Source organism: Saccopteryx leptura, chromosome 3, assembly GCF_036850995.1.
Source record: "Saccopteryx leptura isolate mSacLep1 chromosome 3, mSacLep1_pri_phased_curated, whole genome shotgun sequence".
Taxonomy (NCBI): domain Eukaryota; kingdom Metazoa; phylum Chordata; class Mammalia; order Chiroptera; family Emballonuridae; genus Saccopteryx; species Saccopteryx leptura.
Window position 1 is genome coordinate 297,416,327 of NC_089505.1, and position 123,822 is coordinate 297,540,148.

The window sequence follows — 123,822 nt, forward strand, 5'->3', positions numbered from 1 at the left end:
AGTAATGCACTATGGGGCAGTCCTCATGATGTGGCCCAATGCAAGGGCACTTGCCTCTGTTCCAGCTTCACGGAGAAGGGAAGCTGTTTCCAGGACACGCGTGGAACAAGTTAGAATGAATTTGCTGGGTATTTCATGGAGCAACAACCTCGTGAACACCTGAAAACTCTTAAAGGCCAAACACCCTGAAGTTTTTTATAGGTTGGCACACACTAAATAACACACTTAGGTAAAGTTAGGATGCGGCCCATTGCCAGAGGTAGCAACCTCAGGAGCTCAGGCTGGTTCACACTCCACTCCATCACTCCAGGGGCTGTGTTCCACATCAAGTTAACACATCTGGGGCTTAATGAGCCCAGTGAATTATTTGTGGGAGACAACTATAAAAAAACCAGGGACGTTCACTGTGGCTGACATTTTAAAAATCAGTTTAAATCTGTTTCCAGAAATTTTATTTACCCTGGACGCTATCGTATTTCTTTAAATGGTGGCCAAGAAATTTTCACAGCCCAAACTCAGCCGTGTCCCTGTATCTTAAGAACTTTCTAGTGTACAACCCCAGCTAATGATTAGAAAGCGGGGGCAGAGGGGGCCCTCTCCTTAACACTCACCAACTAGACCATTTCTAATAGCCAGATACAGAATGTATCATGTGGAAGGAACCACCCACCATCGGAACAATGAATCCATTAAATATCTCAGAGATAACCTTGACTCTAGCCAGCTTCTCTTTGGTTCCCTGAGATGAGAAAAGAGAGCTGTAAACATCTGTCATTTAAGAAGCTCCTTGTAATTCTGGGAGGAGGGAATCACTATGGTGTAAGGGGGTAGAAGCAGTGGGTTTGGAAAGGGTGCCAATAACTCTGCTGCTAGCTTCTCCTGTGACGCCTCCTCTCAGAGTCTCAGAGAAGTTCGCCCCTTCCTGCTTCCTGACCAGGATCAAAGTCCATCTCCTGAGCAGTCCCTCCCCCATGCCATCGCCACCTTCTGTCTCCTGGCTTAATACTGGCAGTTTGCCTAAGTTCCACCTGCAACCACAGGTTTTATGGCAAGCCATTTTCTATAAATAGCCATTCCTGGGACATGTCAATATGTAACACCTTTTAAGCAAATCACATATGCTGTCCTCACTGTGTTTTTTATGGCTCTGGAAAGGACCCTTGGGTTTGCAAAGTTTCCTCAGAGGAAATTCTTCTGAGAGAGACCAGTTAAATGCAGGGGGTATTTGTTCCCCCAGGAGGCCCAGGGGGCAGGGGCCTGAGCAGCTGGGAGGAGGCTTCTTGTTTACAGTGTAAACCTTCCCTGTTCTCCAAGCCCAGGATCTGGGCAAACAGTACAAAGATGAGTCATCGGAAAGGGAGGGAAAAAAAGAGGAAATGAAGAAATAGAGAGGAAGGGAAAGAAATTAATAAGTAGGTAAACCCACAACCATTGAAAATGGGACCTCCGAGAAAGTAAAAGGGCAATTGCTTAGATGGTCACAGTGAATATTTCCAAGTAAAAACTTAAGACTAAAATATGGGAAAAAAAAAAGAATAAAATATGAGTATGGCCTGTGGTGGCACAGTGGATAAGGCATCGACCTCAAATGCTGAGGTTGCCGGTTTGAAACCCTGGGTTTGCCTGGTCAGGACACATATGGGAGTTGATGCTTCCTGCTCTTCCCCCTTCTTTCACTCTCTCTCTCTCTCTCTCCTCTCTAAAAATGAATAAATATATAAATAAATAAAAAAGAATAAAATATGAAATATGTTGGAAGGTGATTTTTTCAATATCTAATAATATTTAACAATTCCTATCTTTTGATGTATCCTCCTTGAGAACCTACCCTCAGGGAGAGTTACATAAGTGTATAAACATAAATATACAAGGATATCCCAAGCGGAATTAATATTGAAAAATGAAATATTAGGCACAACCTGAACTCCTTCCACCAATGAAGTCCCCTGGCTGAGTCTGATGCCTTCATCTCTACCCAAGAGCCTGTCCCTTGTCACGTTTTCAAGGACTGTGCTCCTGCAGTCATCTCTTTAAAAATTACCATTTCCAAAGGCTCTATCCTCTGCTTGGCTTTGAGAAAACTCCATCATGAGAGTTTTCTCTCCCAGATCTTTCTATTGCCACCACTGCCATTATCTCTTTAATACCTGGTGCAATTTTCTGTCCCCACCACTCTCTGGGATGACCTTGTCAAGGTCCCCATTGACCTTCATCTTGCTAGCTCCTATAGCAGTTCTTAGTCCTCACCTCACTTTCTCTGTCAAAGTGCTGGACTGAGTAGATATTTATGAGACACGTTCCTGTTATTTCTAAGGTGGGGGGGGGGCTCCTTCTTCACACTCTCCTGCCCTTTCCTGCTGCCGAGTGTCAAAAGCCCTGGGGGATTAGGGCCCTCTCCTGGTCCTTACCTGTATTGCTTTCACAATCTGTATCTCCAAACCTTTCATTGCCCTGGGAGAACTCAGCCACCCCAACATGTCTCCTTTGATGTCCAACAGGCCGTTCAACCTTAACGTATCTAAACCAGAGCTCACCTTTTCCCCAGGTCTCTTCTCAACACCTAGTCTCCTTCATCTCGCCCATCCTTACTTTAACCCTTTCAGGACTGTTTGTTGCCCCCAGAATAAATTGCAAACCTCTCACCATGGTGCCGAGAGACTTCTCTTACCACCCCCACCCTCACTTCCTCCCACCTCCATTCCAAGCCCATCGGTCTTCTCTGGGCTCCTTAACAGGCCAAGTTCGCTCCCCTCTTCAGTGTTAGCTCCAGCTCTTCCCTCCCCTTGGAATGCCCTTCCCAGGTCATCCTGTGGTCCGAGCTTCTTTTTCTTCTTCTTCTTTTTCTCCTTCTTCTTCTTCCTCTTCTTCTTCTTCTTCTTCTTCTTCTTCTTCTTCTTCTTCTTCTTCTTCTTCTTCTTCTTCCTCCTCTTCTTCTTCTTCTTCTTCTTTTAGAGAGAGAGAGAGAGAGACAATCAGATAGACAGACAGACAGGGATAGACAGGCAGGAAGGGAGAGAAATGAGAAGTATCAACTCATAGTTATGGCACCGTAATTGTTCATTGATTACTTTCTCGTATGTGCCTTGACCAGGGGGTTCCAGCAGAGTGAGTGACCACTTGCTTAGGTTGGTGACTTGGGCTTAAAGCCAGTGATCATGGGGTCATGTCTATGATCTTCTACTCAAGCCGCTGACATTGGGGTTTTGAACCTGGGTCCTCTGCACCCCAGGCTGACGCTCTATCTATTGTGCCACTACCTCATCAGGCTTATTATTATTTTTATATGTTTATTTTATTAATTTTAGAGCAAAGAAGGGAGAGAGCAAGAGAGAGACAGTAATATCAATCTGTTCCTGTATGTGTGCTGACTGAGAACGGAACCAGCAGCCTCTGTTCTGTGGGAACCCCCAAGCCATGAACCGGTACCGCTTTGTGGGCCATTTGGTACTGGTCCGCAGAGAAAGAATAAAAAACTTACATTATTTCCGTTTTATTTATATTTAAGTCTGAACAATGTTTTATTTTTAAAAAATGACCAGATTCTCTCTGTTACATCCGTCTAAGACTCACTCTTGACGCTTGTCTCGGTCACATGATACATTTATCCTTCCCACCCTAAAGGTCGGTCCGTGAAAATATTTTCTGACATTAAACCAGTCTGTGGCCCAGAAAAGGTTGGGGACCACTGCTCTAACCAACCAAGCTAGCTGGCCAGGGCTGAGCTGCTTATTATTTACTTACTTGCTCTTATTCATCTTCTTGAGGAGTTTCACTCACGACCAGCCAAGAATAAAACCTCTCCTATCTCTGCCCCCTTACTGGGTTTATTTTCGTTGTAGTACTTACCACTTATTTATTTACTTGTTTGCTCTTCGTAGCCCCCTTCTGCTGGCAGACATTGATGCAGCAGGCATCACCTTGTTCACCCAGAATGGTGCCTGCTACCTATTTTTCACTGTTCGTATGTTTTTTGAATGAATGAATGAATGAACGGATGCTGGAAACATTTTCAAGATGTATATTTAACTGAAAGAAAAAGCAAGCTTTGAAATGATATATGCAGTCAAGTCCTATTAATATTCATACTAATAAATACCTTAGGATATGTTTATATTTGTATTATATGTAGTATTCAAATGAATGCATAGAAAAATACTTAAGATACATTTTTTGATTGAAATATCATTAACATATAATCTTGTATAAGTTTGTTGATTTGATACATTTATATATTGTAACACGATTACCTACATGGTGTTAGCAACATCTCTATTACATCACATAAGTATTTCCTTTTTTCTTTCTCTTTCATTTTCCTTTTTTTTTTTTTTTTTCAGTTTTTCTGGGATGACAGTTCTGGCTCCCTTTTCAAGAGGCTCTGTTTATTTTATTTCGTTTTATAGTGTGAAGTAGTGTGGAGTCACACTGGGTCATTGTGCTATTGTCTGGGGCCTTGTGGGGTTGTATGTGGAGGGGTGGGACACAGGGGTGGTTGTGGGGGTGTATGGGGTCACATGAGGTCGCATGGGGTCACGATAGGGCAGTTAGTGCCGTATGGGGAGGTGTGAGGTTTCATGTGGTCACTGTGGAGTGGCTGTGGGGTTGTGCAGGCCTTGCGGGTCACAGGAGTGTTAAAAAGAAACAACAGACCCAAGATGAAGTCCACATAATTATTTCTTTATTATGGTGAGAGCATTTAAGGTCTAGTCTCTTACCAACTTGAGATATGTTGCTGTAATCACTATGACACGCATGAAGTCTCCAGGCCTTTTTCATCTTTGAATCACAAGTTTGTAGCCTTTGACCAATACTTCCCTAATTCCTCTACCACCTAGCCCCTGGGGAGCACCATTCTACTGACTGTTTTTATGAATTTGGCTTTTTTAGATTCCACATATAAGTGCTATCATACAGTATTTGTCTTTCTCTGTTTGACTTATCTCACTTAGCATAATGTCCTCAAGTTTCATTTATGTTGTCGCAAATGGCAGGATTTCCTTCTTTCCATGGCTGAATAATAGTCACAATTTCTTTATCCACTTATCCATCACAGATATTAAGATTGTTTCTGTAAGTCCCAAAATTATCAGCTGGGCTGGAGTGGTAATTTTCTGATACCATGTTCTTTGCTTTTGTTACCACACAGAATTTCATTGAACAAAATATTGTGAAGGCACCTGACCAGTGGCGAAGCAGTGGATAGAACATTGACCTGATATGTTGAGGACCCAGGTTCAAAACCCCGAGGTCACCAGCTTGAGTGCTAGCTCACAAACTTAAGCATGGGGTCCCCAACTTAAATGTGGGATCATAGACATGACCCCATAGTTGCTAGCTTGAGCCCAAAAGTTGCTGGCTTGAAGTCCAAGATCAGTGGCTTGAGGAAGGGGTCTGGCTAGCTGGAGGCCCCAGTCAAGCCACATATGAGAAGCAATCAATGAACAACTAAAGGTAAAGCTACTATGAGTTGATGCTTCTCATATCTCTCTCTATACCCCCTTGCTGTCTGTCTGTCTGTTTGTCTGTCTGTCTCTCTCATAAAAGAAAAATTTCCACCAAGGACAACAGGCACAATCTAAGACTGTACTGGGGAAACAAGCTTTGGACAAATTCACTTACATAATATTTAAGGTATTTAAAATATGCTTATATGAACAAAATAGTTTTGATGTGAAAGAAAACACACACATCTTTTGTTAAATAGTTTTCTATAGTCATCATTATTATGAGCTGAATGTGTCCTGTCAAAAGCCATATATTGAAGCCCTAATTCCCAATGCGATGATAGCGATTAGATCATGAGGATGAAGCTCTCATGATAGAATTAGTGTTGTTACAAGAAGAGACACAGTTCCCTCTCTCTCTTTCTCTCTCTCTCTCTCTCTCTCTCTCTTCCATGAGGTCACAGTGAGAAGATGGCCATCTATGAACCAGAAATCAAGCCTTCACAAGGACAAAAATCGGCCAGCACCTTGATCCTAGACTTCCCAGCTTCTATAACTGTGAGAAATAAATGTGTCATTTAAGCCGTTCAGTCTACGATACTCTGTTATGACAGCTTGAGCAGACTGAGGCAATCATGTTGAATAAGATTTGTACAGGCTTTTTCTATTCTGTGGCAGAATTAAATAAAACACAATTTAAGAGTGCATATTTGGCAATAAATCTATGCTTATGATCTGGCAGCAATGTAGGCATTCTAACTCTAGCATAGCAGCTACCGTCATTGGAGGGGACATCCCTGAGTGTGTGACTAATGCCTGCCTGTCTAGCTGCACATGCTCCTCAGCTTCTCAGAGCCCCATTGCTTCCTTCTCCCTGGAGAATGGGGGTAGTAACAGGATCTGTAGGGTTGCTGTGTGAGGACTAACGGGTGTTACAGGGAAAGCACACAGCATGTCACCTGTCCCTTTCTCCTCCTGCTTAGGAGGCCAGGCTGGGACTTGCTAGAGCAGCTGGGATGGAAGAGGAGGTCTCCACCAGACACTGGGGACAATGCGATGACACATCATTTCTTGTCCTGAGTCAGAGGGAGTTCAAAGTGTCATAGCTTGAGCACTTAAAGGGGTGACCTTATGTAAAATCAAAGACAGGTGAGATGTGACTATATCAATTAAAAGTAAAACTGGGATATTATTCACCTTAGGGATTTGCAATGAGGTATCAATCAGATAAGACATGAACAATTTGGTCAGACATGGTGTAGACCTCAAAACGGTGGTTCCCTTATGAGCTTGCTCCTCCTACAAAACCTCCTGCGGAGACACAATGAATGGAGGAGTCATCCTGAAGGTTCTTTCTCTGTCACAGAGGAGGCACCTCCCAGCACCTCACCTCAGCCCAGGGAGGAGGCCTCCTGAATGGTCCCCACATTCTTCCATCAGCTCAGAGCCCTGGAGCTGTATGTAGACCCCAAAGATTTTGCTCCTGACCAAATGTCCTCAGAGGAGCAAAACTGTTCACAGGGGAAATTTCTCCTGCAAGATGAGTGTTAGTTGCGAAATCCCATAGCTTATGGTGTTTGTCCGTCATAAAGATCTTCACAAAATACCTAATACATATTTCATTCGGGTGGGGACGCCTGTGGGAGAAGTAGCAGATGGTCCTCCACCCATTGTGTCCGCAGTATATAGGAGGAGAAAGCAGTCCGTGGGGAAATGAGGTGAAGCCAGGGTGGCCCCCTGATAAATCTGGAGCAGGGCTCCGTAGTCAGGCAGAGGAACTGCTGAGGGAGGGACGTGGAAGACCTGGTAAGACAAACCTAGGAGGCAAGCACTCCAAGGAAAGCTCGTGTTACATCACCTCTCTGGTTTCCAGCAGGGAATCTAATCCTGTCGAACTATGTGAAGAGCAAAGCAAGAACATTATGGGACCTAAGTACCTCGATCACGTTTGAATGTAGAACTGCGATGTGGGACGAGTAGACACAGGGGCGTCGGGTTGGCGTTGGAATTGGGGCCGTTATTCTCAAAGCCATAAATGTGGATGGATCGGAGAAGGTGAGCCACAGAGGAGAGTGAAGCTTGAATGCAGCCAGGTAAGTAGAGAAGGCCTCGTTTGCGCTGCATGCAGGGGAAGTAGTTTCCCTTGTTCCGACCCCTCTTACCTCTAGGATAGGATATTTTTCCAAATTCCCAGCAAAAATGGGACAGCCCATTTACAGGGACAGGAGCCCTGGGGCTTCTGGGGGCTCAGTTTCTCTCCCTGGTCTGAGGTTCACTCTCCTGTTTCCCTGAGTGACAGACAAGGTTTCAGGCTCCAGGTCAAAGGCAGATTTTCATCTGTATTTACATCTATTCCATGCACTTTAGAACCTCTATGTGCAATCTGAACATTCCAGAAATGGTCAGGGCAGCAGTGATTCATTCAGGTTGTTCTCCAAAGGCCAAAGGTCAAAGGCCATCCAGTGAGCTTGGCACCTGACCAGCAGCCCCAGCAAGGCAGTTCTTTGTTTCCTCTCTCTCCCTCTCCCTCTCTCCCTTCTCTCTCTCTCTCTCTCTCTCTCTCTCTCTCTCTCTCCTTTCCATTCCTCTCTCCTTCAAAAATATTCTCATCCCAACTTTAAGAGCTAGAGCCCAGCCTGAGAGAAGTCAGTCACCTTGCTTTAGCAGTGACATAAGGCCTCCAGCATCTAGGACCTCATCACCTAAGTGTCTTATTTGTAGCGCCTCCTAAATTAAAAAAAAAAAATCAAAAGTGCTCAAAAAAAAAAAAAAAAAAAAAAAAAAGATGGAGACTGTGATCCCTTTGTTCTCACTAACAGACTGGAAGTTTTGCTTCTCCTATTCCCTTCCAGGCGTAGGTCCTTCCTCCCCACTGCCTTCTTCCTGCTCTCTCCTTCCCTTCCTTTCTTCCAGCTTCCTTTTCCTGAGGTCCACAGATGCTGAACCTCAAATGCCGGGGTTTCCTCCAGGTTTCTCCACCCCCCCTCCCCCCCCCCCCGATGGACACAAACAGCATCATCATTCTTACCAGAGAAAAGGCTGCTTTAAGGGCTGGCAAAAGCAAGCAATAAAAACAGGACGCGTTTAGATGACACGGCAAGCTCATTCCTGGGAGGCTTGCTGCTATGTCCCTCTGAACTCTAGGCCAAGAGAGATGTTCTCTCCACTTTTCTAGGAGGAAATGTTGGGGCTATTGGCTTGGGAAGAAGTCACAGCCACAGTAGTTGTTACTGCCTGAATTCCTACAGGAAGGCTTAACCTCAAAACTATACAAATCCAAAGCAAGCTTCAGCATCAGTCTATACTTTCATGAAGTCATAATAAATAGGATAAAGTAAATTTACCTCAATGGTCAATAATGGATTAGGTCAACTCTATTACCCACAAAACAATTCCAAATAAGTGAAGGTGCTAATTGACCACACCTGTGGGTACAGCAGTCCCCACTGGTCTTTGTTCTGACACATATACTTTTGTACTTTAAAAATATTTTATTGAATTTTAGAAAGGGAAGAAGAGAGAGAGAGAAACATTGATTTGTTGTTCCACTTATTCATGCTGTCATTGGTTGATTCTTGTATGTGCCCTGACTGGGTATTGAACCTGCATCCTCAGCATGTTGGAACAATGCTCTAACCACCTAACCCATCCAGCCAGGGCCTTTGTTTAACTCTCTGTAATGACTGATAGATGCCAACTAGGTACCAAATTTTTCTCAAAGGTGATCAGTTAGATGGTAGAATAAATATCAGTTAAATGGTAGAATAAATACAGCTGCTGGCTTCACGACAGTGCACAAAATAAATTTATGCCTGCTTTTTGTATATCAGACGTCTCACCACAATTGGTAATAACCACGCCTCAAATGAAACACACCCGTTCCTCTCAAGTGGCAGTATTGCTTCTGGGTACACAGCCGAAAGGAGGAGGTGGCTGTTCAGCCTTAGAACTGGGGTTCTGATTCACAAAGTGCCAGACCTGCGAAGACTCAGCACCCTTGTTTGTTAAACAGGCACATATGGTGGACAGAATGGCGACTCCTCACAGATGTCTACATTCTTATCCCGGAACCTGGGGATATATAACATAAGGATTTAAAAGCACAGGGTGAAAGACAGAATGTATTGAGCTGGGCAGTTCATATAATGGAATGCCCACAACAAGCATGGGAGGTGGGTATCCTAAACTCAGAGAAGTAATCTGACCACCATCACATAGCTCGATAGATATTAAATCCAGATTTCAATCCCTGTCTGTCCTAATTAAAAGCCCATGACATGTCTAGCAACCCCTTTAGACTTTGTAATAGAAAAGAGAGTGAAATTTCTATCTTTTTTTTTTTTTTTTGTATTTTTCCGAAGCTGGAAACTGGGAAAGACAGTCAGACAGACTCCCGCATGCGCCCGACCAGGATCCACCCGGCACGCCCACCAGGGGCTACGCTCTACCCACCAGGGGGCGATACTCTGCCCCTCCGGGGCGTCGCTCTGCGGCGACCAGAGCCACTCTAGCGCCTGGGGCAGAAGCCAAGGAGCCATCCCCAGCGCCCGGGCCATCTTTGCTCCAATGGAGCCTTGGCTGCGGGAGGGGAAGAGAGAGACAGAGAGGAAGAGAGAGACAGAGAGGAAGGAGAGGGGGGGTGGAGAAGCAAATGGGCGCTTCTCCTATGTGCCCTGGCCGGGAATCGCACCCGGGTCCCCCGCATGCCAGGCCGACGCAATACCGCTGAGCCAACCAGCCAGGGCCGAAATTTCTATCTTGAAACACTTGTTTGACTTAAGAAAACATTTTATATATACCTTTATTATCAGATAATCATTCTATGTGAACTTTTGTCCCAAGTTCATGGTACGGTGATATGGTAACTGCCACTTTGCCAGTTCTGCAGGGCAAGTAACAGCGCTAGTGGTAATAGCAATAATAATAGTTTATTTATTATATTCGAATGCACTGTTACAGCTTACAAAGCTCTTTTAAAATACAGCTCTTGATCCTTTCGGGAGTTTCCTGAAAGGCAAGACTTACTATTTCCTTCTGCCGGTAAGAACTCTGAGGACTACAGGCTGCCTCACCCAAGGCACGTGTCTAAGTGACAGAGCAGATGGCCATCTCCACGTTCAGAGTTTCAGCCCATGTCCATTAACATCGGTCTTTGAGAGTGTCCTTCCCATCATAGCCTGAAAAGTGATTTGCAAACTTCTTCCTGTACAGGAACTCGGCTGTGGTCAGCTGGCAAGTAATGTTTAAGCAGATGAGTCCGGAAACTGTGTGCTGAGCTCAGGAGTTATTTTGAGGTCAAAAGCCAGGTCTTAAGTTGCATAGGAGACTTCTGCAGACGGTTTAGGGGTTGCTTCCGTGAGGTTTAGTGCACAGCTTTGCTGAGGGTCATTGTGTTTTAGGTCTGCTCACAGCTCTGTATTTTGTGTACTGGTTGTGTACTGGCAAATATGTAGACTTATGATAGGCTCTCACATTTATATTTTTAGTTACAGTGGTGTAAAAAACAAAACAAACCACATTTCTCTTTGAAGTTCTTTTGAACACAGTAGTTTCTCTTCTCTCTCCAAGTTTGGTGGCCTGCGATCACTTGTTTCCAGGAATTTTTCTTTACACAATATAAATCCATTCCTGCAGCCCAGAGATAATTCCACTTCCTCTGGAATTATTTATCAGTCTCCTGTCCCCCACTCTCCTCCCCTGAGGACATGCATAATTAGGCAAATGAATCCACTTAGTATCCCTGACTTCATGGGAGTTCAGGTGTTTTCTAAAATGTGCATACATTGTACAGAGAACCCTTAATTTTGCATTTACTTTAAGAGTTATTGTATGGTCCCAAGATGTTTCTTGTGTATTATAAATCTCTATGTCTTTTGTGTTTTATAAAATAATTTATTTTTATTTTGATTGATTTTAGGGGGAAAGGAAGGGGGAGAGAAAGAAAGAGAGAGACAGAGAAAGAAGGGAACATTGATTTGTTTTCCACTCATTTATGCATTCAGTGGTTGACTCTTGTGTGTGCTCTGACCAGGAATCAAACCTGCAACTTTGGTGTATTAGGACAACACTCCAACCAACTTAGCTCACCAGGTAGGGCTCAAGTTTTTTGTTTTTAACCCCACTATTTTTAAATTCAAAACTCACTGAATTTTGTGCTTGGTTTTCTTTTGAAAAAACGCTCATATTTTTAGTCTCCTCCTGCCCTTCTACTTACATGCTGAGCATTCATGAATACGAAGGATCTAATTTCTGAGCATTTTTATTGCCAGAAATTTTGGATGAATTGATGCTTACAATAGTAGAGTGAGACAAATGATTTCCTACTACACATACACACACGTTTCAGCCTGTCAGAATGATAATACACAATTAGTGGGGTGTTTTATAAGCAAGCTGCTGTACTTCGTTCATTCTAAGACAGGCATTTTTTTCACATTTTACCATTTCTGAAGTTGAGATACATCTCACAATCAGTGTGGTCAGAAAGCATTCATTAACAGTGCTTTTCCTTTCTTGGCAGTCTGATATAAAAGAATGCTGCATCATCAGTAGGGTAGTCTCTTAGCTTTGCATAAGTACAATACGAACAAAGACAGTTCTATGTGTTGGGCAGATTATCTTATGTAATCCTCCAAGCAGCCCCCTGACATAGGCACAATTATTCTCCACATTTCACACAAGAAGGAAATAGATGAAGGAACCTGCTTCCACTGCTATCAGCTACACTGTCCGTGGTCTGTGGCATGCTGATAACAACTAGCTGGGGAGTCAGGGGAGGGGTAACGGGGGCGAGGGAGGCTTTGGTTTGTAACAGTTGCTAATTTCTATGGTGTAAATGATCTCAGTGTGGCCAGCTGCAAGGTACTGACATGAAGTCACTGAACACAGGATCGGGAAGATAGGCACCAGCACGTGAAACATCAATACTAGTTAGACATCATCTGTGGAAAACACAGCACAGCCTAGGACCCCACTCAGAAGACCCCGTTGGCTTCTTTTCCCTACCTTGAACCATGCCCAAAGCCCATCAACCTAATCCTGACCCAGTTATGAGTGATACTTCACACTTGTTCTTTCCAGTCATGTGAACCTAGAATCCCCTTTTTTTCTTATGCTAGCTTGAATTGGGAGTCTATCACTTACAATCAAGAGTACTGATGACTACAGCAGAAACTTACAAGATGTGCTAAGCAGTATTGTTCAAACCTTGAAAGTCACGTGTAGTCACAAGTGAAGGGTTTTAATCACATGAGGTTTTGTGGTCAGTGTATTAGACTTTCTCTGGTTGGTCCTGAGTTAGAAGTGGGGATGGAAGATGGAGAAGCTGCCGTCATGGACCACGTCCTGATTGTGTGCGCAGTTTGCTGTGGAGGTTTCGTCTGGCTTCTTTAACTGGTTGTGGTTCAGGGTATATTGTCATATGTCGTCTGACTATTATCCATTTCTATAGTCAGTCTCTCAGGCCCGTCTTTTTGTCATTCTCTCACTTATGAGAAGTCAACCAACTCAGGGAATGCTTGAGACCTAGATTTTTTACCTCTTGGGGACTGTCTAGCTGTCTCCATAGACAAGTATACTGAGAGATCTTCTCGACTTTTTGCTGTGTAATCATGATGACCATCCAGCAAGAGTGTGACTCAGACAACGCACCTAAAATTCTGGAGAGAATACAGTGCACCAACATCATGACCACTATGACAAAAACGAGAATAATTGATATTACCTATAAGGTGCTTCAAAACCAGGAACCTCAATTGCCTGACCCAGGATAAGAAAATAAATCCCATAGGCCTTGAGGATTGATCTTAGAAAGTCAAGTAGCTTTATTCCTTTAGGTGAGGCACAGTCTGTTTATCTAGCCTACTTTCTTGACCCAACTATAGAAGAAGTATTATCAACGATATAAACGCCCCCATGATTAGACAACGAGAAAGCTAGAGCCATGCTATCGTTTGTGTATTCCTGCTCGTGCCAAAGAGTTGTATCTGATCTGTATCCCATCACGGGCAGAGTGGTAGTGTTAATGACTTCTACTTATGGTTCTTTTCATTTGTATCATTTCTACCATTGAAAACATTGCTCTGGGTGTTCACCTAAGCAATGAGTTGGTAGTTCCCTGAGAGAGAGTGCCTGAATAACTGAGTGTGACTATGTTTCAGAGCTAGTGTCTGAGTTCAAATTTCCAACCAAAGTGATTTATAGGGTAGGAGGGTCTCTGGTTCAGACAAATTTTGGAACACTGTTCCTAAAGTGGGTGACTTGCTACTGTACTTCCCTGAGGCAAACAGTATCAGGCATCTTCCCCACAGTGTTTTGATTCTAAATCTGGCCATTGCAAGGGCACTGGGCTGGTGGGTTAAACAAAACATGCTTACTGGTGGATTTTTTTCTTTCCAGAATGTAGCTGGGTCAGTGTCTTAATTCTTCCTGGGAGTGGTTTGCTGTAATGGTGTGGTAGGAAGATCTCTAAGCTGGAAGGGAGCTATCTGGTGAGTTACACTCTGACATTTAAGAGGTCTGTGATTTTAAGTAAGTTCCTTAATATTTTTTTTGTCTCAATGTCCTCATTTGCAAGATGCCATTTTGTTGCCCCAAGGTAGTGTGTGTGTGTGTGTGGGGGGGGGGGGTGCGGTCAGAATGTTTACCCTCACATCGATTTTGTCTTCATTAGAATTTCAGTGTTGAATATCATGGAGTGTGAATTGGAGAAAACAGCTCAATTTGTTTCTCAGTGCAAAATTTGAAACTTGAGAGAAAATGTTGAGAACCGTAGGAAATATCTAGCAGACAATTCACCCATGGGCCAGCAAGTAGGACTTGTGTGTCCCTTGACTAAGGGGGAGTACTCAGACGGTTTATTAGTGGAGACTGCAGAGAGAATATTTTTCTCTCCAGTGTCAGAAGGAGTAGTGCTCTGGTAGGTGATTTCACATCCGCAGCTAATGGTTTACTTGAGAAAGCTCTGCTTCTTGAATTTTCCCTGGGGAGGAAGCCAGAGAGGAGATAAGTGAGGGAAGGAGAGATGCTCTTCAATGATCCATCATTTTAACATTGTATATCTGCAGAGAAAGAGCACTTACCTATTGTGCATCTTGGGCTTTGGGACAGATCCATGAAATTCATTTCCTTCCTTCCTTCCTTCCTTCCTTCCTTCCTTCCTTCCTTCCTTCCTTCCTTCCTTCCTTCCTTCCTTCCTTCTTCCCCTCCTTCTTTCCTTCTTTTCCTTCTTTCATTTTCCCTACTCTTCCTCCTCCTCATTCTTCTTCTTTTCTCTCCTCTCTCCCTCTCTCTCCCCCCCCCCTTTCTCTTTTACACAACTAAGCTTAAAATCCACTATGAGTGCATTTTTCTTTGGAGTGTCTTTGGAAAAATTTTAGTGATGTCATAGACTATCATTGAAATGTCATTAGGAGTATACCTTTGGCCCCTTGAAGAAGGCTCTGGGCCAAACAGCCTTATCATTTGGGCAGTGAAACATTTTTCTTTCTTTTTCTCTCTCTCTCTTTCCTTTTTTATTTTTATTTTTAAATTAAGTGAGAGGCAGGGAGGCAGAGAGACAAATTCCTGCATGTGCCCCAACTGGGATCCACCTGGCAAGCCCCATAGGGGCTGCTTCTCTGTTGCTTGGCAACTGAACTATTTCAGCACCTGAGGTGAGGCCATGGAACCATCCTCAATGCCCGGGGCCAACTTGCTTGAACCATTGGAGCCATGGCTGTGGGAGGAGAAGAAAGAGAAAGAGAGAAGGGGGAGTGGGAGGGGTGGAGAAGCAGATGATCACTTCTCCTGTGTGCCCTGACCAGAAATTGAACCCTGGACTTCCACATGCCAGGCTGACGCTTTACTGCTGCACCAACCAGTCAGGGCAAACATTTTTCTTAAACTCCAATTTCATTGTAAAGTAGGTTTAGGTTTTATTTCCTTGCTCAGTGCAGTTTATAGACATGATTAAGAGGATGCTAAGTGGTACCACCCACTCAGGCCTGAGGGTCTGGGAGTGTTAGCAGCTGATGTCTGCCACTGTGCTCCTCTTGGAGAACTGCCCTCAGCGGGAGAAAGTCACCTTGCCCAAGATTATCTCCCGAGGGCAGCCTACTTCGTAGGATGGGTCACTGTAGGGCAGGGGTCCCCAAACTACAGCCCGCGGGCCACATGCGGCCCCCTGAGGCCATTTATCCGGCCCCCACTGCACTTCCGGAAGGGGTACCTCTTTCATTGGTGGTCAGTGAGAGACGCAAAGCATGGCATCGCTCACATACAGTACTACTTCCAGTGACGTGGGATGCACGCCTCACGGCTCCAGAAGCACGTCACATCACTTGTTACATCTAGCAGTGACAAATATGGAACCGGACATTGACCATCTCATTAGCCAAAAGCAGGCCCGTAGTTCCCATTGAAATACTGGTCAGTTTATTGATTTAAATTTACTTGTTCTTTACTTTAAATATTGTATTTGTTCCTGTTTTGTTTTTTTACTTTAAAATAAGATATGTGCAGTGTGCATAGGGATTTGTTCATAGTTTTTTTTATAGTCTGGCCCTCCAATGGTCTGAGGGACAGTGAACTGGCCCCCTGTGTAAAAAGTTTGGGGACCCCTGCTGTAGGGTATAAAGTCAGGGCCTCTTGCTTCAATGTGAGAGAGCTTGGAAGAGACATCTGAGCTTCAGAGCTCCTGGAGGGAGGGGATGAGTCTATTGCTATGACTGTACTGCAAGTCACCCTTCCCACTTTAACCTTGCTCGCTTCCCTGCCCCACAGGCTTGACCCCCAACATGCTTTCTGCATATACCTCTCCAGGTCATAATTCACTTCCCAGGGACACAATGATGGGGCTATATTGCATAGGGGAACCATATTATTCTACTTTTCTCATTCCCTTCTTCAGAATTAAACATTTCTTAAATTCACATGCTCAGTGGAACACACTTACTTCATTCAAGAAACATTGAGATTAGGGCTGCCTTCAGAAAACATGACCACTGGAGGCATTTTACAGTATTCAGTGTCTTCCTCAAATGTATCTGATATAATCTGATCAACGCAGAATTCAATGTGGCTTAAAAATGTACCAGGAAGATTAAGTGGTCTATGGCTTTCTTAACAAAATCAATAATATGAGATTGCTTCCTGTGAACGTTTAGAGATCCGCATGTCTAACTTCCATTAGTATGAAGTGCTCTTTCCTGCCAATACCCATTTTTACACATTTCCAAGTTGTTTATTTCACATTCACCATGTTTTCTGTAGCCGAGAGAATGCAAAGCTGAAATATTTTCTTTAGCAAGTAAATGTCAATTACCTGATATCGAATCAGTATCTCTCTAAAACTTGCTTTTGATTTCTTGAAATTTCTAACCCTGGATTATGATAACTTTTTCAAAATTGTGATATCACCTGCCCTCAGATGTTTGCCTAATCAGAGAGCCAGAGGTGCCCGTAGATACAGACAGGGTTGACAGCAAATAAAAATACGGGACCCATTAAGAATTTTAGGTAAACAATGGGCCCTTTTTAAAGTATATGTATGCTGTAAATATTGCAGGGGCTATACTTACACTAAAACATTATTTATTGTTCATCAAAAATTCACATTAAACTGGGTATACTGAATCTAATCTGGGCATGCCAGACCCAGACTCCAGAATGCCCCTGGCCTGGGCCCAGGGTTCAGAGACTGCCCACTGGGGCCTCCCCTCTGGGTGATCAGTCCTTGGTGTCAAATGGATGTGCCCACCCATTCCTACGCCCTCTTCATCACCTGTGTGCTGAGTGCCTACAACTTACTCCCAAATTTCCCTCCTAAGCTGCCCTGGGTGTGTGTCCAGGACCTTTGTTTTGGCCTTTTGCCCAGGACAACGTTTTTGAGTGCAACCTTAAGCTGAGGTATGGCCATGGGGTGGCTGATGGGAAAGGTGGCTAGAGATGGCATATTTGGCTGGGGTGCCCACATGCAGGAGCATACCAGGCCCTATGAATGTAGGACAGAGCCAGACGGGAAAGCAGGGCCTATCCTTGAGCCCTTGCCTCAGGCCCCACAACGTGAGGGTTAGGCCTGCTGAGAGTCTCTGATATCTACACATTCCATGTGCTTTCTGCTGGCTGTTGGGAGGGGCGGGTACAATGAGGGCAGGTGCGGAAGTTTCCATATACAGTGTATAGCCTCCATGTCTACCTATCCCCTTATGTTCATTTGTTTCAATTCACCTGCTTTGGGGGAATAGTTTCTTGTCAATGCTTCACCACTGAATGGGTCTTGGAAAAAAGAAACTTAGGAAAGAATCCATGTCACTATGAACAGCGAGAGCACAGTCTATCTAGTGTCTTCCTCATGTTGTGAGCTTTAGAAGGGATGGCTCAGCCACATGTATGCAGATGCTCTGTGTACACGCTGGCCATTCTCCAGAGTGTCCGCTGCGTGTGAAAACACCAGGTCCATTCACCTGGGAGGGGACACAGCCTGAGTTGTCAGTGTGGTTTGTTTTTCAGGAAGATAAATGAAGCAGAGGGAAGGCACCAGAGAGAAGCAGGCTTTCATATTCATAGAGAAGGAATGCGTGGAAAGAGCACGCATTGGGCTCTTTATGGTGTGGATAGTGCTTATTTAATCTCATAGGGAAAAGAAGTTAATATTCACCCAAGGCTCAGGACTGCAGGAACACACCTGTGTTGATACATAACAAGAAGGAAAATTTTTAAACAACATGTTGCATGTTAGGACCGCTTTTGGCTCCGCGTAACAGGCAGCCGACTCGAGTGGCTTCAAATTATTAGGTGTGTACTTCCTCCTGACGCCCTTGCAGACCTGGCTTATTTCTGCCTGTCTCCGCTGCCGTCCTTGACGTGGCTTTCTTCCTGTGCTAGCAAAGTGACTGCTGCCCTTCCAGGCAGGAAGGGACTGGAGAAAGGCAAAATTATGTTGCCAAGTCTGTTTTCATCTTACATGATTTCTTGGAGGATCCAACTAGCAATATTTGCTTGTGTCACACCGGCCACTGTGTCAGGGAACCAACTCCAGCTGCAAGGGAGGCTGAAGTGGCTAGTGTTTCAGCCGGATGCCCTGCCACGCCAAACAATGTCTGGGCTCTCTTTGAAAGGATAATGGGAGAGCAAGATATTAGATAGGCTGTGAGCCTTCTCTTCCACAGATGGGAACAAGCATCGATGCTTTTTAAAAAACAAGGAATTTTTTCTTCCCACATACATATAGTTAAATCCATCACTACATAGCAAATTAAATAAATATGAATAGAGTAAATAATTTTTCTAACCAATGGGTGTCCATAAAGTCATGGTGCACTTTTGACCGGTCATAGGAAAGCAACAAAAGACGATAGAAATGTGAAATCTGCACCAAATAAAAGAAAAACCCTCCCAGTTTCTGTAGGATGATGTGGCAGCATGTGCGCATGCGCAGATGATGATGTAACACCGTATATACAGCGGAGCAGCCCATGGCCATGCCAGTCGAGATGTGGATGGTACAGAGAAAAGTTCAGTGTGTTCTGTGGCTCGCTAAATTCGAATCCGTGACCAAAGTGCAATGTGAATATTGGCGCGTTTATAACGAAGCGCCACCACATAGGAATAACATTACTCAGTGGGATAAGCAGTTGAAGGAAACTGGCAGTTTGGTGGAGAAACCCCATTCTGGTAGGCCATCAGTCAGTGATGAGTCTGTAGCTATACGGGATAGCTAACTAAGGAGCCCTAAAAAATTTGTGCATGAGCCCACATCGAACTGCACTGAATAGGTATGAAACTGGGAGAGTTTTCCTTTTATTTGGTGCAGATTTCACATTTCTATCATCTTTTGTGGCTTTCCTGTGACTGGTCAAAAGTGCACTATGACTTTACGGACACAATGTATTTATTTGTACATAAGTGAGTTCAGATGTTATCTTTATATGGTAGATCTGAGCAGCAGCTAGTCAAAAATTCTTTACCTAATAGAATTTCCTGCCAATGCCAACATTTATCTTATCATTACATTAAAAAAAAATAGTTTTGCCTGACCAGGCAGTGGCGCAATGGATAGAGCACTGGACTGGGACACAGAGAGCCCAGGTTCGAGACCCTGAGGTCGCCAGCTTGAGCACAGGCTCATCTGGTTTGAGCAAGGCTCACCAGTTTGAGCCCAAGATCTCTGGCTTAAGCAAGGGGTCACTCAATCTGCTGTAGTGCCCTGGTCAAGGCACATATGAGAAAGCAATCAATGAACAACTAAGGAGCTGCAATGAAGAATTGCTGCTTCTCATCTCTCTCTCTTCCTGTCTGTCTGTCCCTATCTGTCCCTCTCTCTGACTCTCTCTGTCTCTGTCCCCCCCAAAAAAAATTAGTTTTGAAAAGCATATGATTGTACATCTTTGTTACAAACACTAGATTGCTAGCAGATATAATATACTTCATTTTAAAATGCAAACCCAAAAGGTAAACTTACAATATTTTTCAATGCATGGTATAATAAAAGGGATTAAAACATGTCCAAAATGATCCTTGACCTGCTGGAGCATATAAGCTTCTAGGTTATGATTTGGTAGGATGTCTGGTTGTCACCAGCTGGCCTGAGAGAGGAGTGCAGGCAGGAGTGGTACCAGCAGGAATCCAGAGGGGAGGTCCCCCAGTGGTGGGAGGTGCACTTTGCATAGAGTGCACTAGCAAGAAGTCTTCTGCGGACCATGACAACTAAAAATCACCTAAGAGCCTAGTGTGCCTGGAGTACTATGACACTCCACCAGTTGAAGGCCAAGGCCAAGGCAAAGTCTCTGGGTAACAAGAAAGAAACTGCCTTACTTGCAGACTCAGATGGCTTATAAAATCGAGGTGCCACCTTAGAGTGACAGAATCAAAGTGACTTCATGAAAGATGAGTAATTGTACAACACACTTTAAACCAGTGCTAATGCTAATAATTAAAAGTCCTGTTCCAAGCACTTCAACCTGTCCCTTGGCCAATGGATGTGAAGCCTCAAAACATTTCTTCTTCTTTTTTTTAGTTTAAGTGAGAGTAGGGAAGATAGACAGACTCACGCATATGCCTGGATGAGGATCCTCCCTGACCCCGATCTGGGGTGGATGTTGGCAACAGAACTATTTTTAGCCACTGAGGCAGGAGGCTCCACTGACCCATCTTCAGCACCTGAGTAGATGCACTGGAATCAGTGGAACTACTGACTGTGGGATGGCAAGAGGGAGAGAAGGGGGAGAGAGCAGAGGAAGAGGAGCAGATGGTGGCTTTTCCTGTGTGCCCTGACCAGGATTTGAACCGGGAAGTCCATATACCCGTTGACAATATTCACTGAGCCACTGGCCAGGGACTCAAAGTACATTTTCAACAGATCTCCACTGATAATGTTGCCCTTTGATTAATTTAAAATTTAATGTGATTTTATTTTAAATAATTTCAAACATTTCATTTAATTCATTTAGAGTGTTGTCTTTATCCTGCACTCAGAACAGAAATCTTCCTAATTTGTCACTGAAAAATGCAAACTTTCTGTGAAAAGACAGAGGTATATACAATTTTCTAGCTTCTGTGTCATTTTCTCCTGTTGGGACCCAGCTGCTGCAGGCGGGATCGGGTGTGATTTCGGTTAGAGAAGAATATGAAGACTATAAGGGGGGAAAGGTATTTCTAAATATCCTTCCTGCGCGTCCCACTCAGGAGTACCTGGCGGCAGGTGCTCAGGGGGCAGGGAAAGGGCGTTGTGGAAGCTTCGGAGGAAACGGTGTAGAAATAACTTGAGGGTCCCACCCGAAATCCACCTCACCCCCACGCAGCCTTCCGGGAGGTCTTAGGTCCGCTCTGGCCCCGCCCTGCCGCCCAGCAACGTGGCGGGCGCACCGGTAGCCCGTCAGGTGGTTAGGTGGCGCTGGAGAAAGCGCCACCGCCCGACGCCTCCGGGGCGGGGACTCCGCGGGAGTGGCGAGGAGGCGAGGAGGAGCCGGCGGCGCAATCGGGCAGGGACGGCTGGCGGGCGGAGCGGAGGACTGAGGCGGCGGGTGGACTGGTGACATGGAGCGTGGCGAGCCAGGTACGGCGTGGGGCGGGTGGGCGCGCGGCCCAGCAGGTGCACAGCTGCGCGCTGGCACCGCAGGTGCTGTCTCCGGGGTCCGCTCGCGCTTCCTGGTGTGGCGGGGCCAGAGCGAGGGCACCAGCGGCGGACGGAGGGAACGATGATGGAGAAGGTTCTAGGAGGCAGAGACGGCTAGGGCTGCGATCGTCTTGCGGTTTGGGTGGCAGGCAGCGCAGAGCGGGCGCTGCACTGCTGGCTCTTGTAACTGATGGAAACTGAGACACTGGGGGACCAAGTCATTTCACCCCTCTGGATGGGAATATGATCCCCCTTCCCTATATCGACTCTCTGTCTTCTCCTGAGTAACAGTAGGATTTTGGTGGCGTTTTGATCTCATGGTGATGGTTTAGACTCAGGTATTTAATATGCCAGGTGTCCCCAACTGTGTAGTGGTGTCTTATGGTGGGGGTGAGGGGTGGGGGGAAGGCAGCTTTTCAGAGTAAGGATCTTCCTTGGTGCATCAAGGTGAAACGCCACCACACAAGACGTTTAGTCTAATGATTACAGCTTTGGACCGGCACATGGTTCTGAAATCAGTATATCAAGTGCAAGTGTTTGGAATGGAGTCATTGTTCAAGAGAGGTGGCCTTAGAGTACCCGTAGGGCTTTCAGGTTTCAGTGTTGCTACGTCCTAGAGGTCTTTGTCCGTAATAACTCAGTAACTGTAATGGATGTACAACATGCTTTTAAAAAGTTGCATAAATGCTAAGGAACAACACAGTCATTTTTAGAAGAAAGTTGGGGTGAGAGTGAGCCCCAACAGGACAATTTTCATTTTTTGCTTATCACCCTCTCCAGTATTTACCTTCATGTGTGGTTTTATGTAAAGAAAACCATGTTCCATATACACTATGGAATTTCACTTTTGAGAAGTTATAAGATAGATGTTTTGGAGCTTCTCAACCTTTACTTTTCTCCCCACCCCTCAAATTAATCTCACCCTTAATATCTGACCATTTATCACATGGACTATCTATTTTACATATGCATGTATGTAATACACGATTATGTATATCTACACATGCACACATATGGTCTGTATTATGAATTTCTTGAGGTGAGAAGCATGTACTTTACGTTTTTCCTCAGTTGAGCTACCTGGTGATTTGCACACATTAGACATTGAAATGTTTGAGTCAGAGTCACAATCCTATATGTGTTGTTAGGAGAAGGCCGGAAGCTACCCTGTCAGCCAGCATTGTTCGGTCTCATTTTTAGTGGGGACAGCAAGGGTGTCATACATGTGAACATGCCCATTTGTGCATGTCTTTCATTGTTAATCTTGAACACAAAGATGTTTTTATAAGGATTGTGTTTGGTATCTGTCAATAGCTGTGTGTGACTTACTCTACTAGATTTTTGTACTCTAGGTTGGCTGGTAAGAACCAGTCATTAGTACTGCTATAGTATTCCAACTGGCTGGTATACTTTGTGTGGTTTTTATAGGACTAGTTTGTGTGTGTGTGTGTGTGCCTGTGCTCACACCTAAGATATTTTATAAGTTCTTTAGCTTATTAGTGCATTGCTTATCTGTCTCTAATTTTCAGATTATTTTCCTTCTGGTCAAGATATTAGTCAGTCATGTTAGTCCTTGTTTTTAATTGTTATTCTCGAGGGCAAGGGAGATTCACCCTCTTCACGTGGAGAGTCTGGAGTCCAGTTTCAGAATGACAGATGTGTCACCTGCCTGGGCAAGGTCGGCGGGCTCCCTGCGCAGCTGTGCTGGGTAACAACTTCCAGTTCTGGTTCTACCTGCCTGTCTCTTTTGCCTTTTCATCTTTGTATTCCCGTGACACACAGTAGGGGCTCAGAAATGTCTGGACCGCCTATGATGGAAGGGGACATGCCTGGGATCACCTTCCAGCTGTCAGAACTGCTGATGACCCTTCAAGTGGGACGCTGGTTTCCTGCTTCCTCCTACTCTTGTTCCCTGTGCAGTTTTAAAGAAGCAGAACTTTGTGGTTAGGCTGAGAAAGTTGCTGATGAGGCTGTACTGGGCTTGGAGGGTTACACGTGAGGTTTTTGAGCTAGTGGCATGGATGGCTTAGTCGGCAGTGACTCTGAGACACCTGGCTTCATGTGGAGGAGGAACGTGGGACTGTAATCCATGTTTGCTAACAAATGAAGTTGACAGAAAGAAGGCTTATAAAACTATTTATCTCCTGAATTGTGATTGTTTTGCACATCATGCCATTTTAGAATTTTTTAAACTTACATTTTATTTAACATGTGTGGACTTTCTTGCATTTATCTATCCCTTTAAAAAGTAAGAAAACACTGGATGCAAAGTTAAATGCCCTACCTCTTGACTTAAATGCACATCTCTATTGAAAATGTCTCCTTATATCTTTCTTTTTATATGAAACTGTCAAAATGCTACTGGTTTCATGTACCAGAGCTGTAGAGTTTGGAAATGAACAGGGTGTGTGTGTGTGTGTGTGTGTGTGTGTGTGTGTGTGTGTTTTCAGTGGCATATTCTAATACTCTTCAGCGTCAGGCTCAGGTTCTAATAGTGCATCACCCTCTTCCATACCAAGACTTTGTATAAAGTACACTGCTTATACAGAGAACTACATCAGCATCAAGTGATTTAAAATGCGCCTTAACCTGCTGGTGCCTGTCAAGAATTTCATCGTGTTAAGCCCGGCACAGCACATCTAATGTGTGTGGTATTTCCTGCTCCATGCTAACTAGAGCACACATTGTGCTGAAAAAAATAAAAAAAACAACAAAACCTCCTGACTACCTTTAATGGGGCTGAATAAATATTTACAATCGGTGTTCTCATGTTATTAATAACCTGTAGTTTAGCACTGTTATATGGAAGTGATAGTCAACCAGCCACTAAGCATTTTATTTGTGTTTGAATGTAACACACACAGACACACACACACACTTACACTCACACTCAAACTTTACTGAAGGGGGTGGGGGGGAGAAGGAAGGGCAAAAATGTGGGGATAGGAGAAGGCGGCAAGAAAACGGTGACACAGGGATCTGTCCCTGTGATTTCAGCATTGTAATTATGCCTTAGTGATAACAGAAATGTGAGCTGTCACTTGTGTGAAAGTAAAACAAATGTGGAGATGGCTGGCTGACAGTTTTGAAGGTCTGCTCACAAATCTTTGGGTGTGACCCACCCAGGCTTTCTGTTTCTTGGATCAAGCTTCACTTTCCATATGGCGCTGATGTCTTTGTTAGCTCTCATTGACTTCCTGCATTTATTTTTATGCTGAAGCCTGTGGGGTCCCCAGGGGAAAGCTGAGCGGTAAGTGGGGTTGTGAGTGATCAGCAAGATCTCAAACAGAATAATCCACACACTCAGTCTAAACAGATACCCTCATAGTTCAGAGCAAAAAAGAACACCCAATTCCCTGAACTTCTGTGCTACTGATCTTTTTTAAAAAAAAAAAAAAATCATTGCTTGATTTTAGAGGGAGAGAGAGAGAGAGAGAGAGAGAAACGTTGATCTGTCCCTGTGTGTGTACTCTGACTGGGGATCCAACTGGCAACCTCCGTGCCTTCAGGTGATGTTCTAACCAACCGAGCTGTCCCGCCAGGCCACTATTGATCCTTTTGTTGTAGGCTAAGATTGTTTTATTTTCCTTTTGGGGTTCACTGTTTATGTTTTCATTGTTTACTGTGGTAAAATCTCTCTCTTGAGACTCTCCCAAATTTTATTTCCACTGGGTAAGGTACCAGCTGTATGAACCCATAATCTTAGCGATGTATTTTTATTAGAAAATGTCCAAGGGATGTAGGATTTAATATTTAGTGGAAGTTAAAAAATGTTTGAGTTAAAAATACTTTATGGGCAGCTGAGAATAGTTGTTCATTTTAGAGAGATAAGAAAATATAGATGGAGAAAAAGAACAGGAAAACACCTGTAATTGTACTCTGAAAAATCACCATCAGTATATTGATTTATAAGCTATCCATATATCTAAAATTTACAACAAATTACAAAGTAATCTTTTTTGAATATTTCATTTTATTATTCTAAAAAATCTCAGTATATTTTTGAAACACTTCTCCAACATCATTTTTGACTTAATGTGACCAGGTAATTAGTGCACATGACACAAAATTCAAAATAACTGAAAGATTGCAAAATGTAAATCTCCCTGTCATTTCTGTCTCCTGGGCTATGTTCCTTGGGTGGCAATGCCACTATGGTTACCATTTTCTTCTCCATTTATACAGAGAGAGAGTCTATGTATGTATTCACTAATATATATATTTGTGTGGATAGATTATATAAGCTGGCACAAATTGTTTTAGCACCAGACTCTCTTCCTTAAATACAGTATATATTTAAATATATATTACAGTGTATATTATTCAACATGTATAATGGCTCCATTTTTAAAAAAAGATTTTATTTATTTATTTGAGAGAGAGAGAGAGAGAGAGAGAGAGAGAGAGAGAGAGAAAGGTGGGGAGGAACAGGAAGCATCAACTTCTCAAAGTTGCTTCTCGTATGTGCCTTGATCCGGCAAGCCCAAGATTTTGAACTGGCGACCTCAGCATTCCAGGTTGATGTTTATCCACTGTGTCACCACAGGTCAGGACATTGTTCCCCCTTTGATTTTAGAGAGAGAGGAAAGAATAGAGAGAGAAAGAAAGAGAGAGAGAAAGAAACATCAATTTGTTGTTCCAATTATTTATGCATTCATTGGTTGATTCTTGTATGTGCCCTGACTGCAGATTGAACCTGCAACCTGGGAGTGTAGGGATGATGCTCTAACCAACTGAGCTACCCAGCCAGGGCTGAGTGGCTTCATTTTTAATGACTGTTTGTAAATGTGTATTTGTAGGCATACCATATTATTGAGGGGAACCAAAGCTTTGCCACCCCTAAATATGCCTTTTGGTCTATTGATTTTTAAGCTGGTTATTAAGAAACAGAAGACTCAGAAAGAACCTTTGGCCTTCTTCCCTATACCTGCCTAGAAGAATTCAGGTAGAAAAACTTGCTTACAGGAAGGGAGTGTCACCTTAGCATCATAACATGAACTATCTTCTGCGGCTCATTGTTTCTGGGTGGTAAGAATTTGCTTAAAACATGTTTGGTCTTTCTTGTCTACCTGTAGATTACCTGCTTTCCTTTTGAAATCTCAGATCCCTGCCCTCCTCTCCTTTGTCTAAAATGGCATAGAAGCCTCAGCTGCCCAACGCAGTGTCTTCCATCTCATATTTTTACGGCGCCCCCACACGAACATCCACAATAAGCTTTAGATATTTTCTCCTGTTGGTCTCACTCATGTGAATTTTATTATTAGCCCAGCCAGGAGAACTTAGAAGGTGAAAGGAAAATTATTTTGGGAGACCCTCCATTATGTCCCATGATTTGACTTGTCCCTTATTGACGGACATTGTAGTTTCCCTTAATAATTTGGCTTTAAAACAAAGCTGCAGAAAATACATTTGTATCTAAGCCATTCTGTAAATGTGCCAGTATGTCTGTGGGAAGAATTCTGAGCAGAATGAGACTGTTCAGTTTGACAGTGTTAACTCCTGCTCCATAGAAGTGGTGCCAATTATACACCACCAGCCCTGTGTGAGCGGCTGTGTCCTCTGTCATCGGCCGACTAGGGTGTTGCCACACTTTGTCATCTTTGCTTATCTTGTAGGGGAATTGGGGCTTCTCAGTGTGTGTCTGTCTCATTATGTATTTTTCTTAACATGAAGGTGGGTGTACATCTTTTGATGTGCTTAAGATCTGTATTTCATTTTCTGTGAAATGTCTGTTCACAGACTTTGCCCATTTTACTATTATTATGTTACTCGTCTTTTTCATCTCGATTTGCAGAGGAGGCCCTCTGTCCATGGCATGAATTGCTAATATATATTTTTCCTAGTTTGTTGTTCCTTCTTTGACTTGATTGTGTTTTCTTTTCCAAGCAGAGACACTCACGGATGGGTTTCATTTTTCAGCTTCTAGCTTTTGACTCATTCCTAGAAATGTCACTTTCTCTTTGTGTGTATGTTTTTATGGTTTTGTTTTTTAAATTTAAATCTTTCATCCACATGGAGTTTATTTTGATAACAAGTGTGAGCTGCCTGAAGGAGTTATATCCAGTCCCCCTTTTTCTTTTGAAAGCATTATTCAGAAGAGCAGTAGGTGATGCGAGCAGCCACGGCACGGAAGCAATAGAAAGTCTGTCTGTACCAGAATGTGGCTGTGTGTCTGTCCTTGTGCGCCAGGACTAGATCAGAGCAAAGAATGATGGGTTTGAAGTTACACCTGGGTTGAAAATTGAGCTTCAGTATTTTCTGGTTATGAGATGTTGGAAGGCTCACTGAACTTCTTGGCGGCCGATGATACCTCACATATTTGTGGAGATTAAGCAAAAACCTGTGACGTGTGCTGGTGCTCACTACATGCTGATCGTGACACTAGATTTTATGCACTGATGTACAGTGCTAACTCAGTGGCTCCCAATGCAAATGAAACATTTTATTGCTTTACACTTGATCTTGGCCAAAAGGCTGAGAAGCAAGAGACAAATACAAGCATAAGCGAGGCTGCTCCAGGGAAGTGGTTATTGTATGTCTGCACGATCGTGACCATGACTGAGAGGGAAGTGAGCAGCTCAGGCTGGGTCCCCAGAAAAGGATTCTGAATGTGGACTTGAAGGTTGAGTAGGAATATTTATACAAGAAAAAAGGGTGTGGGAGGGAATTAGGGGGGTCAGCTCTAAGGTTGGGATCTGAGAACAAAGGCCAGTGGGGGGAGGGCTTTCAGGTCAGAAGTGGGGTAAATCTAGGCGAATAGCTGATGTGGGGAGGGTGGTACTGAGCTTAGTTTGGGGTATGTCACATTTGAGCCTTGTTCTGGTTAATCAGAGCTGCATAACAAGCCCTCCCAAAATCCAGGGGTTTAAAAAAACAGCATGGAGTATGGTCACAGATCTGTAACATAGCAGAGCTGGCACGAGGGGGGGGGGGCTTGTCTCTGCTCCACTCAGCTTCCACTGGGACCACTTGAAGCCTGAGCATCCAAAGGACCAGGTGAGAGCTGGTTTTACTGAGAAGAGGCAGAGAGCCAGGGCTCAGGCCGCTCTCTCTCTTGCGGGGTCTCTGGCCCAGACCGCCTAGCTCTGTTGCATGATGGCTGTTTTCCTGCCTGTGTTAAGTGTTGTTTTTCACTGGAGACCATGCCGTTGACTGGAAAGCATGCCACTCAGGATGTAGCTCACGGCTCCCAAAGTATGAGTCCCAAGAGAGAGTCAGGGGGAAGCTATGTGACTTCTTATGACCTAGTCTCAAAGTCACATGGCGTCACTGTGTTCTCTTTCTGTTAGAAATGTGTCACACAGGCCAGCCGTATTCAAGGAGAAGAGACTTAAACTCCACTTTGGGGGAGAGTGTCAACAAGTGTATGCACATGTTTTAAAGCCAACCATCAGATCCTTGTGGGATGCCCATGTGCATAGGTGTGGAATCTGGGTCTTAGAGAGGGGCAGGGCAGGATATCACGGTTTGGGAGACCCTGGCACGGGTGGTATTGGAAGCTGTGAACTTGCTGAGATGGCCCAGAAGAAAGTGGAGCAAAGAGAGGCCAGAGCATGGACAGTGGACAGTTCAGGGCAGGGAGGGGAAGGCATGAGTTCAGAAGTAGGTAGTTTGACTCTGGAAGGCTGGGGAAAGGCCAAGCAGATGGCGGGGGAATGTGGCGATTGGCTGTGGTAATGAGGACAATGCTGAGAGAGTCAAGCTCCATCGATGGAGGGTATGCACAGGTTCCTGTGGGAATTGTAAAGGGGGTACCACAAAAGGCTGGATGCTCTTTCCAGAAGTCATGTGGTGTTTGGAAGGGATACTTGAGTTCAGTGTTGGTGACTTACTTGCCTGTGCTTCACATTTGGGTCTGTTTATAAAGTAAGTGAAGAAAGCGGAAGCAAAGGGACTGGTAGGGTTTGCTGTCCCTATAGTTCACGTCACTGGTGTTAGTGAAGATTCTTTTAATGGAAAATGTGTTTGGATAGTCACACCTTCAAGGAGCTCAAGCCTATAAGCAATAATTCACTTTAACGGTAAGAGCTTTGCAGAAATTAAGTACTTATGAAATATTAGCAGAAGAAAGGCATCATACTTTCCCTGGGAGAGGTGACATTTAAGCCAAATCATAGGAATGCTGTGATTTTTCCCCACATCGGTGGTTTCTCGGGGCAGATGTGAGGTCGTGGAGTGTCTCAGCCGTGGGATTGACGTGAGCAGTGTCTGGATTGTCCCAGTCCTGCCCTTGGGAGATAAATTCCATTCCGGAGTGTCATTCCTCCCCCTGGACCATCCCTCCGCCGCTTCCTTAGGCCGTTGTTGAAGGAGGAGCAGACTCTCTGTGGCCTGTTCTGCTGATTTTGAAATGAGCTGCTCCTGTTTATTGCCTCTGGAGTCAAGGAGAAGAACGTGGCAGGTTCTTCCTGGTTTAAAGGCCTTCTTTTCCCCAGTGTGACAACCCCTTCCCCAACTTCCCCTTTAACCTCTGGAAGGGACTCCCCGCCTGGAGGTCCGGCTGCCCTGTGGTCCCCGCTGGCTAGACTCGGGTCACTGCTCAGAGGGCCTGATGACATTTCCTGTCCTGACTGTCCTCTTCATTGTGGCGACTGTGGATGTTAGTTTGTAAAGCAGGGGACGGGGACGCCCGTGAAACAGCCGACCTCTGCACGTGCACTAGACACCTCGGCAATGCCTTGTAGTTTGGAGTGACGCGCAGACCTCTGGGCACGCTGGGTCCGCCTGGTGCCATTCGTAGGCACCGTCTCCCTGTCTCCATCCACCACCTTTGCTTTTCCTCTCTCCTGCCCGTAGCCTGCTCTCTTTTCCTGTATTTTTTGCTCCACCTCCTTCTGGTTTCTTCCTTCTTTTTTTATCTCTCCCCGCTTGGACCATACAGTGGGCCGTAGGAGCTTTGTTGTTCCCGTCCTTTGTGCTTTGCTTTCACTTCAGGGATTTCAGGGACGTGTTCAGTGTAGTTTGTTTCTTCTTAGTCTTACATTTTTTTCCAGTAAGAATTAAAACAAAACAAAACAAAACAAAACCGAGTCCCGGTGGAGTCGCCAAAAAAACAAAAACAAAAACAAAAATCCCTGAAAATGGATTTCCTAGTTTCTTCATTTATTATTAATTGCACTGCTCTTGCAAAGCTAATTTAGGCCTCTCTCTCTCTCTCTCTCTCTCTCTCTCTTTCATGTGTGTGTAATGATTCAAAGCTTAGAAATATATTTCAGGTTATTAATTAGAAAATTTCAAAAACCATACGTTATTTGTTTGACTCTCTGGGTTTCTGTCTGAATCATTTTTAAAACTTGTTGGAAGATGAAGAGGAAACTGTATTTTTCTCCCGCATCTGGTGCCATGCCAGGGTGTGAACCTCTGTCGTGCTGTCACTGTGACTGGGACACAGCAGCCCAGCAGGTGCGGGAGCTCCCCAAGCAGGGGGCGAGGCTGTGGGTGGGCAGCCCTCCCCTCAGGCCCCCATCTGAGGGAACTCTCAGGACACTTGCCCACAGGGAAGAGCAGGGACCACAGACCCAGACCACCATGTGCTTTGGGGGGAATTTTTCATGCGGGCTCCTTTCCCATTAACGCCACCACCGCACATTTGTAGTCTCTGTGCTGAACGAGTGGAAAACGCCGTGTGTCCTTCGCAGTGTGACAGTTCTGCCTGTGCCTCTTCAGCGCTTGCAGAAGGTAGAGGGCAGGGAGCAGAGGGTGTGCTGGGGGCTGGTGCGGGCCCCCAGCTGTGGAGGAGCCAGAAGCTCCAGTTCTCTCCCACCAGCACTGTGTGGAAAGGAAGGAGTCTGTTGATGGTGCTGCACCCGTCACGCCTCCTGGTCCTGGCTCCGGCCACGTAGTCATGGCCTTTTTTGAGCCTCTCACCAGGGCGGCGCCCTGAGCAGCCCCCACACTCTTGTGGTTTTTTTTTTTCTTTTTTGGAAGCAACTAAAGCTGTTGTCGAGGCCCTCCAGTTCTGGGCCTGCTCTACAGCAGCGGTGCTCACTGGATGCGGTACTTCTCTGTGGTTTGCAGTCATTCTTCATCATTCTTTCCGCATAAGTTAAACATAACCTTATGGAGAGACATAAGGAAGCATTTCAATAAGAAGCCTGGTGACCTCAGTCACCTGAAGCCCTCTTCTCTCACATGGACTTATTGGCATCTAAGCAACTGTCTTTCTCTGACTGTACATGTTGATTAAGGGACCAGGACGGCAATAGGCACATCACCTTCTTCCCGTGAAAGTGAAAACCAAGGTGCAGGCTCGTTTTCTTTGTTCTCTACCGTGGTCCCTCCTGCTCCTGCTCCTGTTCCCCGCACACCCCCATCCTGTCAGCCGCAGGTTCTCAATCACAGCGCGGACTTGGACTTGAGACGCCTGCCGCTGGCTTTGGCAGGCCTTGCCGAGGTCAGGTTACCTTGTTAAAAGGGAACCCGAGACCTGCTTGTGCTGCCTTGCAGTGCGGGCACTCTGTGGGGCTGGCTGCTGGAGCAGCTGTGGCTGTTAATGCCAGCGGCCTTCTGGTGGGGGTGTTGGGGAGGAGGAGTGTCGGTCCAGCTGCATCTCAGACCATGTCCTGGTGGAGAAGCTGCCATAAGGTCGCTGGACCCCAGCCCATGTGATGATGTCAATGACCTTAGGAGGCTGGTGGGGCTCTTGTAGCCTCTGGGAGAAAGTGCTGGCCCCTCCTCTTCAGATCATCCTCGCAAACTCTGGGTGGAGGGGACTGGAGTGGGGGAGGAGCAAGAGGTTTAGGATTGACTTGTTGCTGAGAAGGGGGACTGGGGGAGGGGTAGTGCAGGTTCATTCTGCTTCCTTCCCTGGGTTTTTACAGACCGCAGCTCTAAAAGGGGCCTCCAGGGCTCAGGTGTGGGCTCTTGTTTACATTGAGAGCTGCTTATCAGCAAATGCTCAGACCTCCGCTGAGGAACACTCACAGAAAGGCAGTTCTGGCCAGTGTCTTGCTTTTTTTAACTTACTTCACTCCCTAGTTCATTTAGGAATAGATGCAGGGCACTAGACGTAATACAGAATGAGCTTGTATCTTACACCTTATACTCAGGCTCTTTTGCTCAAGGTTTAAGTCTGTTCTCCTTAGAGGTAAAGGAGAGATATACATATATGTATTTTTACCACTTGATGTAGCAAATCATTTTTCCTTTTAATTGGCTATATCTGTTCTGTGAGGTGATCTTTACACTTTTAGCTTCATTGTCCTCTGGGTACGGAACCGAGGCTTCTTAAATGAATATTGTCAGAAAAGTTGGCTGTGGGGTGGGAGACGGGAAGAACTGGGCCACTTTGAGGTTTGAAAAAGCGTTGGTTTTTCTCTGCACTGGGAGGAGAAGCGTGTCCTGGAAAACTGGGTGGCACCCGCTGCTGCTTTGTCATGCTGCAGTCACTTCCAGCATGGGGTTTCGGTATCAAAGACCAGGTAGGCTGTGGTGACCTCAAAACAGCCCGGAGAACAGAGCCCGACACTGGAGTAGCTCATGCCCCCCTACTGCCCCAGGCCCAAGAGTGCCCTTTCATTGAGCCTTTTCTCTTCAGTGAAATTTGAAGAGTTCCTTTTATAGAGAGCGAAACTTTCACTTGATTGTTAATCACAGAGAAGCAGGAAGAATATCTAGGCTATCTTAGGTGCTGGCTTTTTCTTCTTGTATGCATTTTCCAATAGCTTTAGGCGACCCCTGTGTTTTGGTCATTAGACCCCCGCCGGGGTCGCGACCCACAGGTTGTGAACCGCTGGACTAGAGGTCCTCTGTAAGATTTATTGCTTAGACTTTGAAGCTCCCTTTTTTTTGTCACCTGTGAAACTATCCCAGCAAACCTAAGGGTGAATGACAGTGGGGGCGAGGAGCAGCACTGGACTCTGCTGTGTTTAGTGCCACAGAACCCACAAAATAGAACAACAAAAGACTTTACAAAGGTTTAGCTTTTCCAGAAAAATGTCTGCATTGTCCTGTCTTTTAGAACATTTGGTAGCTAGCTGTCCTTCCTGTGAGCTGTCGTGTACTCCCTCCATGGGAGAGACATCAGTAAGCCCAGCTGAACTCTGTGGAGAATTCTTTTTATTTTTGTCAAATTGCAGGTTACATTCAGTATTATTGTGTATTAGATTGAGGTATACAGTGTTCCCTCTTATATTCCTGTACCCACCTGGCCCTGTACATAGTTATGAAAATATTATTGACCCATGCTGTGCTTTACATCCCATGACTGTTCGGAACTACCAATCTGTACTTCTCAATCTCTTCATCTCTGTCCCCCTGTCCCCCAACCCTCTCCCTTCTGCCAGCCGTCGGTCTGTTGTTTTCATTTTGTTTGTTCATTTATTTTGTTCTTTAGATTCCACATTTGAGTGAAATCATATGGTATTTGTCTTTCTCTGACTGACTTATTTCATTGAGCACAATACCTTCTAGAGCCATTTGTGCTGTTGCAAATGGTATGATTTCATTCTTTTTTATGGCTAACATACCATATAGACAGATAGATAGACACACAGCTAATTTATCTACTCATCTATTGATGGGCACTGGGCTGCTTCCGTATCTTAGCTATTGTAAATAATGCTACAATAAACAAAGGAGTGCATATATTCTTTCAAGGTAGTATTTTGGCTTTTTTTGGATATATAACCAGAAGTGGAATCTTTGGGTCATAAGGCAGTCCCATTTTTAATTTTTTGAGAAACCTCCATACTGTTTGTTTGTTTTTTTTAATAAATAAATTTTTATTAATTTTAATGGGGTGACATCAATAAATCAGGGTACATATATTCAAAGAAAACATGTCCAGGTTATCTTGTCATTCAATTATGTTGCATACCCATCATCCAAAGTCAGATTGTCCTCTGCCACCTTCTATCTAGTTTTCTTTGTGCCCCTCCCCCTCTCCCTCCTTCCCTCCCCCCACCCCCCCCCGTAACCACCACACTCTTGTCCATGTCTCTTAGTCTTGTTTTTATGTCCCACCAATGTATGGAATCCTGCAGTTCTTGTTTTTTTTTTTTTTCTTTACTTATTTCACTCCGTATAATGTTATCAAGATCCCACCATTTTGTTGTAAATGATCCGATGTCATCATTTCTTATGGCTGAATAGTATACCATGGTGTATATGTGCCACATCTTCTTTATCCAGTCTTCTTTTTTTTTTTTTTTTTTTTTTTTTACAGTGATTAATGCCTTTAAGCAAACTCTTGGCCAATACATCAAGAATCCATAAAAGAGTAATGTCCTTAACATGTTCACCAAGTCCAAGTTGGCACCATCACCATGCCAAATCCCTGAAAATGCAACCCAACCCCAGTTCAGTCTGTTAGGAGCTGTCACAAGGAGCAGGAGTCCAGGAAAAGTCCACATCCAGGAAAAGTCCGCATGGCACTGGAATTGTTGTCACAATTCTATACTTTGCAGCTCACGTCCAAGTCCCAATGACCGCTGCTTCTAGCTGGTAATGATTCAGGTAGACTGGCAAAGCCATCTGCAGCATGTGTGGAGATGGAGCTTCTGTTCTCTGCCAGAGAGATGAGACCAGGGTGCTTTTCCCTGGAGCTCTGCAACTGTGGCTTGGTAAAGAGAACCTTGGGATACACTAAGCTGGGTGGCAAAGGTAGATTCATAATAGAAGTTGGCAGAAGGGGGAAAGAGAGCTCCATACTGTTTTATACAGTGGCTGCACTGGTCTGTATTCCTACCAGCAGTGCACGAAGATTCCCTTTTCTCTAAATCCTAGCCAACTCTTGTTGTTTGTGGATTTTATTGATAGCCATTTTGACAGGTGTAAGGTGATATCTCATTGTGGTTTTAATTTTTATTTTCTGATTATTAGTGACATTGAGCATCTTTTCATATATCTGTTGACCATCTGTATATCCTCTTTGGAGGAGTATCTATCCTCTGCCCATTTTTAATTGGATTATTTGTTTGTTTTGGTATTGAGTATTATGATTTCTTTAAATTTTGAAGATTAATCTATTATTACATATATGATTGGTGAATAGTTTCTCCCATTCAGTAAGTTGTCTTTTCCTTTTGTTGTGGAATTTTTTTTTTTTTTTGCTGTGCAAAAACTTTTTAGTCTGATATAGTTTCATTTGTTTTTCTTGTTTCCCTTGCCTGAAGAGATATAGTATCATAAAAGATATTGTTAAGAAAAATGGATTTTACTGCCAATGTTTCCTTCTAGGAGTTTTATGGTTCTAGTCTTACATTTAAGTCTTTAATGCATTTTGAATTTTTTTTGTATATGGTTTAAGAAGGTGGTCTAGTTTCATTTCGCTTGCATTTGTCTGTCCAATTTTCCCAACATCATTTATTTAATAGACTTTTTTTTTGACAGAGACAGAGAGAGAGACAGAGAGATGGACAGATATGGACAGACAGACAGAAATGAGAAGCATCAATTCTCTGTGTGGCACCTTAGATTGCTTTCTCATATGTACCTTGACCAGGGGGCTATAGCAGAGCGAGTGACCCCTTGCTCAAGCCAGCAACCTTGGGCTCAAGCCAGCAACCTTGGGCTCAAGCCAGCAACTTTAGGCTTCAAGCCAGCAACCTTTGGGCTCAAGCCAGTGACTATGGGGTCATGTCTATGATCTCATACTCAAGCCAGAGATCCTGCAATCAAACTGGTGATTCTGTTTTTTTTTTTGTTTTGTTTTGTTTTTTTGTTTTGTTTTGTTTTTACAGAGACAGAGAGAGAGAGTCAGAGAGAGGGATAGACAGGGACAGACAGACAGGAACAGAGAGATAAGAAGCATCAATCATTAGTTTTTCATTGCACATTGCAACACTTTAATTGTTCATTGATTGCTTTCTCATACGTGCCTTAACCACAGGCCTTCAGCAGAACGAGTAACCCCTTCCTCGAGCCATCGACCTTGGGTCCAAGCTGGTGAGCTTTTGCTCAAACCAGATAAGCCCTCGCTCAAGCTGGAGACCTTGCGGTCTCGAACCTGGGTCTTCCACATCCCAGTCTAATGCTCTATCCACTGCGCCACCGCCTGGTCAGGCAAGCTGGTGATTCTGTGCTCAAGCTGGTGACCTCAGGGTTTTGAACCTGGATCCTCTGCATCCCAGTCTGATGCTCTATCCACTGTGACACCGTCTAGTTAGGCTTAATAGACTTTACTCTATTGTATGTTCTTGCCTCCTTGTCAATATATTAATTGACCATAAATGCGTGGGTTATGCTCTCTGTTTGATTCTTTTGATCTATATGTCTGTTTTGTTTTTGCAAACACAACTGTCTTTAATAGTTTCACAAGGAATTACTTGGGAACCATTAATTTTCAGACCTAATTACAGAGTCAGTTTTTTTGGGGGTTTTTTTTTTGTGTGGCAGAGATGGAGAGAGTCAGAAAGAGGGACAGATAGGGACAGACAGACAGGAAGGGAGAGAGATGAGAAACATGAATTCTTTGCTGTGGCTCCTTAGTTGTTCATTGATTGATTTCTCATATGTGCCTTGACCGTGGGGCTACAGTAGACCGAGTGACCCCTTGCTCGAGCCAGAGACCTTGGGCTCAAGCTGGTGAGCCTTGCTCAAACCAAATGAGCCTGTGCTCAAGCTGGTGACCTTGGGGTCTCAAACCTGAGTCCTCCACATTCCAGTCCGACGTTCTATCCACTGCACCACCGCCTGGTCAGGCCTAGAGTCAGTTTTGAATAACAAAACCAGATGGAGTGAAAATCAGTGTTCAACAAGTAGAACAAACAAACACAGAAAGGTGAAATGCAGTGGGCTTTCACCCAAGGGTATATTTCAATTTTTATGCCTGTACCATGCTGTTTTGATTACTATGGCCTTATAGTCTGAGATAAGGTAATGTGATTTCTCCAACTTTGTTCTTGTTTCTCAAGATTGCTGAGGCTACTTGGGGTCTTTTGTGGTTCTATGTAAATTTTTGGATTTCCTTTGAAAATTCTGGATTAAAAAGCCTCCTGGGCTTGTTTGTCATGATTTTTGTAACCTGCAACATTTCCACAGCTCTTGGGTAGCCTTCCGTTCCCTAGTCTATCAGCCTTTCCTTCGCCTACCATAGTGGCAGAGGTAGCTAACCATTGCCCTTCCAACACTCATAGTATCTGAAAAAAGTATCTGAAACAAGTTACTTTTTTGTGTGTGAGAGAGACAGACAGAGATAGACAGAGGGACAGAAAGGGACTGACAGACAGGAAGGGAGAGAGATGAGAAGCATCAATTCTTCTTTGCGGCACCTTAGTTCATTGATTACTTTCTCATATGTGCCTTGACTGGGGAGCTACAGCAGACTGAGTGACCCCTTGCTTAAGCCAGCGACCTTGGGCTCAAGCCTTGCTCAGATCAGATGAGCCTGCACTTAAGCCGGCAACCTCAGGGTTTCAAACCTGGGTCCTCTGTGTCCTAGTCTGATGCTCTATCCACTGCACCACCACCTGGTCAGACTGACAAAAGTTACTTTTAACTGATAGGAGCAATGCATGAATACACTCTCCTTGTTAAAAAGAGTGTGCCACAGAATTCTAGTGATTAGTTTATGTGTGCCACGAGATGCAAGAGATTGAAAAGCGCTGGTCTAGGTGATAATGGAGAAGTGAAATTGCTGAGCATGTGTGTTTTCTGTCTCATTTTGGTTCTACTGGGTAATGTCACTAAGACACTCTACAATGTTTGCCACTATAGTGGTCAGCCCTGGGTCCCTTGTAGTTTCCCTGTAACCTGAGGCTAACCCAGAGCCAGGAATATTGTACAGTGTACTTACTGAGTTCTGCCAAATTCCACTGGAAATGAGCTTTAGGCTGCCCGCCAATCTTTTTTCATTTTTTTGTAGACTTTCTTAAACAGCGATATTCAACAATTTTTTCCCTCTTGGGGCACTTGGATGATAAAAATTGCCCTCCTTAACAATGGCTCACTCACTAAAGTTTCCAGAGGATAGGGGTCCAAAGGTATCTTTTTATGTGAAGTCACTATTAGATTTCTCCAGTCTGGACATTCTTTTATTTAAATGCAGCCTTCCCTATGCCTTCCCCCTTCTAAACCGGTTTCTCTTCTTTTTCTGTTCCGTCCTGGAAGTGATTCATGTTAGGTGAGTCTGACGGGTCTTAGGTAAGTCTGAGGTTACAGGTGAGTTGTACGTGCAGGTAAGAGGGTGTGATATCCTGGTGCCACCATTCCTGATATTTAGGATTCACAAATGGGCAAAGTTAAAATGACCAGGTTGTCATTTCCTTGTGGGGTTTTTTTTCAGAGAGAGAGAGAGAGAGGGAAAGAGAGAGGGGAAGGGAGAGAGATGAGAAGCATCAGCTTGTAGTTGTGGCACCTTAGTTGTTCATTGGTTGCTTCTCATATGTGCCTTGACCAGGGAGCTCCTGCTGAGCTTGATCCTGCTTGACCCCTTGCTCAAGCCAGCAGCCTTGGGCTCACGCTAGCAACCATGGGGTCATGTTGATGATCCCATGCTCAAGCCGGATGAGCCTGCGCTCAAACTGGCAATCTTGGGGTTTTAAACCTGGGTCTTCAGTGTCCCAGGCTGACGCTCTATCCACTGCACCACCACTGGTTAGGCTTCTTGTTTTAGTAACTCATTAAAAACAACTAACGGCCCTGGCCGGTTGGCTCAGCGGTAGAGCGTCGGCCTGGCGTGCAGGGGACCCGGGTTCGATTCCCGGCCAGGGCACATAGGAGAAGCGCCTATTTGCTTCTCCACCCGCTCCCCTCCTTCCTCTCTGTCTCTCTCTTCCCCTCCCGCAGCCAAGGCTCCATTGGAGCAAAGATGGCCCGGGCGCTGGGGATGGCTCCTTGGCCTCTGCCCCAGGCGCTAGAGTGGCTCTGGTCGCGGCAGAGCGACGCCCCGGAGGGGCAGAGCATCGCCCCCTGGTGGGCAGAGCGTTGCCCCTGGTGGGCGTGCCGGGTGGATCCCGGTCGGGCGCATGCGGGAGTCTGTCTGACTGTCTCTCCCCGTTTCCAGCTTCAGAAAAAAAAAAAAAAAACAAAAAAAAACAACTAACAAAAATACCAACATTAAAAAAATCAATATAAGATTTTTAACACCTCTTTACCACCTCCAAAATCAGGAAGAATATCATCAGAATAACGGGCATCACTTCTAAGCTTAATTTCAGGGGGAAAAATTTTTTTCCTTCTTTTGTGTTAAACAAGTGACATGTTGATATAGTCTGGAGCTGTCCTAGTATGTAGAGAAATCTGTCATTTCTTGAATAGAAGATTTGATGTCTGGATTAGTCAGTGGTTCCTGGGTTGCCATGCCCTCCACGGTGCTCCTGTGTGAGAGTGACGGCTGGGGTAGGATGCTCCTGTAATGTGCCCCGCTCATGGAGGAGAAGGCTCTTAAGACGCTTCCAGCCACTCCTTCCCACCATTTGGGCATCTGCTGTGTGCCAGGCACTAAACCCGGTCTAGGACAAAAAGAAGCAAAAGAGGTTCTTGTATCTCAGCTCTCCCTGGTAATCTGAAAGTGTGTCCAGACTTGTGGTGACACTGCTCAAATATCACTTGACCTTGAAAATCTTTTTTTTTGTTTGTTTGTTGTTTTCAGAGACAGAGAGAGAGAGTCAGATAGAGGGATAGACAGGGACAGACAGACAGGAACGGAGAGAGATGAGAAGCAACAACCATCAGTTTTTCGTTGCCAGGGCCTTCAGCAGACCGAGTAACCCCTTGCTTGAGCCAGCGACCTTGAGTCCAAGCTGGTGAGCTTTTTTTGCTCAAACCAGATGAGCCCACGCTCAAGCTGGCGAGCTCGGGGTCTTGAACCTGGGTCCTCTACATCCCAGTCCCGACGCTCTATCCACTGTGCCACCGCCTGGTCAGGCAACCTTGAAAATCTTTACACATGCTTTACCACTTCTGGCCACAAGCCCAGCCTAAACAAGGTCTCTGTTGTACCTTTGAGATTCTAGGGAGCATCAGCTTTTAAAACAAAGAAGCCCTTCCCATCATCAGGAAATCCAAATACCCATTACCTACTTTTTTGCGTTTCTGCTTTGGGAAGTGAAAGTTATCTTAAAAATGATAGCAGTTTGCACTCATCTGGACTACAGAGCCTCCCAGTTATAATGAACCCCCTCCAGGAGTACTTCAGCCTAAGATAGTTATGCATTTTGAGCCTCATGTGGTGTGTAGAAACAAATTAAAAAATAACCCACAGAGTAACTCATTTACAATGTGAATTCTTTCCAGACAACCAAGATCTAAGGGGCTTAATTAGGCTTTAAATAGATACAGTGCTTTATTAGATTTTTATTTTTCTGTTACAAGTTCTTAGACATAATGCTGAGGCGATTGGGATGACCTAAAAAATTGGAAAAGCCTTGGGTTTGGTTAAAATGGGCTCTTATGCCATATAAAGAAATGGGCACTGAGTGTCAATGTGAAAGGGTCAGTCCATCACCTGCCACCCTGGGGAACCAGTTGTGGGCAGTCCCTTTCTGGGTTAACTCCAGAGAATCTGATTGAAAGGGTGTTTTTGCAGTAGGAGCAGTGGGCTCTGAGTTGTGTGTGCATACACATAATAAACTTCCCCCTAGACGACCACTGTTCTGAACCTAATAAATATTTAAATAAGGGGAGGTATCTAATGCCTTCCTAGTGCTGAAAGGCTGGCTGCAGTTGCTATGGAGAGATGGGTACGGGTCTCAGGTGTGTGACATGACGATATAGGATATATAGGAATCTTTAGGAAGGGGAAAGGTCACTTGACTTCAGTCAACATTCACAGCCCTACTGGTTCTGATGGGTATTGATTCTTTCTGTATGGTTCCCATGTGGTAATATATCCACCATTCGGTGTGCAAACCCCCAAATCACGGCAGTAGTTTTGTAAGTCCTGTATTTAAGTAGTCAGAAGTGGCTTCCTATTGCAAAATTCTAGCCTTGTATGTTGGTAAGATTAAGATACTGTTTATTTACTGATTAATCATAATAGTATCATGAGATTCTTCATAGCACATAAAAGAACAAAATGTTACGCGTGACAAAGATTACTTCCATTTGAAGAAGTAGGAATGCCTTGGTAGATTCTGATTATACCTTCAACTTATTGAAAAAGTTCATTACAGAATTTGTTATGTATTATTTAAGGTTTGGAATCTTTTACATGGATTTCATCTTACAGATTAACCAAAAAACGAATTTGGTGTTTGTGACTGTTTAAAAATTTAATCTTTGTATTTCATGAATGTTATGAGAGTGTAAGTAACATTTTTTTTTAGTGTTTTGCTTTTTTTGGCCTGCTTTGGTGCCTAATACAGAGGAATGTACTAGAATCCTTTTAAAAATATATATTTTTTTAGTTAAAAAAGTTTTTTCCATTACATTTTACATTCAATATTATTTTATTACTTTACAAAGTATTCCCCTGATATTGTCAGTATCCAATAGACACCATACATAGTTATTACACCATTATTGACTGTATTTCCTATGCTGTACTTTATATCCTCAGTACTGTTTTGTGAATATTAATTTGTACTTCTCAATTTCTTCACCTTTTTGACCCAGTTCCCCATCCCTCTCCCCTCTGCCAGTCATCAGTATGTTGCCTGTATCTATGAGTTTGTTTCTGTTTTGTTTATATTGTTCTTTAGATTTCACATGTGAGTGAAATCATATGGCATTTGTCTTTCTCTGTCTGATTTACTTCACTTTGTGTAATAACCTCTAGATCCATCCATGTTGCTACAAATGGTAAGATGATCTCATTTCTTTTTATGGCCATTTATTATTCTATGTTTTATCTTTTTTTTTTTTTTTTTTTTTTTTAAGCAAGAGAGACAGAGACAGAGAGACAGAAGGAGGGACAGACAGGCAGGAAGGGAGATGAGAAGCATCAATTATTTACTGTAGCACCTTAATTGTTCATTGATTGCTTTTCTCATATGTGCCTTAACCGGGGGGCTACAGCAGAGTGAGCAACCCCTTGCTCAAGCCAGTAACCTTGGACTCAAGTCAGCGACCTTGGGCTTTAAGCCTGTGACCTTTGGGTTCAAGCTAGCAACCATGGGGCCATGTCCATGATCCCATGCTCAAGCCAGCAAACCTGCACTCAAGCTGGTGAGCCCACACTCAAGTCGGATGAGCCTGTGCTCAAGCCAGTGACCTCAGGGTTTCGAATCTGGGTCCTCTTTATCCCAGTTTGACACCCTATCCACTGCGCCACCACCTGGTCAGGTTCTCTCTCTTTTTTTTTTTTTTTTATTCCTTCTTCTCAAAGAAGCCCCTTTAATATTTCTTGTAATACTGGTTTGGTGGTGATGAACTCCTTTAGCTTTTTGTTGTCTGGCAAGCTCTTTATGTCCTTCAGTTCTAAATGATAGCTTTGCTGGGTAAAGTAATCTTGGTTGTAGGTTCTTGCTTTTCATCACTTTGAATATTTCTTGCCAGTCCCTTCTGGCCTGCAGTTTCTGTTGAGAAATCAGCTGATAGTCTTAGGGGAGTTCCCTTGTAGGTAACTAACTGCTTTTCTCCTGCTGCTTTTAAGATTCTCTTTTTGTCTTTAACCTTTGCCATTTTAATTATGATATTTCTTAGTGTAGGTTTCTTTGGGTTCATTTTGTTTGGGATTCTCTGCACTTAGTGGACTTGTGTGTTTATTTTCTTCACCAGGTGTGGGAAGTTTTCTGCCATTATTTTTTCAAATAGATTTTCAACTTCTTGATCTCTTTCTTCTCCTTCTGGCATTATCATGATGCAAATATTAATATGCTTAAAGTTGTTCCAGAGGCTGCTTACACTGTCCTCATTTTTTGGATTCTTGTATCTTTTTTTTTTTTTTTTTTTTTACAGAGAGAGAGTCAGAGAGAGGGATCAATAGGGACAGACAGACAGGAATGGAGAGAGATGAGAAGCATCAATCATTTGGGGTTTTTTTTGTGACACTTTAGTTGTTCATTGATTGCTTTCTCATATGTGCTTTGACTGTGGGCCTTCAGCAGACCAAGTAACCAGCGACCTTGGGTCCAAGCTGGTGAGCTTTTGCTCATACCAGATGAGCCCATGCTCAAGCTGGCGATCTTAGGGTCTCGAACCTGGGTCCTTCCGCATCCCAGTCAGACACTCTATCTACTGCACCACCACTTGGTCAGGCAGATTCTTGTATCTTTTGTTGTTTTGATTGTTTTCTGATTCCTTATATTCCAAGTCTTTGATTGGATTCTCTGCTTTGTCTACTCTACTGTTGATTCCCTGTAATTTATTCTTCATTTCAATTAGTGTATCTTTCATTTCTGACTGGTTCTTTTTTATGGTTTCTATGTCTTTTTTCATGCTGTTGAAGTCCTCACTAAGTTCCTTGAAGTTCTTGCTAAGTTCCTTGAGCATCCTTGTAACCATTGTTTTTAACTCTATATCTGATAGTTTTCTTACTTCCATTTCATTTAGTTCTCTGGAGATTTCTCCTCTTCTTTTGTTTGGGGTCTGTTTCTTTGTCTCTGCCTTTTGGCTGCTTCCCTATGTTTGTTTTTATGAATTAGGTAGAGCCGCTACGTCTCCCAGACTCGGTAGAGTGGCCTTGTGTGTTTGTCTGGTCCAGTGGCACGGCCTCCCCAGTCACCCGAGCTGGGTGCTCTAGATGCACCCCTGTGTGGGCTGTGTGCACTGGCCTGTTGTAGTTGAGCCTTGATTGCTGTCGGTGTCACAGGGAGGGCCTGACCCTCTGGTTGATTGGCTGTGAGGACTGGCTGTGCCTGAAGTGAGGAGCTGCTGTGCAGGAGCTGACCCTGTGGAGAAAGACTTGTTTCAGTGGGGCTTTGCTGCTCACTGAGTCTGCCCCTTGAGTGTGTCACTTGTGGAAGTGGTAGGGCTGTAATCTGGTATGGTCTGAAGCTGCTCACCAGGTCCACTGGCTCTGAGGCCTCCCAGGAATGCAAGGTCAGCCACTGCCTGTGCCCTGCCGGGACAACCCAGCACGAGCAACACAGCAGTCTGAAGGTGGCTTCAACTTGTGCTGCACTTGGAGGTACTCAGGAGAGGTCAGGCTGTGGACCAAAGCCAGCTTCTGCTAGTTCTAGGCCTGGGGCCACTTAGCAAGGGGTACAGGGTACAAAGAGGCCAGATGCTGCTTGTTTGAGAGATATTAGGGAAGCCCAAAGCATGAGGTAAGAGAGACCATTTTTATGGAAAAGCCACTCACTGGAAACAGCATTAGCCAGGTTGATGGAGACTCAGATATGGTGCCTGCCTGTAGGCTCTGTGGGGAGGAGGGCTCAGCAAAGGAACAATGCCTCTGTTTGGGGAAAGCTGCCCTTCTAGGTTTTACCTGGATGCCAGACAACTCATTTCCTCTCCATATGTTTCTGGTGACTTTCAAGCTGCTGCCCCAGTGCTGTAGCTCATAGGGAGTGAGGCCAAGTAAGCCCATATGTGGGCCCTTTAAGAGGAATCCCTGGACTCTAGCAGCCCTCTGTCTCCCTCAGTCATAATCCCTTCTGGGTTTTACAACCAGAAGTTATGGAGACTTCTCCTTCTGACATTAGAACCCTAGCCTGGGGGGCCTGAAGTGGGGCTGGGGCCCCCTGCTCCTTAAGAGGGACTTCTGTAGTCGAGATACTTCTGATTTTTATCTGCCACACATGGGTGTGGAACCAGCCTACTTAACATCTCTATCCATCCTACCAGTCTTGATATGGTTTCTTCTTTAATTCCTTAGTTGTAGGACTTCTGTTCAGCTAGATTTTGGGCAATTCTAAATGATGGTTGCTCTGTAGTTTAGTTGTAATTTTGATGTGGTTGTGGGAGGTTCTGAGTACCGCATTTACCTATGCTGTCATCTTGACTGAAACTCAGAATCTTAAACATTTAGCAAATGTGGTCCATGTTGAAATGGAGAAGTCTAATTCCTAGACGGTTCTTTAATGTTCATACTTTCTTAGTCCCTAGAGTAGAGTTATGTGATGCCTCTAAGTTCTAGAAGTGGTCATTTCCAGTTATTTGGTCAGTTGATTGCCCTTAAAGTGGTGGACATTGTGCTAACTATGAAGATCAAGAGAATAAAATAAGAAATGAATCCATGGCTCTGGCACTGAGGACGGTGTAGCCAGATGGGGGCTCCTGGCATATGAGTTGGCTACAGTGAGTTATACGGGGTGATGCTACATGTAATTAGCCCAGAACATGCTTATGGGTGGCCTGTGGCTAAGTTGTATGAGTTTTGGTCAAAGAATAAGTATGTTCCAAAAGAGCTAAACTCTTCAGTTGGTGCTGGATGTAAGTCTAGAAGTGAATTCGAGGGTTTCCTTCCCAACCCTGGAGCCTCTTTGGGGATTTGTAGCAATGAAGACAAATAGAGATGACTTCATTGAGTTCTTCTGGTGGGGCTCAGACCTTCCCATTTGAGGCACCGCGTCTCCGGAAGGCCGTCTCTGGTGAGGGGAAGGGCGTGGATGAGAGGACAAGCACCCTTCTGGGTGTTTCGCAGAAACTTCTGGATTGATCTCATGTGTCCGACAGCTGCCTCAGTAATCTGTAGTAATTTACAAGTGGGAGATCCGAAGGTTCAGGAAGTGGAAGCTTTCTCTCAGTGTGGAATTACAATGCAAACCCATCAACACTATAAATATATAACTTAAAAATAAAGACGCAAACCCAGACCAGTCTGATTTCCTGGTCACAAGTTCATGCTCAGTGACCACTGCCACCAGCTGCTGGAAGCCATCGCAGCTGCCTTGTGGGTATACTTCTGCTGACCCCTGAACCTGCCTGCTTTACCTCACTTCCTCCACTCTCTTCTGATGGGTCACCAGCGGAGGTGTCGGCGAGGGAAGCGTCCAGTTACGTCCCATGGGTGGTGTGGGATGCAGGCCTGTGAGCCTTCACAATATGAGACCGAAGAACCTCTGTGGAAGAGTGACCCATGCTACTTGACTTGGGAGAAAGGAGTAATTCTGCTGAGGGAGTGTCTAGCAGGCATCCCCAAACTACGGCCTGCAGGCCGCATGAGGCCCCCTGAGGCCATTTATCAGGCCCCCCGCGGTACTTCCTGAAGGGGCACCTCTTTCATTGGTGGTCAGTGAGAGGAGCACTGTATGTGGCAGCCCTCCAACGGTCTGAGGGACAGTGAACTGGCCCTCTGTGTAAAAAGTTTGGGGACCCCTGGTAGAGCATTTTCATAAAAGATAAGTTGTATGTAACCAAGTCATATAAGAATAGAGTACATGCTAGAGTGTGTGTGTGTGTGTGTGGGGGGGTGGTTTCACGTGGGAATCATTAAGGGTGTCCCCCTCCCCCCTAGGGAAGCCTTAGCCATTTACTCACAATGGATTACTTTTCAGATATTTGTTGATCTCTCTCAGGCCATTAAAGACTTAGTGGTTAATGAGCAGACCTACTAAATACTGCCTGATGTCTGGGAAAGAGTTAATGTCCCTGGAAACCTGAGCTGTTTTCCCTTGTGAAGGAGGTGGAGCAGGTGTTCCCACTGGGTCCAGTTATATAAAATACTCGATGATTAAGAAATGATGCTATTCTGGAGACAATAGTAAACTAATTAGAATTAGACTGCGTTTTAATGAAAAGGTTCTAACTCTCACCTGTCTTCCCAGCCGGTGGGCACGGCACAAGCACGTCTGGTCAGTTAGGTCCCTCTGCCCTTTCTGGTGACCTCAGGAGAACCCTGGATGGGCCATGGAGGGGGCTCCTGTTCTCTTCACGAAACAAAGGAAGCATCTGCACCCGCCATTGAACCAGTGTCTGTGTCACCGCGGGACCAGTGCTGGAAGTCTCCGGGGCCACAGCATAAAACAAAGGCACCTCTTGTTGTGCTGAGGGCACAGATAGGCTCTTTTGCTTTTTTCCAGTTATTCATTAAATGGGAATTGCTTCATGGTAAGACAAAGTCTGCTTGTGGAGCGGGTTGAAAATGTGGGTTCAGGAAAAAGACCGAGAGCCAGGAGAGCGGGGCTGAGGTCCCCGCCTGGGTGACTGTGGGTCAGGCTCCCCTGAGTGTCAGGCCCCCTGCTTCTAAGTGCCCAGCTGGCCACTTGGGAGGACAGGAGAAAGCCATTGTGTTTGAGTGCACGCTGTCAGGACCGAGGCGCTGTCCAAACCCACCCTGCTTTTGACCTTTGTTTTGTTATTTTAACAGCTGCAGCTTTGCACTCCCTGTAAGGGAAGGCTTTAGCTGTGCTCTGTCAGTTCTGAGTCACAGACTGTATGAGTAGTTTATAATTTTAAGTGTTCTCAAAGTTTGCAAGACTGAAACTCTGAAAAAATAGGAGGTTTTATTTGCTTTGTTTTTTTCATAAAAGCACTATCCTAGATGCTGGTGGGTGTGGGGTTTCATTTTGGGGTGATGAAATGTTCTAAAATTAGATCATGGTGATGGTTTCCTAACTCTGTGAATGTACTGGTAACTACTGACTTGTACCCCGTAAACGGGTACATTTCATGGCCTATGAGTTGTGGCTCAGTACAGCTGCTGCTGTTCCCTAGAAGAACCCCAGCATTTTCTCCAAGGCTCCGGTTTCCTGGACACGGCAGGGGTTCAGCACAGAGCTGACTGAATGTTGAATAATGGCGTTGCAATCACACAAATGGCACAGGTAGGTGAGGGGGGCAGTCGGCTCAGAGGTGAGGGTAGAATCCGGGGGGCAGCGCAGCAGCAGTGGGCTGGGGTGGTATGTGCAGGCTTGGTTTGGGGGTGTTGTGGCAGAGGTGACCGTGATGGTGGATGTAGTCAGGGTGGCTCAGAGGAGGAAGACATGCTGCACGCAGGTGAAGTTCTGGGTGCAGGGAGCGGCACAGGATCCTGGAGGCAGGTCAGATGTGGGTCTCGTGCTTGAACATTGGGGATGCTGGTGTCTTGTGGTCTGAGTTCTGGTTCCCGTGGCCTTCTGCGTCAGGAAGCACCGTGCTGACTGAGTGGGCTACAGGGCTGGCGGTGGCTGCTGGCAGTGTTTGGGGGAATTCAGGTGGAGAGGCATGTGGTGAGCCACAGTGTCTTCATTCAGAGTGTCCATGCCCTTGAGCAGCCAGGTAAAGGGCCCATAAGGACCTGAGAGTGACAAAGGCCTGGAAGTGCCCTGTGGCAAGGAGGCCAGGCCCAGGCAGAGCAACTACTGAAGACCTGGTTACAAGCTTTGGGGCATGGTGTTGAGTGGCTTTTTTTGGAGGGGTTGATTTTCAGTTTTTTAATTTGGATATATATATATTTTTTGACAGACAGAGAGAGTCAGAGAGAGGGACAGGTAGGGACAGACAGACAGAAAGGGAGAGAAATGAGAAGCATCAATTCATCAATTCTTCCTTGCAGCTCCTTAGTTGTTCAGTGATTGCTTTCTCATATGTGTTTTGACCCGGGGGCTACAGCAGAGCGAGTGACCTCTTGCTCAAGCCAGCGACTTTTGGGCTCAAGCTAGCGACCATGGGGTCATGTCTATGATCCCACACTCAAGCTAGCGACCACACGCTCAAACTGGTGAGTCTGCACTCAAGCCGGATGAACCCTCGCTCAAGCCTGCAACCTGTGGATTTTGAACCTGGGTCCTCCGCGTCCCAGTCTGACGCTCTATCTACTGCACCACCGCCTGGTCAGGCTAATTTGGATATTCTTTATATTTATTTATTTATTTGACATTTTTGATTTTTATCTTTCAATTACAGTTGACGTTCAATATCACTGAACTGGTTTCAGGTGCACAGCTTTGTGGTGAGATATTCTTGTTGTTGTTGATCAGTATGGACATCAAGGAATCTGTTTTCATTTTCCTAGATGCGTGCCGTCCTGTGCTCGCCTAGAACGGACCCGCAGTTGCAGAGCTCAGACCACTTTGAGTTCTCGTCCTGCACCTGCAGAAGCAGAAGACAAAACCACATGAAACCACTTCTCCCTCCTCAGATGGCATGCAAATTCTCCTGCAGGGGTTTCAGGCAATGTGGTTTCAACTGAGGATTCTGTCAGTGTTGGTCTCTGATTGCCAAAGGCAGTCAGACTCCTTCCTTAACACAGTCAGACTCCTTCCTTAACACAGTCCTCTACTGAGAACTGTGTCAGTTCTGAGGGTCTGACCCGGCCTTTCCCTCGAAGGACAGTGTTACGCAGCCCTGTAACTAATTCTGGGAGAGGCATCCTTCTCTGGGCTTCTACCCACTGACTTTCATACTTTTGAAAAATAAGAGAGGTTAAGGCAAAAGAATTCACGTAGTACAAGGGAGCATACAGTGAGAAGGAAATGCTCACCCTCGGCCCATTTCCCAGACACAGCTGTCCCGATCGAGCTCCCAGATATCCTTCTAGAAACGTCCATGCACGTCACGTGTGTAGCTGTTCAGGAGATTCCAAATGGGAACGTACATATACACTCCTCTGTGTTTTGGTCATTGTAACTAGCATGTATCTTTTTGGGTGTTTTTCCTTTTCTAGCACCTATGACTTGATCTTTTCAGAAAAACAGCTTTATTGTGGTGTAATTTGCAATCAGTAACGACCATATCATTTATCTCAGAATTCACTTGTAAGTCTCTAGTTCAGTGACTTTTGGAGAACTGACAGAGTCCTGCCGCTGTGCCCGCCATCCCCTTTTAGAACGTTTCCACTAGCACTGTGCTTGTTTCCGGTCACGTCTCGTTGTCCCCCCCCCCCCTGCCCCCAACCACTGATCTAATTTCTGTCTCTATAGGTTGGTTTTGCTCTGTCTAACTGCAGCCAGTGGTTCATTTTGTGGAAGTACAAAAATGTGTTTAAGTGGTCTCTATTCAAGCAGATTTAGTGTTTTGCTGAGGTTTAATTTTGCTTCCTTCCTACTTCCTTTTAAAAAATTTGACAAGAAGTTGAAAATTTGCCTTTGAGCCAGACTTGGTGAGAGTGAGAAGGGAATTTTAGTAAGGGCGATTGGTGGACTTTCCAGCCTCTAGCTGTGGGAGTCAAGCACTTACTTGTAGGGCCTGGGTAATTACCTGCATGTGAATAGAAACTGCCTGAAGTTCTCCTTGTTCAGGAAGCCCGAGCATTAATGTGCATTTGATGGAGGTAAGAAAGTGGAACTAAGTCTTACTGTGCTGGCTTTGCCTTTTGCACTTTTTTCTCTAACAAGGAGTATTTCAGGAGTTGCTGAGTATTCAGGGGGATGTCTTAGGACTTATTTTTCAGTCTGCTTGTTGTGACCCATCATTGGGTTGTGGGTTAACAGAATAATAGTGACCGTGTTACTTGTTGGCGTTAACATAAAATTGAAAAGGCAACATGAGGGACAGTAAGCATTTATTTGGGATCATAGAATTACAATTTGGGGAGCACAGATTCAAGCAGAAACCCAAATGTGGCCTGGCTCCACAGGGTGTGCACAAGGGGTTTCTTTGAGAAGAAATAAGGAAGTCATTACATGAATAGAAGAAAGACATTCCTCTTGGTACTAATAAGCTGAGTTACCCTTTAGCTATGCATGGCTGGTTACTTGTTCTGTCTTCAAATGGATTGTCCACCATCACCCATCCTTGTGGGCGGAATGTCTGCTTTCCTGCTGGCTTTCCAAACAGTTGCCTGGCTAACACAGTTAGCTTGGCCCAGTCCAAAGGTCTGGCCTAGTTCAAACAGTCTACAGGTTCAAGGAGCAAGACAGTCGAGGCAGCTTCTCCGGAATGGCTGCTCCATTGGTGTCAACTGTCGCATTGAAGTGCTGATCATTGTTTCCGAAAATTCCATTTTAATTGTAAATTGTGTGTGTGTGTGTGTGTGTGTGTGTGTGTGTTTGTGATGTAAACGTCAGACGTGTGGAGAAGTCCGTGCCGTAGGAGTTCGAGTCTCTCCCTTTCAGCCGAGGGAACACGCAGACGGCAGACGGCGTTCAGGCTTCCCCTCCGTCTGCACTGGCCTGCAGCTCTCCCAGGGCAGGCAGGTGTGGAGGTGGGACCAGGGCCATTCACTGCATTGGATGTTAGCTGGAAAGTGAACCAACTTGTCCAGGAGCCTGGGAGTTGGAAAAGAAATTCTTGTGTGATCACATTTCTCTATAAAAATAACGAGTTACGGGCCCTGGCCGTTTGGCTCAGTGGTAGAATGTCGGCCTGGCGTGCAGAAGTCCCGGGTTCGATTCCCGGCCAGGGCAGACAGCAGAGGCACCCATCTGCTTCTCCACCCCTCCCCCTCTCCTTCCTCTCTGTCTCTCTCTTCCCCTCCCGCAGCGAGGCTCCATTGGAGCAAAGATGGCCTGGGCGCTGGGGATGGCTCCTTGGCCTCTGCCCCAGGTGCTAGAGTGGCTCTGGTCGCGACAGAGCAATGCCCCGGAGGGGCAGAGCATCGCCCCCTGGTGTGCAGAGCATCGCCCCCTGGTGGGCGTGCCGGGTAGATCCCGGTCGGGCGCATGCAGGAGTCTGTCTGACTGTCTCTCCCCGTTTCCAGCTTCAGAAAAATACAAAAAAAAATAAAAAATAACAAGTTACTTCCAGAGTTCTAAAGAGGAAGCTTTGGATGGATATTAGTCAGTTTATCGACTGTTTAGTTCTGGCTTTCTGATGATAACAAGATAGACATCTAGACCAGGGGGATTTTCAGAACATTTAATTTCACTAGACCTTGTCATTGTGCGTAACTTAAAGTTACCATGCATGCTTCCCTTCTACAATATCTCTGTTGGTAGTTTTGATTCTATACCCTGTGCTTCTACTAAGAGGAACTCAGTAACTCTCCAGGCATTCAGTTCTTCCTCAGTGTCATGTTGAGGTCCTCCAGGTGTCCTATGTCTCAGGTTTCTGGATTGGCTTCTATTGCTCCATAACAGATTTCCTCAAAAGTTAGTGGCTTAAAACAACAAACATTCTTTCAGGAATAATTCAGGAATTTTGGGGCAGCTTATCTGGATGGTCTAGCCTACGGTTCCTCATGAGATTGCAGTCAAGTTTATGATTGGGGCTGCAGACATCTGAAGGCTGGCTGGACCGAGGAATCCACTTCCAAGGTGGGCCACTCATGCAGTCATTGATAGGAGGCTTCAGTTCCTGGCTTTGTAGACTTCTGCATGGAGCCATGCGGGTGTCTTAACAACTCACTCTCTCTCATAGACCTGACTTTCCAAACAGGAGACAGAATGTTTTTTATGATCTAACCTTGGAAGTCACGTATCATCCCTCTCCTCTGTGTTTTATTGGTGACATAGACCAACTCTGATATTCCGTGGGAGGGTCTACATGGGGCTTTGAACCCCGGGAGGCAGGGATTGCTTGGGCAATCCTTGGGGCTGGCCACTGTCACAACTGGGTGGATGGTGGTTGCAACTCTCCAAGGGACCTAGGTGGGCAAGCACAGTTCACTTTAACTGAAAATGATGAGTTGGGTTTGGCTGGGTTGTGTTTAATATACTTCAGAACAAGTGTGAGCTTGTTGACCTAGCTTCCCCCAAAATGGAAACGCTCTCCCTAAACTACCTGGTTGGAAATGTGATGCCAGTGTCAGGCGTTAACTCACATGTAATAAGGAAGAAGGGGAATAATCCTACAAAGAGACTGAATCATTGCACCATATACTCTGTTTCCCCCAAAATAAGACAGTGTCTTGTATTAATTTCTGCTCCTAAAGCCGCGCTAGGTCTTATTTTCAGGGGAGGCCTTATTTCTAAGCTTGAAAAACGTTGCACTAGGTCTTATTTTTGGTGGATGTCTTATTTTTGGGGAAACAGGGTAGTAGTCTTCCTGTCAAAAGAGAATTTCTTAAGATTTTGATGGGGATGGCAGAAGGGTGTGTCCTGCCCTCACTGTTCTACCTATAAAGGTGTGTCTGGGAGGGGCCGCTCCGGGGCGTAGGTAAGGAAGAGGATAACTGGACATGCTGTGTGTGGTTAGAAGGGAAAGCAGTCGTCATCTGAAGATGGATGCTTCTCAAAGGTTATTCAACACACCTGCAGCATCAGCACTGCCAGGAGCATTTTAGAAATGCATGTTCTCAGGCCCCTCCTCACTGAGTGAGAATTTCGGGTGTGGCCCGGCAGTCCGTGTTTTGAAAGCTTTCCAGGCAATTTGGATGATTTCTAAAGTTTAAGAAGCTGCTGTGTTTTCTACCACCAGCCCAGTGTCCAGGAGAAGAAAAAGAAAGGCTTTACCCGTCCCGTCTGTCTTCCACCGGAGTGACCTCTGCTCCATCTGGAATGCTTCTCTGCCTTTCTACAGCCTGGAGAGCTGGAGTGTCTGCTGCATTTTGTAGCGCTGTTGTTCCAGCTGCACTGGCTGGCTTTATTCCTGGGGGGAAGGGGCCTGGCACCAGGGGAGGCGAGGGCACAGAAAGGACACATTGGTGATGCCAGAGAAACCCCTACACTCCCCTTGCCGGTGGGCACAGATGCTGCCCTTTGGCACCAGCTCGAGGTGATAACTGCAGAAATGGTTCAAGTCAAGAAGACAGTGGCCCGCACTGACTGAGGGGCTTTGCTCGACTGTATGTTTGAGACTGGAATCGCTGTCATGCCTGCCTTGTAGGATTTTTGTGGGAATCCAAGGAGATGAGGACTGTTAAAGGCTTTGGAGACCCCAAGCAACTACCCCAATATTTCCTTATTGGAGGCAAAACATTTTTCTTGTAGTCCAGAGTGTGTCTCTGCCCCATCCCGACACTGCCAGCTCTGATGTCTCAATGACTGCGGTCCCCTCATTAGGCCGCAGTAAGGACCGAGGGGGAGACTGTGTGTAGACGTAGCATGTGCTGGGCACGTAGTACGCACATAAACAACAGCTGCCGTTACTGTTCCTGAAACAGATATGACCAGAGGTAGGGTCCACAGTGTCTCCTGTCTCCTCAGCTGCGGGGTATCCTGTGTATGGGAGACAGTGCTTGTGTTTATATTCTGTACTTGAATGACTTCCCCAGTCTAAATCCCAACCATGACTTCTAGACCCCCGAGTCCTCATCTTCTTGTGCTGACATGATCCAACGTCAGTGCAGAGAAATGAAGATGATCCTACTCTTCCTGCAGTGTTCTAGCTGCCCTTCCCCTCAGAGCCCGGCTCCTCCCAAATGTACCAACAATTCCGGGTCCTTTTTTAAAAATTGCTTTTTAGAGAGAAGAAGGGAGAGAGGGAAAGTTCAGTTTGTTATACCACTTATTCATGCCGTCATTAGTTGATTCTTGTGTGCACCCTGACCAGGGATTAAATCTGTAACCTTGGCATGTCAGGATGATGCTCAAACCAACTGAGCTACCCAGCCAAGGCTGGGTCCTTTTTAAAAACATTTTTTTTTTGTATTTTTCTTAAGTTGGAAACGGGGAGGCAGTCAGACAGACTCCTGCATGCGCCCGACCGGGATCCACCCGGCATGCCCACCAGGGGGTGATGCTCTGCCCATCTGGGGCGTCGCTCTGCCACAATCAGAGCCATTCTAGTGCCTGAGGCAGAGGCCACAGAGCCATCCTCAGCGCCCGGGCAAACCCTGCTCCAATGGAGCCTTGGCTGTGGGAGGGGAAGAGAGAGAGAGAGAGGAAGGAGAGGAGGAGAGATGGAGAAGCAGATGGGCCTCAGCTGCAGGGTATATTGAACCCAGGATTCCTGCACACCAGGCCAACGCTCTACCACTGAGCCAACCGGCCAGGGCTATATTCAGGTTCTGGAGGGATGAAGTAAAATTCACTTTCAGTTTGGAATTTGAACTGTTGGCGTCCACTAGGCAGTACACATGGACATTCAGCCACAGCCCTCTGCTCCATTCCTGGAACCCTTCAGGGTCGGGCAGAGGATGTCAAGACCCTGCTTGCCTGGGCGTGCTGAGCCATAGGGTAATTTTGGGGGTTTGGGAAAAAGGACTTATGCTTTATGGAAGAAAAGTAAAGGGAACAAACATACTGAACATCAGGGACTGTGCTTTTGAATGTCAATGTCATCTGGGTTCCTAGCGGCAGCTCTGCAAGGTTTGTGTGGTTACCCCAGTTTTATAAATATAGGAAAAAAGGACCGGAGAGATAGGTGACCTGCCCAAGGACACACAGCTAGGAGATGCTGGAGCTGATATGAACTTACTTTATGAGTGAGTGAACAAACTTTCCTTTTTCATTGATGTTGAAGGGCATGATGACTGGTTGAATTACTAGAATCTGAAAAATATGAACTAAGAATTCAAAAACAGAAGGCACCCCTGGTAATGAATTAGTTACTGAAGGTAAGTCATTGCCCGTAGGATTTTTTTTTTAGCGGCACAGAGAGAGAGGGACAGACAGTGATGATGGGCAGGAAGGGAGAGAGATGAGAAGCATCAATTCTTTGTTGTGGCACCTTAGTTGTTCATTGATTGCTTTCTCATATGTACCTTGACCAGGGGGCTCCAGCCGAGTCAGTGACCCCTTGCTCAAGCCAGTGACCTTGGACTCAAGCCAGCAACCATGGAGTCATGTCTATGATCCCATACTCAACCCGACAATCTTGGGATTTCAAAGCTGGGTCCTCAGCATCCCAGACCGATGCTCTACTTACTGTGCCATGCCTGGTCAGGCTTTATAGCCCATTCTCTTCTTTCAGATCATTATTTGTCCTTGTTGCTAGAGGAGTTTCTCATGCAGCACCATACCTTCTTAAGGGCACTGTTCCCTCAAGCTAGTTAAGCAAGAACCTGCTTTTGTGTCACTGAATCAATAGAGGGTGGCGGAGAATAACAGAAGGAAGTCTCTTTTCCTATATCCCGTCCTTGACAAACTTCATGCTTCACGAACTCCTTTCCCATCCTCACCATGGTCATTGTCAATCTAAAAGGCACTAGTCTTTGTGGCCGCTGGTCATTGCATTGTGTCAGCATGGAGGAGAGAGGGCTGGTGTACAGATGAATTTGCCCATAGGATCTTGAATCCTCTCTGGCAAACAGTAGTTATCATAATATCTATGATCTATTATGGAGTATGTTGCATGTACTGGATGATTTGCAAACATAAAGAGAGTCTCACAGCAACCACAGGAGATAGATTTCTATTAATCCCATTTTGCCGATAAGGAACTTTAGGTTTAGAAAGTTTCCCTCTGAGAACATCAGTGGGAGAGCCAGGTTTACATTCCTGGCTTTCTGCGTCTAAGCCGTGTTCTTAACTAGGATGCTGACTGGCCTGTTCCTACAAAACTCCTCTCCAAACAGAAGCCTCTCTCCCCCACATCTAGTCTCATACCACTTGTTATGGATGGTTGCACCTGGCGGAGCTATAGGGGATGCGTGGCTGCCGCCGACCGCTGGCACCGTGTCTCAGAGTGAAGTCTTCCATCGGTGTCACTGCGGGGTAACTGGTCCCAAGGAAGACTGGATGTGTCCAGATTGCAGCACTATTGAATGGGAGTGGGGGGGATGAGCTGGTTAGCAGTGACCCAATGACTCCGGCCACAACAGCCACAAGTAAGTGGCGGTGGCTAGACCTTTGGGAAGTCAGCTGGGGTCTGGCTTAGGAGGAGTCAGACTGGAGGGGTTGGGGGACATACTCATCTTCTGAGGACAGATGGAGGAAGAGGTTTCTGCCTGAATATTAGATGATATCAAAGTAGTGCTTGAAAGAAAGTCTGTATTCCTTAGTGTCCAATTAGTATTTAGGCCATGCACTGTGTTAGGTGTATCCCTGTGAAATATGTATACTATATTGACAGAGCAGTTTATCAGAACAATCGCTTAGTGATATCAGAGGGAAATATAACAGTCAAGGAGAAGGAACTCATTGGGCCAGTTTGGATAACTCAACCTTCTGGGCTGCTTCCTGCTTTCTTCCTAGACCTCTACCATATAAATTTAGTGGCTGTATAACTTTTATTATGATAATGTTTAATGCAATTTAATTTTAGTATAAATTATATACTTATGTGACTCCTATTTTATAATGAAACCTTTGTTTAGTATTTTGTGTCTGGTTGTGATTTTTAAAATAATAATAATTATTTAAGAATTGGTGGGTTTTTTTGAGAACTCATGTTCTGAGACAAGCAGATGTTAGTAGTAGGAATAATCAAGAACTTTTCATTGTGAATAAACCCACGTAGATTTAATGTAAATGAGATGATGAGAATGAGGCTGTGTTAAGCTGGGATCTTGCTTATACATTTAAGTTCTCTAAAAGAAGTGAAGAGACACAGCAATCCAAATTTACCTGCAAGTTGCAAGACATTCAAGCAAACCTCAAAGGTTTAATGTTTTAAAAGATCCTATAATTTATATATATTTTTATATTGGAATATAACATTATGCAAGATGAACCCATTCTGGTAATAGTCTTATCTTCTCTCAACCTCCCCCCAGATTCCAGATGGAAAAATGATCTGGAGAAAATTTTAAAAACATGAAGAAAGTGAACAAGTGAATGTTTTAAAAATTATTACAAATTTTGATGGAAATGGTAAAACTTCATTGATAAATTATTACTTTTTCATGTCATATAGATAGAAGAAATGACATATACCTGAAATCCACAAATACTTTACTTATTGTAAATAGAATTTACCATTAGAAGGCATGATGTGTCTTTTCCTTCTGTGCATAAAAGTAAGTATAAATCAAAATAAAAGCTAAAGGTAAAAATCGTTCATTTTGTAAATTCTTACACTAATATGGACAAAATATACAACTTCCTAGTGACATAATAAAGGTTGAGATGTCGGACATTATGGATGAGAGAGTGATTTCTTCTGTTTAGTCAGTAATGTGATAAGACTGTCTATAGTACTGTGGACAGCTGGCAATTTAAGATCCCCTTTGACATTTTTCAGCCATTCTCTGATTTTCATGAACTCCTTTTTAGTAAATATATTTAAAAGATTAAATAGCACAGGGAAATATTAAGCGAAAAGCAAAAGCATCCTTATCTACTTCCTCATCCTGTAGTCCCACTTCTGAGAGATAGCAGCTGTTAATGGCTTAATATTTACCATTATATTTTTTTATGATATATGAACATATATGTGTATGCGTTTACAGATTACAAATGAGACCTATATTTGTGAGGTTACAGGTCACAGGATAACTCCTGTAACAACCTCAAAATTTCAGTAGTTTCACATAATAAAAGTAATTCTCACTGACAGAATGGACCACTCTGTGGTGGTGTTTATTGGGTGGTGCTCCGTGGCAGCTCTGTGTTAAGGAGAAACTGAGTGGCTCAGCCTCCTCTGGCTGCTGCTTTGTCTGGGTTTATTCCCACCTGCGGAGGTATACAGAAAGAGCATTAGAGGTCACAAGAGCCAGGCTAGGCAGTGACAGGGACCACAGTGGCATGCAGTGGGTTGCCGTAGAGAAAGCCCTTGTCACACTGTTAAGACCTGATTCCTAAACTCTCATGAGATTTTAGCCAGATTAAATCATTGACTCGATTTTCAGTTTTCTCGTCTATAAAATGGTAATGACGATAAAACATCACTGCCCAGTGATATTTTCTTCTGAAGACTTAGATGATAGATTCAAAACACAGAGGAGTATGTAAACTAGAAATAATAATGATAAACATAATTCCTTTAGTCTTAATGATATAATTACTAGTGATTGAAAACAAAGAAACAAAGAAACACACAAACCTTTTCACTGTGTCTCATCACCCATCGCTGTAGGAACTCAACTGGAAGTCAGAGGCAATATTGCTGATGAATAAAGGAAGATGAAGGCAGACTACAGCCCTGTCTGTAAACCAGGCTGCTTGTTTGCAAGGCGACTAAGGTGGTCACCCAGCACAGACAGGTTCGGCGTCTTAGAGGCAACCTGCATAGTTCTGGGTTTGGATTGGTTTGGAATTAATTTCAGGCATTTGTACTGAGAACTGAATCTCACTAGGATGTCTCCGTACAGATGTACGGAGTTCAGGAGGAGAAAGTTTCATTTCATGTTCTAAGTGGTCCCTGAGGCTTCAGATGCTGAGTTGGCTGGTCTGTTTGGGGTTGTCTACTTTTTTAAAAATTGAATTTATTGGGGTGACATTGTTAATAAAATTATAGAGATTTTAGGTGTACAATTGTACAGTACATCTGTATGTGGTATTGTGTGTCCACCACCCACGTCTCCTTCTTTGATCACCATGTACCCTCCCCTTGCCCTCTCTCCCCCCTTTTCTTCCTGTAACCCCCACACTGTTGTATCTATGAGTCCTTTTTTCTTTGCTTAATCCCTTCACCTTTTCCACCCCGCTCCCAAGCCCCCACCCCCTCTGACAGCTGCAGGTTGTCTACTTTTATACAATGTGTTTTTAGTTTTGCCTTGTGGTGTCATGAGGATTAATGAAAAGCTGTATTAAGAAATAAAAAAACCAAGACTTTGAGAGCTCCTTATAAACCTATTCAGTCAAAATGCCCAGTCTGTGGGACCATAATCTCTTACTTGAACTGAATAACATGGCCCCTTACCCTGTATGGAGAGAAGGGTTCTGTTGCTCCATGTGTGTTTTGGGTTCCTGTCACAACTTGCCCTTTCTGGGCCTGTGAAAGGGTGACAGATTTGTTGTGTTCACCTTAAATAACCCCTAGTTTTAAATTAATTACTTGTTCTTAGTGAGAAATGGTAGTGTTGATTTTTAGTTGTCTTGGTAATGATCTTGTACCTAGCTGGATATATGCACAGATTTGTGTGGGTAGGGTAAGAGAAAACCAACACAAATAAATTTAAATGTTTACTTTCGTGCAGATTTTTTTGGTATTAAACACCACATGAATACTATATAATGTAGGAAATACAATTATTTATTTGTTTGTTTATTTATTTTGTGACACAGACAGAGTCAGAGAGATGGACAGACAGACAGGAAGGGAGAGAGATGAGAAGCATTAGTTCTTTTTTGCAGCACTTTAGTTGTTCATTGATTGCTTTCTCATATGTGCCTTGACCAGGGGGCTACAGCAGACTAAGTGACCCCTTGCTCAAGCCAGCAACCTTGGGCTCAAGCTGGTGAGCCTTGCTCAAACCAGATGAGCCCACGCTCAAGCTGGCAACCTCGGGGTTTCGAACCTGGGTCCTCCACATTTCAGTCCGGTGCTCTATCCACTGCGCCACCGCCTGGTCAGGTGACATACAGTTATTAAAGAAACCCTGCTTACTGAGAAATATTTGTCTTTTTTTTTTTAGCTGAGATTAATAATTATAAGAAACATTGTTTTGGACTGCTCACCGAAGAGGTTCTGATGACAGTGTTGATTAAAATATAAACTGTTCTTTTAGCTTAAAGCTGCAGTTCATTCACTTCTGTACATACATTTGTGTTAGTCCCTTCATTAACTTTTACAGTGTCAACTAGTAATTCAGTCCACCATTATTTTATTTAATGATTTAATGTTGGTTTTGTTATTTTAAGATGGTAAGATACCATCTGTTGAATTCTGGTTATGTGTATGGTGCAAAGTACATAAACTTCCATCTGTTATAAATATTGTCTTGCCAGCTACCGTTTGACTTTTCACTTAACTTATGCTATCTTTTATCATAGCAAAGTTTACATTGATATGTAACCAAATTTGTCAGCCTTTTTGAAACTTTTGGGTTTTGAATCTTAGAAGTCATTATTTAAATTATGAAAATAATCTCCTATAGTTTTTTTAACTTTCTTTTTTTTAGTGAGAGAGAGACAGAGAAAATAAGGTAGAGAGATGAGAAGCATCAACTTGTAGTTGTGGCATTTTTACTTGTTCATTGATTGCTTTCTCATACGTGCCTTGCCTGGGGGATTCCAGCTGAGCCAGTGACACCATGCTCAAGCCGGTGACCCTGCACTCAAGTTGGCAACCTGGGGGTTTCGAATTTGGGATCTCAGCATCCCAGGCTGACGCTCTATCCACTGCGCTGCCGCCTGGTCAGGTGGTCTATGTTTTCTTGTGAAAGTTTTATATCTTAGTCTAAGCCCTTACTCTTAGGTTTTTGAGACTAAGTGTGGGGTTTAAGGTACAGGTCTATCTTCATTCTTTTGCATGTGGTTATCTGATTGTCCCAGTACTGTTTGTTGAAAAGACTATCCCTCCCCCCCCCCCCCCCCCCGAATTGTCTTGGCACTTTGTCAGAAATCAGTGACCTTAAATTGTGAGCATTCATTTTTGGTCTCTCAATTATATTTCATTGATCTGTATATCTGAATATGATGGATTGACTTCATCTTCTCAAAATTCATATATATATATATATATATATATATATATATATATATATATATATTTTATTATTTTTTTTTTTGGTATTTTTCTGAAGCTGGAAATGGGGAGAGACAGTCAGACAGACTCCCGCATGCGCCCCACCCGGCATGCCCACCAGGTGCGATACTCTGCCCACCAGGGGGCGATGCTCTGCCCCTCTGGGGCGTCGCTCTGCCATGACCAGAGCCACACCAGTGCCTGGGGCAGAGGCCAAGGAGCCATCCCCAGCGCCCGGGCCATCTTTGCTCCAATGGAGCCTCGGCTGCGGGAGGGGAAGAGAGAGACAGAGAGGAAGGGGGGGTGGAGAAGCAAATGGGCGCTTCTCCTATGTGCCCTAGCCGGGAATCGAACCCAGGTCCCCCGCACGCCAGGCCGACGCTCTACCGCTGAGCCAACTGGCCAGGGCTCAAAATTTATATATTGAAGCCCTAACTCTCAGTGTGACTGGTGTAGCTGTCTTTAGAGCAGGAGTCCTCAAATTTTTACACAGGGGGCCAGTTCACTGTCCCTCAGACCGTTGGAGGGCCGCCACATACAGTGCTCCTCTCACTGACCACCAATGAAAGAGGTGCCCCTTCCGGAAGTGCGGCTGGATAAATGGCTTCAGGGGGCCGCATGCGGCCCGCGGGCCGAAGTTTGGGGATGCCTGCTAGAGTCCGGGCCTTAAGGAGATAATTAAAGTTAAATGAAGTCATAGGGGTGGAGCCCTCATCCGATAGGACTGGTGTTTGTATGAGCAGAGGCGCCAGAGACCTCTCTCCCTCCATGCATGCACAGACGAAAGGCCATATAAGGACAGAGCAAGAAATTAGCCATCTATAAACCAGGAAGAGTGGCTTCATCAACGAACTCTGATAGCACCTTGATTTTGAACTCCTGTCCTCCAGAACTGTAGAAAATAATTTTTTGTTGTTTAAGCCATGCAGTCCGTGGTATTTTGTTATGGCAATCCTATAAGAAAAAAAAAAAAAATAGAGAGCACTATTTTTCTCTACTCATAATCTTCTAACACTCCAGACCTCAGCTGGGTGTCCCACTATTCAGCTAGGACACCTGCTACCTGGAGGTACTAGAGACCCCACAGGCTTAAGGCTCGGTCCCACACGGCTGTCCCCTGCCACACGCACCACTTCAGACACCAATTGCAAGTCTGGGTTTTTTGATCAACAACCAGTTATAAGTCAAGGGTTCCCACAACCCTCTCTTTAGGTCTCATAATTTTCTAGAGTGACTCACAGAACTCAGGGAGACACTGACTGACATTTTGACATTTACCAGTTTATTATGAAGGCTACAGTAAAGGGTGCAGATGAGCAGTCAGATACAGAGGGACGCAGGGAAGGCGAGGGGAGGGTGTGGAGCTTCAGTCTCTCTCTGGCCACCCCCCCACCCCCAGCACCTCCACGTGTTCACTGACCTGGAAACTCCTCAAACTCTGTGGTCTATGGATCTTGATGGAAGATTTATTGTGTGAGTGTCAACATAAGAAACATCCAAATCTGTAAGAATTTTTTAGTTTATTTGAGCCAAACTGACAACAATCACCAAGAAGCAAAATCTCAACAGACTGAAAAAATGCTTCGGAAAATGGCAATTTCACCACTTATTTTATACCCTAGAATCAAAGGGGAAGATGTAAGGGGCTCACGTGAACTCCACTGGCGATAGATTAGGGGGCGGGAGAAAGCGAAGGGGCAAAGAGGGGGGTCTCTGGGACTGGGTCGAAAGTCAACCCTAGAGCACATACTCCTCTGACATGGGCAGGTATAGGACAGTTAACAATTAACCTGATGATAACAACAATGAGGGGACTTGCAGACTCTTCTTTAATGTGGTGACTATGCCCTGAGAGGTCTGGAAAAGATCACTCTTCCATTTCAAAGGCATGTTATCAGGTATGTTATTGTAGATGCCAAAAAGAAAGACAATAGACAGGCTTGGTTAAGGTAAACACTGACCTCTGTTTAGAGAAAAATACTGCCCTATGACATGACTGCCTACCATGAACTGCTCTCTGTTAGGAAGTTTTCATTTCAGACCATCCTGTGTGGTTATTTTAGGTCTCTGAGCTTGCAAGGCCACCACGCAGGCCTGCCCTGAGCTCGTCAGGTTCAGCATGTAGCCCCTTTTTCGTCCACATAAGTAAGCACAGTTGATTATCAACTCGATCGCCAGTCCCTCTCCCCTTCCTGGGGTGTCAAGGGTGTGGCTAGAAGTTCCCAGATTCTAATCATGGCTTGGACGTTTCTGGTGACCAGCCTCTACCCTTTAGCTATCAGAGAGCTGCCTCACTAGAGTAAAAGATGATCCTATCGCCTAGGAAATTCCGAAGGTGTTAGGATCTCTGTGTCAAGAACTGAGGGAAGGAACAAATACATATCTTCTCTTATGTCACAGACATAATAGAGCTCTCCATGGAAGAGCAGTCTAGCAGATGAATGCACTATCCTTATGTCCATAACACACTTTCTTGATTACTGCAACTTTGTAATAAGCCTTGAATTGTAATAAGCTTGTAATCCAGCTTCTTTTTCAGGATTATTTTGATTATTGTGAGTCCCTTGAATTTCCGTATAAATTTTAAGATTGGCTTGTAAATTTCTGCAAATGGGTAAGCTGAAATGTTTATAAGGGTTATATTAAATTGGTAGATTGATTTGGGGGATATCGCCATCTTAACAATATTAAGTCTTTTGATCCATAAATGTAGGCTGTCTTCACATTTATTCAGATTGTACTTAATTTCTTTCAACAATGTTTTGTAGTCTTCAGAATTGCATGTTTGTTAAATGTTTTTGATACTGTTGTAAAATGTCAACTTTTTTCTTAATTTCATTTGCATTTTTTATTGCAATTGGGTAGGTAGGTGATAACTTTTGTATGTTGTCCTTGTGTCCTACAAGCTCATTGAACTCATTTATGGGTCTTAATAGTTTTATAGTCAGTTCCTTAGTTGTTCTACATATGAAATCATATCATCTGCAAATAGATCTCATTACCAAATGGATGCCTTTTATTTCATTTTCTGGCCTAAGTGTCCTGGCTGTAACTTCCAGTACGATATTAAATAGAAGTGGTGAGAGCAGACATCTTATGCTATTCCTCATCATAGGGGAAAATTGTTCAGTCTTTCACCGTTAAGCACTGTTCATTGGAAATTTTCTGTCAAGCTCTTTGGATTAGAGGTGGGCCTCTAGCCAGTCAGCTGTGGCTTCAAAGGTGGTGTCAAGTGGTAGAAACTAGGGCAGCCTCTGTGTTTAAAAAACTTAGAAAGCTTTAAAAAGTGCATGGGACAGGAATTTTGAAACTTCAAAGGGAGCGTAAGTGACAGGTACCTCACTCAGCCCCTCTGTAGGAAGCCACGTGCTTGGGTCCCAGACGTCAGCAGTGCCCTCCGCGTTGCCCATGCGTGGAAGAGAGGTGACTGGGACGTGATTAACCACAGCACAGGGATGGCAGGAGGTCAGGCACTTGACAGAAGATAAGCCTTTAGAAAGGAGCTCGCTGTGCCTCTGAATTCAGGGAAATGTTTGTAAGAGGACACCGTTTTAGAGGCCCTGGAGAATGGGGTCTCTCTGACGGGGTTATGCTGACAGATAAAGGTGTGTTGTGGTATCGGGGCAAGGCATTCCTGGAAGTGGGAACACGTGAACAGAAGCATCAGGAAGCAGAGGAAATAGTGACTCCGGATTTCTGAGTCTGATTTAGGGGCGTGAAGGATGGGAAAGGCCAGTGAGTGTCGGGAACCCCGAGGGGGTTCTGGGACTTGATTTGATAAAACAGTGGGAAGCTGTTGAAAGGTTTAGAGCTAGGCAGTGACATTGATTCAACAAGTATTTATTCATGTTGAACACTGTTCTAGGAACTTTGGGGCAGATCAGTGCACAAAATAAACCAAAAAGAAAAAATAAATTCCTGCCCTTACATAACTTATGGTCCAGTAGGAGGAGACAATCACTAATCAAAATGCCCAATGAATGTGTTATGTCATATGTTAGGGAATATGTGTTATTGAAAATTAAATCGAGCAGGTTAATGTGTATGGGGAATTTAGGAAAGAGCACAGCTGTGATTTTTCGTAGGTGGGCAAGATAGGTTTGGTGAGCAGGTGGCAGATGACAGGTCATTCAGTGGGGAGGACAGTCTGGGAAGCCAGGTTCTGTGGCATTGAACAGGGTGGGGGTGGGAATGGAAAGTGTGGAGACAGGAAGGGCATGCATATGAATTGATTTGATGCTTCCTTTTAGGAGTGGAATTTCTTTTCCAATCGCTTATGCGTCTTTGTACCTTGGCAAAGAAATCCAGCAGTTAACTAACCCGATAAGCTCTGTTTTGTTTTATTTCGACTACTGTTCTACTGTTCTCTTTTTAAAATTTTTACTTTTTGATTTGAGAAAGAAAGAGGAAAATCAACTCTTTCCACTTAGTTGTTCAATTTAGTTGTGTACTCATTGATTGCCTCTCCTGTGTGCTCTGACCAGGAATACCTTGGTGGTCTGGGACAACACTTTATCCAGTGAGCCATGTGGCCAGGGCTGCTATTATTCTTGACCATTAGGAGCCCAGTGTTTCTTGAAGTGTATTTATGGAGCACTTATGTCAGAATTACTTGGGATATGAGTTAAAAATGTGGCTGCCTGGGCCCTGCCCTCAACCATCTCGAAGGTAGAGCAGGATGCTAATTAAGAACAGAGGCTTGAGATAGTCTGTCACCTTAATAGTATAGCGCTGGGCAAACCTCAGCTGGTTTGGTGAAGAACAGAGGCTTGAGATAGTCTGTCACCTTAATAGTATAGTGCTCGGCAAACCTCAGCTGGTCGGGTGACGGGAAGGAGCTGACTCCTCATTTTTGAGACGCCACCTGGTGAACGGCCTTTACTGGCAGCCTGAATGAGCCTTTGTTCAGGTGGAGTGTCTCAGGGAGGCAGACCCTGGTTTCTGTGGTTAAAAACTCTTGGTTTTAGGTGGGAGTGTTGACGGCATCCACCATCTTCCTGCCTCTGTCCCTCCACTTGATTTTAAGCCATAGAACAGATGCTATAAGAAGTCAGTTTGAATAGTGCTTCTGTTGTTTTTTTTTTTGTTGTTTAAAACTTAAAAAACGGTGGCAGAGAAAAATCATCAGGGTCTGGATCAGTTTGTTTAAAGCAGTCGTCTTCCTATTAAGCTCGGAGTGGAATGATCCCCACCGTTTCTGGCCCTTGGGAGCTGGCTTCTGTGTCACTTGCCCTCCACAGTCCTTGTCCTTTGATTTCAGATCTCAAAATTGGGAGGCTGGATTTGCCCAGAGGATTATCTTTCTAAATCAAATCCTCTTATGGAGAATCTGAATCTGGGATTGCTCTCTGTTTTGATCAACCTCCTGGTTAATGTTTAGAACTTTTAACCAGCTCCTTCTTGGAGAGGCCAGGGCCACAGCTGCCTTCTTGGAAACCCATGGCAAACACAAAGGCTGCCAACAGTGATCGTATCATTGGACAGAGTTTTGCCCAGTCTTGTTTTCACTGTATTTTTCCAAGAAAAAAGAAGAGTTGAAGGATCAAGTGTAGGCCTTGAATGTGGTGTCCTACTTCTGTGCATCAAATAGACGTCTGTTTCTGTTTAGTTTTAGAAAGATGTGCGACCCCTTGCTGGTATTGTGAGCCACCCTTGCCCACGGGGGTACATTCTTTGGAGATAATACTCTTCCATAAATTTAATAATGCTCTTCCTTGAGTTAGGAAGCAGACATTCAAACCACTGTGATATTGTAGGGATGGAGGAGTGTAACCAGCCCTGCCCCATTGGTCACTTGCTGTACATTAATAATGGAGCTTGAGGATGAAGTCCTCCTTTTTCCATTGTGGGCACAGACCTGCCCTGCAGACTACACACTAAGGTGCTTTCTGTGGTGTCCTTCAGAGGCCTCAGCAGGTCAGTCTCAGTGCCCTGCGGGTTTTCCTCTAGGCTCAGTGGCTGAGTAAGTGCAACGATTTTTAAAAATTAATAGATCATTTTAGAGCAGTTGCAAGTTTACAGAAATTGAATAGATAGTATTGAGAATTTCCATAGCCCCCCCCCCCCGTTTCCCCGATTAATGTGGTACATATGTTATAATGGATTAACCAATACGGATACATTATTATTAACTAAATCCATAGTTTACATATAAACGGCTAATCACTATGCTGTACATCTAACACTAATATAATATTAAATGTCAATCAACTATAATTCAAAAGACATTTATAGCCCTGACCCTGTGGCCAGTTCATCAGTTGGTTAGCACATTGCACTGATGCACCAAGGTTGTAGGTTCGATCCCTAGTCAGGGCACATACAGTGAACCAATGAATGCATGGATAAGTGGAACAAATTGATCTTTCTCTCTTTCTAAAGATCAATAAAGAAAACTTTAAAATAATTTAAGTAAATAGGTTTGGTGGTTGGGTAGTAAGTAATCTTAGCCATCTGAAGTAAAATTATTACCCTGTGTCCCTAGCTCTTTGTTTTGAACTTTCAGGGGTGATATGACCACAGCTGCACGATTGCAGAGTTCTGGATATTCCCCAGGAAAGCACTTTTCCACCCTGTGCTCCTTCCCACACGGCATCTTGCATTTTCCTGTCCTTTTACACTGAGAGAGCTTACTGGAATAAATGATATTATCTGCTGTTTTGAGAAACGCCTCTTTGGTAATGGTGCTGCATAAAACTGAGGAAAGCTGGTAAGGAGCCTTCGCAATAGCAAACAGGTATTGTAAGTCAGACGTTTACAAGTTCCAGGCTCCAGTCTATGCCAGGACACAGAGAGGCTGTGTGAAGCCCCTAGTCACCGTTTCAGTGTTGAGGTGACATGTGATGTTGGTATTCTACCTTAAAAAAGAAATATGGGAGGCTCTGGCTGGTTGGCTCAGTGGTAGAGCATTGGCCTGGTGTGCAGGAGTCCTGGGTTCGATTCCAGCCAGGGCACACAAGAGAAGCGCCCATCTGCTTCTCCACCCCTCCCCCTCTCCTTCCTCTCTGTCTCTCTCTTCCCCTCCTGCAGCCGAGGCTCCATTGGAGCAAAGTTGGCCCGGGTGCTGAGGATGGCTCTGTGGCCTCTACCTCAGGTGCTAGAATGGCTCTGGTTGCAGCGGAGTAACGCCCCAGATGGGCAGAATATCGCCTCCTGGTGGGCATACTGGGTGGACGCATGCGGGAGTCTGTCTGACTGCCTTCTGGTTCCAACTTCAGAAAAATACAAAAAAAAAAAAAAAAAAAAAAAAAAGAAATATGGGAGATTTGTCTTTGCAATGGTATTTAACCAGAGTCACCAGTTCAGATAAATGAGGTACATTTTGACATGAAGACTATTTCTTAATACAATTTATAGAGTTATATGGGCAGGATTTGTGCTGTGTATTTTTCAAACGGCCATCCACTGGATACACCTAATTAAGTGGTTAGAGTTTAAAAGCAAGCTCAGCTGCCTACACATCTGACTTGTTGATAGAGGATGTGAAGTATGTTTGGTATGTCTCAGCTTGCTGATGATGGAAGTTCATGGCCAAATATTAATTTAAAATAAGTGCCTGCTGGTCTGGAGCAACTCCTCCACCCCCTGAAGGAGAAGTGTTTCCTCCGAGCCTCTGGTTGCTGGGAATAGCTGTGTAAGCAGTATGGAAGTCTTTCCCAATTAAAATCTGGCCTGCCGGCTCATTTATTCCTTGTAGGTTCTGACAGTTGGGTGTGTTTATGTCCCTCCAGAGCTCCCCTTACACCCAGTCAGCAAATTGGAAACATTTAGCTTGGAAGAAACCTCTCCATCTTCCAATAATCTTACCATAGAGACCACTGTGCTCTTTAATACACTGTTCATGCTCGTAGGCAGCAGAGCCTGCTTTCATCCCCTTATTGCTGAGTCATTGTTCCAGGCTCTGTGTACATGGCTGTAGGTCCCGACCCCAAGAAATTCCCCTATTGGAGAGGCCAGACAGGTGTGTGCCCTGACATGACAAAGCCTGTTCTGTCTCCTGGGTAAACCTGCACGCTTTATTGCCTGCTAGGATAGCAGGAAAACTGAAAAGCACAAAATCTATCTCTTATTTTCAAAAAGAGATACCCATTTAGAGAGTGCTAAGACCACGTGGAATGACAGGTATTCAGAGTTTGCTCAAGCTGGTGTCCTAAAAGGGAATGTCAGCTGTCACCCAAGTTTGTCCAGAGGTGGGATCTCGGCTCCTCCCCAGACCTGTTCAGTTGGAAGGAATTTGTCATTGAACGTGGTCCCCAGGTGGGGCATAGGTACATTGGAGAACTTTTTCCTGAGCCTGTGGACATGGAGATCACCAGGGCGAGGAGGGACCCAAAAATGTAAGCTCAGGCTCTGTTTATAAGATGAAAAATTTGGATATTGCTGTTAATGATCTGCGTACCTAAGGAATATTGAGCTATCTTTCTGTTGTTTTCTGATGTGTAAAGGAAACCCAGTTCAGTCTGAGAACAGAAACAAGACCTGAGTGGAGAAGAGGTGACCGCGTTGAATAGTGAGACCTCTTTGTACATTTTGGATTCCAGTCTCCGACCCCCTCGTGACAGAGAATTTGGGCATTTTAGAATTTCCCCACAGGTCCTGGCTTTCCTAGTTAAAGGCTCAACTGGAAAATGTTTGAAGATAAGTTGAAGGAGGGGAATGAAGTCTCGCTCTCATTATACCTCTTGCTCTTTAATATTTCAAAAAACATTTTTTTTAGCAAGAGAGAGAGAGTGCACATGCAAGTGAGAGAGAGAGAGAGAGAGAGAAAGGGAGAGAAAGGGAGAGAGATGAGAAACATCAATTTTTCATTGCAGCACCTTAGTTGTTAATTGATTGCTTTTTCATATGTGCCTTGACGGGGGGCGGGGGGTGCTCCAGCAGATTGAGTGACCCCTCGCTCAAGCCAGTGACCTTAGGCTCAAGCCAGAGACCTTGGGCTTCAAGCCAGCGACCATGGGCTCAAACCAGAGACCTTGGTCTTCAAGCTAGTGACCATGGGGTAATGTCTATGATCCCACACTCAAGCCAGTGAACCTGTGCTCAAGCTATTGAGCCTGCGCTCAAGCTGGTGAGTCTGTGCTCAAGCTACTGAGCCTGCGCTCAAGTTTGATGAGCCCACACTCAAGCTGGTGACCTCAGGGTTTCAAAACTGGGTCCTCAGCATCCCAGGTCAGTGCTCCATCCAATGCACCACCACCTGGTCAGGCTCAAAAAGCATTTTTATTTTTTATTTATTCATTTTAGAGAGGAGAGGGAGAGAGAGAGAGAGAGAGAGAGAGAGAAGGTGGGGAGGAGCTGGAAGCATCAACTCCCATATGTGCCTTGACCAGGCAAGCCCAGGGTTTCGAACCGGCGACCTCAGCACTTCCAGGTCGACGCTTTATCCACTGCGCCACCACAGGTCAGGCAAAAAAAAAAAAAGGCATTTTTAAAGGAAAAGGAGGCCCCTGGTCTGTCTCTTGGACAGGATTCGATTTCTATTTTTTGGGGGGGAAGGCAGAGAAACAGTACAGCTAAAATGTTGGGAGCGCCTGCCAAGTGAGACTTTTCCTTGCAAGTCGGTTGGTTCAGTAAATGGGTTCACACTTTGTAGGAACTCCTTAAAGAATATTTGCAGGTGAGCCTAAATAATCTATGTTTGCTAGTTTGTGCATTTTGATTCTGGAGACAGGGCTCCAAAGAGGGTGGGTTTTATTATTTTATACTGTGCCACCATAGACTTTCCCCCCTTGTGATGGACAATAGAGGAGAAAGTGCTGGAATGCCTACAGAGAGGATTTCCTAAAATCCAAGGATAAAGTTTCTAATCTGAGCAATGATGTATTTTTAAGAGAGAGACACGATGGTCCTACGTAATCACAGACACCCTCTGGTGAATGGGGCCAACGCCCCAGAGCTGTCACCTTTATCTCCTGCAGGACACACCTTACAAACAGACCCGCCTGAGCTTCCGCACTTCCACTATCTTCCCTGCACTGGCCTGTTTAAGGTTCTGTCTCCTACCACTGCTCCGATGAAAATTTCTGGGCAAGATCACTAGGGCAGCAAGTCTCATGGCTGTTTTTTGTTTTTGTTTCTTTTGTGACAGAGACAGAGAGAGAAACAGAGAGAGGGATGGATAGGGACAGACAGGAAGGGAGAGAGAGATTAAAAACTTCAATTCTCCATTGCAGCTCCTTAGTTGTTCACTGATTGCTTTCTCATATGTGCCTTGACCCCGGGGGGGTGGGGGGGTGGCTACAGCAGAATGAGTGACTTATTGCTCAAGTCAGCGGCCTTTGGGCTCAAGCCTGTGACCATGGGGTCATGTCTATGAACTCATGCTTAAGCCAGCGACCCTGTGCTCAAGCTGGTGAGCCCGCACTCAAGGCAGTGACCTCAGGGTTTCGAACCTGAGTTCTCTGTGTCCCAGTCCGATGCTATATCCACTGCGCCACTGCCTGGTCAGGCCCATGGCTCTTTTTAACTCTCTCTTCCCATTACTCCTAAGATATTGGTCACTCAGGGTTTTCTTTCATGTCTTTTGCTTTTAAAGTGCACTTGAGCCAAACTGCCCAAGTTCAAAACATTGCTTCACCACTTGCTAGCTGTGTGCCTTATACTTTAGTCTTACCATCTGTAAAAAGGGGGTGGAGATAAAACCTACCCCAAAGGTTGGTGTGAAGTGCATAGAAGGACATCTGGCACGTAGGAAGGGTTCTTTAAGGATGAGACATACTGCAGTCATCGTCACTGTCACCAAGGGCATTTCCTGCCCCTCTGGCCTGCTTCCCCCTTGCAGGCGTTCATACCTGTTTTGCTTTCAGAGGGAATTTCTTCTCATTGGGCTTTTCCTTGATAGTCTTGGGGTTTTCTATGTTGATATCTTCGGCCCTGTTTTTAAAGCCCCAGAGTTTAACCCTTTGAGTAGTTTGAACGTTCATGTACATCCTCGTGGCTCCTGACCATCCAGAGTACGATTGTACAAAAATTTTTATTTCAATGTGTAAGGCAACATTAAAAAAAGGCAAATGTATGTTTTTCTTGTTTCCATAAATTGGTTATTAAACAAACATGATTTTAAGTTAAAACTGTAACTGGAACTAATTTCATTTTTTGAAAAAAAAAAACAACTCACTCCTGGGGATCAGCGAGCATGAAAAAAACTCACTACTCATAGGGTTAATTTCTAACAACTGGCTGTCAGTTGACCCTCTGAAGTCTCCTGAGCATTGTAAACCAAACCTGCCTGAATTGGATCCATTCTGGGGTCATCTGAAGGCTCCTTTCTCCTGCCTTCCATTGATCTCTTTTACCAGCATCGTAATGTATGGGAAGCACTCATAGTTGGGCTCCGGAATCCGTTGCTGATCCCTCTGTGTCCTGCAATATCTTTGCTTCCTGTTCCCGCTCTTCCCTGGAGCACACTCTTGGTTTTAGTCCAGTCAGGCAGCTGTAACAGAATGGCACAGACTGGGGCTTAAACAACAGAAGTTTATTCTCTCACAGTTCTGGAGGTTGGAAGTCCAAGATCAAGGTGCTGGCAGGGTTGGTTTCTGGTGGGGACTCTCTTACAGGCTGGCAGACAGCTGCCTTCTCTCTGTGTCCTCGCGGCCTCTCCTTATACAGGAAGTCCCTGATGCCTCACCCTCTCATGAAAAGAACATCATTCCTATTGGATTAGGGCCTTACCCTGTGTTCTTATTTCAACTTAATTACCTCCTTAAAGGCCCTACTCAAATATAGTCACAATGTGGATTAGGACTTTAACATGTGAATTTTGGGAGGGAACGCAATTCAGTCCTTGAAGATACGTAGTTTGAGTGGCTTCCTGTCTCCCCTCTGTAATCCGTCTTCATGCGGAAGTGGGAATGATCTTTGTAAAGCACAGCTCTGAGCATCTTCTGCCTGTTGCTAATAAATGACTTAGACACAGGCTGAGGAGGATGATTGTGAGGAGATGTTTGGGCTTTATCCTTCATTTCTCATTTCCTATGTTTACTCCTCCAGAAATTGGAGAGAATACCACTAACCCCCTTTTGCTGTGAGGATGACATGCTAACCAATATTGTTGCTAAAATAGTGGTCACACTCCTTAGCAGGGCCTCCATTACCAGGTCTTCTCAATGTGACCTCCCCACCCCCACAGCCTCCCATCACCTGTAGCTTGTCAGCGAGGCAGACTCTGCATTGTAATGAGACCCTCAGGTGACTTGTGTATGAGGTCCGGGCTCCTCATTTCCTCTTTACTGTGGTCTGCTTTCTCCTGCTTCGGAAAGAGGTCCCATCCACCTGCGGCTTTCGTGGGTATGGGTGGGCTTGCAGAAACTGTCTTTGCCTTGTTTCCCATGTGAAAAGCAGGGACAGTCCTAGCTCCTACCTCACAGAAGTTTTGAGGCTGGCCTGACCTGTGGTGGCACAGTGGATAAAGCGTCGACCTGGAACGCTGAGGTCGCCGGTTCAAAACCCTGGGCTTGCCTGGTCAAGGCACATATGGGAGTTGATGCTTCCTGCTCCTCTCTCCCCCTTCTCTCTCTCTCTCTCTCTCTCTCTCTCTCTCTCTCTCCTCTCTAAAAATTAATAAAAGAAAAATTAAAAAAAAAAAGAAGTTTTGAGGCTTAGTAGAGAAAGTATGGAAGTAAGGGTATATCTACCCTTGTGATTTTCAACTGAATTTTGTATTAAAACTAAGTTCTCTTTCATGTGCATGGTCCATGCTACTCTTTTTGTGTGTGGTTTTGAGTCAAGGTTTGCTTATTGTGGCACTTCGGGGTGGGGAGTGGAGGTGTTAATTCCCAGCCTCTGTTCTGTCTTGTCCTGACTGTGGACACCTGCCCGGCTATCCTCTGGGAAGGTGTCACCGGTGAAGGGTGAGGGTCAATAAGCTGCTGCTTCAGTGGAAGGTGGAGTGGACCCTTTCAAGCTCTCGGACATGGTGGGAGCTAGGATGGGCCTGCACATCTCTCTAAAGAGCTTTGTTATAGGGGCCTGGCTCACAGTAGGTTATGGGGGTTGAGAAATGCTGAGACGCACAGTCGGCAAGCTGGAGACCCAGGAGAGCTGAGGGTAGGAAAATGCTAATCCAAGGCTAAGTTCAAAGGCCGAAGGCTGATGTCCCAGCTCAAATACAGACAGGCCGAGAGAGTGATTTCTCCCTCCTCACCTTTTTTGTTCAATGCACGTCCTCAACAGGGTGGAGGCCCACCCATGTTGGGGGGTGGTGCTGTCAGCTTTGCTCAGTCCACCAATTCAAATGTTCATCTCTTCCAGAAAGAACCTTGCAGGCACAACTGCAATGATGTTTAACCTAATATTTGGGCATTTCATGGCCCAGTCAAGTGGATGCAAAAACGAACCATTATATAGGCACTCTCTTGGATTCCTGTTTTCAGTGATTTATACTTTTGCTGTTCTTTTTTAGGTTGGTGGTTAAATTGTCCTTTATTTGTCACTGTGGTGACACATCCGCCATGTTTGATTGTAGTGGCCTATTGGGTGATGACATCGTCTGTATGCCCTTTGAAGCCCCCCCTCAAGTGAATTTTTGTACGCATCTTATAGCTTTTACATTTTACATCAGACCATCCCTTAAATATTGTTCAAAATTAGAGACCCTACCCAGACCTATTTGAGTGGTGAGTTAATGGGAAGATGAAAACTTAATACTCTTTACAGTCATTTGTGATCCCTCCATTTCCATTTACAGCAGCAGGAGTCACCTAACGGGTTCTTGTTCTTTTGCGTGCACTTTGCCGGTCAGTTAATGGCTGACCTGGCCAGGGGCGCCCTCTGCTGACAAGCCATGCATAAGCACTTTTCTAGGGTTAGTTGACACTGATTGCTCCTGACCGTTTTCTTTATTTTAGCTAGTTGGTCTCTCTCTCTCTCTTTCTCTCTCTATTCCGTTATTACACATTTATGGATCATAGAGTACAAAGAGTTTGGCACTTTTTTGTTCATTGACTGTCTCAGGAATATCTTTCCCCATAAAATATATACAATATGCACATCATCATGTTAATGTTTGTGTAATTTTCTATTATATGGATGTTCTGTTTAGCATAATCCACTTTTAGTAGGCATGTGTGCTGTTTTCTTTTCCTCCAATTTGAATCGCACTAGAAAGAGCATCCTTTGTACATATGCCATTCATATGTGACTTACTAAGTTTTGCTTGGAGTAAGTAGCAATTTGACAGGTAGAAAGAAATATAGGGAGAAGAGGCTCTAGTTTGCAAAAATTCATGTGGCCAAGTTTAAAAGGTGTCCGATAAACAGGAATATAAGATTTGGCTGAAATGAGGTGGGGGTAATGAAGGGAAATGGTTGGAAAGTATGACGGTTGCTACTGGAATGATAGAATCCACCGTGAACCATAAATGAACAAACAGAAATTTGTTTGTTTATGACTGGGGAGCCAGGGTGGCTAGACCATGGGGCTCAGATGTGGCTGCTCCATCCCTTACACGTCTCTGTTTCTTCTTGGGTCCATTCCCAGGCTCAGTACTGAGTCTGTTGCCTGTTGACTTGGGCAGAGAAAGCGCCCCCTGGTCCCCCTGAACCAGCATCTGACAGCTCAGGTTACAGGGAGTCTCTCTCTCTCCTTGTTCACCCCCTGCACATCAGGGAAGGCCTGTAGGTAGCACTGCTTGAGTCAGGTGTCTACCCTTAGGCCAGTCCCTGTAAGCTGGGGGTGGGGAGCCTGCATGGGCCAGGTCTGAGCATAGCCCATGCCTGGGGCCAGGGCACAGGTGGGAATTGTGGTGGACTTCCCCCGTGGAGCAGGTGAGGTGGAATTCTGCAAAGAAAAGAGGGTACTGGGTAGGCAAACTGCTGGCATCCTCCATGTCATAGATGTGGGCAAGTCTCTACCAAAAAATTCCAGGTAAGACTGAACTAGGGTGCAGTCGGTGACAAACAGTAAGAGAAAAGGACACAAAAGTCATGGAGTGCAGGTTGGATGGCCAGTGGTGGTAGGGCCATCCTGGAGAGCAGGAAGGCCGGGCCTGCATGGCTCCAGACAGCCAACTTGGACATAGGGACATTGTGAGAAAGCTGCTGAGTTCAGTCTTGCGCATGTTGAATTTGAACTACTTTTGGAACACCCATGGGGCCACGTCCAGCAGGACAGAACCAAGTCTTACTTGATGTTTCCTCCTTTGGGTCCACACAAGAAACAGGAAAAGCTGCCACTATAGCAAAGTCTTCCTCCCTCCCACTTGGCCTGTAGCAGTAACCTGTCCCTGAGTGCTCTCTCTCTTATCTCTCTTAGCCTCCTTCCACCTACAGTGCATCCTATACACCATTTCTAGACTGGTCTTTATAAAACTTTTTTTTTTTTTGGTGTGCCTGAGCCCAGTCGCACACGCAAGTCCCACAGCTCAGGGAGCTGCGCTGCACCCAGGGACCCGCTCTGAGTCTCTCTCTGTGGCTAGACCTTGCCCTTGGCCCCTGGGGCCCATGGCTGGCAGAACACCTCTTCACAGTGGCTTTGGGCACCTTCAGAGGGGCCCCAGGTGAGGGGGCCAAGGGCTGGAAGGGCGGGCACTGCAGGTGAGCTGGCCAGGGACTGATAGTTTTTCTTTGCTCCCAACTGGATGGTGGAAGGTGGTAGGCAGAGGGGATTTACCGGCTGAAAGTCAGCAACAAAAACTGGGAGCAAAGCAGGGTGCCCACACCCTTCTCCTAAAATTAGTATTAAACAAAAAAAATGTCACCGGCCCAGGCCCACCCTCCAGGATCAGGATTATTTTGTGGGTCCGATGGCCAACCTGTGTGGAGGGAAGTTGTGAGAAACCCCCACAGTGTGTTTTAGATCCACATAAATAATTTTCCCCCTTTCCTGTGGGATGGCCATGGAATGCCATCCAGATATTTTGGTACAGATCAGATTTTTATTCTCTTTGCCAGATGAGAACCAGGCTTGGAGACTCCAGGGGGAGTGAGAGAGACCAGCAGACCAGAGGGGCTGTGGCCACGGGTGTTTCTGTGACAGCGGCTGTTTAACCTGCAGAGGCCCCGCTGCATCTCCACCTGCCTGGCCACTGCTGCGCCCGATCTTTCTAAAACTTTGTGTCCTGTCACTGCCTGGCTCAGACACCTTCAGTGGCTTTTTTGGGTGCATTTTGTGAAGTATAAATGTTTGTCTCCCGAGGTCTTGAATGGTCTGTGCCCATGCTACATTTCCGGTTTTTTGTATCTTACAACTCCTTTCTCCTCGGTACCTGAATCCTGAGTCCCCTGAATTTCTGCCATTCCGTTGATGTAGCCTGTGCTCTCCCCACATCTGGCCTTCTGTCTGCTTTCCTTCTGTGCTAGGCTGTCTTGGCAAGGATCTGACTGGAGATCCATAGCCAAGAGGCAGAACGTTATGTATGAGTCCTGGGATTATACCTAAGCAGGTAGGGTAGTCATTTCAGGTATCACTTAAAAATCTCAATCCTTCTATTTATATAGAAGGCTTTCTTCAGTCCCCATTGATCAGAGCCAGAACTGTAGGGGTAGGGTACCGCAGTAGAGACGTAGATCCGATCAGCCAGGGAGGATGCAGGCACCCAGGGGCCCAGAGGTGTTCCTGCCTGGCTCTTGAAAGGTGAGTGACTTTAGCAAGCAAGAAAAAAGGTGGCATTCCAGGCAGAGGATGTAGCGTGGCCAGCCGCACTGCAAGACGAGGGCACGGGGTTTTGGAGGGACAGTGACAAGTATGGAAGTGGCTGCAGCTTGGCTTATATGTCAGTGTTGATGTCCCTGTCACGGTTTGGCTATTCTAATTCATTACCGTAGACTGGTGTCTTATAATAGCAGACATGTATTGCTCACAGTGCTGGAATCTGGGAGTCCAAATTCAGGGTGCTGGTCAATCTGATTCCTGGCAAGAGCCTTTTTCCTGGTTGGCCAAAGGCTGTCCTTGTGCCCTCCTGTGGTTGAGAGAGACTTCTAACACTTGTGGCTGTCAGGGGAAGAGTGGGGATGGAGAAACTCTTTTTCTGCTAGTCAGTCAGTGGCTGGTGCAGAGAGCACTGAGAGGCCAGGGGCCGGGTTCACCACGCTGTGGTCCGCAGATGGGCATGGTGCCTGTCCTGTTGCAGTGAGAGAAAATTGTGGTTCTCAAAAAACCAAACAATTTGTTTCTTCTAATAATAATTATTATTATTCCAGTTCTAAATATGGAATGAACAGCCTTGATAGTTGCCCACATGCGGGTGTCTTTTAGGAGAAAAATACATATTGATTTTTTTGTTGTTGTTAAAAAATCAACTTCTTAAAAAGTTTTTTAAAATGTAAGATAAAAACTTGTCAGAAATAGAGTACAACATGAGACTAACAGAGGAAAAAATAGGAAATAAGTGACTCATACATTGAGGTGGATATAGACTGTCTTGGTACGTATGGAGTTTATATACGGTATGCACAGATTCTTTTTCCTGAATGCTTAACATATACTACTCACAAAAATTAGCTGTAAAATATCCCCTAATTTTTATGAGCAGTGTATTTTAAGTTTTCTGTGTGCTTGCAAGTTGGAGGGAGTATATGGAGCTCCGTTCTTCACAGGTGGAGCTGGAAAGGCAGAACGGCTCTTTGTGTTGTGCGGCGACAGACCATGCCCACCTAAGGGGTGGCCCCTTCTCTTACCTCCTTCCCAGTAGATGGACCCTGTGGGCAGACGCCTGTGGGTGGGCTCCCGGAGCACAGCCCTGTCCCTGAGCCTCCGTGGGAAGGAAGGGTCGGCAGAGAGACTGCTGTATAGGAAAGGAATCTGGTAACTTAGACATCTTGTTTGACCAGTGGACGGGCCCGTGCTGTGACGGGCTCACTGAGCAGGGGAAGGGCGCTTTCCCTGGGTGTGCACAGGTCTGCTGTACCTGCGGAGGCGTGGCCTGAGCGAAACAAAGAAGGTGTGGGAAAACTGGGGGCTTGCCTTCAGAGTTGATTCTTTTTTTTTACAGTGCATGTAACCAAGATAGAGTCCTGTCAAGAGCAGAGAGGAGGTGGCCAGGAGAGAGAGGAGAGATAGATAGATGGGGGGTGGAGTGGGGTGCATACAGAAAAAGAGAGAGAGAGAGAAGAGAAGAGAAGAGAAGAGAAGAGAAGAGAAGAGAAGAGAAGAGAAGGCAGGAAGGTATGTCAGAGAGTGTGCCTTACTAGGTCAGACATTACTTTGGATAAAACACCAGCAGAGACACAACTTTCATTCTGCAGCCAGTTGTACCCAGAAAGCTGGTCACAGACGCAGGGAGCCTGGCTGTGGAACTGCGCTGTAATCCAGGTGGAGAAAGCATCGCACAGATGGCATTTGCAGGAGATTACCAGCTGGTAATCCTTTGTTGTCCTAGAGGGTTCAGTCTGCCTTGGTGTCGTTTTTGGTCAGCTGACTGATTAAAAAAAACCCCTGGTCATCTCTGACTGTGCCAGTGTGTGGTGTGCTGGAACTGCTGGCACCTGGGGGGCGGCGCAGGGCCTGTCCCTCCTTTGTTGACCCAAGAAAGCACCACTCCCACCCGCTTGTTCCTTGTTGGCCCCAATGAACAGCAGGTGGGGAGCAGAGCCTTCCTGAGGTTGTGCGGATGAAGTCACTTATTAAACGAGCCTGTGTGACCTGCGGGAGTGAGGCTCCTGTGCCAGGAGGCCAGTCTCTCTACACCTGGGCTGGACTCTGGGGCCAGGTGTGCGGTGCAGTCACAGGCGGTGGTGTGGCCAGAGTGGCCCACAGCTGAAGGACATCCGGCGGTGACTGAGCCATGCGCCCTGCGTTCTGGAATGGACCTCGGGGAGATGGAGCTCGACGAGGACTACCAGTCCCCATTTGATTTTGCCGCCGGAGTGAACAAAAACTACCTCTACTTGTCTCCCAGTGGACACCCATCTCCCCCCGGATCGCCTGTTCTGCAGAGACTGGGTAACTGCGGGTTTTCTGGAGTTCACTTGGCTGTAGTCAGACCTGGACCCTGCTCGGGCTTTGCCTGGCTTTGAAATTATTAGCAAGTTCTTAGTAAAGCCTAACCAGGGCGTTGCCATGTTGAACAAAGCTGTTATAAATTTCAAGCAGAGAGGCAGGTGGCTCATTAAATATGTAGCATGTGTGTGCGTGTCTCTGTGTAAATGTAACGCGTGCATGGAGGTTAGACTTGAAAGGCAGCACTGTTTATAAGAACGTGAGGGCTCTCTTGATCACTCTGCATTCACTGAGCTGACCCGTAATCAAAAAGGGGGTCTCTGAAGGCCTTTGTTCCTGTCACTTATATAATTCACGAAGCCTCCCTCCAGGCCACCAGGTTTTGTCTTTGCTGAGATGACGACCTTCCGGGTCCTGCTTATGGAGGGGGTGCTGGAGTTTGTTCTGGTATGCTAAGAGCAGCATTCGAAAAGACCCAGGCAAGAGTTATTGTAGAATACCTCAATGGGGCTGTTCCTTTGGTCATTCCTGCCTCCGTGAGTCCGGGAATGTTCTGAAGGCCGGGGCCACCATCAGGAGAGGCCGCATTGATGACAGCAGGCAGCACGGAGCTGGGCGCAGCCTGAGCCGCCATCCTGGCCAGTGTCTTTCTTTCTTTCTTTTTAAAAGTTTTCTTTTATTAATTTTAGAGAGGAGAAAGAGAGAGAGAGAGAGAGTGTGTGTGTGTGTGTGTGTGTGTGTGTGTGTGAGAGAGAGAGAGAGAGAGAGAGAGAGAAGGGGGAGGGAGGAGCAGGAAGCATCAACTCCCATATGTGCCTTGACCAGGAGGCAAGACCAGGGTTTTGAACCGGTGACCTCAGTGTTCCAGGTTGACACTTTATCCACTGCGCCACCACAGGTCAGGCCTGGCCAGTTTCTTCACTTTATGGTTGACACTTGGCAACAGGAAAATGACCTCCTTGGTAATTTGCCAAGGAAGTAAGCAGATTTTCTAGAGGTTCTATTTTTCCTTATAATATTTTGCTCTTTGTAAGCTTAACAAGTGGGTAATGTAGGGAAAAAAAAAGATAAAGGCCACAGGATGAAACCCAGTTGTCTGTGTCGAGGTTGGGGGTGTGCAGCCTCCCTCTGCGGGGCTAGCGGCAGCCCCGGGCCACCTGTGAGGCACAGTTTGGGTTTCCAGAAAGGGAAACTGTGGAAAATACCAGCTTAGAGCTGGTCTCTAGAAGTTGGGGGTGGGTAGGCAGCAGGTGAGTGTCTGCTGGGGCCACCTGGGATCTCTGTCATGAAGGGGGTCCTCTCCTGTTCCAGACCCTTAAGAAGATGATGCCTTCATCCTGACTTCTAAATCCTATGTGCAGGAAGTGCCTTAGGGACACAGCATAGCGGGGAAGCTCAAGCTCTACGACAGAGCTCGAGGGACAAGGGGCCCTGGGAGCTGGAGCCACAGGCACCGGGCTTCAGGTCGAGCTTGGCGCCCGCGTACACAGGGCGCGAGGTTCAGGAGTCTAGTTCTTGTGCATTCTCATCGTGTCTGTCTCCGCCCCTTCCACATTCCCGGGTGCTGTAGTTGCTGCCTACGGATGTTTTCTGCCGACGTAGAAGTGGCTGGCGGTAGTGTCAGGTGTGTTCCCAGGCACCTTTCCAACAATTAGTATCCCAGTTCCTAGGAGCAACCTGGAGGAGCCTGGGCTCATGAGATTGAAAACAAAAAATCATGGAACAGCCGGTGACCAACAGAAACTAAGCTCGGGTACTCACTAGCACTCAGATTTAGTGGTTTGCTTCAAATTGGAAAAAAGGAGAGGGAGAGCATTAGAACAAACAGAAACCACCATAAGCAGTCATCCAGTAAGGACATGGCAATTCTCAAATATACAAATGGATGGGGACCTGGATGAGTCATCCCCAGTCTCTGTTCCTGGGGCCCCTTAGGGCACAGGTAGCCTGCCATCTGTTTGAGCATCAGAGGAGGTATGGGTACTGGACGGAGGGAACCCTGTGTCTTTTGGTGAGCTGGTTCTCTTTGTGTCTGTGGGGGAGCTCTCAGGACGGGTACACCATCAATCCATTTAAAAGCTCATGTGGCTTTTGGCCACTGCACATTTTCTTAATCAGCAGATAAGTAGTGCTCCCAAAAAAAGGACCATTGTTCAAAGGACTCCTGCTCAGAAAGGTTGGGAACACTGATCTGAAACACATATTCTTTGATGTTTATCCAAAATGCCATCGTGGGGCCAATGAGTAAATAATGAGATTTAATCTAGGGGCAGAGTGTTCCTGAGAAGCAGTTTGTATGTAGGTTAGGAGGACGGCCAGGGGCTGGAGCAGAGAGAGGTCTTTCTCAGGCTTGGACAGCCTGCCCACGTCAGAAATGCTTCGGACTTCTTGACATCCAGCCCTCATCCCATGCAAATGTCAATGGCCGCAGCCAAACTTATCCTTCCTATGTGTGATGTACTCTGGGATTTTAAACTGTTCTCTGGATCCTTTTGAAAACGCTCATTTGGTCCAGCTCAATGGGTTGCACAACCCCTACTTTGAGAAACACTGATTTCTGGTGAGTTTCAGAACCTGGAATATGAGTTCCCTTAGGGATATCAGTCTTTGTTGTTCACTGCTTTCCCACGGCACCTGGAATAGTGCTTGACATCTGTGGGTCAATAAATATTTGTTGACTGATGGGTGGATGGATAGATGATGTGACACTCCAGCCCATTTTACAGATGTGAACATTGAGGCCAAGAGAGGTGTTGTGAAGTCCTCACATCACAGAGCTCAAACCAGTGATGGTTTTTTGTGTTTTTTTTTTTTTCTTCCTTTGGTTCTATTTTGGCCTCTCTGGTGAAGGATAGTATTGAGCAGGTTACTCATTTAAGGCATAACCTTTTCTTTGGTCATGGGTTGTATTGGGGGTAGTGGATGACTTGTTGATTCTTTACGTGCTACATGGGCCTGAGCATTCTCTGTCCAGTCTGCAGTGCCCAGTCAGCACAGGTGTGTCTAAGGATGGTAGCCAAGGTCCTCGGTACCATTTCCTCTGTTGTTCTGTCATCAGCTACATGGATAATTTCCCAAATGATAGGTACGTGGGATCCCTCTTCCTCTGAAGAGTTTTCTGGTATACAGAGGGATGCAGCCCTGGATTATAAAAAACCAAAACTAAACAAAAAAGCTTGGTTTATTTCCAGTGATTTCAGGAAACAGGAGCCATTATAAAATCTGACATTTTGGTTTTATGCAGTCATATTAAAACCTAAAAGCACTGATAAAATGAGATGGACATTCCTTATCTCAGGGTCCTCCTTGTGGTTCTGTTTGTTACCCTTTGCTCTGTATCATTCATTCTCACTTGGCGTTTAGGGAAATGGTGATCGCTTCTTAAAAGGTTTTCATGATTTTAAAGGTCTTAAGTAGAAAACATATCTGTGGTTTACTAAGTAACAATCAGAGCAGAATTTAAAAATGTAGACCCTCCCCCATATTTCTAGAAAGGAAATTTAAGGATAGAAGTGACTTTTCCTCTGGGGATCCCCCAATCTCTACATGGCTGACCTTTGCCCCTCTTTTGTGGGGTGCCCCATTAGGAACTTTACCCTTGATTAGGGTTGTGGGGAATGAAGGGCCTGAAGTCACTGACTGAAGATTTGTTCCTCTTTCTATTTATTGTTTTTAAGATGAAGGAGACTTACGGGTCCATTTGGGAATATCTAGAGGAGGCCAGTCTAGCCTTTGAGAAGACTGTGTTCTTCCTTGGTGATCTCCTTTTCCTGCCCCGCTCTGTCTGTGAGGTGACATTTGGGGAGGGCCCTGCTGACAGAGCTGTGTCTCGGAGCGGGTCTGGGTCTCCGGCTCCCTTCCGGTCACGCCTTGGTGCTACGAGCCTCCCCGAGCCCTGACTGCACAGGTCTTCTCCTGGGTCCTTGGGTCTTTCTCAGGTGGATTGGGTCAGGGTTCCTCGGTTTTCCTGTTCCTTGCTGCCTCCACTACAGTGACTCATTTTTCTCTCCTGTGGTTTCCCTGGTCTCACCATGGGGGAGGGGGACATACATGGGAACATGACAGCCTCAAGAAATCCGAAGTTTTCATGGCTTGTGTGGCTGAATCTCTTTTCTGAAGAGAATTGGTGTCAGACAGGTGGTATCAGACGCTCTCTTGCCTAAGTCCATGGCTTTTACCTGGGGCAGTTTTGTTGTTCACCCCTTCCCCATTTTGGGTATTCGGCCACTTCAGGAGCTGATGTTGAGGTGACTCTGGTGATCAGAGCTGGCTATGAGTAGGGACAGCCACAGACCCCGAGTGGATAGGTGCCACGTGGGATCAGGCACGGGACAGCCCTCGGCACAACAAATTTCCTGTTTCACAATGTTCTCATGCTGTGGTTGAGAAGCCCTGTCTTAGGTGGGTCCTTGTGTATATTTAGGACCGTCTAAGAGGAACCACGTGGCTGTGGGGCCCTTTACATACCCCCACCCCAGAATCTCCCGGGATTCCGTTACATCTGAGACAAAGGCTCAAGGGGGAGGGAGCCTAAGCACAGACTTAGAAGGTGAAACAGATCTTTACCATGTGATCTTTTTGGATGTTACTGATAAAGATAGTTTGAACTGTAAGTTTTAGCTCCTTTTGTATCTCTAGGTTTAAAAGAGGGAGTGCACATTTTTTCCTGTATGTGCTTAAATACAACAGTCCCTGGAAAATAAGGTTTCTTTGTCCTCCTCTGGCCTCAAAACCATTGTTGCCTTTTCAAAGGCTAGCAGAGCAGAATACAGTTTTGTGGCCAGAAAAGCTCCTGGGCCTGGGCTAGAACTCTGCCCGACTAGCATGTTCACTGTGGGGCATGGTGACACTGATCTCCCTTCTGTCTGTCACATGGGCCCCGCCAGACCAGCAGGGCGCACTTGGCTCTGCACACCTTCTCAGTAACATGAAGGTTACATTTGGAGTAGTCCATTCCAAATGTAACAGTCTTTGGATGGGTTTTGAGACAGAGGTTGTATGTTTGTTTGTTTTTTTCTTTTTAGAAAGGTGATATTTTATGTATTTAAAATAGGAACCCCTTGCTTGGTGAAAGCAGTGAAGTGAGAATGAAATCTGTGGAATAAAAAGCTAGAGATGGAAGGTAGGTAATGAGAAACCCTGAGTGTGGCGGACACTCTGTAGGAGGTCCCCCACGGCTGAAGATGCAGGACTGGAGCTCAGTGCTGGTGTCCTGGGTTGCCCAGCCTCTCAGGCCTGTCCCCAGGGTGATAAACTTCACATGTAGGGCTATGCCCAGAGCAGGGCCTGGGTCACGGAGTCCGGGAAACCCTCCAAAGGCGGGAGACACTTCAGCCCAATTTATGGAAATGAATGGGACCTGGAGATAAGCAGGGAGTTTCAGGGAAAGAAAATAACACGCTTGAAGATGTGAAAAAGAAAGCATGTTTTGGAAAGAGATAATGGAGGTGATTGTACAACACTGTGAGTGTAATTAGTGACCCTGAATTGTATGCTTAAAAATACTGAAGGTGGTTAGATATTTTAAAATCACAATAAAAATATCAAATGGGCAAAAATGTATGGGAGGTAGTTTATGGCAGTGGTCCCCAACCGTTTTTGGGCTATGGACCAGTTTAATGTCAGAAAATATTTTCACAGACCGGCCGTTAGGGGTGGGACGGATAAATGTATCATGTGACCGAGACAAGCGGCAAGAGTGAGTCTTAGACGGATGTAACAGAGGGAAACTGGTCCTTTTTAAAAAATAAAACATCGTTCAGACTTAAATATAAATAAAATGGAAATAATGTAAGTTATTTATTCTTTCTCTGCAGACCGGTACCAAATGGCCCACAGACAGGTACCGGTCTGCGGTCCGGGGGTTGGGGACCACTGGTTTATGGTATTTTATGTTTTGAGTTAATACATTCCTTAAAAAACCAATGCACATCTTGGTGGGCTAGGGCAGGGGCATGAGGTGCCGTGGGGGCTCCCGGCGGCAGGAGCAGGGAGGAGGTGGGTGCCGTGGGAGAAGTTGGGGCAAGGGAGTACTGAGGAGAGAGGCATACTCAGGAGCTCACTGTGGTGGGTTGGAGGAGATAGAGACCACGAGGGAGCTTTGGGGGCCAGAGTCTAAGCAAGAACTAGCGAGAGCCTGCACGAGGCAGGGTGGTGGGTTTGCAGGTGAACCCTAGCTCAGGGATGTCAAGGACACCCAGGGAGGCATGTGGGAGGTACCAGAGGAGCTGAGTTGGCAGACTGAGGCTCAGAGCTGGATAGCCCGGAGATGTCACAGGTGACCATGACCGAGAACTGTTCTTAGTTGTAGGGGCAAAAGAAGAACAGGTGCCAGGTTGCAGGGGGTAGAGGAGTGACGGGAAGTAAGCCTGGGAGTCTGACATCATGGAGGAGGAGAGGAAGTGAGGGGATGACTTGTGGACGGGGACAGGTGGAGAGCAGCACAGCCTTACAGAACATTAACTTTTGCCCACCACGCTTTTTGTTCATTATCCTTTAGAGAGCAAGGTGTATTGCCTTTTTGTTTCTCTTTTTAAAAATTTTTTATTAACATTAATTTATTGTATTAACATGAATTCAAGTGTCCCACTTGATATAGCACCTTCACCCCACCCCATTAACCCCTATTGCCCCTCCTTTGCCTCACCCCCCTTTCCTCGGGGATTTGCTGTCCTGCTATCTGTATCTCTGTGTTATGTACGTATAATTTCACTAATCCCTTCACCTTCTCTGATCCCATCCCCTCCTCCCCCTTCCCTCTGACTGCCGTCCCTCTGCTCCCTGTGACCCCGCCTCTGCCTCTATTACATTCTTCAGTTCACTTTGTTCATTAGATTCCACATATAAGTGAGATAATATAATATTGTCTTTCTCTGCCTGGATTATTTCACTTAGCATAATAATCTCCAGTCCATCCATGTTGTCATAAAAGGTAAGATTTCCTTCTTTTTCATGGCAACGTAGTATTCCATTGTGTATATGTACCACAGCTTTTTAATACACTCATCCACTGATGGACACTTGGGCTGTTTCCAGATCTTGGCTATTGTAAACAATGCTGCTATAAACATGGGGGTTCATATCTTCTTTTGAATCTGTGATTTGGTATTCTTAGTATATATTCCTAAAAGTGGGATAGCTGGGTCAAAAGGCAGTTCCATTTTTAATTTTTTGAGGAAATGCCATACTATATTCCATAGTGGCTCCACAAGTCTGCATTCCCACCAGCAGTGTAGGAGGGTTCCCTTTTCTCCACACCCTCGCCAGCACTTATCATGTGTTAATTTGTTAATGAGCAATTCTGACAGGTGTGAGGTGGTATCTCATTGTGGTTTTAATTTACATTTCTCTGATGATTAGTGATGTACATTTTTTCATATGCCTATTGGCCATCTGTATGTTCTCTTTGGAGAAGAGTCTATTCAGTTCTTTTGCCCATTTCTTAATTGGATTGTTTACCTTCCTGGTGTTGAGTTTTAGAAGTTCTTTATAAATTTTGGTTATTAATCCCTTATCAGACATATTGGCGAATATGTTCTCCCATTGTGTGGGCTGTCTTTTTATTTTGTTCATGGTGCCTTTTGCTGAGCAACAGCTTTTTAGTTTGATATAGTCCCATTTGTTTATTTTGTCCTTTATTTCACTTGCCTGTGGAGATAAATCGGCAAAAATATTGCTAAGAGAAATATCGGAGAGTTTACTGCCTATGTATTCTTCCAAGATTTTTATGGTTTTGCGACTTACATTTAAGTCTTTGAGTTTATTTTTGTGAACAGTGTAAGTTGGTGGTCTAGTTTCATTTTTTTCTATGTACCTAATTTTCCCAACATCATTTATTAAAGAGACTTTCTTTACTCCACTGTATGCTCTTACCTCCTTTGTCAAATACCAATTGTTCATAAAGGTGTGGATTTATTTCTGGGTTCTCTGTTCTGTTCCATTGATCTGTATGCCTGTTCTTATGCCAGTACCAGGCTGTTTTGAGTACAATGGCATTGTAGTATAACCTGATATCCGGAAGTGTGATACCGCCCACTTTATTCTTCCTTTTCAAGATTGCTGAGGCTATTCATGTTCTTTTTTGGTTCTATATAAATTTTTGGAATATTTGTCTATGTCTTTGAAGTATTCCATTGGTATTTTAATAGGAATTGCATTGAATCTATAGATTATTACTTTGGGTAATAAAGACATTTTAATGATGTTTATTCTTTCTATCTATAAACACGGTATATGCTTCCACTTGTTTGTATCTTCCTTAATTTCTTTTTTCAATGTCTTATTATTTTCTGAGTACAAGTCTTTCACCTCCTTGGTTAAATTCGCTCCTAGGCACTTTATTTTTTTGGTTGCAATAGTGAAGGGTATTGTTTCTTTAATTTCTCTTTCAGACAGTTTATTGCTGATGTATATATAAAAATGCCACTGATTTTTGGTATTAATTTTATATACTGCCACCTTGCCAAATTCATTTATCAGGTTTAGTCATTGTTTTGACTGAGATTTTAGGGTTTTCTATGTATTGTACAATATCATGTCATCAACAAATAATGATAGTTTTACTTCTTCTTTTCCAATTTGGATGCCTTTTATTTCTTCTTCTTGTCTGATTGCTGTGGCTAGGACTTCCAGAACTATTTTGAATAAGAATGGTGAAAGAGTGCACCCTTGCCTTGTTCCTGATCTTAAGGAGATTGTTTTTAATTTTTGTCTGTTGAGTATGATGTTAGCTGTGGGTTTGTCATAGATGGCCTTTATCATGTTGAGGTCTGTTCCCTGGATTCCCACTTTGCTGAGAGTTTTGATCATCAATGGGTGCTGGATTTTGTCAAATCCTTTTTATGCATCTATTGATATAATCATGTGATTTTTTTCTTCCTTTTGTTTATGTGATGAATCACATTGATTGATTTGCAAATTTGTACCAACCTTGCCTCCCCAGAATAAATCCCACTTGATCATGATGTATACATCATGATCTCTTTAACAGATAATGGGTTTGGGGCTCAGTGTTAGGGCTGTTGCAACAAAGTACCACAAATTGAGTGGTTTAAAACAGCAGAAATTTCTTTTTATTTTAAAAAGTAATTTTTAATTTTTCTGTGATAGATGACGTACAATATTATATTAGTTTCAGGTGTATAACCCAGTTATCAGATATTTATATAATATATGAAGTGATCACAGTGAGTGTAGTACCCATCTGGTACCATACATGGTGATCACAGTATTATTGACCATCTTCCCTATGTTCCCTTTATATTCCTGTGACTATCTGTTGTTAGCAATTTGTACTTCTTAATCCCTTTACCTTTTTTCGCCCAGCCCCCAAACCCCCTCCACTCTGGCAAATCTGTTTGTTCTCTGTATCTATGAATCTGTTTCTGTTCTGCTTGTTTGTTTATTTTGGATTTTAAATTCAACATGTAAGTAAAGTCGTATGGCATTTGTCTTCCTCCTCCTGACTTAGGTCACTCAGCACAATATCCTCTAGGTCCATCCATGCTGTTGCAGATGGCAAAGTTTCATTCTTTTTCATGGCTAGACATATTCCATTATGTATATGCATCACTTCTTTATCCACTCACCTATTGATGGGCACCTGGGTTGCTTCCCTATCTTGGCTATTGTAAATAATGCTGCTGTGTCCTGGCCTGTGGTGGTGCAGTGGATAAGGCTTCGACCTGGAACACTGAGATCGCCCAGTTCAAAACCTTGGGCTTGCCTGGTCAGGGCACATGTGGGAGTTGATGCTTCCTGCTCCTCCACTCCCCTTTCTCTCTTCCTCCTCTTTAAACAAATAAATAAAATCTTTTTAAAAATTAAAAAAACACACAAAAACAATGCTGCTGTGAACATATGGGTGCATATGTCTTTTAAGTTTAATGTAGAACAGCAGAAATTTCTTGTGTCTCAGTTCTGGAGGCTAGAAATCCAAAATCAATGTTCTGGAAGGGCCATGCTTCCCTGGAACCCGAGGGAAAGCCTTTCTTCACTCATTCCAGCTCCTGGTGGTCACCAGCAGGCCCAGGTATTCTTGGCTTGTGGCTGTGTCATTCCCGTCTCTGTCTCCATCATCATTAGTGTTCTCTGTGTCTCAGTATCTTGACATGTTGTTCTCCTCTGGGTCTCTGTGTCCCAGTGCCCCTCCTCTAATGACACCAGTCTTGGATGGAGCCCCACCCTAATCTAAGATGATCTCATCATAACTTGATTATATTTGCAAAAGAAGTAAAATGTTTCCTTTTGTGGGACACAACTCATCCCACAATGCCATTTGATTTTAAAGCTCATTTTTGTCCCTTTCTAGTTTTTAAACAAATCTCTGTCTTGGTTTCTTCTTTATACAATGAAGTGTTTGAACTAAATAATGAAAAATTCTTTTCAGATCTAGAATTGTATCACGGTGGCTAAAACGGTTGTAATAGATGATTATAGACAGTCTTGAAGGAAGCCATTGGTCTGAACTGGATGAAAGGTCTACTGTTGGGGTGAGTGCTCTGACATGGGCTGGCATGAGCTCTGCCCAAAGCACCTGAGCGGGAAGGTGCTCGTTAGACTCTCCATCATGGCTTCATTGTCATTGTGGGTTTAAAATTTGTGTGAAAAGGCTTATTTCCTTCCCTGGTTAATGTTTTTGGGAGTATTTGGTGAGGAGGTGGCTGTCCTTTGGAATACAAAGAGAAACTTAGTTTGAATAAATCCATAAATAAATCGGTTCACATGAAACATTTGCTAGCATTTTCTCTGGTCTAGCATGGCACTGAGATGAGAAAATAAAAGTCTAGACATAGAGACGTGTTCACAACTAAAATCTTTCCCCTCTCTTTCCCATTCTCCCCAGACTTTCCTCCCTCACCACACACATTCCCACTGAAGCCGGAAACCCAAGAACTTCATTTTCCTCAAATTACTGGTGTTCCTCGAAGTCTGCAGTGTCGCATTGCAGTGCCATCTAAGACGCCGTAGAAACTTTACCATGTTTTTAATCTTAAGAAACAAATTTATTATCCCAGTTTCCATGAGTCGGTAGTCTGGAAGATACCCCAGATTTTAAGATGCACCATTATTTTGTGTTTCATTAAGGGAAAAAATTGCTTTAAGTTAAACTAAAAAAAAAAAAAAAATCTTTTGTTTTCACTTAAAATTTTAATTTTATGCTCATCAACATTCTTTTAGATTTATCCAGACACATAACTTGACCATAACACTTTTATGCATCCTTTTTAAGTAAAAATAAGTGAAAGTTGTTCTGTAGCATCTTCACATGCCCTAACTACCTGAATTGCTTGTCAACCAGGAATAACCAATGTCTGTTTTGTTTACCGAATGAATTGCAAAACTCCTCTGATGCAGCCTTCTTAAAAGAGAGGTCTGTGGTAGTTTGAGCCACTCACAGCCTTTATGCAAATTGAGGCGTGATTACAGGTGATCAAAAACTCTGCCCCAAAGACTGCTTGCCTGGCTGGTTGTAAAGGGCATCTCAACTCCAAAGATGTGGAAGGAAAAACTATCTTAGGTTTGAGATGAACATCCTGGTCTCTGTCCACCTTCTCCTTTGCTCCCTGGCCAGTGAGCTCTCACCTGGCCACCTAACCCAGTGACCTGTCTGCGGGCTGCAGGCTCCCCTGCCCCAAACTCTCCAGGGGACCTCATGGGTGAAATTAAAGACAAGCAGACCATATGTTTGCACAACTAGAAGAATTAAGGATGTGGCTAACATGTTTATAACCCAATGGGACCAATAATTCCCAATATTCAGTCCCTTGGACTGGATCGTGGTACCTGTGACTTTGAAGACAGGAAGCCCCATGCGTTCTCATACCCTCAGCAAAGTCAGAAGCCCCTGTGGAGAAAGCTAGCCCTCAGTCTCCAGCTTCCCTCTGAACTTGCCCTTTTCCCTCCCCACTCATTGGAATTTCTCTAAGAATAAGTGAACATGAAGAAGAAAGAGTTTAGAGTCAGAAAGACCTGCACAATTTATACTAACCTCAGAGGGCCTCAATATCTTTAATGGAAATAAACACCATTCTGCATAATAGTAGGAAGGTGGTTTTGTTTTTATTTTTAAAAATTTTTTATGAGATAACATGGCAGTCTTCTGGCTGGCTGGTGTATTAGACCTCAGTAAATATTCGTCATATTTTGTCTTCTTTTTCTACATTTTAAAAACAGCTTTCCATCAGGTTGTGAGGAGGAACATTGAAATTAATAATCAAATAAGAATTTCTTTCAATTACTTATAGTTTTGAATAATGTATGCCTTAAAATGTTTCCATTTCCCGACTTTCATGTTGTGAGTGCAAAATTAATATCTTTTCTGCCCAAAGCCAGACTTCACTTCTATAATAGAGACTGCCCTCTTACCAGACATAGAGGAAATAGGGTGCTATCTAGAAAAACCTCTAAAGCACAGTTTGGGTTCCCAGGCTTGGGGAAACTGTCTGTGTGGACATGATGAAGCAATTCCTTTTGATCTAATGTACCAGGTTCTTTGACTTTGTCCAGGGTCTTATCGTTGCTTCTAGATAGCTTCCCAAGTCTGACCTTCCAGTCCCGTCCCTTATCTTTATTTATACTTTGGAAATCAGTGATCTGAAACATGTGCTTTCAAATTAGACCCTCTAGGTTTGGAATCCTAACTGCACCATGTCTTCAGATGTCACCAGAGGCAGGTTAACTTCTGTCTTTCAGATGCCTCACCCGCAAATGGAAAGGGTTGCATGTGAGTGACGCAACATTCAGATCACTCCACTGGGATATGAGTATACATGGCATGCACTCAGTGATGGCTGCGGTTATTACTAATTTTCCAAAGTCATGCCTGTTATGTGCTGGTGATCTTAATGTCTGCCATTTTGTTCTCTTTTATGTCCTATGTTTTCCATTTCCATCCCGCCCTCCCCAGTTGAAACCTCACCTTTCATGATTTGCTGCCATCTGCTGGCTAGTATGGAAAAGGCAGTACATGAAACTGCTAACTTAGATTCTGGTGATAAAATCTCCATTTGGGTCATCTCGAGGTCCCAAAGCCAACTGTGGGCAATGCCATGACTCCATTTTCTGAGGCATTGTATTTTCCTGGTAATCTAACTAAATATGTGAGTAGTATTAGAATCCCTTTAGATTCTTTTTGGAATTGGGCAGCTATGCTTAAAGCATTATCAGTAACCAGATACTGCATTTTCCTTCTTAAGTAGATTTGCACAATGCTGCGTTATTAAAAAATATGAAAGAACCTGTGTTGTTTAAAGCATCATTTAGCATCTGAATTTTGTTGTTTTTTTTTTGGGGGGGTTATCATATTCTCATTGGAAAACTTGAAAGATCTAAGCACAACTGAAAAATAACTAATGCTTATAAGGAACTCTACTGTGGTTCTTTCTATATTGCCTGTGTGGTTGCTACCTGTGTCCTTATCTCATACTCCTTTGTAACTTAACCTGGTGACCTTGCCCACAGTTTGAATTGTCTGGAGTTGGAGTTCGAGGTGCCCCTGCCACATAGCGGGGGATGGGTCCACTGAGGCCTGTGTGCTAATCTATGGGGTTGAATTTTGTCCTGAATGTCACAGGGGACGACTAAAGGGTTTTAAGCTGGGGAGTGAGATGCACTCTGCTTTAGCATAGAAACATTAGTCAGGCAGCCCGTTCAAAGCTGTTTCAGAGGGCCCTATGGGAGCAATTGTTCTCTAAGCCTCACCATCTCTGATTGTACCTGCCCCACGTGGTCTCCCCAGAAGAAAGCTTAATCCTGGTCTGTTTGCCACCCCGGTTTGTGGGTTCACATTGCTTCATCTGCATTGCTTTGATGCCTTTAACAATTCTGTAAACACCGTTCAGGCAGATACTTGTTTGACACTGTTTATGCCAGCAATTAATGTTATTGTAATTACCAACTACCTTTATGCAGTTAATATACAGTACACAAGAGTCTTTGTCCCTTTTACAGGACTTATGCGCACGTCATGTCATTGATTTGGCCCCTCCTCTCAGGTTGGCCCCAGCACTGGCCCCTTCTTGAACAGTCTGTCACTCTCTCTCTTCCTCCTCTCTGCCTGGTTGCCAAGTCCGTCATCTGTGGTGGACATCTTGCTTTGGGCTGACACCTCCCAGCTGCTGCAGCTGAACTAGCGTTTCTCAGAAATGGATGTGAGGGCGGAGTGGGGGACAACCATGGCTTTAATGTTCACGGCATGAAGAGGGGCGACCTTCCTCTGATCCCCTATGTAAACACATCTACTGCCACGGGAGACCACAAGAACACCGACCTGTGGCACGGGAACGGACGGGTCGGACTGTGACGAGGGTGTAGGGTTCAAGGGGGTACCCAGAAGCTCAGTGATCAGGGTAAATCATCTGTTAATGTGGCAGCTTTAAAAATTAAAAGTAGAGTGAAGAAACCCATGATGAACCAAATACCAAAAGTTTGATCAAGAAGAGATCAGGAACTGTGCTGTGTCATGCTATTTTGGAGCCTATTGATTTAAAATTGGGATATTTTGTTCATCTTGGAATCTTTGAATTAACTTTGAGTTTTACAAATGATTGCATTAAAGTATTAAAAATTGTGCATATTGAGTTTTTTGGTGCAGCCAGGGTGTGGGGCCCCTTGGCCTCACCGTTGCCTGTGCATGGTCAGGTGGGCAGAGGAGGGGGTGGTGGTGTTTGAGAGGTGGCCGCCTCCCGGGAGTTCTCTAGGAATGCTGGAAATACCGCATTCTTCTTGGTGGGCAGGGAGACGCTGGCTTTGGTCCAAGGGCGCAGGTGCCATTGGAACTGGTCTTAAGTAATGTGGAAGCCTTTGCATGGTCGCTGTTCTTTTCTCTGAATACACACATTAGGAATTTTAAGGGTATCTGCATCGTATCTATATTTGTATATAGATGTATAGGGAATGGCAAAAGTAGCTTTACAGTGTGCACTTGAAAAATAGTTCATTAATAAATAATAATATAAGAATAAACTGTTTTGCATACTCACAACTGTAAATCTACTTTTGTCCCACCGTGTGTGTGTGTGTGTGTGTTTAAAAAGCTACAAGAAGGTGTTTCCTACATCCAGTAACTAATGGAAAGAACTAGAATAAGACTTGAGGCACTGAGTTTGCTCCGGATTTCTTCCTTACTCAGGTTGTTCAGAGTTGGCTAACAACGGGAGGAGGCTGAGGACACTGTGAGCCCCCCGGCTTGCTTCCTGTGAATTACTAGTCATGCTGACACTAGTTCAGCCTTTCAAGCCTTGCCAAGATCCTATCTGACCTCTTCACTCTTCTGCTTTTCAGTGATGGTATCGTGACAGGATGTGAACAGAAGCTGAGTGAATGCTATACTTTCTAGATTGGTGTTTTGGCAAAGTCTAAGCTGGTGGTGCTTGCTTCATGGTCAGCACCAACTTGTCTGGAGCCCTTTCTGGGGAAGCTGAGTCATTTTCAGGTGCAGATAGATGATGCGTGAGTCTGACTTCCTTGGCATGGTGCTGGCTGGGGCAGTGGAGGAGCGCAAAGGAAAACTGTACTTGGCTTTCCTATATTACAGACTTTTTTTTGCAACCCCATCAAGGTCTACTGAGAACAGACCCAGTACCCGAGGCAGGGGAGGATGTTGCTGCTACAATCAATGCCACGGAGGTCCTGTCGGAGGAGGAGCAAGAGGAGCTGAGGAGAGAGCTCGAAAAGGTAAGGGAAGTACTGCTTTTCACTCCAAATATAGTATCGTTTGTTTTTCTAAAGCACATGGTAGTATCTCATAGTCAGTCCCAGGAGAGACAGCAATGTGCTCACCTGTCCTAGAGAAGGGGAGAGGGATGGGAGAAAGCTGAGAAGAGGTGTGTATGGGTAAAGAGGGTCTGGGCAGTAGGGGGAGAAAGAGGAAATGGAGGAGGGGTGTTGGTGGGTGTCTGTTTAAGGATCTTCCTACATTTAACACGCTTGGCTTTTTGTCTACATTAGTGACTTTGTTCTGCCCTTGGCGGTGTTTTGGATATAGGCACCTTTCAACCTTCTCATTCTCTCTCTCTCTCTCCCTCTGTCAGTTAACTATTATAAACTGTACAATTCAGTGGCATTTATCCCATTCATAATGTTGTACAATTGTCACCTCCATGTAGTTCCAAAACATTTTCAGCAACCCCAGAGGACACTCATCTTCATTAAGTGGGCACCCCCCCCCCCATTTCCCTCCCTCAGCCTCTGCTAATCTGTTTCTATGGATTGACCTACTCTGGATACTTCATATAAATAGAATTTTACAACATGCGACCTTTTCATCTGGTTTCTTCCACTTAGCCTGTTTGTGAGGTTCATCCTCATGTAGCACGTGTTGGTACTTTTCTGCTTTTCACAGCTGAATGATACTCTGTTGTCTATATCTACAATATTTTCCATTCATCCATTGATAGACATTTGGGTGGTTTTCGCCTTTTGACTCTTACAGAAATTTGAATATCTGTTTTAAATTCCTTTAGCAATATACTTAGAAGTGGAAATGCTATGTCATATGGTAATTCCATATGACTTTTGGGGGGAACCGTCAAAACTGTTTTCCATAGGGAGGACATCAACAATTTCAATACATCCTTGCTGCCAACACTTGTTACTTTCTGTCTTTTTCATTATAACCATCCTAGTGAGTATTGTGATGTTTCATTTTGGTTTAGATTTGTATTCCCTAGTGACTAATGATACTGAGCATCTTTTCATGTGCTTATTAGCCATTTGTGTATCTTTTTTTTTTTTTTGTGGCAGAGACAGAGAGAGTCAGAGAGAGGGACAGATAGGGACAGACAGACAGGAAGGGAGAGGAGATGAGAAACATCAATTCTCGGCTGCGGTTTCTTAGTTGTTCATTGATTGATTTCTCATATGTGCCTTGCCAGGGGCTACAGCAGACCGAGTGAACCCTTGCTTGAGCCAGAGACCTTGGGCTTACGCTGGTGCACCCTGCTCAAACCAGATGAGCCCACGCTCAAGTTGGTGACCTCGGGGTCTCGAACCTGGGTCCTCCACATCCCAGTCCGATGCTGTATCCACTGCGCCACTGCCCATTTGAGTATCTTCTTTAGAGAAATGTTTATTCAAATCCTTTGCCCAGTTTTATAATAATTGGGCCTTTTCTGGTATTTTTATTGTTGAGATAAGAGCTCTTTATGTGATTTGCAAGTGTATGATTTGCAGATATTTTCTCCCATTTGGTATATTGACTTTTCACTTTCTGCAGTGTTTTAATGCATGAAAGTTTTACATTTTGATGAAGTCTAGTTGTGTTTTTCTTTGCTTATGTTTTGGTGTAATACCTAAGAACCCATTTCCAAAACTCAGATCATAAAAATTTTCCCCTATGTTTTCTTCTAAGACTTGTAGTTCTTATATTTAAGGCTTCGATCCATTTTTTAGTTAGTTTTGTATATGATTTGTGATAGAGGTCCAATTTCATTCTTTTACATATGAATATTTAGTTTTTCCTGAACCAGTTCTTGAAAAGACTATCCTCAACAAATGCATTTAGCATCATTGTCATAAATCAGTTGGCTGTAGATCAGAGTTTATTTCTGGACTCTCCATTCTGTTAAATTCATCTACTTGTCTTTCCTTCTGAAAATACCACACTGTTTTAATTACTGTAGCTTTGTAGGAAGTTTTGGAATTGGAAAATGTAAGTTATTTACCCTTTTTCTTCTTTTTCAAAATTGTTACTTAGGGTCCCTGCAATTCCATATGAATTTTAAGGTCTACTTTTCTTATCCCCACCAATGCCATTGGGATTTTGAAGGAGCTTTGATTGAATATGTAAATTGATTGGACAATCAAGGGAGTATTGCCTTTTTAACAGTATTAAGTCTTCCAATCCATGAACATGGAATGCCTTTTCATTTATTTAGGTCTTCTTTAATTTCTTTTACCAATGTCTTGAGTTTTTAGTGTACATGTCTTATACCTCCTCGGATACATTTATTCCTAAGTATTTTATTCTTTCTGATGTGATTATAAATGAAATTTTCTTAATTTTTTTTCAGATATTTCATTGCCATTGTACAAGAATATGTCTACATTTTGTATGTTAATCTTGTATGCTACAGCTTTTCTGAAAATTTTTTTTAGCTCTAATAGACATTTTATAGATTACTTAGAATGTCATCTGCATAATTTTACTCTTTCTTTTCATAATAGATGCCTTATGTTTATTTTTCTTGCCTGTTGCTTTGGCTGAAATATTAAGGATGATGTTGAAGAGCAGCGGTGAAAGTGAGCATCCGTGTCTTGTTCAGAATCTTAGGGGGAAAGCTTTCCATCTTTCACCATTGAGTGTGACATTAGCTTTCAGCTTTTATAAATGCACTTGCTCATATTGAGGAAATTTCCTTCTATTCCTGATTTGTTCAGTGTTTTTTTTTTTATCATGAAAAGCTGTTGAGTTTTTTCAAATGCTTTTCTGAACTTATTAAAATGGTTATGCATTTTTTCTCTTTATTCAATTAACGTGGTCTATTACATTGATTGATTTTCATATATTGAATGATCCTTGCATTCTTAATATAAATCCTACTTGGTCATAGTAGACATAATAAATAGGCGACCTTCTTTTAATGTGCCCCACGTTATTGCACTTCACAGATGTTGCATTTTGTACAAATTGAAAACAGGATCCTCCATCAGTGAAAGGATGAGAACTCACTTTGTTTCAAGACTCACTTTATTGCGGTAGTCTGGAACCAAACCCACAATATCTCTGAAATATGCTTAAATAATTTTTTTTGTATCTGCTGTGATTTCTTTTTTAACCCCTTGGTGGTTAAGAGTATGTGGTTTAATTTTTATATATTTTGAATTTTCCAGTTTTTCTTTTGTTTTTTATTTCTTGTTGTATTCCTTTGGGCTTGGAGAAAATACTTTATACAATTTTAAATTTATCAAGACTTGATATTTTTTTTGCCCGACATGTGCTCTCTCCTGGAGAATGCTCCATATGCATTTGAGAAGAACACATCTACTCTCTGGGTTGACCTGTTCTATACGCGTGTGTCGGATCCAGTGGACTCATGGTCTTGTTCCAGTGCTGCTTCCTTACTGACTTTCTTGCTGTTCTCTCCTTCTTCACACAAGGTTTTATGAACAAGGTGGGATAGGACGTGTGAGGCAGGTTGGTGATGACCCTACAAAGAGAGTAAGAATTTAAAATACTGAGTATTGAGTGCATGCCTAAGAAAATAAACAAAAGTATGTTTTCCATATGTGATATATTTATTTCAGAAACAAAAAATGCTAAAGACAATCGAAAATACTTAAGATATGAAAGTTTTAGATGATCTGTTTCCAGATTTTTTTTTAATACAATGTTTTGCCTGAATGGTGGTGGTGCAGTGGATACAGAGTTGACCTGGGATGCTGAGGGCCCTGGTTCAAAACCCTGGGGTTGTTGGCTTGAGTGTGGGCTTACCAGCTTTAGCACTGGATTGTCAGCTTGAGTGTGAGATCATCGATATGATTCCAAGGTTGCTGGCATGAACTCAAAGGTTGCTGGCTTGAGTAAGGGGTCACTGGTTCTGCTTGAGTCCCCCAGTCAAGGCACATAGGAGAAGCAATCAGTGAACAACTAAAGTGAAGCAACTATAAGTTGATGCTTCTCCCTCTCTCTCCTCCCTCTCTTTCTCTCTCTCTTTGTCACTCTCTAAAAATATTTTTAAAATAATAATACTATGCATATTTTATTTTTACATTTTTCCCCTAGATATATCCTCACTCTTATTTTACTTTTGTATTATATTTATTGGGAGTAACATTGGTTAAAAACATAAATTCATAGACTTTATCTATGTTTGTATTGTTATAAATAGTTCTTTAGTTTAAGAAGGCATTAGTAGAAACATCTATAACTTTTCCCCATTTAATACTGAATTTCAAAAACATTTTTATGCCAGTAAATAATCTTCTACAACCTCATTTTTAATTGCTGCAAGCTCATTTTTAATTAATGAGCATATTATCATTAAAAACACTTGGATTGTTTCTATTTTTGCTAGTAGGAACACTATTGTTATGGAAATACTTGCATATACTTTTTTAATTAGTGCTTCTTTAATTAGTTTTTTAGGAGAAATTTCTGGAAGCAGTGCTAATGGTTTTTAAGGACACACAGCTATTCCTATGGACACCAACCAGGCCAAAATGCTCCCAGAGATTTCTCACAGCACATGAGAGCAATTTCCAAAACCTTGCCAGCTCTCAATATTATTATTTCAGTATCAATCATATATTTTAAATAGTTATAACACCTAATTCCTACAGACTGTTTGCTAAGTGGCAATCCTTTGGAGACTGTTTTAGGTGTCAAATGCAAGAGACCAGTGCTTAATCCACGATTTTGAAGGGTAAAGTCACAGGTGACACACTGCAGCATGGAGTCTTACCACAGGTCTTTATGGACTCTGGTGCTTGTGCACTTAACTACCCTTTTATTTCTGTAGTATCCATGCTTTATCAGAAGTTTATCCTAATTTTTAAAAAACTTCATGAGATATGGCAGGTATAATAACTTTTCTTCATGATTATAATAATAATAGGATGTGATGGTAGTAATTAGATATAACAGGAGTTGTTTACATTTAAAACAAATAATAGTTTTTACTTTGGAAAGGTTTTACATCAGAGTCACTGCTTGAAATAGTTGTAGAAACTGAAATAAAATGGAGATTAAAAAATCCCTCCTACTCGTTTTTTTTTACTCCTTTTTGAGATATAATTTACATACCATCAAATTCATCCTTTTAAAGTTTACAATTCAGTGGTTTATGGATATTCACACTGTTGGACAACTGTCGCTACTGTCACCACTAGTAAACATTTTCCTGCCCCCCAAATAAACACTGTTTCCCATTGGAGTCACTGTTCCTCCTTCCTCTCCCAGCCCCGGGCAGCCGCCGACCTACTCTCTGTCTCCATCAGTTTGCCTGTGCTGCGTGGTTCATATTCACGGAATCAGACAAGATGTGTTTTTTTGTGACTTGCTTCTTTCACTTAATATAATGTTTTTAAAGTTTATCCGTGTTGTGGTACATATCAGTGCCTCATTCCTTTTTTTGTGGCTGAATAATATTCCATTGCATAGATACACACTATATTTTGTTTACCTATTCATTAGTTGATGGACATTTAGGTTGTGTCATATGGTCACTACACATTTAACTTTTTGAGGAACTGCCCGTTTTTGCTGCCTAATTGCACCGGTTTACATTTTCACCAGCAATGTATGAGGTCTCCAATTTCTATACATCCTTACCAACACTTCGTGCATTTTTTTGATTAAAGCCAACCTAGTGAGGTTGAAGGTTGATCAATCTCATTAATTTTTCTAATTACTAATGAATGGTATTGAGTATCTTCGTATATGATTACTGGCCATTTGTATAACTTCTTTGGTAAAATATCTCTAGTAGTCCCCCTTTATCCATTGGGGACAGGTTCCAAGACCCCCCCCCCAGGGATGCCTGAAAATGTGGATAGTTGTGAACCCTATGTATACTATGCTTTTTCTAATACACACATATCTATGATAAAGTTTAACTTATAAATTAGATACATTAAGAGATTAGCAATAATAAATTATAACAATATGCTAAAGTCATGTGAGTGTGGTGTCTTGCCTTTCTTAGACTGTCTTACCATACTGTACTCACCTTTTCACATAAAGGAAGCACTTTGCGGCTTCTTTTTGGTGTATCTGAATTGTCAGCATCATTACTCCTGTACTTTAGGACCATTAAGAAGTAAACATAAGGGTGACTTGGACACAAGTCCTGCCATACAGTCAATCTGATAATCCAGGTGCCTAGTCAGTGACTAATGAGCGAGGAGCATCTGCAGTGTGGAGATACTGGGAAAAAAGGATGAATCACATCCCGGATGGGGTGGGGTGGGATGGCCTGAGATTTCATCACACTACTTAGAATGGCATGCAATTTAAAGCTTAAGAAATGTTGATTTCTGGAATTTTCCATTTAATGTTTTCAGACTGTGGTTTACCATGGGTAACAGTGAAACCATGGATAAGGGGTGTAAGGTCGGTGGATAATGGGAAAGGTCAGATCTGCGAACTTTGGCTAGGACCGCCCACAACCAAGTAGGCCAAAAGAAACTTCCCAGGAACCCTTTGGAAAAAAGCGATTGCTTGCCAGCCAGTGAGATTTCATATTAGCTCGACCACTCTAGGGACCCTTTAAATATCTCCCACGCGGGTCACCACTTGCGACTTCCCTGGCCTCCATCTTTCCTTGGGGCCAAGGAACCTCCCCAGGCGGATGCTCTCTGTACTCAATAAAGCCTTTGTTATTCCACACTTCGTGGCTCCAGCCCCTTCCTTCCTTCTGGGGGGGAGATACCTTACAAGGGGGAACTACTGTGTTTAGACCTTTGTCCATTTCCAATCGGATTACTTGTCCTCTCATTGAGTTGTAAGTGTTTGTTATATATTCCAGATACTAAGCCCTTGTCAGATATGTTATTTGCAGATATTGTCCTTGTTCTGTCAGTTATCTTTTTACTTTTTACATGGTGTGGCCTTTGAAGTACAGCAGTTTTAAATTTTGATTTAAAATAAAAAACTAGTTTATCAAGTATTTTTTTGGGGGGGTTTGCTTGTGCTTTAGGTATCACATCCAGGGCTGTGAAGATTTACCCCTGTGTTTTCTCCTGAGAGGTTTATTGTTTAGCTCTTACATTTAGATTTTGAATCCATTTTGAGGTAAATGTTGTATTTAGTCTGATTTAGGGGTCCAACTTTATTCCTGTGCATGGAAATCGAGTTGTCCCAGCAACTTTGTGGGTAAAGCTATTCTTTCCCACTCAATTGTTTTTGTACCTTGTTGAAAACCAATTGACCATGAATGTACAGGTTACTTCTAGATTCTCAACCATGTCCCATTGATCAATATGTCTATTCTTATACCAAGTGCTGCGCAGTCTTGATTACTGTAGCTCTGTAGTAACTTTTCCACTTACTGGTTTTACTTATATCAGAGATTCCTGATTATGCTCTCCTTTATTCTTTTAAGGTGCATATAGTATATTGAAAATACATAATATAATGACTATATAATAAATCGAATACATGTGTGTTTTTTTTAATTAAGGCACTGTAGTTATTATGGTTTGCTCATATGATTGAGTTCATGTTAGCAGCACAATCTAACCAAGAAAGACAGGAATACACTCGGCACAATCTAACCAAGAAAGTGAGGAATACACTGGGTTATGTGCTGTTCAGAAAGATTTACAGTGATCTTTCTTTCATTAGGGGAGGTTAATACTTCAGAGAATGCCAAAGGGTCAAAAACTTAGCATTTATGTCTATTCTTTGACATATCTGAAGATTTGGAGTTTGGGGAAAGAAAGAGTTTTGGAAACCGAACAATGAGCTGTGATGAGAATTAGCCAGTAAACTGAGACATGGAGTCAGACAACCTGGGTTGAAATTTTGATTCTTACATTATTAGTTTGATGACTTAGGGAAAATCATTTAATGTTCTTGATCCTTAACTTCATTTATTTATTTATTCAGATTTTTGCCTTTCTCTTTTCCTATTCCACTTTGTCAAAAGTGCTTTTAAAATGTGACTTCAAAAGTTGGTATTGTTATATATGTTGTATTGGAACAGCGAGATAAGACATCTTGCCACACAATCAATCAATTAACCAAATTAAGAAATTAAGGAGTCTTTTAATTAGCTGGCTATGCAGACCACACGGAGGCCAAAGCCCTTCAAATCAAGACCTCGACTGCATTTTGGAGTTAGGTTTTATAGGTGGAATTACATACTGATTGAGAATGGGGAGGGGAGAAAGCATAGCAGTAAAACAAAGCAGTGAAACAAGCTTTCTTACAATGTGTAACTATAGGGTTAATTTAGGGAGAAACATTCTGAGGACACCTGTGTCCTTACAAAGCTAGCCCAAGGCCACAGTCTGGGAGACTGGCCTCAAGGCCAGGAATAGTAAGTTCTGCTATAAGTCTCTTTGTTTTAGAGAAAGTAAGTTTTAACAAAAGTTACTCATGTTAAGAGCCTTTCTTTTCCACACTTCAGTTTAATAGGTGAGGTTCCCTCTGACAGAGGATTATCTTTGTTCTGGACCTACATTCAAATTAATGCTGTCCTGGAGTTATGTTATCCTTTATTCTATTTGGTGGGCAGCCACATTAAATTTGATTTATCCTTCTTTCCTTTTCTTGAGTACTATTCTTCTTTGCTTCATGTCCTCTAAAAGATTTAATGAGCAGTGAAATGGTTTACTTAATAGCATGATTATGTTGTTTTAAAGGCCATGTTGTCTTTGCAGTCATAGACATGTCGTGCAGCTCAGGGTTGAGAATGTGGCTTTGCAACCAGCCTGGAGAAGCATCTTTCTGTGGGTCTGAATATTAACGAATATATTTTAGGGATCCAGTTTTTATCTTCCTCAGACAAAAGAGCGTTTTTTTCTCTTTGAGAATCCGCCCTTTTTCTCTGGTTTCCTGGCCTAGATTTTGGCCGTCCTCAAGTGCAGTTGAGCTTTCCCCGACACATTTTAATCTCACTGTGACCCGTCTGCACTCAGGGCTTCCTGATCCAAGCCTTTCTGGCTCTCCTCCATGTCATGTCAGTGTCTCCAGTGAGATTCTCGAATGAATGAGACTCTGATGAGTCAGCATCTCTTTTCACACCAGGCACATCTCTGGTTGTTGGCCACTTGATGGGTTGGTGGTCCTTGGATCAAGGGCCCACTTCTATCCACTTCACTAAAGGCTGGTCAGTTAGCAGCAAGGGGCTCACAGGGGACTTCTGCAGGGACCTCTAGGGGAGACAGTTTGATTTACTTATTATGGCTGTGGCTTTGGCAGGCACTGGGACTGACATTTCCTGTATAAACTCACATGAAATATGCAAAGAAGTTGAATTTTGTGTTTTGGTGGGGGATGGAGACTAGTTTGATTTAGTATGCAAATATAAGTTTTTATGGGCATTCAAGTAGAACTGTCCAGCAAGAAATGTGCACCAGAAGTCAGGAGGGAGGATGTTAGAATAATTTGACTTCTATCTGTGTAGAGAGCCTCCATGAGACAGCTGAGAAAGGAAGTGTGGGGGCAGGGGAAAGGGTTGTGGACAACTCAACATGGAAATACGGTGGAAGAGATAAGAGAAGCCCCTCTCCCCAGGAGAAATGAGCATGTAACCAGTTTACTTAACAACATGTCCTATGTTCTCTTTAAAGAGACAGATAAATGAATCAAAAAATGTTTCAAAATAAATCGAGAATTTCAGGTGTAATTTTGTACTAATAATCTTATCGAATGACCATACTGTCTTCTTACCCCAACCTCCTCCTTGCAGGTGGAAGAAGAAATCCAGACTCTGTCTCAGGTCTTAGCAGCGAAAGAGAAGCACCTCGCAGAGATCAAGAGGAAACTTGGGATCAGTTCACTGCAGGAGCTGAAACAGAACATTGCCAAAGGCTGGCAAGATGTGACCGCGACACCTGCGTAGGTCCCCCGACCACACACTGTTTTTGGAAATTGTAAAGGACGCTTTTGCTCTTTTTGTCTGGGGAGGGGAATAGAAAGGCAATGAGGATGATTCTGCAACTTTTTTTTTTTTGTAGTAAATAAGGCACTTTCCCCCTAATTCTCAAGTGTAACTGACTCCTCTCTAACATTGGCCTTCCAGACTGTTCTAGGGACTAGAAAGAGTGTGACTCAAAGAAATAAAACAAGTTCCAAAGTGACTTACTAGATAGAGATATATGTGTCATTTAGTCCTGAGCATAACTGAACGGAGTGGATGGTGAGATAACCCTAGATAAGGAAGCCAGACCAGACACATTTTCAGGTCACACATTTATCAAAAAGTGGAGGCAGGATTCGACCAGTTTCTTTTACCCTGCTTTGCACTGAGCATGAGACCTTTGGGTCACCTTCTCTGGTGGTAGAGGCTCACCTCTTAATCTCTTAGTCTTTTTGACCCTGCAACTTTTGATACGGCCTCATCATCATGATGCCTTTTGTTTTCTGGCACAAGGAGGAGCACGTGTCTGGGTACAGGCTCTGAACTGTGTTCCCTGTCATCTGTATTCCGTCCCTTCTGCTGAGCTGGTGACCAGCGGCAGCAGGGCCCACTGCATCTGATGTGACCATGCTAGTGTGCCCACCCATGGGGTCCACTTCCTGCCCGTACAGGGAGGCAGTGAGAAAACACGTGGGAAACTCCTCTTTGATGATATCACCACAAACTGAATTTGTTTTTAGTACTGACCATGAAAGGGGATTCTTGTCTATCATGTGGGCTCTGGACCCTTCCCTGTAGGTACCGTGTCCTTTTGTCTTGTCTTCGGTTTCCCCTTTGCAAATCCCTGGGGAGAGGTGAAGAGGAGGTGGTGATTCGTCCCTTCGTGTCCCAGCAAGCATCACACTCAAGTGTCACAGTTATTTTAAATATTGGACTTTCTATTGAGAGTCCACGAGCCCTTATTTGGTAGCTCTACAGACATGCAACATTAAAAAACTTCTTTACCCTCATCCAGTTCGTTTGGATAACAACGTACCTGCCCCCATCCTTGCTTCTGGCCCCTTTTTAGGAGATAGACTTGTACAAGGTATGTGAGGAATTTGATTTCTTTTTTTTTGGTTTGTTTGTTTTGACTTAACTGGCAAAGGCAAGGATAAGGGGGTCATTTTTTCTCAGCTTCTGGCTCATTGTCATTGTTGTTCCATAGCTGTTGTTAGCCCTTCCCCCAGCTGCCTTGGGCCCTCACAGACCTCTGTCTTTCCTGCCGTCCTGAGGCCATGCAGAAGGTTGTGCCCGAGGTGATGGTTAAGGATTTAGAAGCTGTGATGATGTTTGACCTGGTGGTTGTGAAGGATTTGAGATCTTCTAGGGAAAAAATAAAGGTTGGCTTACTTTTCTCATTGCTCTGTTCCTTTTTAATTTGATACAGATACAAAAAGACATCGGAAACGCTGTCGCAGGCTGGACAGAAGGCCTCAGCTGCTTTCGCTTCTGTGGGGTCTGTCATCACCAAAAAGCTGGAAGACGTCAAGTATGTTTCGTTTTTTTCTTGCTTAAGTGGCTGAGGCAAATGGCAATATGCTGTGGTGGCCTTGATGTCCCAACTCTTGCTCTGGGGGACACGGGGTTATGTTCCTGGGCGGGGCACACCTTCACACCAGGGCCTGCAGTGCCATCTCAGTTCTTTCAGGGCTTGCCACCTTTTTTTTTGGGGGGGGGGTATATTTCTGAAGTGAGAAGCGGGGAGGCAGAGATACAGACTCCTGCATGCGCCCAACCAGGATCCACCCAGTATGCCCACAAGAGGGTGATGCTCTGCCCATCTGGGCCATTGCTCCATTGCAACCGGAGCCATTCTAGCACCTGAGGTGGAGGCCATGGAGCCATCCTCAGCGCCCAGGCCAAGTTTGCTCCAGTGGAGCCTTGGCTGCAGGAGGGGAGGAGAGAGATAGAGAGAAAGGAGAGGGGGAAGGTGGAGAAGCAGATAGGGACCTCTCCTGTGTGCCCTGGCCAGGAATTGAACCCAGGACTTCCGCATGCTGAGCTGACACTCTACCACTGAGCCAACTGGCCAGGGCCAGGGCTTGCTATCTTAACTCATATGTGTAGTGTTCAAAATGTTTACCCTATGATCTCATTTATGGTTCTTGAACAATTCTGGTTGTGAACTTCTGTCCTTTGAGTCCTTCCTTCCCCATGGTGGCAAGTTGTGGTTGTGGGCCGAGCCGGGGGTCTCACTGCAGGGTGAGCCCAGGAGCACCTGTCACACTCATGGCCTGAGACCTGCCTTCCCTTCTCTGTGGCACATTTTCACACCCTGGTGTTACTACCATGCTCACTTGTGTACTGATTTGCACTAATTTGTAAGCCATGTCCGCATCCCTACTTATGCCCCAGTCTTGGTTTTGCATTGTTGCTTTTTACTGTGTGTTGCCTTTTGAGTTGAGTCTATAGAATTTTCCTGTCCATTCTGATAAACCTGCTTCCCAGTGCCCTTGTGTGCCCCCACCACGTGGGTTAGAATAGTGTGGGCAAGGACAGCTGTGGTATGAGTTGGCTGTGCTTCCGTTGGCATGAAAGATTGGTGTTTCAAAAACAGAACCCTTAAGGTGCATGACTTTGTGCTTGTCATTGGTGGGGACAGTAGATCTTACAACCAGAATTCTGTTGGCTGGACAAGTTCAGCAACTTGTGTACAATATAATTCATACCCCAAACACCAACTGACTTGCTCTTTATAGTTGCTCTGCCATCGTTCTGACCAATGTAATGCATGCAGCATTCTTGAACCCCGTTGATGGTGACATATATGCCTCTCAGGTGCCCTCACTTCCTTTGGTGCTGACTCACCTGTGCAGGATTTCAGAATCCAGTTAATACCTTATGCAACTTTAAACAAGTGGGTGATTTCATTGTTTTAGATTTACACGAACCTCCTTTGTTTCTTAATGCTTCCTCTGGCTTCTTGCAGATTGCAAGCCTTTTCACACTCCTTTAGGTAAGGAGAGCCCTGCCATTGCTGTGCCTCAGGGCTCATCTGACAGGATGTGCTTCCTAAGATCACAGTGCTGTGCCAGATGGTTGTGTTTGTCCACTACATGATTTTCTTGCATTTAGAACATTATTGTCTCACGTACTATTACTGTTTTTTTTGTTGTTGTTTTTAAGGGAGGGTTTCTTGTATACCATGAGTAATGGATAAATTAAAAAGAAGGATTTGACATTGTAGTTCAAGGGCTATGAAATGATTTTGACATTCTATTAAACTTTTTTTTAAAGGATCATTGCTACCATGGCATGCAGAACTCCTCCCTTGAATGTGTGACTTTGTTTTTGATGCTTTCATTTCTTTGATTCTCTTGGAAGGATGGGTCCTTCACCTGGGTCCTGTGATGGATTCGTAGTAGACTGGCTCCCACTTGTAGTCTTCTATCTGATACCACTTACTCTGAATGTTTTTTAGGTACATGGTAAACTATATATAAGATAAACTGTATGATTATTCTGTACTTTTTAGTACCTGTTTTACTAGCTTATAGTTTTTACTATTATTTTTTTTATTGTAGTTATATTTTTTTACTGTACACACAAGAATTTCATAGTTGTAAAAGGAAAAATAAAGTCTATTAAAAAAAGCTCATCAAAGAGATGTCACCCTCAAACCATGCTGTATAGATGGAATCTTTATGATGTTGAACAGACCTCTCCTCTCTCCTCTATATAGACCAGGGGTCCCCAAACTATGGCCTGCGGGCCACATGCGGCCCCCTGAGGCCATTTATCCGGCCCCCGCCACACTTCCGGAAGGGGCATCTCTTTCATTGGTGGTCAGTGAGAGGAGCATAGTTCCCATTGAAATACTGGTCAGTTGGTTGATTTAAATTTACTTGTTCTTTATTTTAAATATTGTATTTGTTCCCATTTTGTTTTTTTTACTTTAAAATAAGATCTGTGCAGTGTGCATAGGGATTTGTTCATAGCTTTTTTTATAGTCTGGCCCTTCAATGGTCTGAGGGACAGTGAACTGGCCCCCTGTGTAAAAAGTTTGGGGACACCTGATATAGACCATTGAGCCAGTTAGTAGTCAAGGAAAGCTAAGGTGGAGGGAGGTCTTCAGAGTACAGGCAGAAGGACCAAAAGTAGTTGCCATCTCTGCTCTATGCATGCAAGTTGTCTTCGTGGTCACTGGCTTTCTAGCTGTTTGTCTTCCTAAGCAAATGGGTAATCATGGCTGAGGCCCTTCTGGTCAGAGTAAATCATAAGGATGAGTCAAATCTAAATATTCAACCATTTAAAGCTTAAATTGTGTTTAAAAGTAAAAATAAAACAAGAAATCAGTGATAGGAGGTGATTCTGTATCTTTGATGTTCAATTAAAAGTGGTCTGAGTGCTCCAGGCAACTGTTAAGGTAGTTTTATTTAAAGTTATGTGAGTTGTGTGACTGTGTATTCAGTCCCAGCATCTATCCTGTGAACATCAGCGTGACTCCAGTGGGCAGGTCCAAAGGATAACTTTCAACCTGACCTGGTTCTTGTTCAGAAAAACCTTAAGATCTTGGAGCTGATGGAGCTAGGGAAGGAAGGGTGTCCTGGCAGGAAGTTGGGAATGGGACAGCCCTATTAATACCCAGTTACAAAACAATGTTAGATGTGGTGTGACCATCACTATAAAAATGTGTAAGTGCCTCTGAGAAGTGACGTTTCATTGGTGTGATCACTGTTCTTTCTCTCCACCTTTAAAAGGACGGAGCAAATGCACACAGGAGGGCACCCCAGGCTGTCTGAATGATTCATAGGGAAAATCTTGCGTGTGGAGGCCCCTCCCCAGCTCCTTACCAGTCACTTCTTTCCTCTTTAAAAAAAAAATGGAATTGACATTATAGTCTCTACCATTTTCAGTCCTGTTTTTAATGAATAATATACTGCTCACAAAAATTAGGGGATATTTCAAAATGAGTATGAAATGATAAAAAAAGGAAGCATTTGATCTTTTTTTTATTAAACAAGAACATCAGGAAAGCAAACGACAAGTCAAAGAAAGTTGTTCAATTATGCAAATGAGATGCAAAACCAACTTTTATTTCATTGGTGAAAATGCACTGTACAAAAGGCTGAAAGTACTGGAGTACCTGGACGTCCCCTGACCCCCTGATTTTTGTGAGCAGTGTATATTGCATATCAATACGTGGAGGTTCAAGGTAGCCTTAATAGATTAAAACTTGGAAATGAGAGAAATAAGGTTATCTTTTGAAAGCTTTGTTTTATAATTCTTACAGACTAATAGTTGGGGAAAGTCTTTTTTTTTTTTTTTTTTTTTTTGTATTTTTCTGAAGCTGGAAACAGGGAGGGAGAGACAGACAGACTCCCGCATGCATGCGCCCGACCGGGATCCACCCGGCATGCCCACCAGGGGCGACGCTCTGCCCACCAGGGGGCGATGCTCTGCCCCTCCGGGGCATCGCTCTGCCGCGACCAGAGCCACTCCAGCGCCTGGGGCAGAGGCCAAGGAGCCATCCCCAGCGCCCGGGCCATCCTTGCTCCAATGGAGCCTTGGCTGCGGGAGGGGAAGAGAGAGACAGAGAGGAAGGAGGGGGTGGGGGTGGAGAAGCAAATGGGCCCTTCTCCTATGTGCCCTGGCCGGGAATCGAACCCGGGTCCCCCACACGCCAGGCTGACGCTCTACCGCTGAGCCAACCGGCCAGGGCCGGGGAAAGCCTTTTAAAAAAAATAATTCCTAGGCCAAGAGGTCCTGACTATAATTGACTTCATAGAAAATATGCAGAAACATATATAATAGGAAACATAGAGAAAGAAAACCATATCTTTTTACTCTGTGAGTTACAGAGGCAAATACTGGCCATGGGCCCCCAGACCCGTCGCAGCAGCAGGAGCTGGGGTAGATTTGAGTGTTTCAGGCCCAGCAGTGAGGCCGTCTGGGGATGCAGGAGGCCCTGGGCGTGGTGGTTAAATCTGCTGCCTCCGCCTTGTCTGGGCCGTGCTCACCCAGCACTCATGTGGCAGCGATGCTGTCTTTGAAGGAAGAGTGGATGGTTGGCTGAATTGAATTGTTAACCTCGGACTTAGCGACTGCTTTTATTTTATGTTGTCAACAAATTAGTAGTTGGGTTTTAGATATCTGCCTTGAGTGGTTGACAAGGAGGAGGAGGGGAGGAGAAGAGATATGTTTTCAATGCCATGAGAAAGGTGCAGTGAGGCTGGGGACCAGACGTGTGATACAGTAATGAGCATTGTCCTGGGAGTCCCTCTGGGGACAGCCAGCTTTCCCTGGGTGCTGTGTTCCTATCCATCCTCTCCTGTTCCCTTAGTTTCTACGCATATATGGCGAACACTGACTCATGTTTTAATTTTTTGAGAAAGACTTGAAAAGAGCCTTCTCATTCCACTTGGTTCTGGTGTTAAACATCAATTTTAGAGTTGGTAATAGCACACTATAATAATTCAGTAGCCTCATTAGTCAGGTATTTCTGATATATTTAAGAGGAAGTGCTAATTCACCTTGCCTTTATTTCTAAGGGAAAATTATTTATTATTTTTCTACATGTTTTTTCGTGTAAACCTCTAGATATTTTTTACTAGTTTCGGGCACCTCTGTGTTTTGTTTTTTTTGTTTTTGTTTTTTGTATTTTTCTGAAGTTGGAAATGGGGAGGCAGTCAGACTCCCGCATGCGCCCGACCAGGATCCACCTGGCATGCCCACCAGGGGGCGATGCTCTGCCCATCTGGGGCGTTGCTCTGTGCAACCAGAGCCATTCTAGTGCCTGAGGCAGAGGCCATGGAGCCATCCTCAGTGCCCAGGCCAACTTTGCTCCAATGGAGCCTTGGCTGTGGGAGGGGAAGAGAGAAACAGAGAAGGGGAGGGGTGGAGAAGCAGATGGGCGCTTCTCCTGTGTGCCCTGGCCGGGAATCGAACCCGGGACTCCTGCACACCAGGCCGACGCTCTACCACTGAGCCAACCGGCCAGGGCCACCTCTGTGTTCTTGTAGCTGGCACCTGGTCCCAAAAAATGTCTTTCTTGACATCTAAGCTAAAGTACCTATTGCTGAGTGACCGTGGCTGAGTGTTCTCATTACAGCATCGCTGGACAGGAATCTCAATTGTCTGAACTCTTTTATTTATTTATTTTCATTCAGTCCGAACAGTTTGTAGATCGTCCAGGTATCATATTATGATGGCGGAAGTACCTGTGGCAACGTGGCTGTTGGCAGCTTCACTAGGGTCCGAGGAGGGGCCAGTGACATCTGGAGCTCTTATATTGTAAACTAAGAAGGGTGATTTTGACTAATTCCATCCTTCAGATATGGAGCCAGCATCGAGCAGGAAAAGAATGAGCAAGTTCCTCCCAGAACAGGGTCCTACCTTTGGAAGAGAAAATGCTGAGCAGGGTGGCTCTTTTCTTGGGTTATGAAGACATTAATTAGGAAGATGCTGAAGTGGTTTTGTTTACAGATTCTCTTTACTACACCAAGGGCTGGTGTATCTTGATTTGTATCCAGATCATACTCCATATTATTACATATTTTTGCAAAACTGGACTTGGGGAGCTACACTCGAAACATATTGTCACTTGTAACAACTAAGTCTTCTAGACAATTAGATCATAAACACACAACATTTTAAAAGAATAGAGCATTAATACCTTGGACTGTTCAACTTACCCAAAGGAAATTATTTACCAAAAATGCTGTGTCGATGATCAAAGTATTCGAAGCCTAGCAACAGTATGAGCAGATAAAGTGACATTTTGAGCCCAAGAATGAAGGGATTTTAATCCTGTGAGGTGGCCTCTCTGGGAGACAGCTGAGAGTAGACCTTGATTGAACCTGAGTGGTCAGTGAATTGCAGTGCCCTTGAGTAAGAAGTTGGTCGTAATAAAACAGGGGCCAAAAATGATTTGAATGACCACGAACAATATGCTGTTTCATTGCAGTGAAGTACAAATGTCTCTTATTAGAATACATTCTACTACTACTAAGGAGGGATATGTAATTCACTTAATGTCACCAAACGGGTGATTTGTTTTGAACTTTTTTGCTCTGGCGAGGAGCCCTTCCCTGGCCTCCTTGTACATGTGTGTGCCTGTATGTGAATACATCAGCTTTTGAGGGGAGGCTATGAACATTAAATTGGGAGTCCCAGAAACCCGAGTTCCATTCTTGATTCTGCTGTGACCTTGAGTAAATCATTCAACTTCTAAGCCATGGTGCCTAATGCCCCACAGGTCCCGGTGAAAGCACTTCATGATTTGCCATGTGCTATAAAGACGCAAGGTTGAATTATGAGCTCTGTTAACTTTACTGGGGTTAAATTGGCTCAGGGAAAAAATAATAAATTAATGATGGGATAACTTTGATCCCCTCCACCTCAAAAAAAAGATGATTCTCCATGGTGTCAAAGAAACAAGCTTCTAGAAAGCTTTTGCTTGCTGTACTGTGTCTAATCTCCACTGTACTAACCTGATTTCTATCTCTTTTTAATGCTGCCTTAGTATACGTTCCATTCAACATTCAATTAGCATGCCTGCTATGAGGTAAAGTATGTGTTTACAAAATGTGACTGGTCTTCTGCTTTCTGGTGCTTGATTGAGATGATAACCTTGAACAGTTCTGAAGGGGGAACTAGCACGCTCTTCTTGATGAGCTGCGTGTCTGACACTGGATCCATCTTCAGGGGCTCTAATGTTAGGATGGGTACAGAAGCACCATTAAATGTGATTTAAAAAAAAAAGAATTGTTTTATTTTGTAAACCTGTTGTGTCTTATCTGAAATTTGTTTCTTTGAAAATGTGACCGCAACTCATCTAATAAATTCTCTTTTCACAGATGGGTGCCCCATACCTCTGTCCGCTGTAGCTTAGTTCTACTCCCCATTCTCCGCCCGCCCCTTTCCAAGCTCCTCCCCTCATCATGATGTTTGGAGCCACCTGTGTTGTAATCCCTCTACCCTTCCATCAGGAAAAACTTGGAAGTGGTACATGTTATGACCTCATCTACCTCCCTAGAGAAGCAAGCAGAGGGTCTCTAACCATCTGCACTTGACTTAAATGTCAGAGTACAGCAGAACCACCTGGAGGACTTGTTAGAATCCCCCTGCTTGCCACCCTCGCCCCTGGAGTTTCTCATTTTGTCAGCCCAGGGTGGGACCTGAGAATCAGCATTGTGAGCAGCCTTCTGAGAGCTCCCAATGCAGCTGGTCTGGGGACCTCGCTTTGGGAGGGCCACCCATCGCCTCTGAGGGAAGGAGGAGGTCCCTGCTCCTGTCCCCACCCTTTTCATCTTGATAGCAGGAAGGCTATTTGGGGTCCGGCAGATAGTATAAAAGCTGAAGACACCTGACGGGAGTGACATGGGCGTGGTGGCCCTCCTTGGTGAAGGTGGATGAACATGAAGGGGAGGGAGAGCCCTCAGCGGGGGCAGAGAGCTGTCAGCGGGGCCACTTTGTGAAGAGGCTGAGCCCTATTCTGTGCTCCTTCTTTCCTTCCTTCTCTTTGGTGTGTCCTTCCCCGTCTATTATGAAGCCCCCTGGGGACCAGATCCCTGTTACAGGACCTCCTCTGGTCTGCTTGTCCTGCTTGGTGATGTGGATTCACATAGGAATCATGCCAGGCAGCATGTGAACTTAAACATGAGTTCCAAAGCGTGATACCTTAACCAATATTAAACTGACCTAACAGTGGCATTTCTGGCACTGTGACAAGTTGGTTGGGGGTGACAGAATTGATGTGTAACCTGGCTTGTTTCCTCATCACACGGGTACTTGACTGTGTCTATATTTATATGTCTAAGACTAGCTCTGCTCATGGGGTCAAAAAGCACCATTGTAGAAATCTTAGAGCAGAAGCAGGTAATCTTACATAATGTATATCTGTGTCTACGCCTGCTCATCCGTGGTATAGATGAAGATAGCTGTTCTTTTGCTGAGAATAATGGCTAAGGGGAACACAGTCAACTAATGATGTTTTCAGAATTGGTGAGTTTCCCCTCTCCCCTAGTGTTCATGATTTTACTATCTGTTGTTCTTTTCTTTCTGTAGAAACTCCCCAACTTTCAAATCCTTTGAAGAAAAGGTCGAAAACTTAAAGGCAAGTAGAGAGGTGAACAAGGTCTTTGTATTATCTCGTGGTGCCTGAACTCTCTTGGGTGTGGGCAAATCACTGAAATTACTATTTCTTTCTAAAATGGTTAAAGAAATTGAATAACTTTATTTTTTACATTATTAATGGTATTTAAGATAATCAGTTTTAATCAATGTTTTGAGTGTATGTTGTATCATGGCAGCATTTCAAGTTTTGAAAAGAAGTGTATAATATAAAAAACAATAGTACTTAGAAGTTTGTGATGCTTTTTGCATTATTCACTTTAAATACTTTTGCAATTGGAGAACATTTAACATAAATTTTATTGTAGGAGATTAAAAACAATATAGAAAAGCACCAAAATAAAACAGAAAAAAATGGTCCTACCACCCAGAGACAGTACTATTGTATGCAAGATGACTGCTAATATGACTTTAAAAAAGAATTAACTGTACCTCATAAACAGTTTTCTATATCATTTTGTAGTCTTTCTCAATACTATGTGTCATGGCTGCTTACATATGCTTTATAATGGGTATTATTTAATACTCAATTACTGGACATTCTTCTTGTGATGATACTATGGTGATCATCATGGATGATTAACTATTTTATTTTTTGATTGCTTTGATTTCAGTGAAGGTGGACATTTGTTCATAATGCTTAGCTTTATTAACTTATAAACTGTATCATCTTCAAGATTACATTCAAAACTATACAATCATGCACTCCCAGGATTCCAGGTCACCAGAGAGGGTGTTTAGTTCCCATCCACTGCCCAGTCGTCTCTGCAGAATTTGTGCTAAGCCCATGTGTTCATTTCCTCTCAAACCAATTCTCATCATCACAATGGATATTTTTTTTAAGGATGAAAACAAGTAAAATGTTTTATATAAATCAACTTCAAAACCAATCTTCAGGTTTGGTTTTGCAGAATTGCGATTGAGTCCCTGTTTTTAAGTGCGTCATTTTTAAATTACAGAAGCAGGGTGTGCTTATGGAGGGAAGACAAACACTGTGAGGGGCTGTGATCCAGGTCAAGGTGACGATCTAATAAGGTAGCACCAGTGAGACAAAGCCCAGAGATGGTCAGAATTTAGAAAAGACAAAAAGGCAGTGGTTGATCAGATGTGGAACAAAAGGGGGCAGATCATGGGCTACTTCCGGGTGCCTGATGGGGAAAAGGTGGTTGCTATGGACATTCAAAGGTTTAAAAAAGACTAGAGAAGGGACGAGTTGTGGGAGGAGTTCAGGCACACTGAATTGCAAGGAGTCTTAACATGTTCTTATGGTCAAGGAATGTCTTAATAAATTTAATAAATATACAGTGAGTACAATTTATGCACATGTACAATTTATGCACATTTCCCCAAAGATTTTAGATAGGAGACCAAAAATAAGAAAGAAAATTACAACTAGATTCTAGTAGTTTTAGTGAGTCTCTGGCCAGTGGTTAATATTGAGCTGAGTAAGGTCAAGTTAAACCCACTGTGACTTGTATCCTTGGTCACTGACCGATTCCTCAGTATTGGTCGCTGTCCTGTTGGTCAGTAATGGGATGTAACCAAGATACATCAGTGTTGTTGAGGATGAAGTGACTTGTGTATAACGGCTTTGAAAGCATAGAATACTGTACAAATGTCAGGCAAGTGTCTTCAATGGAGACACAAGTTTATTGACACAGTTTCAGGCCGGGTAAGGTGAAGTAGTGCTTCACACTATATATAAGGTGTGTAGGAGGCACCTGGAGAACTCATTCAAGTGCAGATTTGAGTGCTGAGATGGAGGTGGAGAGGAGGGGCTGAGATTCTGCCTTTCTAACAAGCTCCCAGGTGACCCCCAGTCTGCAGAGCCCTGGGCCACAGACAATGGGTTAGAAAGCTGACACTATAACTGGGGGAAACACTTATTTATGTTCCTTTCCTTTGTTGTAGTCAATCAGATATGTGAATGAGTATAGCTGAATGCACAATTTGATGGATTACAAAATGTCACCCAAATATAGAGAATTCAATTCAAATTTTAGAATAATAGGCCTTTCAGAGTTATTCAGACAGATCTCCCTGTTGAGAACAATGAGCAGATAGGGAGAAAAGGAGGAGGGGCAGAATTCACCCACCTGTTTCAGCAGGGAAGGCTGATGTTTTCCTATTGAACTGTACCCAGCAGTGCAACAGTACTAACTCCCTCCAGGAATCCTCAACCGCTGAGCTAATGGGTTCCTGACTTGTTCTCCACAGTAGAATGTGAGTTACTTTATGCAGCTAAGTGTATATTCACATGTCTTTTCTTTTTCTGAATGTTTTAAAAAGTCTAAAGTAGGGGGGACCAAGACTGCCGGTGGTGATTTCGGAGAAGTCTTGAATTCGACTGCGAATGCTAGCGCCACGGCCACGGAGCCTCTGCCAGAACAGATGCGGGAGGGCCCGTGAGGCCCTGCCTCTGCTCTGTGACCCACTGCCGGATGCTGCCAGCAAGACTCAAGCATATTCTGTCATCGTTCATTGCCCTGAATTCCCACCCCATCTGCTTTTATTTAGCCTTACCTAATCCTTTGACCAAATTCCTTTGTGGGTTGAACAAAATAAAAGTATCTTCACCTCTGATCCTGGGAAACACCCTTCAGTGTGCATTTCAGGCCCTTTACTGAGGAAAAGCATGTGTGTGTAGTACCCGGGGACCCTTCCTAGAAGGGTCAGAGAAGCAGCAGGGTATCATGCGGTTTTCCTGCTTCACAAAACTGCTCTGGATCCAGGATGACCCTTGATCTTTGTCTTCTATATGATTTTCCTTTTCTCCTTTTTGAACCTCTAACTTCTAACTGAAATTTAATTTTACTTTACATCCAAGGGGAAGTACTACCAGTTACAGAAATTATTTTTGAATAGATAGATATTGTTTTGTTGTAAGGTTATCTTTTATCTTGGGTGTCTGAAGACGAGGTACATCAGCTCTGTAAGTGATGACATGTTCAGTCATTCAAACTCCTTTGTGACCAGAGAGTAGAACCCTCATATCCTCATCACCAGTTGTGACAGTAGTCATGTCAGTGTACCAACCAGTTCTTATGCCACTTACTTCAGCCTGTTTTTCACCAGATTAAATTTGAGTTTCATAGTAAACTACAGAATGAACATTCTGAATCAAGCATAGCGTAGTATCAATAGGTTGAACTAGGAACACTCTCGTCAAATGTTGAATTCAAAAGCTGGGAAGTACTTTAGATTTAGTTAGAGGTAAAAATGCTAAAATCAGTCGCATTAGGGGAAACATTTCCATCTTCACTTAATTCATCTAGGACCATTTAAAAATGAGAAGCACACAGAGTCATTTGACTAATGTAACTTGAAAAAATTTTGTACTAAGGGGTTGATGATAATTCGAGAATTTAATGCATTAATAAAAATCAAAACATCTTTTTCTACTTACATTTTCAGTGTGTTAGAAATTATTAAATGATTCTGTAGACATTGCCCCCCTACTTCAAAACCTGAGCATCAGTGCTGAATGTACCAGAGCCTCTGGGAGTATGTGTGTGGAAGCCATGGTGCTCTATTCTAATAATTACCACTACCTTTTCCTTGTTGTTGTGTTTGGTTATGGCCTAAATGTTGTATTTGTTATTTATCAAGTTGTAATTGTTTTATTATTGTTTATGCCAAATGTTAGTTGCCAAGCTTGGAGTGACCTGAAGCATTTTTAAAAAGCATGACTAGATTTACTTTGGCATAAATTATCTTATGAAAACCACATTTGAAAATGTGCAGGTGTTGACTGTTATAAAAATAACATGCTACCCATACGGATTAATCATTAGAACTTTTTGTTAGCACTTTAGATGTAACTGAAACACTGTTCTATTATGTGTAAAAAGCTGAATAAATTCTGTATACTAATAGTATAGGTCTCAATATTTATTATGAGACCAATGGTCTAGAAACAACTTGTATTAAATAATCAATGGGTATCTATGCTTTAAAAAAAAGCACTATTTTACCATCTACTTTAAATCATTGCTTAATGGTATCAGACTTACATATTGTAAATTATTTCCTTATAGAGGATTTAAGGCAAAGGTCACTAAAGCATTATCCCAGAGGAGTGGATCCATAGACATTTTTACAGAGAGATATTGTGGTTACTCAGCATAACTGTTAAGTTATATTTTTCTACCAACTATGTCTTCTTTCAATTTTTTATCACAATATCTTTTCATCATATTGTTTGTTGAATGTCTTGCCATTACTGTCTTTCAACAAGGCAAAAGGGAGTAAGGTGGCAATTTTTTTTAGTTAAGTGACATATCCTCAAGTCTCTTTAGCTTATGGGGAGAATAGAGATGGGGTGGAAAATGGGGCGGGTGTGTGTGGGTCTGGGCGATGGATGTGAAAAAGGAAGTCAGAGAATCACTACACTTACTCTAAAAATGATTATTCACTCTTAAGTAGTCAAAAGAAGAAGGAGGGTGAATTTAGAACAATAGACAGGGATTTAGAAATATTATTCAAAATGGTGTTTGTGGAAGATTCAATGTTATGACCTCAGAGTTCCACTCTATTGTTTTGCGTTTGACACTTTTAAGAAAACAGCAACTTGAGAGAAAACTCTCAGATATTCAAGGATTCAAGATGTGTCAGAGAAGAAAATAACCCCTGAAGATATCCCCTTCTCACAAAGGAATGTCTTTGGTTTATGGAGCTTGTGGGAAATAAAGCAAGAGTTCTTCGCTTATGAGGCCAAAGTAATCAGAAGAAGAGAGAACTCACTGGGTAGTCATTTTAGTAACTGAAAAGGTAATTGCTGAAATAGAGAAAAAGCATGTTTCATTTAGAATCACTATTTCTGGATGTTAATCAAAATATGCACACTATTTTTCTTTTGTATAGTATTTGAAAACAATAAAAATTCTATAATTTGGGTATGGGTCTTTTTGTATGTTTTACCTGTCTATTGAGGAAAAGTGTGTGACAGCTCTCCAGACCCTCCATATGCTGGACACGAAAGACACTATGAGCAGCTGTCAAACCTGAGGAGGTTACTTGCTGGTTACCTAGAAGCATCTGTAGGTGACTACTGTATATGTGCCAGAGAAGGGGCAGCATAAGGTCCTATGTCATGATCACATATATTTCTTTTAAAAAACAACTTTATTGAAGTATAATTGACACACTTAAATGGCTTAAAGTATACAGTTTGTTGTTTCAACATAGTTAATACTCCTATGAAACTGTCACCACAATGAAGATAATGGAAATATGAATTGTCCCTTTCACCAGAGTTCCCTTCACCCTTTACAACCACTCCCTCGTGCCCCTCTTCTTACCCATCTCCAGCCAACCCCTGATCTGCTTTTGGTCTACTGTAGATTAGTTTGCATTTTCTAGAATTCTATATAAATTATATTGCATATATTTCCTTATAGCCTTTAACCGCCCTCCCTAGATGATAAATCAGATTTTTTGCCCTTAGGAGACATTTGGCCATTCATTAGTGACTGTCCCATTGTAATTGGATTAATTAAAAATACCATGTTGGGTTACAGTTAATATAAAGCATTATTATTTTTAATAAAACCTTGCAAACCTTAGATTTCACAATATTCATATTCTGATTCTAAAGTCAAAATGAACAAAAAAACCCCTTAATTTGTAAGACACGAGAGGGCAGGGCCTGCATATTCCTGACACCTGCTAGGATTTCATATTTAAATAAATGCTCTAAAAGCAACTGAAATTCTTGCCAACTCTCATATGTAATTTCAGTGTTACTTATAGTGAGGTTGGCTGGTAGTGATTAATGTGGTGGTTTTCCTAGATTACAGCAAAACAACATCACCACAATTTTGTTGACTATTTTAAAGTGTGTTCTAGTTTTAATACTCTCCATTTCAACATGCTTTAAAGTCTCTCCCTTGGGCTTGACCAGGCTGTGGTGCAGTGCATAGAGCGTTGGACTGGGACGCAGAGGATGCAGGTATGAAACTCTGAGGCTGCAGGATTGAGCACTGGGTCACTGGCTTAAGCAAGGGGTCACTCACTCTGCTCTAGCCCCTGGTCAAAGCACATATGAGAAAGCAATCAATGAACAACTAAGGTGCTGCAATGAAGAATTGATGCTTCTCATCTCTCTCCCTTCTTGTCTGTCCCTATCTATCCCTCTGCCTCTCTCTCTCTCTCTCTCTCTCTCTCACACACACACACACACATACACACACACACACACACACACACACACGTGTCTCCCCCTTGCTTTCTAGGCTTGAGTCTCTTCTTTTCCAGTTTGACTATTTTCTGGTATTCCCTTCTCCCAGCTCCTTAAATGGTATTATTACCTATAGCCACCTCATCTTGTATATGATCTCAATCTTATTCACCTCTGTGGCTGAAAAAACTGTCTTGAGAATGATACTAGTATCTCCCCAATGTATGGCTAGCCCTATCCTCTTTTTCAGGTTTTCATGCATGCTAAAGAGGCTTGAATTTCTAATAACCTCCTGGTTACCTCCATCTAGTCACTAGTAGCCACTGTTTATTGAGCTTTCAGTAAGTGTTGGACATTGTACACTCATTTCTTTTAATATTTACTCAAGGATGTGGCAGTGTCACTTAAAAAAAATTTTTTTTCTATTGAGATTGGGAGAAAGAGAGAACCACGAACTCTTTATTTAATTGTTCCATTTAGTTGTGCACTCATTGATAGCTTCTCGACCGGGGGTCGAACTTGTGACCTCTGGTGTGCCAGGTCGACGTGTTATTCACTGAGCCACCCGGCCAGGACCAATGTCACCTTTTATAGATGAGATCACAGCCAGATGTGGAGCCAGAACTTGAACTATATTCTCTATTCACTTTCCTTGCCACTAGCCATTACGAATATTTTTACAAAGCATATTAACAATTTGCAAGCTACAGGGGGAAAGAGAGGCCCTATATAATAAAGAAGTCTCGGTTCATGGGGTAGAGCAGGATCAGAATCCTAAAGGTGCCCTGAAGATGTTAAAATACCATGTTAGAGCTGACATTCCTGCTGGTGACTGCATAGGGAAGGACAGTGCATGGATAGCTCCTTGTTGATTTGCCTAGTCCAGGGGTTCCCAAACTTTTTACACAGGGGGCCAGTTCACTGTCCATCAGACCGTTGGAGGGCCAGACTATTAAAAAAACTATGAACAAATCCCTATGCACACTGCACATATCTTATTTTAAAGTAAAAAACCAAAACGGGAACAAATACAATATTTAAAATAAAGAACAAGTAAATTTAAATCAACAAACTGACCAGTATTTCTAGGAGGAAATATGCTCCTCTCACTGACCACCAATGAAAGAGGTGCCCCTTCCAGAAGTGCGGTGGGGACCAGGTAAATGGCCTCAGGGGGTCACATGTGGCCTGTGGGCCGCAGTTTGGGGACCCCTGGCATAGTCCTTGACACTTCCTCCTGTTGCAGCTTCTGATGCTCTACCAAAGGCAGAGAACTTTAGCATAACTTGAAATCAGTTCATACAAACTCACTCATACATTAAAAACTTGAGGATGTATCTCAAAGTGCCTGTTGTCGTAACCTTCAAGCAATTTATCATCTGGCTGAGGCAGGACAGGAAAACTCATGAATTTAAGAGCCGGGATATTACTAATCCCATTTGTCCTGTAGATACTAAGTTTATGCACACTTCCTTATATTTAACAGTCTCTCATAACTTGGTTTTACAAGTGAGGAAACCAAATTAACATTAAATTGGCTTGCCTGAGGTCAGGATTAGGGTCAGGACTAGAGTT

General features: G+C 43.9%; 1 protein-coding gene across 5 annotated transcripts; it reads left to right on the forward strand.

Annotated features, from left to right (window-relative positions):
• Nucleotides 1-21,340: 21,340 nt before the first annotated feature.
• Nucleotides 21,341-120,964, forward strand: TPD52 (tumor protein D52). Of its 5 annotated transcripts, none has more exons than XM_066378836.1 (7): nt 21,341-21,477; nt 95,987-96,102; nt 105,783-105,931; nt 107,383-107,484; nt 114,460-114,501; nt 116,004-116,064; nt 118,359-120,964. In XM_066378836.1, exons 1-7 carry the CDS (start codon nt 21,459-21,461, stop codon nt 118,476-118,478), a joined length of 609 nt encoding a protein of 202 aa, XP_066234933.1. In that variant the 5' UTR covers nt 21,341-21,458; the 3' UTR covers nt 118,479-120,964. The 5 variants fall into 5 exon arrangements, with proteins under 5 accessions (XP_066234933.1, XP_066234929.1, XP_066234930.1 ...); XM_066378832.1 differs by lacking the exon at nt 21,341-21,477 and adding an exon at nt 79,963-80,430; XM_066378833.1 differs by lacking the exon at nt 21,341-21,477 and adding an exon at nt 79,965-80,430 and having other exon boundaries at nt 116,004-116,052.
• Nucleotides 120,965-123,822: the final 2,858 nt, after the last annotated feature.

Bases quoted from the DNA above. Each gene is read 5' to 3' on its own strand.
- TPD52 (XM_066378832.1), top strand. From the start codon at position 80,292: ATGGACCTCGGGGAGATGGAGCTCGACGAGGACTACCAGTCCCCATTT. The intron at 80,431-95,986 runs GTAACTGCGGGT...AACCCCATCAAG, and splicing joins GCCTGTTCTGCAGAGACTGG to GTCTACTGAGAACAGACCCA. The intron at 107,485-114,459 runs GTATGTTTCGTT...ATGCTGCCTTAG, and splicing joins AAAAAGCTGGAAGACGTCAA to TATACGTTCCATTCAACATT.